Source organism: Lycium ferocissimum, chromosome 5 (genome assembly GCF_029784015.1).
Source record: "Lycium ferocissimum isolate CSIRO_LF1 chromosome 5, AGI_CSIRO_Lferr_CH_V1, whole genome shotgun sequence".
Lineage (NCBI taxonomy): Eukaryota > Viridiplantae > Streptophyta > Magnoliopsida > Solanales > Solanaceae > Lycium > Lycium ferocissimum.
The window spans coordinates 24185401-24308793 of NC_081346.1; the positions used below are offsets into that span (position 1 = coordinate 24185401).

General features: G+C 35.5%; 2 protein-coding genes and 4 pseudogenes across 3 annotated transcripts; 3 read left to right on the top strand and 3 right to left on the bottom strand.

The window, feature by feature from the left end:
• Positions 1-20710: 20710 nt before the first annotated feature.
• Positions 20711-21468, top strand: LOC132057666 (dehydrodolichyl diphosphate synthase CPT3-like; annotated as a pseudogene).
• A 6300-nt stretch (positions 21469-27768) lies between these two features.
• On the top strand, positions 27769-38437 carry LOC132056557 (pectin acetylesterase 9). 2 transcript variants are annotated; one of them, XM_059448821.1, is made up of 12 exons: positions 27769-28340; positions 28490-28572; positions 32754-32883; positions 34644-34764; positions 35865-35931; positions 36327-36451; positions 36533-36593; positions 36667-36723; positions 36813-36890; positions 36985-37090; positions 37406-37554; positions 37923-38437. In XM_059448821.1, exons 1-12 carry the CDS (start codon positions 28205-28207, stop codon positions 38022-38024), a joined length of 1215 nt encoding a protein of 404 aa, XP_059304804.1. In that variant the 5' UTR covers positions 27769-28204; the 3' UTR covers positions 38025-38437. The 2 variants fall into 2 exon arrangements, with proteins under 2 accessions (XP_059304804.1, XP_059304805.1); XM_059448822.1 differs by having other exon boundaries at positions 34644-34723; positions 35845-35931.
• Positions 38438-40890: 2453 nt separating this feature from the next.
• LOC132056558 (tripeptidyl-peptidase 2) lies at positions 40891-71262 on the top strand. Its single transcript, XM_059448823.1, is given in 34 exon segments — positions 40891-41078; positions 41482-41560; positions 41691-41764; positions 43074-43183; positions 43372-43452; positions 44822-44908; positions 44996-45138; positions 46499-46649; positions 46766-46888; positions 49721-49804; positions 49897-50084; positions 50207-50381; positions 50454-50575; positions 50661-50740; positions 51031-51089; positions 52222-52376; positions 54730-54908; positions 56523-56635; positions 56709-56879; positions 58514-58642; positions 58749-58849; positions 58932-59049; positions 59960-60039; positions 65831-65903; positions 65996-66104; positions 66168-66217; positions 66338-66448; positions 66563-66628; positions 67073-67165; positions 67847-67942; positions 69216-69314; positions 69524-69616; positions 70467-70646; positions 70888-71262. Coding segments are annotated over 34 exon segments (3906 nt in total). The 5' UTR covers positions 40891-40903; the 3' UTR covers positions 71047-71262.
• Positions 71263-73167: 1905 nt separating this feature from the next.
• On the bottom strand, positions 73168-76300 carry LOC132056559 (phosphoglycerate kinase, cytosolic-like; annotated as a pseudogene).
• Positions 76301-80876: 4576 nt separating this feature from the next.
• On the bottom strand, positions 80877-88625 carry LOC132057667 (putative F-box protein PP2-B12; annotated as a pseudogene).
• A 24936-nt stretch (positions 88626-113561) lies between these two features.
• LOC132058315 (putative germin-like protein 9-2) lies at positions 113562-114384 on the bottom strand (annotated as a pseudogene).
• Between the last annotated feature and the right edge of the window lie 9009 nt (positions 114385-123393).

Below are 123393 nucleotides of genomic sequence, written 5' to 3' on the forward strand. Positions count from 1 at the left end.
TCTATATTTTGTTGGAATGGGATGAAGAAGGATATAGCGAAATTTGTAGCTCAATGTCTCAATTTGTCAACAAGTGAAAATCGAGCACCAAAAGCCTATGGATTGTTGCAAGCTATAGAAATTCCAACATGAAAGTGGGAAATAATTAACATGGACTTCATTACGTTTTTGCCTAGTTCTCGACGTAAGTATGACTCTATATGGGTGATTGTGGATAGACTCACGAAGTCGGCTCATTTCTTACCGAATGAACGACATATGTGGCTAAGATTATGCAAAGCTTTATGTTAAAGAGATAGTGCGACTTCACGGTGTTCCGGTATCTATTATCTCTGATAGAGGAACTCGCTTACGCTAATTTTGGAAGTCCTTCCAAGAGGGTTTGGGGACTCATGTGAGCCTTGCACGACCACATTTCACACATGATCGTACGGGCAAGCCGAACGTACCGTTGGGACACCGAGGGATATGTTACGGGCATGTATGTTGGATTTTGGAGGTAATTGGTGTCACACCCTTATTCCGATAGGGTGTGATGGGCACCCGAACCTTACTTAGGGCCGAGCGAACCCACTGACTCTTATGACGTCCATAATCATACTGGCCTTTAGCCATAACGTAAATGCATAACAGAAGTTTTCGGAAAGTCAAATATGCTTTTCATCTTTCTCAAATCAAATAAAACTTGTAACATATGAAGCTTATAATACACACACATAATAATACGTCGGCTTACATAGCCGTCTTACATAATCGACACCTTATACCGACCTTCTGTGCAAAGTCTCTAACACGGAACATGGAACCATAACATAATAATCGACTCGACGGCCTCCGGGAGGAAAATGGAGCCAATCCGCCGGAACATCTTCTACTAATATCTTCAGCTCACTGGGTGTACCGCGGCATGAAACGCGACCCCGAAGAAAGGGGGTCAGTACGGAATATGTACTGAGTATGTAAAGCATGAAATACGAAAAACGAGATCATAACCGAAATAGGGGGTACAGAAAGTGAACATAATGACCAGAGTGTCAAAGTGCCTGCGTCTGAAATACAAATCATACATATGAGGTACAGAAAACCAATATAATGATCGGAATGCCGAAACACTTAACCTTTTTTTTTCTTAAAACATTTTCGTCTCACATACATATATAGAAAACGGATCATACCATAGTATTTTCGACATTAACCAATGTGGATTCGCCTAAACCAATGTGGGATTCACCTAAACCAATGTGGGATTCGCCTAAACTAGTGCGGAATTTTGCCTCGCCACCGGGTTTGCCCCACGTTGGGTTTGCCTACTATTGGGTTTGCCTACCACTCAGAAATCAACAGATCATGTTTCGAATATGTATACATATAACTTATCACGTGTCCGGCCCTCCGTTGGGGACTCGGTAAGGTAGTCCTTACATTGTCAGATCATCACATTAAACGGAACCATCGTGATTATCAAATTATCACATTAAGCAGAGTCGTCGTATTATCATATCATCAGATTATCATGTCATCAGATTATCATAGCATCAGATTATCATATCATCAGAACAGACTCATTATATTATCAGATCATCATATTATCAAGTCAACACGTTATCAGATCATCAGATTATCATATCATACCCTATGCGGCCCATAATGGACCCGGCGGACGGAACGCGGGTCGCCTCTCCTCTCTGGGCACCACAACTCATCATACTTCGAAAGTTTCGGATCTCTTTGATCTTCCACACATCATATCATATAACCACGGTGCATTCAAAAGGGGCTCGGCGTGCCGGACACATCATAACACCATAATATTAGTCGCTCATCATACTTGGAAGCTCATCATACTTCGCGTTGGGCGACGATAGTAACCGCCCGGATCCGTGAAGGAAATCATAATAGTGGCACGAGCGTTAATCGTGGGATCTATATGCCATTCAAACATTCACACATATTCCATATAATAATCAAACAAATTATCATTCACACGCCAAAACAATAGTCAGATCAAGTGCCTTCCGAACGTTACTCGGAAACATATCAAATAAAACTTTATCAATCATAGTTACGTATCATAATCATATGCATACGGATTCCCATTTCATACATTTACACAGACTTAACAGAATACTCGGACAAATTTACAAGTCGATGGCATTGGCCAAATCGATTCTCTTCCAGATATTACTCGGAACTCGTCAGATAGAACTTTAGGCATCATAGTTACGTAGCAGAATCATATATATACGAATTCTTATTTCAGACTTAACAGATAAATAAGTAACCACATGTGGGGGTCGGATTGTTAACTTTATTAGGTTCTCTTAACAAGTCATCAGAACTACACAACAGAATGTCTTGCGGGCCCACGGACAAGTATCAACCGATCCGAGCCCGCCTTGGAACATTATAATCTTAGTACGCTACAGAACCTCCTACGGACGTATCGAAAGCGATCCGAGCCTTCCTATGGAAGTTACGGACGTTCGTAGTTTCGGACTGCTTTCTTTATGAACAATTCTTCCCATGCATATTCATTTTTAATCATACAAAAGGCATAAGAATCACAATTTGATTACCTTATGAATACGGATATCAAGAAACAATTAAGAATCACGGACATGCTCGGATCGCAGGAGTAGAGTTACCTCGGGGATCATATCATAGCCTATTCATACTAAGACATGCCAAAGAAAGAGAAGTGAGCTTTACATACCTTGGCCGCCCTCTAAGCTAATCCAAACTTGCGTCTCGGCTTCTCACGATCCACAATAATGTCATAAGACATCCGACATTAGTCATAAGCATTGGAGAAGTCGATTCCAAGTCTTCACTTTATCCACAGAAATTTGGGCAGCATCTCCCCTATAAATCCATCAACCCCGAGAATTCAACTCGGCCAAATCAACAACAACCATACCAACAATCATATTACCAACATTAAGAATCAATTCCAAACGCATTCTAACATTAACGATTCCTTTCTACATAGGTCGACAATATTCCATCTATTCAAACAAACTTCGTACATTCAAACTAACACCAATGATCATACGTTCAAATATTATTCCGAGGCCATTCAAACACGATTCAAGAACACCTCGGACAATCCATAAAATGTTCAAATCAGCCCATTCATCATACAACACTACCCGAAATCCTCCAAGTTCAATAAGGACAACGACAACACATTTCTACCTTCCAAATTCATGAACTACATCCACAATCCCATACATTACAACATGATCTTTACAATTATGAGAAAACAGATTAAAATCATATTGACTTTCAAAACAGCCCACAACAATTGCAACACCAACATAAGTCATTAAACCTTCATTTCACATTGTAGAATTCACAATACGACAACCAAATTATATCAAATAAAATTAGTCCCTCTCTTCCACACAACGGCCACCATTCGGTCACCCCTCAACACACACAACTTCATGCATTTCATCCATTTCAACACATTACGACATGCTCAAAATGTCCATAACAATATCAACCAAACACTAAATAAAATTTGTTCAACATGCCTTCACCAACAACATGCACACGGCTACACTTCAATACCCACATATTCATGATTTTCATTCATTTCCATATGCTACAATATCCACAAACCATGCATCACACATGAAAAATAAGATTGAACCATACCTTGTTCCTTCACCTCTTCTCGGCTAGGGTCATGAATCGTACAAACGGATGCCTTGCTTGCTCCAACAACTAGATCATGTTAATAAGGACCTTTCACTTAGTAGGAAAACATGAAAAGAAAAATTTTCCATGATCAAAGTTGAGGGCAAGTTTCGACCACCCCCCTCTTTGGCCGAACTCCCTCTTTTCTTTCTTCAACTTTTCTTGAATTTTCTAGAGGAGAGAATGATGGAGTGTGGTCTCTCCTCTCATGACTCATATATATATATATATAAATGTGCACATGACCATGCACATGGCCAAGCACACGCCGCCATGTGCTTTTTTTTTCTTCTTTTTTTTTTTTTTTTTTTTCCTTTTCCTTTCCCTCCAAATTTCTTCAAATTTCTAGAATTTTCCAAGTGACAAAGGATGAACTCTTGCCTTGTCATCTTGTCCACATATATGTTTTTTGGTCACTAAGCATAAGATGGACACATGTTCTACTACAAGGCTTGCAACAAGTGGCCAAGGCATAAGTGGGACCCACGGCCACATTGGCTTCTCCAAGAAGTCATGAACTAATAGAACTTCCAAATTCCACGTTTGCCCTCCATATTCCATGCCAATAATATTTACAAGCGACTTGCGCATTAACACAAGATCGGAAGATGGCCTTGCCCTTAGCTTTCCGGAATTGTCTCGGGTCATTCCGACGTACAAAATGCGAGGTATAACAATTGGGATGATCACTTATCACTCATTGAGTTTGCTTATAATAATAGTTATCATTCTAGCATTCAAATGGCACCGTATGAGGCTTTATATGGGCGAAAGTGTAGATCCCCAATTGGGTGGTTTGAAGCAGGAGAGACTAAATTGATAGGGCCATAATTGGTCCAGCAAGCCATAGAAAAAGTTAAGCTCATACAAGGTTGACTATTAGCAGCCCAAAGCCGTCAAAAGTCCTATGCGGACAATCGTCGAAAGGACTTAGAGTTCCAAGTTAAAGATTGGGTATTCCTGAAGGTGTCGCCGATGAAGGGCGTTATGAGATTTGGAAAAAAAGGGAAGTTAAGTCCCCGATACATTGGGCCTTATGAGATTGTGCGCAAGGTAGGCAAAGTGGATTACGAATTAGATTTACCTCCTGATTTGGAGTCAGTTCATCCAGTTTTCCATGTCTCGATGCTTCGTAAATGTGTTGGAGATCCTACTAGGATCGTGCCAGTAGATGATGTTCAGGTAACAGAAAAGTTGACCTATGAAGAGATACCCATTTCCATATTAGATAGGCAAGTACGGAGGCTTAGAAACAAAGGAGTGGCCTCAGTTAAGGTTTTGTGGAGAAACAATAACCGAGAGGAAATTACATGGGAAGCAGAAGAAAATATGAAATCCAAGTACCCGCACTTATTTCATCCCCCGGAAGAGATCCAAGATGAGACATCAAGATCATAAGGTATGTATGTTTTCCTTTTTATACATTTGGGTCGTGTGTGGCCAAACTCTATTGCTATTATGTTGTGGCCCTGTGAAGCATTGTTATTATGGGCTGTTGTGACAGGATGGTAGTGCCATGTTACAGGAGAAACTCTGGCAAAATTTTTATAGAATCCCCGAGAACTTAACGACGAATGTTCTTAAGGGGGGGAGAATGTTACACCTCAGAAAAATTTTCGTTAATGCACAGTGAATAGACTAACGAAGGGCACGAAGTATACAGTATTTTGAGAAGTAAGGAATGACATTTAATGATCCTAATTAAGATTTCAAAGACATTCGAGGTAAAAGAAGAAAGTTTGCCAAGAGAAGGCAAGGCATACGACAGGTATCGAAAAGGAATTACGAGTAACAAGTTATCGATGACTTAATGATGTTTTGGAGAAGAGTTATAATGCCCCCTTAGAATCTTAATGAGGTGCTAAACAAGTGTTAAGAAGGTTCCATAAGGATTGGAAATTAAACGAGTCGACGAGAACGAGTTCGGAAAAGCTGGGCATTATACGGGCCAACATACTGGCCGTATGTTTGGCCGTATATTCAGCCCAGAATAGCACCCCTCACTGGACTAAATCTATGGCCAGACATACGGTCAGTATAATTTATACGGACCGTATGTTGGTCCATAGAATTTGATCGGGACAGGTTGAGCATTATTAATAAGGGGCCAAGTTTATTTCATATCATTTCATTTCCACACCCCTTCTCTCTAGAACTCTCTAGAATATTTCTCCACACTTTTTCCACAAGAATCCAAGGGATATTAGTGATCAACTTCATCAAACAAAGTGAATCAAGTGTAAGAAACCCATTAAAGTTCATCCAAGACAAGGAATCCAAGTGAAGGTGAAACTAGGGTTTTTGCTTTGAGTGAAGTGTTTCCACCCAGGTTAATTCCTACATCATCTAAGGTAAGTTTTATGGTATTTCCATGTTGTTTAAGGTATTGAGAAGTTGAAACACTTGGATTGTAGAAGAATATAGAAAATGGGTCATGAATATGGGAATAGTGTCATTTTTGAGTAATAGCTTGGATTGAGTCATGATTCTTGATATGTTGTGATTATGGTTATGTTATAAATGATGTTAAGAACATGGGATAGACATTGTATATGAACGAAGGTAATCGTGTGCTATGACCATGGATATGGATGATTGGAAGTGAATTGAGAAGTAAGGATAATGTAGGTGAATAAATACCATTGTTATGATGTTATGAATGTTATTATAGATGATTGGGAGTTGATATATGATATGACGGAAGTTGTATAAATAAAGGAAATGATGCCCAATTTTCTCTAGCTTAAGTTAAGTATGCTAAGCTATCGATTTCTAATGTTAGCATATAACTCTAATGAAGGTAGAAACGTGAGCATTGAAGGAGAACGTGCAAGAGGTAGAATAGTTGAACAAAGAGGTATGTAAGGCTAACCCTTCTTTCATAAGGCATGGTTCCTTGGCCAAATATCTATTCTTCTATGAGCCTATGATGTCCTCCAAATGATTCTATCTTTAAAAGCTACTAAGCTCATGATCCTCGATATATTACGATTGTACTAAATTCCTTATATGATGAGTAATCCTTTATGGATAATTGTAATGAAACGACGATAGTAATGATGATAAAGATGATTATGGGCTTTTATGTATATGTGCCTATGTATGATTATTATGTAACACCGAGCTTATACGGCCGGGTATGATATGTATTGCGCGCACACCACTGCAGTTGGGTACGGACAACCCTCAGCCTTGGTAGGGCCAGGTAAGTATACTCACCGAGCCTTGCCATGGCCGAGTATGTGAAACACCGAACCTTCATGGTCGGGTATGCTAGGTACACGATATAGACATGTATACGATATGAATATGAATGCAAATGCGAATATGATATGAATATTAATATGGATATGAAAGTTAAATGAGTACGGATATATATACGGATACGGATATAGATGTATGTACACAATCACGCATTAGAAATGGAAAGTCCCTATGAAAAGCAAGTAAGTGTTTATGACGATGATACTACTATCTCCCATCCTATACTATTTCTTATGTTGTCTGTTATGCTTTCATAATGATTTTGATCATGCTTTACATACTCAGTACATTCTTCGTACTGACGTCCTTTTGTTTGTGGACGTTGCGTCATGCCCGCAGGTGGCCAGGGAGACAGGCTTGACTCATAGCTTTACTACTCAGGGACTACATAGCGGAGCTCCATTTCATTCGGAGCTACAGCTTTTGGTACTTATTCTTTTGTGTACATATTTATGGGCATGGCAGGGTCGTGTCCCGCCTATATGATATGAAATACTCTCCTTAGAGGCTCGTAGACATGTGTATATGGTCAGATGTATGTAGCCTTGTCGGCTTATATTTTGGATATCATTTTGTTAGCCTTGTCGGCTTATGTACATTGTTGTGGGTGTAGTTGTTGATAATGATATAAATGTATTGTTGCCCAATGGAAATAGTATGAATGAGGGATGAAGTATGATTTAGCTATGTAGCTCACCTAGATGTAAGTGTGAAAGTATGATAAAAGGTGCCCGGGTGGGTTAGCACCGGGTGCCCGTCGCAGCCCTCCGGTTGGGTCATGATAATGGATGGCTTCTGTAGTCGAGCGCCCCGACATGAATCCGAACTGGTTCTCTGAAATGGACACGCCTCTTCTCACCCTCATCTCCACCACCCTTTCCCACACCTTCATAGTGTGGCTTAGCAGCTTGATGCCTCTATAGTTATTGCAACTTTGAATATCACCCTTGTTCTTATACAAAGGGACCGTCATACTCCACCTCCATTCCTCAGGCATCTTCGCCATCTTAAAAATAACATTAAATAATCCAGTCAACCACTCCAAACCTGCCCTACCCGCACTCTTCCAAAACTCCCCAGGGATCTCGTCAGGACCTGTAGCTCTTCCCCTGCGCATCCTGCGAATAACACCCTTAACCTCCTCCACCTTTATACTCCTAAAATACCCAAAGTAGCGACGCCTCTCAGAGTACTCCAAATCTCCCAACACAATGTCTCTATCACCTTCCTCCTTCAAGAGTTTATGGAAGTATGACTGCCATCTCCATCTAATGAGAGCTTCCTCTACCAATACTTTTTCATCCTCGTCCTTGACGCACTTTACTCGATCCAGGTCCCGTGCCTTTCTCTCCCTCACCTTGGCTAGCCTGAACAACTTCTTACCCCCGCCTTTGTCCTCTAGTTCTGCGTATAGACATTCGAAAGCTGCCATTTTTGCTGCTGAAACTGCCAACTTCGCTTCCTTTCTCGCAATCTTATACCTTTCCTTATTCGTCCGCTTCTCCTCCTCATTTTTGCTGTCTACCAACCTCGCGTACGCCACTTTCTTTGCTTCCACCTTTCCCTGGACTTCTCCATTCCACCACCAGTCCCCTCGTCGCCTACCACGGCGACCTCTCGAGACTCCCAGGACATCTCTAGCTGCTTCCCTAATGCAGCTCGCCGTCCTATCCCACATACTGCTCGTGTCCCCTACTCTCCCAAGCCCCCATAGCCATCAACTTCTCCCCCATCTCCTGGGCACTCGACAAAGTCAGACTCTCCCACCTGATCCTTGGCAGGTCATCCGCTACCCTCTTCCTCTTCTTCCTCGTAATCCCCAAATCCATCACCAAAAGCTTATGTTGGGTCGTAAGGTTCTCACTCAGAATGACCTTGCAGTCTTTACAAAGACCTTTATCCTCTTTTCTAAGGAGCAAAAAGTCTATCTGCGTCGCAGCCGTCGAACTACGAAAGGTTACCAAGTGCTGCTCCCTTTTCGAGAAACTCGAGTTGGCTACTACCAATCCAAAGGCTTTAGTGAAATCCAGAAGTGAGACTCCTCCTCCATTCCTGACTTCGAAGCCGAGACCTCCATGCTCATCATCATAACCCCCCCGAGGTTGAGCCGATGTGTCTATTGAAATCTCCTCCTATGATTAACTTCTCAGTGGGCGGTATACCTCCCACCACTTCATTCAAATCCTCCCAAAAGCGCCTATTCTCCTCCTCGTCCAAGCCCGCTTGTGGCGCGTAAGCACTAATAATGTTCAAGGTAAACCCTTCCACAGCTAACTTAACCGCCATCATCCGGTCATTGATCCTTCTAACCTCTACGGCCTGGTCCCTTAGCTCACTATCTACAAAAATGCCTACCCCATTCCTATACATTAACTTACTCGAGAACCATAACTTATACCCGTCCACATCCTTAGCTTTAGATCCTACCCATTTGGTCTCTTGGACGCAAGCTATATTAATCTTCCTCTCCTTAAGAATCTTAACTAGCTCTATGGACTTCCCGTCAAAGTCCCAATGTTCCCGGGACCCTACTCTCAACCTAGCCGCTCCGACCCCACTTACCCTCTAACCCTAGCCCCCGTCCCCGACCTAGAACATGACCCTAGTCTACCATCACTCACTATAGCCACTAAGGGAAATAAAAGCAAATCAAAAATTTATCTAAAACAAACAAGAATCAATACTAAAGCACAGTTATCAAGAGACTATATGCAAGTCAGGTTACTATGACAAGAAAGATAGCACTATAAGCTAAAGGAATAAAGCCAAGAATTTAAAGTCAGAGTCAAGAATGTGTAGTGTGCAAGATTTAACAAGGTTAAAAGACACATGAATTAATATGAGCCACCGCAGGTACCAACTCCGGTGAAAATAATTTTAAAATAAAAAAACCCGTTAGCCGTCGGAAGTTACCGTTCACCGCCGTGTGAGTATCGTTCACCGTGAGTAATATTGTTCACCGCCGAAAACCCCATCGGCGGAGGTTTCCGGAGTGCGTAAACGAGAAGACAAGAGGCAAAAAAACAAAGAAAAGAAAGGAAAAGAGAAGAGAAGAGAAGAGAGAAGGAGAGAAAAAGAAGGAGGCCTAGCCGGAAAAGTACCCTATACCCACCGGGGGGTGGTTCGCTGCCAGGAAGGAGGGGGTGGGGTGGGGTGGGGTGGGGTGGGGAGTTTTTAACTTACCATTGAGAGAGAGAGAGAGAGAGAGAGAGAGAGAGAGAGAGAGAGAGAGAGGAGAGAGAAAAGGTTAAATTACCATCACAATTGAAGAAATCACTTAATCTTAACAAGGCAAAATTTGTGTTTCAAATATACCTCTAAATAATTAAAATGATCTAAATATGCCCCTCGTACTTATGGTAGAAATTATGTAGAGGTATATTTAGACCTTCTTTTTTATAAATTTATTAGGACATTTTTAATCGACCAAGGACATGCTTAAAATTATTGCATGGATTTGCTGCTAAGTATGTACGAATTCAGAGGCGGATCCAAAATTTAAACTTTATGGGTTTAGCCTTTCAGGATTCTTAGTTGAACCATTGTATTTTAAAAGTAATGGGTCTATGTCTACTATTTATTACAATTTTAATAAATTTTTACACATAAATTTATGCTCCGCACCGAAAATTAGGGGTTAAATTGAAGCCCACCTTGAATGTTGCATACGCCCTTGTGTACTATTTATATACATATACGGGCAATTCTGCTTCTTTTGGGGTGGTCTTTAAATTTTGTCCCTCAAATTGTTGGTCTTTAAGTTTTGCCCTTCGCCTAAAATCCATGGGTTTCGGGTTCGAATCCCTGCTCAGTCAAAAATTTAAAAAGAATTCGCAAGGCAGAGTTTGAATTTCGCTCTCTTGGGAGGGGGCAGACTTTGCCTTGAGGCATATATTTTATTTTATTTTACTTTTCAAGGCAAACTTTTAGTTATGCCTTAAGGAAAAGTTTCGTCTTCTGGGTATACATTTAGTTATGCCTTAACTAAAAGTGTGCCCCATAAGACATAATTAAAGTATCTTATCATAAGGCGAAACTTTTCCTTTAGGCATAACTAAAAGTTTGCCTTATAAGGCAAAGTCTATACCTTAAGGAAAAGTTCTGTCTTATGGGGCATACTTTTGGTTTTGCCTTAATTAAAAGTCTGCCCCATGCCTTCAGGAAAAGTTCTGCCTTACAGGGCAGACTTTTAGTTTTGCCGGATCCGGCATACACGCTCCCCAGTCTTGCCTTGCGAAATTATTTTGTTATTTTATGCCTGAGCGGGGGTTCGAACCCAAAACCTCAGATATTCGCCCACCTTTTCAAGCGAAGGGCAAAACTTAAAGACCACATATATGAGGGGCAAAATTTAAAGACCACCCCAAAAGAAGGGCAATCCGTGCAAAAAAATGTACATATACACACATCGGACCCGGACTAAAAATGTCATAAAGCTTGTGTTTGCTAGTATATGTCTAACTTATTAGTTCATAAAGCCTCTGCGTTATCTTTTACCTCAAATATAACTCCGAACAATTACAAAAAATCAATATGCCCCTCATACTAATGGTGGAAGCAACATCGGGTAAATTTGAACCCTTTTTAATTATTTAGGGGGTATAGTTGGATCTTTTCAATTGCTTAGGTGCATAGTTCAAATCAGGGAAAATCAGTCATATTGCCCTTCTACTATTGAAATATGTGTAATATTACCCTCTGTTATACAATTAGTCCCTATATGCTTCTAACGTCATAAAAGCGGCTCAAATTTGTCATTCCTCTGGTAACCCATTATAGTAGCCACATGACATGTCAACTCATCACATCAACCCTTCTTCCTCCACCACCCAACGTCACAAGCACATTCACCATCAGTATTATCGCCACCAACATAAATGATCTACCCTTATTTCATTTCTTTAAAAATAAAAATTTACAAAACACAGTAAATTTTGATCTCTTTTTTGGTTAAAACGCGATTATATTATAACTGCTAAGGCGTTACATTAGTAGTAGTAGTAGGAGGGAGTGCATCGGTACTGCATGCTAGTACACTGAGGTTACCGTACTTAACTAAGCTATTACACATAGATAGGGAGATTTGTCTAGTAGTTGCAAGTCCTAATTTATCTGCATACACCATAGAGCTAACTGCTTCATTAGCAGGGTGCACAAAAGTGTTCTGGGAAGAGAGCTGCTACTTGGAAGCTTGTGATGCCAAAACATCTGCGACTTTATTGCCTTGCCTAAAATTATGCTGGACCATTGGATTCCCCAACTTCTTCAATAGGGACTTGCATTGAAGAATAATATTAATATAGATAGGGTGGTGATGCTGTAGAAGGTGTAGGACTTCAGTTGAGTCCGCTCCAATGATAAGAGGTACAAGCTTATGGGTGTAAGCAAGCTAGAGGCCATGTTGTAAGGCAAGTAACTCTGCTGAAAGGTGATCACATGGTGGTAGCCTCTTTGCAAAGCTAAGAATCCATACTCCTTCATCATTTCGAATTACTCCTCCAAGACCTCCATAAGTCTTCCTATTGGAGTGGGCACCATCGATGTTTAGTTTGTAATGGCCCTGGAGTGGTAAATTCTATTTGAAGAACCTGTTTTGTGGGCAGAAGAGGTGCTGGATTGATTGGTAGCTTGCTTAAATTCAGTAGCCCTCTTAAATACAAGATCCTTAGAGAGGAAGTTGTTGGTGTCATTGAATACATTATGGTTTCGATTTAAACAAAGGTTCCAGAGCACAAAGGGGTATATTTCAGTCCCGTTCAGCTTCAAATTAGGCAAGGGAATATTAAGTTCATGAATGGCTGATAGCCAAAGGGGGCTGTCTAATGGCATTTGGTATATATTGAGCCCAAAGTCAAGCCAGAACTTTTTTGCAATGTGACAATGGAAGAGAATACGGGCAATAATTTCTGATCCATGATTGCAAATAGTAAAATTTGGCTCTACATTAATGCCTAAGTGGTGCAGATAGGATTTGGTAGGCAGCCTGTTATGAGAACATTGCCATATGAAGATTTTATCTTAGCCATAGTGGGAAGTTTCCAAATCCAATGATAGGTGTAGGTTGAGTTTAGAGCAGTGGATGTGAGTATAGGGTAGACAGAGCTAGTGGTGAAGGACCCAGATGGATTTAAAGATCAGTAAGGGGTATCTCTTCTATTTGTACCTATAGTAGGCTGAATAGAAGCAACACATTCTATAATAGAATGTGGAAGTAGAAAGGATAGCTTGCTCCAGTCCCAGTTCTCCGCATCCCAAAGGTTAGACAGTTTAAAGATGGTCTCAGTGAGAGTAAGGGGCCCTTGAATTATAATCCAGAGGGATGGGTGATCAGGAATCCATTTGAAGTGCCAAAGATCAATGGTTTTGCCAGTTGCAGGGGCCCAAGCAATGGCTTTGGAGCAAATTTGCCCTCCCTGCATAAATGTTTTTCTAAATGAAGGAAGTTTGAGTTAGGGGCCTTATTTTGGTGTCTGCTAATTAGAACTTTGGCTCAGAGGGTAAAGGGGTGAGTGAAGAGTCTCCAGGTAAAATTAGTTAAAGCTGCTAAGTTTTTATCCCTTGCTTTGTGCAAACCAAGTCCACCCTGACTTTTGCGGGAAGTAACTATGTCCCAGTTTGTATAATGCAACTTTCTTTTAATGGTAGAGGAGCCCCAGAGGAAATTTCTCCGAATCTTGTCTATATACTTGCATTTCTTAGATGGAACCAGGGGCGGAGCCAGCCCTGTCGGTGGGGTTCGGCCGAACCCAGTAGCTTTTGTCCGAACCATATATTTGTATTAGAATTTTTGTCAAATATGTATAAATTATTAATTACGAACCCAGTAACATTAAATAATTAGAACCCCGAACCCACAAGCTCTGAATCCTGGCTCCGCCTCTGGATGGAAGAGAGAAATATTGCATGGTATAGGGAGAAATATTGCATGGTATAGGCAAATATAGCATTAAGGGTGGATTAATTAAAGTGATTCTGCCTGCACGGTTTAAGAAGTTAACCTTCCAACTAGCCAGCTTCTTCTTCTTCATATTATCAATAATATGCTGGAAGTCACTAAACTTGGGGCTGTGATTCAGGATTGGAAATCCTAGGTTCTTACCAAAATGAGTAGTAGAACTGATTTGCAGCTGGTGAAGAACATGGTTTCTAAGATGATCAGGGCAGTGTTAGAGAAAACAACTTTAGATTTAGTGCAGTTAATCTTCTGTACTGAGACTTTGCAAAACAGCTCCATACTATGGGAAATACTATTAATGGTTTTGAGATTAGCTTTAGCCATTAATGTTAAATCATCTGCTAAGAAATGTGGGAGAGAGGAGGGCAATCCTTACTAATAGTAATGGGGTTCCACTGCAGGGTATCAACCTGATGGTTAATATAGTTTGAGAGAAGCTCCATACATAGATTGAAAATGTAAGGGGACATGGGATCCCTCTGTCTTATGCCTTTAGATGGTGAAAAGTAACTGGTTGGAGAACCATTGACAAGGATGGATATTTGGCTAGTGCAGATGCAGCTCATGATAAGTTCTTGAATTTTTGGAGGAAATTTGAAGAAAACAAGAGTTCTTTTGAAAAAGGACCATTCAATTCTATCAAAAACGTTTTCAAGATCAAGTTTAACGACAACACTACCCTTAAAATCTTTACTATTGTTAATGTAGTGCAACAATTCTTGTACGTGATAGCACTATCACGATGTTTATCTGGATTATATGTAAATGCTTTTACTATAAGCAAGAAAATCACTTTTTTTCTAAAAAGTTCTAGTTTTTTAAGAATTTTGTTGATGGAAATTATTTTCTTTTTGTACCAAACACAGCCAGAAAGCAAAGATCTAAGTAGAGATTGGAAAAGGGTCTAGAAAATGACCTGAACCTACATAGTCTATAATGTTTAAGGGTGAGTTCAAAATAATCCCTTAAGTATGCACTGAATAGTTTTGGTCCTTTTAAGTTTGTCAGAGTATATATAGTCTCCGTCAAATATTTACTGAACACTCTTTGTTAGATTTGCCCGAACTATGAAAAAGAAAGAAATTAGAGGGAACTCACATTTACAAGTATAATTTTTGTAGTTTTTAATATTTTAAAACTTTTTCTAGAGTTTGGTGCAGCTTTTTGTGGTATAATTTCTACTATTTTTTAAAATATTTTTTCATCATGTCTAGCGTATTTTTTTATATTGCATATTTTAGAATTTAAAGACACTTTCTTGATGTTTATGGCTAGAATTTTTTTCCCTATCGTTTACTACGTCAAATCTAACTAACTTAAATTGTTAAATATAAGAAACTACAAGTGCTAACTTTTAATCTGTGTTTTAAAAGACAGTTTTGGGACTCGCCCAGGGGCTCGCCCCGAGGCGAGGCACTAGTAAAACTCCTCAAGGCTTACGTGTGGGGCTTAGTTCTGTGAGGCTTATGCTCTAAGCGCCCGATTGTACACCCTAAACACACTTATTCTTAGATAGAATTCCATACAGAGACAAAACCTCGAATCAATCATTTTTCTCGAGCCGTACGAAGAGAAAGCTTCCTATACGTTTCTGGGGGATGTTGTTCATCTACATCTATCCCAATGAGCCGTCTATCGAATCGTTCAATTGATGTTTGATCCCGAAGAGAAGGAAAAGATCTTTATAAAGTGGGTTTTTATGATTCGATAAAGAATCAAACTTATTTAAATGTTCCTGCTATTTTATATTTCCTTGAAAAAGGGGCTCAACCTACAGGAACTGTTTAGGTTGCCCAACGCTCCTGGCTCGCCTAACAGTTCTTACACAGATTGTGTGTCAAATTTCTTAATTAACAGCGTTGATCCTCGTAATTCTTTAATAAATGAATGATGCTTAATAGTTTTATCATCTATGGAAATAAGAAGATTGAGAATAACTCAAATAACAAGTCGTAGTATTGCATATTCACTATTTGAGAGCACCGTGAGAGTAAATAGCACTTAACATTTATTTTTAAAATACATAGCCGAATTTTACATCTTCACTTGTCATTGGCTTCATGTTTTTGACCCATGTCTCAAAATTATCATATTTATTATTTAGCTATTTGAAGGTAATTTTATTTTTATCCGTAAAGTATTTTTTTTTTTTGACAATAAACAAATTTATTGTATTAATGCATAAACGGTCTCAAGGAGTTAAAAGATGCAACAGCATCAGTTACAATCCAACTAGGAAAAACAGAAACCCAAGTAACCTTACGTAGCAACAAAATAGAAAACTTGGCTAAATTATGCGCTAGCATATTCCAAGATCTAGGAATATACACAACATGTACGTCTTCAAAGAAACTCATAAGCTTCCAGATATCTTCACAAGTAGTCTCTTATCTCCCACGAAACTACACTTCTTTTCCATATCATATCCACCACAGTTTTTGCATCTGTTAATATTTGCACTTTTGACCATCCATTTTCTTTGGCGCTCTTCAGTGCTTCACGTATTGCTAGGGCTTCAGCAGTGATGGCCTTCCCAACAGATTGAATTGGTGTGCCAAAGGCATGAAGCAAATTTCCACAGCTATCCATTGCTACAACACCAATGCTTGCCTTCTTTTTCTCCTTTTGCAAGCTCGCATCTGCAAACACAACAATGCCATCTTGTGCCACAATAATATTTTTATCAGTAGTATTATCAGATACAAGCGTAGGAGAAAAGGTAGTAAGCAAATTATTTTCATATTCATGGAAATAAAAAAGTGCCTTTTTTACAATATCATTCGGTTCAAAGATATCCCCATTAAAGCTCATTGAGTTTCTAGCCTTCCAAATTTGCCACATAATTGAAACACTTAATTTGGCAAGATCAATAGAATCAGGATGTTGATTAGCATTATCAAAAATATCATTCCACCATCTAGCAAAATCCATAGTACTATCTATATTAGGCCAATTAATAGGACATATTCTCCAAACCAATTGTGCTTTGGGGCATCTAAAAAGCATATGATCAATCGTTTCACTTTCAATACCACAAACCTTACACACCTTACAAGTATGTTTTAATCTTTTAGCAACTACATGATTAACAGGTAACACATTCATAATACATTTCCGAATAAAATGCTTATAGTTGTTTTTTATATTCATAGACCATAAGAAATCCCAAAACTGTTTTGAAAAAGATTGATTACTCGCTTGAGGTCTATCGCTTCTAGCTTCTCGACATCTAACAATTTCTCTAGCTAAGTGGTATCCCGATTTTACCTCATAATTGCCAGACTTTGTATGATGCCAAATAATCCTATCCGGCGACCCAATGGTTGAAATAGGAATAGAAACTATAGCATTAATGTCATCCATACAAAACCAATTCTGTAAATCTTGCATCTCCCAAGTGTAAGTATTGTGGTCTATAAGATCCTTCACTTTTAACTCTATATCCATTTGAGCATGAAAATGTCTAGGCCTAAACCCACATGAATTGGGAATCCAAGGATCCGTCCAAACTTGAATATTATCACCAGATCCTACCCTCCATCTAATACCTTTTTGTAATAGATCTCTACCCCAAATAATACTCTTCCATATCCAAGAGCTAGCAGACGAACACGTGGCTTTAAGAAAGGAAGTACGTTGAAAATATTTACTTTTGAGAATTTTAAAAAGTAGAGAATCTTCTTGAGTTAAAATTCGCCAAGCAAGCTTTGCCAATAAAGCTTGATTAAAGGACTTTAAATCTCTAAATCCTATCCCTCCTTTAGACTTAGCTAGACAAAGATTTTCCCATTTTTCAAAATGCATTTTTCTCCTATCCTCGTCATGACCGCACCAGAAATTAGAGAAAATAGTAGTGATCTCCTTACACAAAGTATCCGGAAATTGAAAACACGATAAAGCATATGAAGGAATAGCAGATAAGACAGATTTAAGCATCACTTCTTTTCCTGCAAGGCTTAAGAAAATATTTTTCCAACCTTTTATTTTAGCCTTCACTCTATCTTTAATAAACTCCAACATTTTTTTTTCTTCGATTTCCCAACCACTGCAGGTAATCCATAAAGTATTGATGTTTTAATTATAATACTGATAAAGTGTATTGATTATTTTCTTTTAGGGAGATAAATTGCATAGTATGATAGTAATATATTTTAAGAAATTGTGATTCTCTTATAGTTTAAAAGTTCAGATATTAGAGTTGATTTGCAACTCAGAATAGCTTTTATATCATTTCATTATTTATACTAAAATTCATGTTAGAAGTTTTGTTTTCTATGAGTTTCTTCAATAATGTTTTTAATTTTGAAAATTATTAATGTATTTTTTGATCATTTTTGTGTTATTATACTATTTTACTACATTATTTATATTAGTAATTAAAAGGAAAAATTTCAGAAATATATAAGTTGGTCACTTACATTGCAAAAAAATAGCCCAAAATATACAAACATATACAGACATATACAAATATATACAGACACTTATACTAATATATACTAATATATACAAATATATATACAAAGGCAGAGAGAAGTTTGGATCATTTTTTGTAAGAATTAAAAAAGGGTCAATTTTGATAGTATTGTTCTTGCTAATGAACATAAAATAACCTCAAATGTAAGTGACCATTTTGTCGAAAAGGGTCTGCCGGCGACCCCTCTTCGACCAATCAACAGAAACTATCATCGAACTTCCAGATCCGAAGGGAGGGTGATCAGACTTCAAAGGACACTTCTCTTTACTTTAAATGCCCTGCAATGTTATTCTATGCCTGCTTGACTAAAATCTGTCTTAATTACATGCTATTCACTTTGCATGTTTTACTGAAGTCTGCCTATTTGTAAATGCATGTTGTGTTCGTCTTAGTTCTGGGTATTTGTCGTTTGCCTTCTTTCTTGAGTCGCTAACAAGTCTTTGATTTAATCAGCCACTGGAATTTTTTATATTCTGAAAATGGAGAGTGTGATTGCATTATTTCGTATTTAATTTGCCCCTTTGGAATATATACCGCTTATGTAGTCTTGAAAACTAAAGCCCTCCTTTTGTTGAAAACTACACTAGTTATTGCACTTGCAGTTTAGGGGTGTACATGGACTGGGTTGATTCGGATTTTTTAAATACCAAATCAAACCAATTGCGTCGGGTTTTTAAATTTATAAACAAAACCAAACCAATAAAATTCGGGTTTTCAACTTAAGTTTTTTAAGTTATTCGGTTTTTTAGGGTTTTTTTGATTTGTTTCGAAAAAGTCTTCATACAAAACATATGACTTTTACTTCAAATATTTTTTTAGTCCCAGTAAGATACAACTATATAACTAAGGTATTTCTTAAGAAAATAACACAAAATATGAGATGGGTGATGACATCGTATTAAAATATTCAACAAAAAAAAATAAAAAATCGATTAAAATAAGTATTACTAATTAATAAGGTATAAAGAAAATGACTTTAATCTAAATACTAAGTTATGCTAAAATAAGTACGGCTAATAAGTATTAATTACATGAAAAAGAAAAATTAAACTATGTATTTTTACGCTCTAAATCAATTATGCAAAACAAAAGAATAGATATCCAACATTACTGTTATTCTTAGTGTTAGAATTGAATTTCTTTTGTTAGCATATGTTGAGTTGGTTTTGATTTGGACTTTATTTGAGTTACTAACATCTACGGGATATAAAACTTATTGGCATTCAAAATTCTAAGTTCAAGCTTAAAATAATATTATAAAAGACAAAAAACTATGAAAAAATTTAAGAAATATTTACAAATTACATTACAAATAAATATTTTTATGTATAAAATATTTTAAAAATTGAATACAGGTAATGTCGGTCAGTTTGGTTCGGTTTGACTTTTTTTAGCTAAAACCAAACCAATTATGGTCTCTTTTTTTTTTCAACATCAAACCAAGTCAAACCAAACAACTAGCTAGTCGGGTTTTTCTCTCGGTTTGATTCGGTTTATCAATTTGGTTCGGTTTGTCGGTTTGCGTTGTACACCCCTACTTACTTGTTGTATGTCATAAGCTCATTTCTCATTCAAGAGTACTTTTGAGCCACTATAGTTTTATATCTTCAAATCACGAACTAGTTTACAAGTTACTATAGGTGATATTATAGTCAACAATTGTTGCTCTACATTTTTCTTAAGGGAGTAATGGAAACATTAAAAAAGCCTACCACCTCTAGAAATTAACACAGTTTTATGAGCACAACCAATGTTGGGGTAAGGCTGCGGCCCTTCCCCGGGCTCGCGCGTAACGGGAACACATTTTATCAGACCTTAGCTGCCCTTTAACTAATGTTAGCAAATTCGTTATAATGCTCATTGCACTTTCAGCAAAAGTGAAACTCAAGCAGCAAGAAAATGTTGTAAAAGAGAATCTAAAAAGAGAATCTTTCCATGAATGTATTAAAAGATAGTTCCTTTTTTTGATAACTGACAGAAAATTCCAAAGCTAAAAAAAAGGGCTGCACGGTGCACTAAGCTCCCGCTATTTCTATTTAGAAAATTCCAAAGCTATTTCTAAAATCAGGAGAAAATCAAGAAATTCCAAAGAATATTATTGAGACATGAAGAATGCATTAGGCCATCTGAAAACAGTTGTCCTACTATAGAGTTCAAGAAGCCATTATAAAAAACTTGGGAGTCTAGTGCATGACTGGAAGTAGCTCATCAACTTACTTCCCTGATGTTTTCTCTTGTTCTGCATTTCACTTTAACGGCTGAAAAGAATTGATTTTATTCTGCTCGGTTTTCATGCTACCGTGGGCTGTTTGAGACCAAATTCTCTAACGTTTGATTAGGTTGATCTTGGTGCATGATCTAGCACTAGTTGGAGGGTTGATATGGAAGGTCTGAAAGGCAAAAGAGTGGGCCGTCTATTTGAAAATATTAGCAGTTTTTTTCGCCAATGTATATTTTCTGTAATTAATGCGGGTCCTGTTCCTCGTCACATCTAGATAGTGATGGACATAGGGCAGGATTTTCAGCTCTTATCAACATGCTAAGATATTGTTACGAGCTTGGTAAATACATAACTGTTTATGCCTTCAGCGTTCATAACTTAAAACGAAGGTCTGAAGAAGTTGTATCACTAGCTAATGAAACTGATGCAGGAAAAGATTGATGAATTAATTAAAGAGGAGAGCATTATAAACCGCCTTGGGATTAGGATTTACTTTAAAACTTCAGAGTGACCCTGTCAGGTCAGCAGCCGAGAGGGCTAATGGTAAAGACAGCATGTAATTCAAAAGCTGTATTATCTATTTGTATTGCCTGCATTTCAACAGATGAGATTGTGCATGCTGTTCAAGAATATTGTGAAGAAAAATGGGATGAGATTAGAAAACTAGAAGCAATTAATGCTGGCGGCAATTTAATTGGACCCAAAGAAAATGGGAAGGACAACGATGAACACCTTATTGGTGTGACAAATGTTGACAGACATATGTACATGTCAGTTTGTCCTGATCCAGATATTATTATACGGACTTCTGGAGCAACTCGGTTAAGCAACTTTCTCACTACAAGAAAGTAGACATACGACGACACTATATAAATGTCGTCTTAAGTTGTTTAAATGTCACAAATTCGTTTACCGACATTTAATTTACATTTGTGTCAAATGTCGTAAATTTGAGTGTCGGGAATTTCCCGACATTTAGGTAAGTGTCAGTAAGAAATAAACGACATATATAAAATGTCACTTAAATTTTCTGACATTTAGATAAATGTTGGTAAGAAATAAACGACACTTATTTATGACACATATAAAATGTCACTTAAATTTTTCAACATTTAGATAAATGTTGGTAAGAAATAAATGACATTTATTTATGACAGATATAAAATGTCACTTAAAATTCTTGACATTTAGATTAATGTTGGTAAAAAATTTACAACATTTACCTATGACATTTGTAAAATGTCAGATTTAAATTTGACGTTTTGGTCAATATCAATAAAATAAATTTATGACATTTATGCTTATTTTATCAATAAAAAAATGCGAATTTCACAGTAAAATTTTCAACATTTCAATTAATATTAGCTTCAATTTTATATTTATTTTATCATGGCATATTTGTATTCAATTTGTACATTCATAATTGTCAATCTTTAGAAACATGAAATGTATGTAAAGTAAATACCTTTTAATAGCCTAACCAAAGAAAAAATTAACAATATATAAGTATTGTGAACAAAATTAAATAATGTCAAATCAAATTATTTGTTCTCTCTCAAGTAAAGTTTAAACCTAACTAAATCATCAACAATAATAGTTTCACATCTAGCTGCATCAAGATCACTCCTACTTCGAATTTTTCTACAATAAATTCTGCAACAATGCTTTATAAAACCACAGCTCCGCAAGCAATTCGTCGTCAATAATTGATCTCTCTCCCTTCAAAAATACTGCACAAGAAGTTCACATATAGGTTTACCCTCTATGTAGGTTTGGATTCTTATAGACCATTTGTGATTTTGAAATAACCTTATAACCATATCCAAACTTTTTAATCTAACAAATCCTATTGAGTTCTTGAGCTACTCTTGACTGAGGCTGATTAAGCGCTTGTGATTACCAACAACGGTTGTGGTGGGATAGATAGGATCTCTCCATCTTAATTAGAGGTCTCAGATTTGAGCCTTAATTGGTATGAAAAAAACTTTGTTAGGGAGCGTCTTCCCTCTTAAATGAGTCTTATGGGGCGCGAACCTTAGATTAGTCGGGGCTCGAATGTGGGTACTGAACTCCGGATGGTAAACCAAAAAGAAGCACTTGTGAGTCTCAGCCCCTATCAACTGCCGTTTGATTATAACCTCAGACTTTGACATCTTGTGGAAGTGTTTCTAAATGACATTGTGAATTTGTTATCCTCTAGGTAGAACCACTGATAATGATTGAAGGTGAAGGGACATGGAAATTAGTTGTGATGCTTGCTTCTATCTCAAGCAAGTTGTTCAGATAACACTAAGATGTGTTTGTGCAGTTACATCACTATTTTAACTAATTGATGGGATGCCTTGGTTTTATAATTTTATTTTTATGTGTTATCATTATCACTGTTTCATCGATGGAATTGTTTCTTTTATTTGTCAACTTAAATAGGCTTCCAAATCTGTTGATTACTCATGGTTGGTGAATTTTGGGAAGATGGTCACTGATTGCATTTATAGATAGGATCTTGTGATGATGGTTATCAAGTTGATCTCTTTGTTAGCAAAAAATCACACATCAAAATGAGATTTTTTTTTTTTTTTTTTTGTACATTTTGATCAAAGCCGCGTTATACTTAACGGAACTTGACCCATAATCCTCTGGTAAAAGTATTTATATATATTGAATAATTTTTATATAAATACAAGGTTTGAACCAAAGGTACTGATTTTTATTGAACCTGTAGGGGTTACTCCGCCCATGCTTGACCGTAAGCGTATTACATTTTCATTGGCATATTTATGTGTTTTTCTAAAGGTTTCTTTTGATTTTTTGTTTGATATCGGATAAAATTGCACGATTTTCCCTTCAAATGGGCTGGTCTTTAATTTTTGCTCTTCAAATTGGCTGATCTTTAATTTTGCCCTTTAGCAATCGAACTTATGCTAGCAGGGCATAACTTTTATAAGGGCAAAAGTCATGCGGGGCATAACTTGTGGAATGTTATGGTGCGAAAATATAAGCTTATCTTTCCGCGAAAATATTATTTGTCATGAGGGGCAAAAGTTAAAGATCAGCACAAAATAGGGACGTCAGTGCCAATGACCCTTGATATCGAGTTTTGTCTCTTATCTCCTACAGTTTTGAGACAACAATTTTTGCATCCTTTTGTGCAATTGGCAGCTTTGCTTTTGTAGGAGATCACTTATGTAAACAATTAAACATGTATATCTGGTTCTGAAATCTGATTTGCTGTTTTGCACGTCTGTGTGACTCGAGAAAGCTGTTGCCCTTTTCCAGTTACCAATTTCTCGTTGTTAAAATTTTTAGAGTTAAGTAATAGAAGTTGGGACAGTTTTTCTCATTCTTGCTTGAAATAATAAGCTACCTCTAATTATGAGTTATGACAATGGGTGGACTAGTCATGTATCTTTATAAACTTCTTTGGATGCATTAACACAAACAAGTATTTAACTCAATAATCACATCTATAGAACATGAATATGTCTTCGTTCTTATCTTATTTGTGTGAACTCCATTTTTAGGATTACAAAAGCAAGCAGATTTCAAGCATAAAATTCGTTCTTAATCCTAAACAAGACAATTGTATTTTCTTTTTATTATTATTTATATTCTTTTAATGTTCGGCAGGAATAAAAGCAAAGGAAATATGACCTTTTGCCAATATGTTTAAAAGTATAGGACGGATGCCGCACAAATAAATAACGCATAAAACGTACTAGGGTGTAATGAATGAACAACTCAAAGGCATTCGTTATATGTTATAACTTGTTATAACGCCTCAATGTGTTGAAGTTCGTTTCTGTTTTTGGGTTACTATTAAAGATAGCGGCTTTCAACTTTCTCAAAAAAAAAAAAAAAAAAGCAGTTTCAATTGCATACGCAATAATTCATAATTCATACTAGATGATATGCCTAAACACGTGGAATGTGATGTTGAAGTTGAACAAATCATTTTTCAATCCTATCTCCGATTGGCAGACTTGGCGTTATCCTAAGCTGTATTGAATTAGCTGATTCTATGACAGTTCTGAAATAAAATCACAAACTAACGCATTTTATGTGTGATTAGATTGTAATAACGATTAATAAATTTAACCAGAAAAAGAAACGGGTAATAAAATTACAAGGATTGCTTAACTGTCGAAGTTAATATTTCTAATACCTAAAAATTAATAATGTCGAAGAATTTTGCTTAAGAGAATTACAAGCGATTATGATCCATTATATTGATAGCGTTGTCGTAAATTTTGGATTTTAGGTCTAGCAGGCGTATTTTGTTTTCTGCTGGGACAGATGCGCCAATTTAAGTTCTTCAAACAATTTTGACTTATTTAATATTTTTCCATTGGACTAACATTTTTGCAACTAATTATAGCTACAAATTTCAGCAAATATTTTATTCTCTACATATGATTCATGCACTGGGTTAACACTCTTTTAACGTATGTCCTAGAAGGAACAGGTTAATTAACAAAAATACGTTATAAGTTTGACCAAGTATAAATTTTTCTCTATGAAGAAGTTGAAGGTGGTATACTGTTCGTTACTTTTACATTAAATGGGCACCTGTTAGCTTTCAATAATACTGCTTACCTTCCTCTTCAAACTAATTGTTTCGAGTTCATTTTGGTGGTAAAAAATGTGAACCTTGACCATTAAATTATTGGATGGGAATTATAACTCATTTTATTTGACACTACTTTTATCTAAATTCAATGAGTGTCCACCGTTATTCTTTTTAGTATTTGGATACATTTAACTTATCACTTTTTATTAAATGGCACTTTAGAAGATAAAAAACGGCTGTTAAAATCACTAAATTGAACAAATGGACAAGAGTTCACTGTATGTTCTACCTTTGTTGTTTTTATTTTTTGCTACCTTATTCCCAAGGAAAAAGAAAAAGGAAAAAAAAAAAAAAAGGACACCTTAACAATTTAGTGGCCGTTTGGACATACGAATTGTGAAATTTGAAAAAAAAACGTAGTATTATTTATTTTCAAGTTGAAAATGTTATTTGAAAATTGAAGTTGTGTTTGGACATGAATACAAATTTAATTTATTTTTGAATTTTTTGTGAGTGACTTGGAGTGAAAATTATGAAAATATAGAACTTTTCAAAAAAATTTGAATTCCCAAAAATTTCGAAATTCAACTTCACGTTGAATTCTAAAAAATTATAACAATTCTATGTCCAAACTATTTTTCAAAATAATATTCCTAGAAAAAGGTGAAAAGTATCCATAGTCAAACGGGCACTTACCCTTTTTTGAGTAGCAACATGACCATTTATGCATTTACCAGTTACCACCAATCAGGTGCAGACCCCCCACCTTCCTTCTTATTTCAGCGAAGTCTGGCCTGTGCCACCAAACCAAATAAAAGAAAGAGAAAGAAAAGAAATTATCCATTATAACTTTTCTTCATAAAATTAAAATGTTACTCGATACGTATCACTTTATAGAAATAGTTCTAAATCTAATTTCTACTTCAGGTGACGTTCTTTTTATTTTCTTCGTCACCTTTTTTCTACATTAAATGTAAAAATAATCTTGACATTACAGGAATTATCAATTCAATTTTGTTTAAAATTTACGTAAAATCATGAAAGTTGTGTCAAGTCCTAACATAATATAGAAAATCTTACGAAAGTAACATTGCATTTCGAGATGTGGTGAAAATTGATTTAACAATATTAAGAAAATACAGAGAACGAATATAAGAAGAGTGAAATTGAACTCTATTAATTGCAGCTCCACTATGTATATCGAATGCAACTCTGTATCACTTAGATGTAAAGTTTCATATACTTAGAAATTATCTCTTCTTCCACTTTTATCCTTTTAGGAAATAATTTCATATGTGTACTTACATTTAGATGAAATAAAATAATCTCCTATTTTTATTTACAAAGTTCATATAGATAATAGGAACTAAAAAAAAAAAATCATAATGAATGGTAAAATCAAATCTCAACCTTATCTTCTTTACTTAAGCATAGACTAGGGAAAAAAATGGAAAAAAAAAAAAAAAAAAAAAAGGAGAGAGTACAGTTAGCGCCAAAAAAAACTCATGATATCATGTAGCTTGCTTCTTACTTAACCATAACTTAAAATTGGTCCCACCCACACTTATCGTCTCATCATCACCTGTCAATTGCAGTTGCAGTCGAATCCACTAACTCAATTTGTTAACCACCGCCATCCCCTCATTGGCCGATTGGCCTTTTTCTGTCCGTCACTTTGGTCCGCCTCTCACATGAGGTTTGGTTTCATATATATAAGGCTTGATGATATCAAGATTTTTCCCCCTTAAATAGTTTTATTATTTTTATATACTTTGTGGACCTTTTAGGGACCGTTTGGCCAAGAAAATTATGAGTATTTTTAAAAAATAGTTTTTGTTTTCAAAAGTGAAAAATGATATTTAAAAATTGAAATTGTATTTGGGCATTAATATAATTGAAGTTGTTTTTGAGTTTCTGTGAGTAATTTAGAGTGAAAAAAGTGAAAATAACTTTTTGGTGTTTTTTAAGTTCTGGAAAATTTCGAATCTAATGTTATCTCGAAGGTAATTTTTAAGGGTTATATTTTAACTTTTATAAATAAGGACAAAATCCAAATGATAATTAAAAAAAGGACATTTATGTAAAATAGACTGACAAAATCTGTATAAAATTTAGCATTAATAATAGCATTTGATGGCCTTTTGATATTCTGCGCAAGCTATTCATCTTTACTATACGGATAAATAATACTAGTACTCTTTTTGTTCCAATTTATAAGACACCATTTGATTTGACATAAAGTTTTGTCGTCTAAAACAAGTCTTACACATTTGTATGATTATAAACTATTTCATTAAAGATCAAAAAAAGAAAAAATTATTTATTTATAAATATAGAAAGGTGAATTATTTTTGTGACAAAAGATCGGCACATAAATTGAGTTAGAAGAAATCATTGCTTATTTACACGAAATTAGTAAAACATAAACTAAAATAACTCAAACATTCAGCATATCCTCGTTAACACAATTATTTTGTTTTGATAAAAGTAGCCAAATATATAGTACTACTATAATTTATACATTATACAATGAACAGAACACTGTATTACTACTATATAACTTTTGTATCCGAACCAAACGAGTAATGAAGACCTTCCCATTTTAGTTACCTCCCTCGTGAGTTCCCTACATAAACTACAATTCTTGTACTTGTTCAACTTCAAATCCTTACGACTCTCCCTGTCTTCGTGCTCTCTTCATCTCTTTCTCTTCCCTTTTCTTCTTTCTTATTTACATTTCCCTTCGAAGCTATTTTCATCCTTTTTTCAGAACTTGATTTGAGTTTTATTTCCTTTCCTTTTGTGGTATAAATGCTTTTTGTTCTTTTTTCAACAGCGAGAATCTAATTCCTCCATTAATTTAAAAAAAAAATACTAATTCATTCTATATTTTCAGAATCTTCATATCCAATAAGCTTTTCGGTGGATCACTTTCACATCTCCATTCACTGCATTCTTTCTTTGAAACTATACAGTCTCATTATAAATATCGATTGCTACATTCTCTCATTTTCAGTAAAAATGAATGTGAACTCAATTTTTCTGTTGAATTTGGCTCTGTTTATTTGTTGGCCATGTCTGGTTTACTCGGAAGGAGAACAGGGTCGGTTACTGGTCAACATGACTATGGTTCATAACGCTTCTGCTTTAGGAGCATGTACGTAATTGACAGTTTTAATTTCCTTTTACCAATGATTTAATAATACCTCTTAAATTTCAATACCTAACGCAAACAAATGCGTTGAATTTCCATTAAATCAGTAGTTTAATTAATGGTATGGTTAAACGTTGATTTTTGATATGCAGATTGTTTGGATGGAAGTTTGCCCGCGTATCACCTGCACAGAGGATATGGTGCTGGAGCAAATAATTGGCTTTTGCAATTTGAGGCAAGTAGTACTCAATTCCTTTTGGTGTTTTCTATTGGGAAGGGGAAAGGGCAAAAAGATTCTGTCATTTGGGTAGTTACAGGGACTTCTTAGCTTGCTTGCTTTTCTTTACTTCCTACTCTCGATCAACGTGATTTGCAGCCTTTCTTTTAGAGTAATAAAATAAAGTTCTGTCTCACCACAAAAAATGGCAGTGGATGGTAAATATTTGTTGGTGTTTAACTAAAAATTTAGTAGGCGTTTGGCCATGAAATCAAATATTTTTCACTTTATTTGGTATTTTAGAGTAGGAGTTGAAGATGGAGTTGTATTTGGTTATAGTTTTTGTAAAGAATATTTAGTTGTTTCAGTGTATTGAAAGTGAAAAAAAAAAGTGAAAAATAAGTTTTGGTTATTTTCCAAATTTGTATTTGAAATTTTTATGGCCAAAAACCAAAGCGAAAATAGTGAAAAAATATTCCCAAAAAAGTGAATAATCCTCTTCAATCGAAACACTCAATCGATAGATAGGCCGAAAACATATTTCTGGACAAATGAACAAACCTTTCCTTACTTGACTTGCCAACAAACCTGTCTGGCACAGTTCGAATTTTGAAAGTCAAAAGTTTAAATTTGTTCATGAAATCGAGCATGAAATTTTTAAAATTTTTGGAAATAAAATGTCCATATTTGAGAACTATGTAAAAGATACTATAAATCGCAATAATAGATATTCAAAATATTTTAAAAAATTATGAAAAAATTACAGTCAAAAAAAGATTTTTATGAGCATCAAAATTTGAAAAGTGCCAAGTAAATTGTGACAAAGGGAGTAGTACTGCTTTGGTAGATAACCTTACCCTTCAAGTTGAATTTTTCAGTGCAAATCTATATTACTTGAGGCCTAAAACCTATAGGGTATGTATAAAATTAAATTAAAATATCAGTTACTACTTTGTAATAGGAGTATGTGATATGACCATCTTAAAATTTGGAATTCATAAAGTAAAATTCGCCTCTCGAAACAAATACCACTCAACTATAGGTGAGAAACTAAAAAAAGTTCTCTCAACTTTTGCTTTGGGTGACAAAACAGATCGTGGGGTTTCGGTTAAAACACGTTTTGATGTTGGTTTTGGAAGTTAGAAAACACATTAATGCTGTTTTCAGGTCTTGTATCATTTATTTCTAAAAAAATGATCTTTTTACGTCCTAGTATTTCGAACCTCATGACTAGTTTTTTTCATTTTTATTTCCCCTTTCTCCGTGTTTGGCTAATGTACCTAGAAAAAGAGCTTTTTTTTTCCCTTTCAGTTATTTAAAATACGTTTAATATATGGCAAATAAAGACGTATATCCGATATTTTTCTAATTCTTAATCGAATGCAAATGCTTGCAATGTTCTAGGGACTTATTACTATGTTCTTAAAATTTATAGCCTAAATAAAATGCACAAGTTTTCTAGGAATTTCTTCCAATGTTCAGCCCAAAATGCACATCATTATTTTTGAGAAACCAAAGTAGGGCCAATTTCAAATCTAAATCCACACGGGAAATATCACATTAAATTCCTTACTCGATTCGCTTCAGATTGATTTCATATAGAGTATTAAAGGAGACACTGTTACTAAAACAAAAAATAAAAATTTCTCTCCTGCTTGTAAATTTTTCTAAATTAAACAATGTCAGTGCATTGTTATTAAATTTTATTATTACATAGAGGTAGGGGGAGAGGAAATGGGAGAGGAGATTATAAGGTGGGAAATTGAACCCTCACCAACAAGGTAAAAATTCAGATAGCCAATGAGCTATTAAGATTTCCCTTTTTTTAGTGCATTTGAATGCCATCTGTTTCAAATGTGTATTAGGGTAAAAGGTAAAATTCTCTAATATCACAATTTGATGCCACATTAGATTCTATTAGATTGATCCAACATAATTATCAAATGAAGAATTTAATATTGTTACAATGTTTTGGTTTCTTGAGAAACATGTCGAATGATGCTTCAACTAATGAGGAAATGAAATCTCTTTCTCTCTTACAATTTGAATAAAAGATATAATCTTTTCAAGTCTCTTATGTGTAAAAATCAAAAATCTCTTATAAAAAGGTCATAAAATCAAAAAAAAAAAAAAATTGTAAAGAATTAGATAAAAAATATTTTTTATCAGGCAAATGAAAACTTTGTGATAGTGGGCTACATTGGTCCCAATAGTAGGCAAAAATAATGGGGAAGAGGGTGACAGAATCATTTATGATGTACTAATGTGTAACATGTTATCCTACTTTTTCCCTTGCTCTGTTTTCACATGCATACAGTCTTTGTATTATGTGAAAAAGTCAAAAGTGAATTCGCTGTCTGGTTCTTTGGATTTAAGAAAAGGAGAAGGAAGTGGAGGATCAGGAGAGGGATAAGAGGCTTTTTTTTATGAGATAAAAAATTGGACCCATATCTTATACTTTTGAGTCTACTTTTTTATCTCACAAAAAGGAGCCTCACACAACTAATAACAATTGTGCGAGAGATATATTAAATTTTTCAAAGTAAGTTGGATTCTTACTTTTAGGGAGGAAAAGAAAGAAAAATGAATAAAAATTAAGGATTATGTCATGAACCTTTTTTTGTGGGTGATTGTTTTGGGGTTGGGGCGTGGGGAGAGGTTGTGCAAAGTGTCATTTAATTTTGTTTAAATATCACAGAATATTATTAGGAATAAACAAAACTGAGATATTTTCTGCGGTATTTGGGTGAAATTGAGTGACTTTTTGTTTATAAAAAGAAATTGATTAGTAATTTTGATGATACTTAAATAAATTTAAGTGACTTCTTAAATAAAATTAAGTGACTCCTTTGTAAAAAAAAATGATTAATGACTTCCATAAAATAATAAAATGAATCTTGAGTATACTATGCATGAAATTTCCATTTCCCTTTTTCAACAATGCTTATCCTGGTGAATAGTTTTCAAAAATAAAATGACGTTTTAAACTCGTTTGGACATTCTAAAAATAAAATGATTCACTCGTATTCACTCTTTCATCTTTTGATTTTTATGGTTTGCATCCTCTCTTTTCCTTCTTTTCATCGAGTCCAAAACATGGCAAAAGTGTAGGCAAGGATTCTAGTAATCAACTGTCCACTAAGACGAGCTTATGACTCATCCTCGACCTAAAAAGGATAAAGGTTGGTGTGCCGAAAAGTAAACATGTTTGTCCATTTCCCGAAAACGGACCCCATTCTCTCATGCAATGTGTCCATTTCCCTTTCTCAATAATTAGATCTTAATGCTTTGTTAGTGACAACAGGTTAGAATAGTAGCAATGCTAGCTTATCCTGTCAATTAGTTTTCATGCAATGTGGCTAATGCTTTGTTAGTGACAATGAATACTAGATCTCCAGTTCACAGGGCGTACGATCTCCAGTTAGGCATGACAACTTGCGTGTGGACCACAAATGAGAGTCAATGTTGTCATTTTACGGAGTATTATTATTATAATGTTATAAGTAGGACTAAGACTAGGACCTTGACCTTTCCAATGGACTGTGTCGAAAAAAGACACATCTATCACCATCGCCTGCATCCTCTCTCCTACTTCTGGAAAAAAGATTCTAGCTATTCCACCACTCAAACTCTACAAATTTTTTGGTAATTTCTTTTTATTTATAGATAGAGTTATCTGATATCTATGATAAAATAGTCGAGATGTGCAAATTGCTCTTGCAATGGATTTTAAAGCCTTAGTAACTACCCCAAAATTTATACAGAATTTTAAAGCCGTTAATGGTCACAGACGTTTCCTAATAGTCATTCTATCAAAGTAGAGGGAAACAAGTTGATAGGCCGACTTGAAAATCTTATGCAAGTTTAGGGGGCAATTAGATTATATTTCCTGTATATATAAAAAAACTTAATTAGGTAGTAATTAGAAAGTACTTGAATTTAGAACTTGTAATACACTATAATTGGAATTTGTGTCTTTTTTTTTTTTTTTTTTTTTTTTTTTTTTTGTGTTACTCCATTGCTTTGTTGTTTGTTTTGGTGCAAAGTTTAAGTCACATTACATCACGCTAACAGAAAAATGAAGAAAAAAGAAAAGGATAAACAAATATGCAAGTTTTGTCCAGGAAAGAAGTACAGTGAGCGGATGGCGAAATGTCTGACAAACAAGTTTTTTAATTTCTTATTGAACTAAATAACAGGGTGGTGGGTGGTGCAATGATATCAAATCATGCTTGGATAGAGCCAAATCGCGGCGTGGATCAACTCGTTACATGAACAAATGGGAGGTATTCTCTGGCATTCTCAGCAACAATGCGTCTTTTAATCCTGGTAATTCACTATCCTATTGATAATTCAGCAAAAGGCCACGAAAAGTGTTCATAAAAAAAAAAAAAAAAATAGCAAGGGTGTTCACGATAAGCTATTTATCCAATAAAGACAATATTTAATCAATATACACCATGTAATTTTCCGGCGAAGGGTGTTCGGATGAACACCCTTAAAAAATAATAGTACAGTTTACCGGAAGCATGTGAAAGGCCAATGTGGTAAGTACAGGAGTACATGTACAATGCTGTCAATGTAGTATTCTTGTGTGACAAAGTCCATGTTCCTCACGTTTGATGTTATGCCTTTCCACGTGATCAATCTTTTGAGGCCAAAGTAGCCAGCTATTTTGGTTTGTCTATCCTCCCAATTTATAACATTGGATACAGTCTTAGCTCCGATGACGTCCTATTAATTAGATTTGTTTATGGTCCAAAGTTACAGTCTCTGGTCTGTGACTAAACTACTCGCTAGATTTGATTAGTGTGGAGTATTATTGTTTTAGAATTAGCGGAAACAAATGTCAATTATGTATGCTAAAGGAGGAAAAATTATAGGCTAGTGGGTGCACCGACAGCCAGTTGGAACTTTGAGGACAGCAACAGCAAAGCGTTTATTAATAGATTAGTTTTTCTAATTAACATGATTTATGGTATTTTTTATAATGGTAGTATGTCCGGATCAGTTTGGCTGTATCTTGATTTTATCTACTAGAACGACCCCGCACAAATTGCATACTAGTTTGTAAAAATTAATTGAATTGGAAATATGAAGTCAATATTAGCTCAAATTGAAATACAATTTGCATCGGTTAAATAAATTGTAGGAATTCCTAAAATACTATACTCTCAAAGGACTGTATAACCTTCATGTCTTCGGATATTTCAGCCATATATTTAATCCCAAAAATTTCACTGGTTCAAGTGACCAAAATTTAGGGAAATGAGAAGATATCAACCATTCATTCTTTTTTGTCTTCCAATAGGATTTAAACCTCTAGGTAAAACATGATTTATGCATTTTGTGACCCCTACCCTGCATTTCCCATAGTATTCTCCAGTAAAACCCAGGGAAAGGGCAAATGTAGCCTAGATTGTGGAAGGGGAAGGAGGCAAAAAAATTGTTTCAACTCTTTTAAATATTGTCATTTCTTTTTTTTATAGATTTCTTATTTTGTATTCCTTTTTTAAATTAATCCAGTTCTTATTTGGTGCCGTGCTTGATGCTTGAGCTAAGGGGATTATGAACAAGTCGATACTGTTGCCTACCTTAAACAACAAACATCGAGTATGGAACCTCAATTTACACATTGTACCTAATACTTAGAACAGTTTGTTTCCAGATGTAAACTGTGTATGAAACATCAACTTACACTAGCACCAACACCATTTGGTAGTCAGAATAGGCTCTTTAAAATAATGTTATTAAAGAAAGAATGAAAAGGAATAAAAACCAGAAGTGGGTCTGTTCAATTACTATTTTTTTTTTCTGTTTAATTTGCCTTTCGTAATTGGAACTTGAGAGTTTAGCCCTTCTCAGAACCCTAATTGGAAAGAAACTACACGCAGTTAAATTTTGCATATAGTGTGGTTGAATTAATCTGATGGAAGTATTCTCTGTACAGTTATCATCCTTTTTGCACCTCCAGGATAATATTTTTCAAATTTTCCTTTTCACTTGCAATGAAGTTCTATAGTAATATGGTTCAAAAGATTTTTATAAATCTGCAAATAACTAACGGAGAAAACGAATAAAAAATGCAGATTTCTACAACTGGAATCGGGTGAAAATCAGATATTGTGATGGAGCCTCATTTGCTGGTGATGCTGAGTTCTATAATGGCGTAAAATTCTCTATAACTTGCACACACATCAGTTTCTTGCAGTATTTATTCCTTTTAAACATTCCTACTTTGTGAAATTTTTTGCCTTTTGAGTACTACATTCATGTCCACTTTATTGAAATTAGTTTTTCCAATCATCATCATTCTTCGGTTATTATATGAAATATATCAATTTCATGTCCTACTAGTTTGCCATCATTTCCACCATAAATCTATTGTTTGATAGTCACCTATCCAGAGTATTATCCATAACAGTTCAGCTTAGTCAGGTGCTTTCTTTTTCCTAGTGCGAAATGAGCAAACTTCTTTGCTTTATTTCTGTTTTGTTCACGTTTTCGTCAGCCCATCTATGGTTCATTTGTAGTTACTCGAGCTAGGTACTATGTTTGGTACTATGTAATATGTGAAGTATTCCTGATTTTTTCGAAAGAAAAAGAATGATAAGTTTTTAAGAAATGATAGACACAACGTTGTGGTTAGGAGGTATTGTTTAACATGACTAATGGGTAGCAAACCATTCACGTGTTTCTGCAAATGAACTGCGAGTCTAGGAATCACATCAGCTAGTGATGCAGAGAGGGCATTGTTTACAAGTTCCCCAGTATCTCTGTGAACTCATGCTTCAAAACATTTTTGTGGAACGTTATGGAAAATCAACAGATAAAAATGGAAAAGATTCATAATTTGCAGAGCGGCATTCGTTTGCTTTAGAATTAATGTGTACGTGTAATTCACATTACTTCAGAACCTTGGAGCTCGAAAAGAATGGTCTGACTTGGATCAAGGCCAATACGAATTTTTTTTTTTTTCTTTTATTTTTATCTTAAGCCCTGCTCTTTCTACCAGTTATTATGAACTTACATGCCTTGGATTCTATCATATGACTGCCATTTGCGTTACTCCGAATTTTCTTCATTTTTCCTTGATTTCAAGTTAAATATAATTAAGTATGAAATTGCTGATAGATTTCTGGTGGCATACATATTAGTCGTCTCAAGCCAACTTCTTTGCCTTTGGACTAGTTAAAAAGAATTATGGCCTTTGATAAAGTTGTATCCGGTCTGAGTTGTACCCTGCCCTTTCTATTAACTGAGTCCTTTTTCTTGCATTAAATGAAGCAGACATCATTGCTTTATTTCAGAGGGCAAAGAATTTGGCAAGCTATTATTCTTGATCTTCTCCCAAAAGGTCTGGGGCACGCGAAGAAGGTAATGACATTAGACATACTCCTCTTCCACTTAAAGAACATGTGATGATAACCATCAAGGCTTAGGACTAATTGGGGTAGCAATGCAATCAGATAAAACAGCAATTGGCTCCTTCACTGCACATCCCCACTCCCCCTCCCACCCAAGACACAAATATTAGTCTCTTGTGAGGACATAAAGAGGGTAATTAGATGATCTTGCCTTTCTGGGTTAAATTGTCACTTATGTGTAAAAGTAAAAAAAATAGCCTACTGAACATTGTTACACACATAGCATAGAGCATGATCATCTGTTTGTTGATTACATTTCATACAAATATTTTAACTTCATTGTCTTACTCCCTTACTACAAAAGATATGTTGTCTTCAAACTACATTTGATGCATTTCTTTTTAGGCTTTGCTTTCTGGCTGCTCTGCTGGGGGTCTGGCGACCTTTTTGCATTGTGACAACTTCACCAATTATCTTCCAAAGAATGCTAGTGTGAAATGCTTGAGTGATGCTGGATTTTTTCTAGATGAGTATGTTTCTGCAACTGACAGGCAAATATGATTTTCATCTCCGCGTTACAGTTAATGGCATGTTTGCATTTGTTTTCTCAGGAGAGATTTAAGTCTGAACCACACTATAAGATCTTTTTATGAAGATCTTATTACCCTACAGGTATCCTTTTATCATGGCTATCAGGAATGTCTATACTGAGCTATCTTATTCTGACAAATTTGGTTTTCTGAAGGGGGTAGAACCAAATCTCAACCAAAATTGCACTTCTACTCTCTACTATCCACACCTGGTACGATCTAAGCAGTCTCCTCTTATTTAATTCATAAGCTGGCCATGAAACTGAGCACTTCTCTAAGAATTCTTGTGATGTTCATGCAGTGCCTCTTTCCACAGTACGCATTACCATTCATCAGAACACCGTTCTTCATCTTAAATTCAGCATATGACCTGTACCAAGTATGTTCATCGTGCAATTTGTTATAAACTAGGCATATTTCAGAGTAATGTTTGTTATGCACGGCGCTAATAATGTGACCTTGTGCTTCTGCAGTTCCATCACATATTGGTGCCGCCTTCTTCCGATCCTCGAGGGCACTGGAATCATTGCAGGAATAATGTTACTGCATGCAATGCGAGTCAACTAAGTATTTTGCAAGGTTGACAAAGATTATTATATTATACTCTTTGAAGAAATTCACATAGGTCCTTAGGTAGACAGTTTAAAGGCTGGGGAGGGGGTGGAGTTGGGGAAAAGATTCAAAACTTGAGGGTCTGTAGAAAGAAATGTTAACTGAATCATGAAGTATTCAAATATTCAACTACTAGATTATAGCAATCTTAAGTAACATACTACACTATGCTACTGTTATCATGGTACATTTGTTAGTTTTATCTTTATATTTACCGTTCTTAGAATTTGCAATTTCTATCATTATCGATAGCAGTAACCACGGTTGCCCGGCTATTTTCAGGGTTCAGGAAAGATATGCTTCAAGCGTTGAGAGTTTTCTATTATTATTCAAGAAGAGGTGGGATGTACATAAACTCTTGCTTCACCCATTGTCAGAGTGAGACACAAAATACCTGGTTTGCAGTTGACTCCCCTCTAATACACAAGAAGGTTAGTGAAATAAACTTCTCTCATCTTCTGCTGTGGCATAGTACTTAATGCAAATGCAAACTTAACGCTGGAATGGCAAACATGAAAATTTTATGTTTTAGTGTGTGAAGTGATCTTGCCCCTTTCAGTTTCTTCAACAATTTTACTAGTTTATTACTATGCATGAGTTTCATCAATTCATATAGTTCTTCAGAATCTTGGAAGCTAAATGTAAGTAGTAAATGATTGTCTGCACGTTGTTTTGCTTGAAGTTCACGAGATATGTACAAGTCATTATACAATCTGATGCAACTAACAGACCTATCAAGTACAAAGGAGATTTCTTTTTGATTTTTGTGTCTACTGATTTTGAAACTTCTATTATCCAGACAATTGCGCAGACAGTTGGCGATTGGTACTTCAGTAGAAACGTTAGCAAGGAGATTGATAGTGCATATCCCTGTGATACTACTTGCCACAACATGATATAGGCTGATGCAGAGATCCAATGGTGCTATATATATGCTGATTTCAAAGGGTAATTGGAACCCAGAAACTCAGCAGCTATACAAACCATAGACAATACTGGTTACATACTGCAGATTGATTCATTTAGAAGTGGGAGTGTGGGACACAGTGAAGGAATAGGTGCTCATTTTTATAAGATTTTATAAATATATATTATATTATAAATATATGTTGCAGAGTAAAAAGGCAGCATTCTTTTATTTAGAGAGGTTTACAATGCAAATGTATACGTCATCGTCGAACAAAGGATTGGGTATAGATCCATCAAGTTCTCCAGCTTTCAGTTTAATATGATATGCAGAATGTTGTGTAGCTGAATCTGAAAATTTCATGTTCAAATGTCGGGCCAAGAAAATATATTCATTATTGTTCTGTTTATTCATTATTGTTCTGTTAATCCCCTGAATAGTTTTCTGTTCTCTCTTCTTGCATTTGATGCGGTTGTTGTCAAGACTTGTTTGTTTTGTGCATTTTTTTGTGGAATATCCGAATATCCAACCTTAATACAAATCGTATGCAGGTGCATAGTCCATGCGACTGGTAAAAGGTCTTGCTGATGTGGTGTCACATGGCATTTTCTCTCTCCATACTGGCGCCTTGAGGAAAAAAAATAATTAAGAAATAATATTACTGAGAAATCCCTAATTAACTAACGTGTTATATATAAGCAACGTCACTTTGGGGGAATCAGAATATTGTTTCAAAAAAACTACTCCCTCTATCTCAATTTAGGTGAAGATGTTTGATTGAGCATGAAGTTTAAAAAGAAAAAAAGATTTTTGAAATTTATGATTTAAAATAAGTCAAAGATATTTGTGTGAATATACATTATGAAATTTAAAAATAAATTGTAATAAATATAAAAATGTGTCATTCTTTTTTAGATTAAATTAGAATAATTAAGAAAGAATATTACTGAGGAATCCCTAATTAACTAACGCGTTATATGTAAGCAAAGTCACTTTGGGGAGAATCAGAATATTGTTTCAAAAGAACTACTCTATCTCAATTTATGTGAAAGCGTTTGACTGAGCATGAAATTTAAGAATAAAAAAAAGATTTTTAAAATTTATGTTCTAAAATAAGTCAAAGATATTTGTGTGACTATACATTATGAAATTTAAAAATAAATTATAATGAATATAAAAATGTGTCATTCTTTTTTAGATTGAACTAGTATCGTACCCGCGCGATGTGCGGTTTGTATTAAAAGAACCAATTGTGTCAAATGTTATATATTAAAATATCAAATATGTAAACTTATCCCTATTGAGTCTTCAAATTAAACTATTTACCAATCGTGTCAAATGTTATATGAATTTTATTTATGCTCGTATGATAGAAATGAATGCACAGATAAAAATTTATATCGGTTTGTTTTAAAAGAACCAATTGTGTCAAATGTTATATATTAAAATATCAAATATGTAAACTTATCCCTACTGAGTCTTCAAATTAAACTATTTACCAATCGTGTCAAATGTTATACGAATTTTATTTATGCTCGTATGATAGAAATGAATGCACAGATAAAAATTTATAACGGTTTGTTTTAAAAGAACCAATTGTGTCAAATGCTATATATTAAAATATAAAATATGTAAACTTATCCCTACTGAGTCTTCAAATTAAACTATTACCAATCGTGTCAAATGTTATATGAATTTTATTTATGCTCGTATGACAAAAAAGAATGCACAGATAAAAATTTATATCGGTTTGTTTTAAAAGAACCAATGGTGTCAAATGTTATATATTAAAATATAAAATATGTAAACTTATTCCTACTGAGTCTTCAAATTAAACTATTTACCAATCGTGTCAAATATTATATGAATTTTATTTATGCTCGTATGATAGAAATGAATGCACAGATAAAAATTTATATCGGTTTGTTTTAAAAGAACCAATTGTGTCAAATGTTATATATTAAAATATCAAATATGTAATTCAAATTAAACTATATTTTAATATCAAATATATTAAAATATCAAATTATTACCTTAATAGTTTTGATTGGAATCTTGGATAAAATAGGAATTCATAATTATAGGAATGCTTATTTCTCAAAAGAAAGAGTGTCGAGAATTGAGGCGCGAGGGGTGGGGGTGGGGGGGTGGGTGGGGGTTCTGCTTAAGCTAACGGCTGTTAACATGTTTGGGTTTTTTTTCATCGGCCAAACTTTCGCAGTATAAACATTTTATATAACAAAAAATATTTGATATGGGAAATGAGATTTCTATCAATATTGCTAGAATCCTCATTTTTTTTGGTCCAAAACGTGTCTAGCCTAACATATGACAAACATGATCCTAAGGGAAAAAGAAAAGGTATCCAGCTTCACGTATTCAACATGGACGTAACAACTTATTTCGTCACACAATTTTCTATTTATAAAATAACTTCTCTTTTTTTTTAAATTTAATTACGTAGATTATTTTCCAGAAGAGATATTTATTTAGCTACTTAGTGGAGTAGCAAATTCCCAAATGGGCAAATATTCATCATGCAAAGGATGGATAAGGTAATTTAACATGGAGGGAAACAAACAATCTCAACTGACAACACTACACTCATCTAAAACCCAACAACACACGCCCCTTAATTTCCGGCAGGTGGCATTCTCTCCTTCCACGCCACTACCGGAATCCACCATTTCCCTACTTCAAATTACCAAAACACCCTTTTCTAACAAACTTACCAAAACACCCCTGAAATGCAAAGTCCAGTAATATTTAAATCACTTCCACTCACAACTCCTCACTCATTACTTTCTCGTTCTCTTACCATCATTGTGCCCAAAAAGAGCAATAATAGTAGGTTTAATAGAATTAATAAGGCGATGCCTTGTAATTCGATAGTGAAATCGAGTGAGGATAACGGAGCTGTGAGGAACTTCAAACTGAAAGAGTCAACGTTCCTTGCTGCTCAAATGCCTAAGAAAGAGATTGGAGCTGATCGATTCATTGAAGCTCACCCTGAATATGACGGTCGTGGTGTCGTTATTGCTATTTTCGGTTGTTTTTCTCAATTTCATAACTCTTCAATCCGTTTTTTTCATTGTCGATAATACCTAGAATCCTATTGTATCTAAATGAAGGACTCCCTGTATATACTTTTCGCTTCTCGAGATTCAAACTGCACTGCACGAATTTTAACCTTAACATTTTAAGATGTAGTTTTTCAGAAAAGTTGTAACTTATAGTACTTTTTAAATATATAAATTTTAATCTTAAAATATTAAGTTAATCTAATCTAATTTAACTTCAAAAGTTTTGTCAAGTTGACTCTCAAAAAGCGAAAAGTATCACATAAATGGAGTACCTAGTAGATGAACTAGAAACTACTAATTATAGTTGTAACTTGTGATTTTTGAGTCATATTTGTGTATACTGCTGCTTATGATATTTAGTGTCTTAGATTCTGGAGTTGATCCTGCTGCGGCTGGATTACGAGTTACCTCTGATGGAAAGCCGAAGGTCATTGATGTTATAGATTGGTGAGCTTGAGAATCTGAAGTTCGTACTAATTTTTTAATTTATAAAAAATACTCCACTAGCTAATTATTCGTGCACTACTGTTCAAGTTGATTATTTAATTTGCACTGGTAATGATTATCTTATTTGCAGTACTGGGAGCGGAGATGTTGATACTTCTACAGTGGTGAAGGCTGATGACGATGGTTGTATTCGTGGAGCTTCTGGTACGTCTGTCGAATTTAGGAATAACTTTGCAATTTTGGGCCCTATTGTTTAGAGTCTTTAACTTGTCTCCTTAAGATATAGTTTGATCACCTTGAAACATTTTTTTTAAGGAGTAGTCTCCGTTCCCTTATTTTCTTTTGGTGCACCCAGAAAGTTCCTTGTTGTATAGACAATTAGGTGGAGTTTTTAGAGAATCATATCTTTTTGTAGATTCTTTATCTTTTGGTATATGTATATCCCTTGTATACGGCCGGTTTGGCTATGTCTATGAATGAAAATACTTTTACTTGATAAAGCAAAACAGTTTTTAAAAATTATATTTATTATAGACCAATTCAATCTTAAATCATCTGCTAACTAATGGAATGCTTGAAACTTCCCCAGTCAGTCAAAATCTTTCTATCATAACGTCACTAGGGTTTAGATGCTAATTCTTAATGATGATTGGACCGGAAATCCCAAATGACACTTTTTCAATATGGGAGATACTGAATAATGAGGGTATAGCTAATCTTCAATATTTATAAGAAGTCTTTCCAGAATGAGTTGTATCTTCCATTGCTGTTTACAATGATGATAATGTTGTAGACCTTTATCATTTCTGAACTTTTAAAAGAAAAGAAAGACCTATATCATTTTTTATTATGTCAAGATTTATAGCATGTGGCCTTAACTTCTAAAATCTTCTTAGTTTGAGAAGTGCTTTTCATAAAAAGTACTTATGGAGAGTAGCAGTTTGTGTTTGGCTAATCAATTTTAAAAGTACTTTTGAAAATTCTAGAGAAATAATTTGCGCTTGGTCAACGTTCCAAAATTGCTTCGTGGCAAAAGTTACTTTTTTTAGCTTCTGAAAAACAACTTTTGCTGCTATTTTTTTTTTTTTGGCTACTACTCAGAAACACTTACTTTGTTCCTAAAAGCTTGGCCAAATACCTCGACTCTCTAAAACAAGCATATTGTTTTTTAAAAAATAAGCACTTTTGGCTGCGCAGAAACTTGGCCAAACAGGCTATTAATCAGATTCGGGAATACCTTCAACTCTTTTGATTGCTAATGTGATCGAGACATCTGAGTTGTAAGAATTTGATGGGGAAATATACTATTCTCCCCCGTCCTTCTATAAATGGCTTTTGTTAATTGCATTGCTCCTACATTTTCAGAAAAAATATGAGAAGGCCCCATTACATCTACATTTCTACAGCACTCCCTTGCTTGCCTTGTTTAATGTAGTAGAAGGTGCTATGAGTCCGCCTATTCTTGATTGATTTGTATACATCATTAATGCTTTATATATTAATTTTCTTGTAGGGGCTTCTCTTGTCATAAATTCGTCATGGAAGAATCCATCTGGTGAGTGGCATGTTGGCTGCAAATTGGTGTATGAGCTCTTTACTGATACGCTGACTTCTCGAGTAAAGGTGAATCTGGTTGCCGTTCTCCTTATATTCTGGGTTCTTTGCTTTATAGTAATACAAGTATTACAATTTCTTTTCAGTTACCAATTTCAAAAAAAAGTATTACAATTTCTTTCTTGATTTATTTTTTCAAAGTTTCGTTCTTGTAGGACTTAAAGTATTCTCTTTCTATTAACTCTTCTTCTTTGCAGAACGAACGAAAGAAAAGGTGGGATGAGAAAAATCAAGAAGCAATAGCAGAGGCTGTAAAGAAGCTTGATGAATTTGATAAGGTTCTCCACCATCTCTGTGATTATTTCCTTCAATAACCTCATATTTTGATAAAATGCAGATGTAGAGGTAATTAAGTTATTTGCAGTGAGCATCTTTAGATGTATGTCTGACAAGTTGAATAATGAAGAAACTTGTAAATTCTTTAAAGAACATTAACATTTAAGCAGCAGTATAAAGTAAGATAAAAACAGTATATTACATGGAAAGAAACCATTAGAACTTGCTTCTGAGTATGTCAAATTAGGTAGCTCTATTATATCTTAAAAGGTAAGCTCTTACCATGCTAGGGAGAAAGGAAGGCTTTACTATCATAATTACTTCTTAAGTAACCAGTAACCACCATATATTTTGGTTGGATCTTTGTTCTATGATTGAAGCATGTGGAGTGTTAACCAATTAATGCTAGAGATGAGATGGTGAGTCTCAAGACCCAAACTATTGCAGTGTCAACTCACGATATTGAAAAGAAATAGAAAAGGTAGCCACTTACCTGTTGTAACTTATGAAGGTAAAATCTTGAAAAAAAATCCCTTAAGAAAGAAAATAAACCATGCGACTTAGGTGTGCGTTCCAGAGATCATATATTCACCTAGTTTGTCAAAGAGCTGCAAAAACCATTGACATGGATTGTGTAAATGTTCAAAACGAAACCAAGTTCACCAAATCTCAAAAGCTATAGCTATGGTTTTGAAACTTAATTTGCACAGATGCCAGATTCAGCCTCCTTACAGATGATGACAGCCTAGCCTAGTACTTTCTTGATTCTGCCTAGTTGAGGTCTAATGTGAAGTTGATTATGTCATTCCATCAGAAAGCTTAACTGGTGAAATTGGAGCAATTTGACTAACGTGAGAACTGATTATATTGCTCAATGACACTGATGAGATGAGGCTGTTATATGCAGTTGGATTACTTTAATAGAATTTCTGAAGTATGATATGACAAATGTCAAGAAATTGGCTTTGATCTGAAAATATCGTACTAGAAAAAGAATCAAGGATCTTTGTTGCTTTAAAATCTTCGTCTGACATTCTAACTAGCGGTTTATTATGAGTACTTACAAAATGTTTTTCATTTTATTAAAGTTCAAAAAAAAAAAAAAATGTGGTGCTATTAATTGTATCTAATTCGAGTAGTCGTGAAAGCATTTCATCATTAATTCACTTGGCACATACGTCCTTAAGCACTCAACTGTATAAGTTAGTAAACATCGGTTTAAAGTTGGCAACTTTATCTAAAATGTTCTAACTCGTGGCCATTGCTTTATAATATGCAGGAGCGTGCTCTCATTTTTTCAAGCTTGTTGTTCTAGTTATCTAGTTTTACTTTGATATAATTTTGCTGATAATAATTTTACCTATTCTGCAGAAACACACAAAAGTCGAAGATGTGCACTTAAAAAGGGTCCGTGAAGACCTCCAGAATAGAGTTGATCTCCTGCGCAAGCAAGCTGACGTCAGTACCTTTTTGTACTGATTCGTTTCCTCAGTTCTTCACAGTTATATTGTCTGTTTCCATTGCTAAATCTGTTATCTGTCATAGAGCTACGATGACAAGGGACCCGTAATTGATGCTGTTGTATGGAATGACGGGGAACTTTGGAGAGCTGCTTTGGACACACAGAGTCTTGAGGATGAATCAGGATGTGGAAAGCTTGCAGAGTTTGTTCCTTTAACTAATTACAGGTGTGACATGGCTGCTAGAAACAGTAGTAATTTTCGTATGTGTACTGAATCAAAGGTGTAGTTTATTTGCCTTTGGAGAACTTTAGAAGTTGATTGGATGTGGTTTTACCGTTGGGCTTGTCAGAGCCTCAAAGGAACTCCGTGGATTTCAAAAGGAAATATATTGATAAAGATTGGTTTAAACGAACTTCAAGAGGGATACCTTATCAGAAAAGCGACTTCAAGGAGGGATGGAATGGTCTAATGCTGTAGGTAGGATCTTATATGTTACAGTGTCGCTGATGGAACCATGCCTTAGGAGAACAAGATATGAAGGGGTCCTTATGAGCTATTTGTCTGTGTTGTTTGAAAGGGGGAAAAATGAAACAATTCAGTTGTGGTTACATGTTTTATCTTAATTTTTCTTGGGAAAGGGGAAAAATTGGGAGGTTATTTCAATTTGAACAGAAACGCTATGAGGTGAAACAAATTTAGTTAGAAAAGAAACGTTTTGAGGAGAAGCTAATTTAGTTAGAGAATTTGATGCTCCCATGAAATTCCCCGTTTTGTATAGAAGATTGGGTGACAATTTTTTTTTTTTTTTTTTTTAATAACCGTGGTGTCTGGGCGCACCTCGACTAATTATCCAGAATTGATTGGTTAATCAAATATGGATAGAACCACAGCGCAGCCTACCTTAGGCTAAAGAAACTGTGCCGTCAAGCAAATGTTTCTAGTCGCAGAAGCACAATTTTGTTCCATTTAGGCAAGGGCTTCCTCTTTCTTTTTCTTTTTCCTCCCTTTGTTATTTACTTTTCCTTCTCTCTTTCAATCAAGCCAAGACATCAGAACTATTTTACTACTATTAAGATAGCGCTACTCCAACACCTCTAAAGTTACGTGGCTTCCTTTTGTAGTTTGCCAAAATCATTAAAAGATCCATTTTAGGTATATATAGGATATTGTTGATCGAACTCATTCCGGTTCATTCATTGGTTTGTCTATGTACGAATATAAAACTGACTAAATCTAATTGAATTAACCAAGAATGACCAGAATGTATACTCTTTTTTAACTTTGCCGGCAATGACGTAGTACTGGTGCACCCAAAACCTTCAAACGTGGATCCGCTGTTAGTTTGTATGGTCCAGCTACACTGCAAGATGGATGTAGCTAATCTGGAGTTTAAGATCCTATATTATGCAATAGTTACTACCATATGTTTATGTTATATGCTAAATCTCATTAGACTTCATCTTCATACATTAAAATTTGTTTAATAAAAAAATATATGACTTGTATGATGGTCTCTAATGGCGACATTAATGTCTACCCGCTTTTACTGTTTGGAGTTTCATGGTTTAAGTTACTAACCTTGTAGGCTTGAACAAAAGCATGGAGTTTTTAGTAAACTGGATGCCTGTACATTTGTGCTTAATGCCTACAATGGAGGGAATATTTTAAGTATTGTAACAGATTGCTCGCCACATGCCACACATGTTGCTGGTATTGCTGCCGCCTTCCACCCGGAGGTAGAATAGCATTTCTGCTGGCAACATTTCTATTACACTGGTGCTTTTCTGGCACTAGATTTAGCTATTTTGATGCTATATGAATATGGGTTTATATTATGCATGTCTGTGTGAAGGAACCTTTGCTAAATGGAGTTGCACCTGGAGCACAAATCGTGTCTTGTAAAATTGGCGATGCACGATTGGGTTCTATGGAAACAGGAACTGGTTTGACTAGGGCCTTGATTGCTGCTGTAGAGGTAGGGCCTATTCACCAATATATCCTTTTTACTATTAGGTCATCATCTCTCCATGCATAATGTGCTTTTCCCCTTTCTTCCTTCTCTTCTTCCTGCGATGGTAGTTCACAAATTACCGGTGGTTCCTGCTTTAAATTCTGTGCGTGGTTGTTATGTTTTAATTGTAGAAACTTGATCATTATCTTCTCCACCATTTAGCAAACTAATCCAATATTTGTTTTGACAACTAAATTCTTCCAACATTTTCGCCAATGCAATTTCTATACGACTATCGCATGCTTCTCTTCTTTTGGTTTTGGCATACATGTGCTGATACATTTGGTGTGCTTCTATGCAACATTAGATTAAGTATTTGGGTCTTACTTTAGTGGTACCAAAGAAAGTACCTGAACTAAAGAAGTCCACTACATAAGTAACAAGGAGTTGACTGTTGCCATCTGCTTTACTTGGTCGCTACTGTACTCTACTTTCATATGTTTCTCCACAAGTTTCACAATCTAGCTACGAAGAAACTTGTACTTTGGGTGCAGAGCTCATATAAAAAGATGTGCTAATTGTATTTAATACTGTATAGCTGCAAAGTTATGGTTTGGTTGAAATCAAGGATCATATACCAGCAATATAGTCCTGTTGTACGTATCTGACAGATTAATTGTCTTTGTCACAGAAGTGCTTATATTTATTCTTTCTGTGTGTTGGAGGGACGGTGTAATTTCTCAGAACTTCCATACTCACTTTAAATGACAATAGGTGAATAATCTTATTAAAGGAGGTCTTGCATTTGCAGTACCTTATTTTTGATGAAGTAAGTAGATTATTATTAACAAAAGCATCAAGAAGATGCATAGATTACAAAAGAGAAGAAAATACCAGCTCGAGATAGAGAACAAAAAACCTATCAGAAGACCAAAGAGCTGATTAGTTCCAAAAATGTGTCAATGAGTCTGGGTTATATACAGGGGTACGATTAACCCAGGTGAAAAGATTAATCAGACATCCGGTCTTGAGTTTGGAACTGGCAGTTTAACTTGCATGCACAGTACCTTTTGCAATGACAAGGACCTGGTTATCCCTATTTCTAGATTAGTGTGTTAACTCCAGGAAGCAAAGTGATATCGCAGTCCTTGCCTTTTTGTTCTCTAATCTTTTAGTATAGAGATGTGGGATAGGTGGTTAATATTGCCCAACAGTGGCTGCCTTCCTACAATTGAGTTACTTGTTTGTTCCAGAGTTTTGAGGTTTTGCATCAGTTATGAGTGTAAGGCTTATAGGACAAGGGGATCCCAGCTCCTCAAAAGTCTTTAGCTCTAATTTCTGTGGCATGCAAGCTCCTATTAATATTATCGACAACAGCTTGTAGAGTGAAATACCATGCCCTGTTTCCTTTGCCTCTTCTGCTTCTTATTCTCCAGCACCATAGTAAGTCTTTCAATGGTTCTAGGCGTGGTAAAACTCATGCAAGCTTTTGGCATCAGCAGCCGCAATTTAGAGGTTGCTTTACAGTTGGTCAAGAGGTGATTTACATCCTTCTGGTCTCTTTGCCAATATTTTTTAAAGCAAAAAGCACAAAAAGCGACAAGGTAGCGTCTTGAAGCAAAAAAGCATAAAGTGAAGTGCAGTGCACAATTTACAGGATTTTAAAAATTCCAAACATGCATGAATTTAGTACTATATCGGTAAAATATTTTTCTACTTTACACTGAGCCCATTTATAGATTGTGCACTACAATCATTCTCCATATAGGATACTATATACAATCCTTTTCCATAGAGGATACTATATACAATCCTATTCTAACACTCCCCCTCAAGCTGGTGCATATAAGTCATATGTACCGAGCTTGTTCCATATGTAACTAATAGTCTAATACGAGGACCAGTGAGGGACTTGGTTAAAATATCTGCAAGCTGATGTCTTGACTTCACAAATTTTGTAACAATATCTCCCGACTCCTGAGAGTATCTGATAAGGTGGCAGTCAATCTCAATCTACTTAGTCCTCTCATAAAATACCGGATGTGATGCAATATGGACGGCTGCTTGATTATCACACACAAGTTCCATCTTTCTCCAAATTTTAATTCTCTGAGCAACTGTTTGAACCAAACTAGCTCACAAGTTGCTACAACCATGGCTCGATAGTCTGCTTCTGCATTAGATTGAGCAACCACATTATGCTTCTTACTCTTCCAGGACACCAAATTGCCTCCTACTTAAGCACAATATCCAGATGTAGAACATCCATTAGAAGGTGATCCTGCCCAATCAATGTGTATATCCAACGATCTGCTCATGGCCTCGAGGCGAAGATTAGTCGTTTGCCTGGAAATAAAGACTCGGGAAATATTATTAAGATATGTAAACTACATTATTACACTGAGCCATATAGACTGTACACTACAATTCTTTTCTATGTAGGAGACTATATAAAATCCTGTTCTAACAGATTTTAAGATGCTAATTGCTAAAGACCGTACACTATAATCCTTTTCCATGTAGGAGACTATATACAATCCTGTTCTAACAAATTTGAAGATGCTAACTGCTACGTCTTTCTGTAAGGCTGGTACTTTTCGCCTAAAGTGCCTGTATCGTTCAGCATACACATGCAAGTTGATGTCTGTACTATAATATCTGACTTTCTGCGTCTAACAACCTTGATAAGTGTCATGTGACCGTATATTACCTCTGAGGTTCTCATTCTTGTCAAGTGGCAACTTTAAATGCTCTGACTATATGTGTACTGCCAATAAAAAGCTGTGTTTTTAGGGGTAGTTTCTAAGTTGATTTTTAATCAATGTTGAAATGTGCATACTTCTGTTTTGTGTTCAGCATAAATGTGATCTCATCAATATGAGTTATGGAGAACCTGCTCTGCTGCCAGACTATGGTCGCTTTGTTGACCTTGTCGATGAGGTAATATTTCATTGCCTTTGTATGTTGACTCTCTGGTAGTTCAGTGCATGAGAAATCTGTTAATCGGTTTACCATTTGGTAAAAATATTCAGGTGGTCAACAAACACCGTCTAATATTTGTTAGTAGTGCCGGCAATAATGGCCCTGCTTTGTCTACTGTGGGTGCACCTGGTGGCACCAGTTCAAGCATAATTGGAGTGGGGGCATATGTTTCTCCAGCTATGGCTGCTGGTGCTCACTTATTAGTTGAGCCACCTGCTGAAGGCATTGAATACACCTGGTATGTACCTTATTTAATGGTTTCTCCCTTTCCGAATTCAAGAGTTTGGAACTTTTGGGATACTTTGAGCCTGTATCCTAGTTAAAATTTGGAGTACGAAAATTAACGCCAAGAGATTGCAGGTCTAGTCGGGGACCTACTATGGATGGTGATCTTGGTGTCTGCATAAGTGCCCCTGGTGGTGCTGTGGCCCCTGTGCCCACATGGACCCTTCAAAGACGCATGTTAATGAATGGAACATCAATGGCATCTCCATCTGCTTGTGGGGGTGTGGCTTTAGTTGTCAGTGCTATGAAGGTAATTCAAATGTTCTGGTCCTTTTATACGGTTTCTCTTGTTTTCCTTTTGACTGAAGTCTGAGACTTGCAGGCGGAAGGTATTCCTGTTAGTCCATACAGTGTACGGAAGGCTCTTGAGAATACATCTATACCTGTGGGTGCTTTACCAGAAGAAAAGTTAACAGCTGGACAGGGTCTCATGCAAGTTGACAAGTTAGGTTTACTGCTTGCTTCTGACTTTTGATCTTTATCATGACCATTGATCCCTTTATGATTCATGTCTTGGATGTCGTTGCAGGGCTTATGAGTACATGCAAAAGGTGCAAAATCTTCCTTCTGTGTGGTATCAAGTAAAGATCAAGCAGGCTGGTGTAACAAGTAAACCAACTTCTTGTATGTGTGTGTGTGTGCTCGTATCTGTGTTTCATGCGTTTATGTATTTCTTTGTAGCCCTCCATGATGCCGCAAACCATTTTTCCTGAGTTCTTACTAATGGTGAATTTCCAAAACAAAACGGTGTATCAAAGATGAATAACTGTTATCTTTTTGGTTTTTAGTGGTTAATTTAGACTCTTTAACTTAAAAAGCTAGTGTATTATTGTTGCTGCTTTTTCTTTTTGTCTGATCAAAGAATGTGTTCATTCTGATCTGAAATGCTATTTTTGCAGCTGCTACGTCGCGAGGCATCTATCTTAGGGAGCCTTTATATTGTCACCAATCCACAGAGGTGAGATTACTATCCACTTCAGCATCACTTCACTAAAAAACAGATCTGTGATCTCTTCTTCTTTTTGTCGCCAGCACCCCTCCCAGTTCCACAGCCAGACTAGAAAAATATATTTTATGTTGCCATTTTTAGTCCTCTATAACTGTGTGATCAAAGAAAAGAAAAGGAAATAACCAGTGTTATCAAAAGCGAAAAGCGCGAAAAAAGCCCTAAGGTCAGCTGGGGCTTTAAGCATGAAGCGCATATAAAGCGTGGGCTTTAATGAAAAAAAGCGCAATGGTGCAAAAATACAAATATATATATGTTTAGTCCAAGATTAATAGTAATAAGCCTGAATAACAAATATATGGACAAAGAAATTGTAAAAATATTAAGATAAAGTGAAATATCAATCATCTAGTGTCACCCCCTCAAGAGAGGCTCATTGGCAAGGAAAAGTATGTCTTAGAGCCTTGATGACGACACTGAAGCGCACATAAAGCGAGGCGAAGCGCTCAACATGTTTTGAGCCTCGCTTCAGGGCTTAAGCGCGCCTTTGATAACACTGGAAATAACTAGAGTAGAGTTGCCCCCGGAGAAACCTCTTTACCTCTTTGGAGGCATCTATGTATGCCTTAAGATTTAAAAGACCTACAACTGGATGAAAGTTTTGCAAATAGATTTAGTGAATACCTGGGTTTTGGATGGAGTTAGGTTTTGGGTGTTTCAGGTGGAGCGAGGCGAAACCGAATAATATAATCTCTTAGATATTCTTTTTCAGTGTCAAGGCAGTCAACTTTGATGCGTTCGTATGGTTCCTTATTACTACATAACTAGTCATCTTACTATGAGTCTCTGCCTCCTTTTAATGTATATTTTCAGAATAAAACCATATTATGTGTGATGGAGAAATGTAGAATCCGATGGCAATAGCGATCCTGTCGATCTCAGAGAAACGCATGAAATTCTTGTAAATGTTTTGAGCTACTTCTCTGTACAATGTTAAGTAAATTGATGCAAGAAAAGAAGCTGCTCATATCCATTAAATACAAAGCCAGCTGAAAGGACATTTGTTGTGAATGTCATTTAGTCAGTCATGAACTTTATATATTATATCTCTACCCCTCAAAGGCTGAAAACATTCTTTCTTCAGTGGACAGTGGAAATTGCACCGAAGTTCCATGAAGACGCAAATAATTTAGACCAATTGGTTCCTTTTGAAGAGTGCATTGAGTTGCATTCTACTGGAGAGAAGGTAGTGAGAGCTCCTGAGTACCTCCTTCTCACCCATAATGGGCGCAGCTTCAGGTTACTCAGCTTTCCTTACTGTTCTTTTTGTAACTGTTCTGATTTGATGATTAATATAAATCATTTATTTTCTTATTTTTCCTGTTCCTCTGTCCATTTTAGAGCTCTCTGAATATGTGATCTTTCATAACCTATGTTGCTCGGAGTCTTCAAAAATGTTGCCGCACCCGTCTCGGATCCTCCAAAATGCATTACCTTTGGAGGATCCGACACACACCTGTCAACATTTTTGAAGAGTCCAAGCATCATTCTTCATTACTACATTTGAATTGTCCAATGCAAAATTTGAGTATTAGCGGGTGATCAACAAGATTTGTAGCTCAACCTAGGAAAGTGCTGGAAATATCTTTGCATTCTAAGCAATATGCTACTACTTTAAAAAGGCAAAGTTTGTAAGATGGGGAGTTATAATCTGTAGTTGCACTTGCAGCAAGGCGTATGGCCTTTCAGCACTGAAATAATGGTGCACATATGAATAATTAGATTGCTCTGCAGGCCCTTAAACTTTTGTATCTTAATCAACTAACCTCAAAACCAGTTGATGTCATATAACCACCGGAATATCTTAAGAGCTAGCAGGTAACGTCATTCCGTTAGTTTTCCGCACAATGGCGTCAATTTTGAGTTTGTAATAGGAAATCCAACCTTGAGTCCACTTCTTACCTATTATGCACCTGGCCCAGTAAGTAGTAACCTTTTCTAGGGATCGTCTCTTATGTATGTGCTCTCCTATGCCATCTCCTGCAAGTGTTACTACGGAGATGGAAAGACTTCAGAGGAATTTCTTTTCGACACAAAGGGATGAGGCAAAAAGGTCTCACTTTGATAAGTTGGAAGGTAGTCACCTCACCAATACCGTATGGAAAGCACCGGGAAAATCTAAGGGTCCTCGAGAAGGCCCTCTATGGAGATTTACTAACGAGGTATGGACTCTTTGATGAACAATGATAGCAGACCAGTTTGGGATCAAAGAAGGGAGTGGAGGGAAGAATTAATCGCATCTTCTTATGGACATTCATTATGGAAGAGCATAATGAAGGAACGGAAGTAGTTTTGCAGAGGGGATAGTTTTTGGGATCATATGTGGTGTTGGGATCTCATACTCCTCAATGCCTTCCTAAATATTTTCAATATCTTGAGCTAAAAAATGATCAAGCAATTGCTCAAGTATACAACAGTAAGGACACAAGCAAAAATCCTTTTAGAAAAAAATAGAGATGAAAGAGCCACTTAAGATTAGAAGATCAGATCACAGTGACTCAAAGGATGCTTGGAAACGGATGCTTCGAAATCGGATGAGAACGTGAACAAAGTAATTCTGGATAATTTTTTTTTTACCGTAGCCAAGCATGGAGTGAAGACACGAAGTTCTCTTATTTTTTGGTATGGATATCTAGAGCTCCAAAAGGAGGTGGCTTTTTCTTCACTTTTTGAAGAGGGTTCTCATTGGTGTTACATGTGCACGTGGAAGTGCTAAGGAGAAATTGAGGACCACTTGTCTGATGTTTTATTTTTTACGCCGTCCCTGTTTTCACCTATGGAGTTTTGGATATTGAGTGACTGGGTTTATGTCATAGCCAAGCTGTCTTTTTTGGGATGGTATAGATGATAAATATTGTGGTAACAACACAGCTTGTGTTTGCCTTGGCACACTGGACGCTTATGGCCAGTGCCAAGGCAGTCATCAAATGACTGGCTTGACTAGACATCCGTTCCTTCCCCTTCTTTGACAGTAAAATCCATTTTCTTACGATAATTTCAGTTAAGAGGTTGTAGTTCATGATCCACTTCTCACATTTTCTGGTATCTGTCAAATCTTTGTTGATGAACATGTCACCATAATTTATATTCCTTAAATCGGATATGAATTTTGAGCTTACCAAAGTTTCTGGGTTGAATTGATTTTCTGTGACCAGCTTCAGTAGTAGGTCATGTACTTGTGCAAGGCTAGCTTGGTAGCTTATTCTCCTCCACATATTTGTAGAACTTATTCTGGCACAAACATCTTATTTTGTGCCAAAGATGCGGTGAAGTCCAAATATGTCATAAGATTCAATCATGTTAGTCTCTTATTTGGAAGGTGGATATAGTGATAATTTATTCTATTACTTTAGGAAGTGAGTGTTGTGATTCAGGAATTCTCTAGTAAATCATGGCTATTGCCATTACTGCTGCTCCAATTTCTTTTTACATAGCATATATATGATTTGCGCCTAGATTTAACAAATCAATAACATTTTTTTTTTTTTAAATCATGATATGACTGGATTTAGAAAGAAAAAATGTGATTGGATAATTAGTCTGGTGTACAGTATGGGAAAGAACTTACATATTTTTCTCTTCATTCTTCCAGCATAGTTGTTGACCCCACCAGTTTAAGTGATGGCTTGCATTATTATGAAGTATATGGCATAGACAGCAAAGCACCATGGCGAGGACCACTTTTCAGAATTCCAGTGACTATAACAAAGCCCACTGTTGTAAAGAGTAGACCCCCTCTAATTTCATTCCAAGGAATTTCATTTGTACCAGGTGATTATCATATTTCTAATCTGTCAGTGCAATTTGTTCTGTGTCTCTTTTATGTCTCTATACTTGTGTCAGGATACCAGTAGGATTTGGTCTTATGGGTCATTTTGCTTCGTTACATCCTGTTCCAGTACCAATCCATTTTTGTCCCTTTATGATTGGAACATCATGTCTTTAAGAGAACAGTGAACATTGAGAGGAGAAATATCTTGTTTTATTTACTAGTTTATTTTTGCTTGATTTCCTATTGAACTATATGTTGCCCTAACTCATTTGTTCCCATCCTCCACTTAGTTTGAATTTCATTTTTGTATTTAAAAAAAAAAAAAAAAGTCCTGATGCTCGTGTACCTGTTGATGAGTTTATGACTCCTATGATGTCCACTTTGCGGCATGTATTTTGGTCAACAGGTTGCATGCCCTTCTTTCTCCACCCACTTTTTGGTGATTGAAAACCCTGTGTGCCAGTGGCCCACGTTCTGAAAGTCGGTGGATAATGAACCCCACCCTATATCCTTCTCTACTTAAATACCAGGTTTTTGTCTGTGGCAGGGTTCGGACCTCTGGTCTGTGCCTAACCAACACACCACACCCTCAAAGCCCTAGGAGCCAACAGGTTGCATGCCCTCATATACTTGTGTTTACCAAAACGAAGTACCAGTCAACTTTTATCTCTTTCTAATTTAAAACGTCATGTCTTTAAGATTTGGGTTATATTTACTGAACTGGAACTGGTTTAGGAGCTTGGGTTTTAACTCTACAGCTGAAGTGTGGAGAAACAACTACCGGGGCTGTGACGTTTAAGTGGTGGTTGTAGACTAGATTGGCACTGGCATATTTTGGTGTGAGTGTGTAGAGAGAGGGAGGGAAGCAGTAGTGGAGGGACGGGGTAGGGAGATTCTGTTTCTAATGTTTCTAATAAAGTTCAAACTGTTCTTGACAATATTTCTTCAAACTGATGGTTTTGCAAGTACGATCTCTTATGTTGAAGGTTTGGTGCTGATAGAAGATTGTCTTGTTGGTTAAGTTGCATAAATCACTGTAGAGTTTCTCGTCCTAAGAAAATGTGCATCCTTCTTTCAATAGTTTGTACTCAGTTTACTCAATTTGAATGGTGGTCTACAGTAGGATGCAATAGATGCATATCTGAAAAATGATAATCAGACTAATGATGTTCAGACAGATTGAACGGTTCATAAAACTATCTAAGCTGCTGATAAGCTTTAGCTGCAAACCATGGAAAAGCAGATAATCTATAATTTCCATGATGCACTTTGATACAGATAATAAAAATCTGACTATATAGTGTTAGTATGGTCTGGACCAGATATTTTGGCGAAAATCTATACCTTCAAATTGACTGCAATCATGTGTTGTAAACAGATGTGGTTTGGGGGTAAGAACCCAAAGGAAAAAGTTGGAGAAAGTTGTGGCAGAAATTTGAGCAGGGTATAGAGCTATCGATCCCCTCTCGTGAATGTGTTAAGAGTTTAAGCCAAAAAATCAAATGACACAAACTAAACTTTCACTTTGTTTGCTCATAATCATTTTCAGGTCAATGTTGTATGTTCTTCCCTTGACTACTTGCCAACTTGTTTGCATGTACACTTGTATTCAGGCCAAATTGAAAGGAGATTTATTGAGGTACCATTTGGTGCTACCTGGGTGGAGGCCACCATGAGGACATATGGATTTGATACAGCTAGAAGATTCTTCATAGATACTGTTCAGGTAAAATATCTCCTGCTTTATTGTGTTGGTCTGTTGTACCAGTTACCTCCATTCACGTGCTCTTTATCTACAGCTCTCCCCATTGCAAAGGCCCATTAAATGGGAAAGTGTGGCCACATTTTCATCCCCTTCATCCAAAAGCTTCTCGTTTCGAGTGGAGGGTGGTCAGACAATGGAACTAGCAGTAGCCCAATTTTGGTCCAGTGGCATAGGCAGTCACGAAACCACAGTGGTTGATTTTGAGGTAGTTATTTTAGAGTACAACTTAACTGAAATTGACTCTTATGTTTATGTTTCTGTTATGAATGATTAAATTTCAATGACCAAAGGATCTTAATAGGAGATGTGTTCTTGTTCTCTTCTTCTTTTTGCCTTGTGCATTTTTGTTCTTTTTTTTTTTCCCCTGAACCGAACGCTTCCAATGTTAAGATGAGAGGGTTTGGAACAATTAAAGTGTTTGCACCGACCTTTTGGTTTTGGAAAGACTTTCTTAATGTGGAGTCCTGCCATTTGAATGGTGTAAGGTGAGGATGTTGACTTCCTCTTGTTAAGAGGATCGAGTTCTGTTAATAAAGGAATTTTTTTAAATAGTTGGAGTACCATAATTCTTTTATTCTAAATTTAAGCAAAGAAAAATAAAACAAAAAACATGCCAGTGTAGTCCCACAAGTGGGGTCCGGGGAGGGTAGCAGCACGCAGACCTTACCCCTAAATTTAAGCAAAGAGTTTCACATATTTGTGCAGAATAACTGTTCATTGAATTGTGTTCCCTAGTCATGCATCTTATATGTAGCAAAGCGGAATACGGAGTAGTTAATTTAGCAATTCAAATGTTCTTGTATTATCCAGAAGGCTGAATACTTGTTGCTTTCTCCATTAAGAAGGAATGCATAGGTGCAATGCAAACTAAGCACTTTCTTTCATCATTAAAAGCATAGTTCTTTAGTAAAAAAATGGGTTCGAATGTGCGGAGCGGATATAGAAGATTCATACAGCAAACTAAGTTACTCGGACTCGGGGGCGGGTATCCGATACGGATGCAGATCTGAGGGTTGGATTCGGCAAAATCTATATTTCAAGTTTCGGGGGTACGGATCGAGGTATGGATATGTGTGCCAGGATTCGGCAAAAAAAATTCAAAATTATAGAAATAGAGCTATAAAGATATTCTAAATTTTGAGAGATATTGTATGGAAAACTTGCTTGTATATTGTAGAATTCAGTCTTTCATTCTCCAATATGGGCGTTAAAAAACATAAATTAATTGGCAAAAGATCAACATGCTAATAATTAATATTATCCTTCTTTTCTATGAGAAAGAAAACATTTATAAATAACATATATTGACCAAGAGGAAAAGCTAAAAAGGATTGAAGGTATGCCATTTCCCATGTCTTGATGATTCTGTTTTATCTTTTATATTGAGAAATCAAAATCTCAATTTTCCCCTCAAATTTGTCCATGGACTCTGGTCAAAGTATCCGATGTGGATTGACCGAATCCCACATGAATCTCGCACCCGCACCTGAGCCGTGTCGACACGGGTGCAGCAGCAAATATGAAGAGTCCGCGCAACTTAGATAGCAAATACTCCCTTAAGGTGTAGTTGATTGATATTCTTTCCTTCTGTCATATAAAGATATGTATTCCTTTTTACTGAATGCTCTTCATGGATGCTTCCATATGGGTTTACTGCGTGTCTACATGGTAATTATTTTTTTACGAGTAAAATTCCCAACCCCTTCCTGGACAATCTAATCCTCTGGAGTTGCTGGAAAAGAACATGTGCTAGGAAAAAATTATGCTTTACTGCTTAAATATATGGGGATACAAATAAGACAATGATGCCTTTGCTTGGTCTTTGGTTGAAATTCTCAGATCGCATTCCGTGGTATAAACATCAGCAAAGAGGAAATAGTTCTTGATGGAAGCGAAGCACCTGTGAGGATTGATGCTGAAGCTCTTATGTCAACTGAAAAACTTGTCCCTTCTGCAGTGCTCAACGAGGTCAAATTGTTTCTTTAACTTTTGGAATGAAAGCCACTCTGAGTGACTTCCTTTGGAGGGTGGAATGCTTACATGATCCCTTCTTCCCTTTGGAATATGCTTTCAGATAAGAGTTTCGTATCGTCCAATTGATTGCAAACTTCACGCGCTTTCAGCAGATCGGGACAAATTACCCTCAGGAAAACAGATTCTGGCTCTTACATTAACGTGGGTTTGATCTCTTGCAACGAGTTATACTTTGCTTGATTACGTTTTGGATAATAACCATTTACAGCTCTTCTGTCCACAGTTACAAATTTAAACTGGAGGATGATGCTGAATTGAAGCCTCAGATTCCCTTACTTAACAATCGGATCTATGATAACAAATTTGAGTCTCAGTTTTATATGATATCGGATGTGAATAAGGTATGGAGTCACTTTTCTTTGATATGAAAACATCCATCAATTAGGCTCTTGAGGCGTCTTTTTTCTCCTCATCCCTCGCCCTCCCGCCCCAGAAAAAAAAAAACCAAGATTATCTCAAGGAAAACTTTTCATTACTTCCTTTTGAGTTTGAGAATTATGTCAGTTGTAGCAGGATTAACAAGAGGTCATGGCTCTTGGAGGGGAAGATATGAATGCTTAGTTAAGGAGTTTTTTTTTTTTTTTTTTTGGGTTTGTGGGGTGGGGTGGGGGTATGTAGGGAGTAATCTTCTGTTAATATTTTGTGTGAATGGGGCAGCACATCAGAAGACCTTCTGTGCTGTGCATCGCATTGTTTTGCTTGTATGTGTACAAGCAACCGTACTTGAAATATTCAGAAGGAATTCATCAATATGCTTGAATGTGGCTGAGCTTGTGTGAAGTAAAAACTGGAAATAACTGTACCAATTGGTCCAGGTAGCCTGAGAAAGCTAAAAACATCATTGGTGGAGTGTGACAAGAAAGCTTGGTATTAAATGGAGCTACTACTAGAAAGAAATGGAGTACTTCATTCAGGGCGCATAGTTCACAGCCTTAATTCTCTTTCTTCATAAAGCAAAGTCTTTGAAAAGCATAAACTTCTATATTTGCGTAATAGTTGACGAGCTCTTTTTGCATGTATACATGATCTGAAAAAATATAAAACGACAATTGTAAGGCATCGTGCATTTTGTTTAACTCAAGAAGTGGATGCAAGCTTGTTAGTTTGACAATGCTAGATTATTTCACTTTTCATTGTAATCATGAATCTGACCATTTTTGCTTATCAAAAAAAAGTTTTTAAGTATTGTGATCATCATGTACTGGCAATCCTGACCATTTTCGCTTGCTATCCTCTCCTTTTATTCTGTAGCGTGTGCATGCTATGGGTGATGTTTATCCAGATTCCGTGAAACTTCCGAAGGGTGAATATACTGTACAGCTATATTTGAGGTATCTGATTGCTCCAACATTATTTATTTGATATGCTGCAAGAGCGTGCTGATTATTTTCCTCATGCATCTTGACTTAAATATTAACTCATTGAGGAAGGTTCTTTCCCCATGTTGACCCAGGGACATGCGGTTGTCTGGGCTTGAGTTTTGAGACTGTAAAATTTCCATGTCTATACTAGTACGTAAAACGTAAGTTATTAAGTTAGGGATTGGATTTGGTTTCCACCTTAGATTTTCTTTTCAATATCCTTGGATATGTTAGAAAGTTAAGCATTAGTATTAGAATGCTAGAAATAGGGGTGGCAAACGGGTGGGTCGAGTCGGATATGGGTCGGGTCGAAAATGAGTTGACAAAAAACGGATCAGTTACCCGACCCGCCCATATTTAACACGGTTAAAAAATGGGTTACCCGTCGGATAATATGGATATCCATAATATCCATATTATCCAAAGCTACTTCAAAGATGTTGGCTTCATGTAGCCAATATGGAGAAGATTAATTTATCATTTTGTCCACAAATCCAATCCCTAGTACATAGTTGCACCCAACATTTGTGGGAAGAATAGAACTTCGAACCTTTTGAATGACACGACCTCAAAGAAAATCTTTTTTGGAAAATATCCACCCAACCCCACCCCCCACCACCCACTCCCCAACCAAATCCCAGCCCCACCTAACGATCACCCTCGAACGCACTTCATCTTCACCTACCCACCCCAACTCCATCCTATCCCACACCGCCGCTCCACCCAACCCTCACCCACCCCCCTCCTAAAGCGTCTATTTCATATATGACTACTTTGTACTTTGAAGACAACCCCAAAAAAGTGACTATGTTTGTAAACTAGCCATTTTTTAAAAGTGACAAAAATGGCTATTTTTGTAAATTGACCATTTTTATAAAGTGACATAAAAATGGTTATTTTTGCAAAAATTTATTTCTTGGAAAACGACCGAAAATGCAAATTTGCAAAAATAAGCAACTTTTTTGTCATTTTTCAAAAAATGGCCACTTTACAAAAGTAGCCATTTTTGTGTCACTTTAAAAAAATGGCTACTTTACAAAATTGACCACTATCTTGGAAATGGCACATTTCAAAAATGGTTATTTTAATACTTTCACAAAGAAGCTATTTTAAAAAATGGCTACTTTTGCAAAGCAGTTAGTTTTTAAAGTAACTACTTTCACAAAATGACTATTCATGAAAATTGACTACTTTCAAAAATGACTATTTTTAAAAAGTATCTACTTTCACAAAGTGGCTATTTTCTAAAAGTGACTACTTTTACAAAGTGACTATTTTCTTAAGTGAATACTTTTGCAAAACGACTATTTTTGAAAAGTAGCTACTTTTCGCAAGTAATATTTTGAAAAAGCGGCTACTTTTGTAATGTGATTACTTTTGCAAAGTTGCTATTTTTGAAAGTTACTACTTTCACAAAATGTCTAGTTTTGCAAAGTTGAGAGATAGGGGTGGTGGTAGGGAGGTGAGAGGTAAGGGTTGGGGGTAGGTGGTGATAGGGGTAGGGGTGGGCTGGGTGGTTATAGGGGTGGGGAGGTAGGTAGTGGGGGTGGTGGGGGTGGGGGTAGGAGGGGGTGGTTAAGGAATTTGTTTTCTAGAGAAAATATTTTCCAAAACATTTTGACCAACCAAACATGGGAAAATTGAAAACATTTTCTTCATACCAAACACACTCTATATGTTGTGGGTTTTATCCATTTTACCCATTAATTTACCCATATTTTAAGTGGATAATATGGGTTGACTCATATTGGACCCATATTAAATGGATAGGGTATCCAACCCATTTAAAATGGGTTGGATCGGGCGGATAACCATATTTTTAACCCATTTTGCCACCTCTAGCTAGAATTAGTGTGCTAGAAGAGGTTAGCTGTTTGTCAGCACATTGGGCATATATCATGTGTATTGTGTCTAACACTTGTAAATAGGCGTGACTTGTCTTCGTGATATCATAGTATCAGTATATTGCAGTCCTTATTTCTGATATGGCCGTCGACCTGTAGGAAGAAATTACTTGAGTCTGTACCAAGGTTGTAGAAACTGACAGCAAAGTAAGAAGAGAATAGAATATACTGATAATCTGATGATAATTTAAAGGCCAACTACATAAACGGACCCTTAAACTTGGGGCCAGTTTTCATTTTGACACCTCAAGCTTGCACCTATTAGACACCCCAACACCGTTCAAAGTGTGCCTATTAAACCACTCATTACTAACCAGTAAAATAAATAAAAAATGGGAACTTCACGCATGGTGACGTGGCTAGAATAACTAATGAAAAAAGTTATGTGTCATTGACTCTTAATTAGTAAAAAGAAGAATCTTGTGGAAAAAAGAAAAGAAGAAATTCTTTTTAGGGCATGGCACTGAACTCTTACCACCATCCGCAACCTGTCGCTGTCCCCGACATATCGCCGTCCTCCCCACATGCATCTCCTATTTTCCAACTACCCAAACCACACCTATATTGATTTCCCAGAGGAAACAACCATTCATTTTGAAATCGAAACTTGAACCTACCCAAACCACATCAGTAAAATATCCTTTCACTTTGAAATGAAAACTTGAAACCAGCAACTGGAGATCCTCATCAAATAATAGGACCACATAACATAAGGCCAATCCCTCTGTCATCAGAGTGCACAATCATTTCTTTGGTTGTCCTTTCTGTAACTAGAAACCTTTTGTCATTGTTTCTTTGAAAATCAAAGCCGGAAAAGAAAAAGGAAAAGAGAAAAGAGAGGTAGAGAGACAAGAGATAAAGGAACCGATGAAGAGCAGCTTGATTCTTTTGACTAAGCTGCTGAAAGTTGCTATTATTGCAAGAGCACTCCATTTTCAGAAATCGTATATACTATTGCTGGGTAAATGAAGTTGCGGTGGTGGTGGCCAGATTTGAAGGAGGAGAAGGTGGTGGTGTGGCCAGATTTGAAAGATAAGAAAGAAGGTGTTGATGTTGGTGGAGGGATGGCAGCGGGGCGGGGCGGGTCGGGTTTGACATCATGTCGGGTGGGGCTAACTTTGCCATTCTTAAATTTTGATGTTAATATTTCTGCATATTAATTAATTATTATACATGCATATATAAATTTTTTTTAATCATATATTATAGTTAGTTAGTTTAGGGAAGCCTTGGCGTAACTGGTAAAGTTGCTTCCATGTGACCAGGAGGTCACGGGTTCGAGTCGTGGAAACAGCCTCTTGCAGAAATGCAAGGTAAGACTGCGTACAATAGACCCTTGTGGTCCGGCCCTTCCCCGGACCCCGCGCATAGCGGGAGCTTAGTGCACCGGGCTGCCCTTTATATTATAGTTAGTTTGTGATTTGGTTTGTTGGAACAAACTACTGCGACTTTGCCAGCTTAATAGTTGATGCTTTTGGCCATCAAGATTGAACTTCAATCCGTCCAATTAACAACATGAATATCAATATGATTTTTTATTCTTATAACCCAATATGATACTTTATTCCTTAAAAAAAGGAAATATAACACCAAATAAAATTATCTTATCCCTGCATGCATTTTATTGCTGGAGTACTTTCTGTTCATCCAATTCAAGCTTAATTTTTAATACAGGTGTACCTTTCTTAACTTACTTTCTAGCAAAAAGATACATCAGTGGAAATATGATCCAGCAGTCACAATATTTGAACCATATTGAAGAATTAAAAAATAGCTGGCGTTAGGGCGGAAGTTCACTGTATGTACACAAATTTGAAGACTATCTCGCTAGAATTTCGAAGTATTCTGCTTTAGCAATATAAAAGAATGGAAAAAAGAAAAAACTTATGCGGGGCGGGTGGAAAAAGTTGTGGCTTAAAATCAAACCCGCACCGCCCCATCCCGCACTGCCCCACCCCCTTGCCGCCCCTAGTGGAGGCAGTCGGATTTGATGGAGAAAAAAGAAGAGTTTGCTGGAAATTCGCTTTTCCGTCAGAACTACACATTTTCCGGCGAGAAGCATGCGGAAATTTGGATTTTGAATCTTTCTACCTGCCCAAGGGATGTGAGAAACACTTTTTTCGAGGCACACTTATATTTTCTTTTTCTGATAGAGTACCAAGATAGTACAGAAGAATACAAAAATTCATATAGAGACCAACCAGATAAATTGCTACTCTTTCCTACCTAACAACTCCAGAAAATCCGTGTACCGATCTAGGCTTACTAACATATTGCTATTACACCAGACATACAGATTATGCAAACACTTACTCTTAACTCTAGATGTGTGATTTTGTGGCATTCAATACAAGCTTTGTTTAATAGGCACAGTATGAATGATTTTGGAATCTGTAATAGCCAATAGGTAAAAGTTGTAGTTGAAGCGTCAAAATGGAAACTGGAACCAAGTTTAAGGGGCCGTCTATGTATGTGGCCAAATATAAAAGACATTTCAGTATAGCTGTATGAATATATGTCCAGTGTGGGACAACATCTAGAGTCCAACTCTTCTAATTGTCCAACTTTTCCATTCTCTCCTAGATAAATGGTTTATAAAAATATAAAATGGTTTATAATTGGGATTTCCCCAATTGCTAATAAAATTATTTACCTTATTAAAAAAAAAAAAAAAAAAAAAAAAGAGTAAATCTAGGTTGTCTAACTTCGACCATAGCTGCAACCGTAACAAAGTTGTCAGCACTTTCTCAATTAAATACATGTGTTTCCTTGCGAACCGTTCTTCTTTGTCGACTTTTTAAGCACATATAGAGCATATTAAATGCTGATAAATCTATTGCTACGATCACGTTATCTAATGCAGTTCCATGGCCATGTTCTGGATTGTTTCCAAGAGTTGTGACTATTATAAGATAGGTATATATAGTTCTTAGAACAATGGAAGTCTTGCAACTTCAGGCTTTAGTCATTGTTTGCAAGTTCCTTCCATCAAAATCTGTTCGATTTTGGAGTTCCAGGCCAGCTTGTGTACGCCTCGAATATTTCATTGGGTATGCCTCACACCAGCACACATACAGGGTAACTCGGCCAACGTAGTTTTTGGCAAATAGGAAGAAATCACCTAGTAATTTTTTGTCTCTGGCAGGGTTTGAACCTGGTTTCCAAGGTTTGTACCCACTTCATTGACCTTTAGGCTGCGCCTTCAGTGTCTAAGTCTTCTAAAATGTAAATCCATCGCAAGCAAATTATCAAGGAAATTATCTATGATGTTTCTTTAATTGGATCGTCTAGCCGTCAACACAGCTTTTTGCTTGTGACTCTTCCAACACCAAATTCAGATGCAATATCGAGTAAAGAGACAAAAGTTAAAGTTCTTAAATATACTTCCCAGATAACCACCAATTTTTTTTAACTGTAAATCCATCGCGAACAAATTTACCAAGGAAATTATCTACAATGTTTCTTTAGTTAGATTGTCTTGCCTCAGCACACCTTTTTACTTGTGACTCTTTCAACACCCAATTCAGATGTAATATTGAGTAAAGAAACAAAAGTTGGAAGTTCCTAAATATTCTTTCCAGATAACCACCAAAAGTTTTTTAAACTGTAAATCCATCGCAAACAAATTTAACAAGGAAAGTATCTACGATGTTTCTTAATTGGATTGTCTGGCCTCACCACACCGTTTGCTTGTGACTCTTCCAACACCCAATTATTACATTGTAATGTGAAACCAATCTGTGCTTTGTTTCTTTTTTGCCATCTTATGAGATGCACACACATTGAGTGTGCCCAGTAGGATAGCTTGAATATAACAAAAAAAAATTCCTCACCAGCTCGTAATATCTATGTTTCAGGCATGACAACGTACAGTATCTAGAGAAGATGAAGCAGTTGGTGCTATTCATTGAAAGAAAATTGGAGGAAAAGGTATACTTCTTTGCTCTTACACTGCTAACTTAGGTCTATACTGCTTGACACTCTTCAAAGTTTTTGTTTGTGATGCATAAGTTTTTGTATAGGACATCGTTCGGTTGAACTTCTATTCTCAACCTGATGGTCCACTAACGGGTGATGGTTCCTTCAAGTCTTCAGATCTAGTTCCAGGGTATGTTTAGTTCAATTTATGACGTTTATCTTTTTCCTACTGTTATATCACCATGTATATTGTTTTACATCTTGATATTTGTATAGCGAAAGAAGCATTTTATGTGGGTCCTCCAGCGAAGGACAAGCTCCCGAAGGTTTGTCCAACCAAAATTCTGTTCTGTCGCTTAACTCAGGACTTGTCATCCTGCCATGTCCTTCTCTGAGCTGTCATCTATGTGTCCTATCATTTTATGATTTACATCATCTACTTGCAGAATTGCCGTGAAGGATCTGTGTTGTTTGGCCCAATTTCATATCAAGAGGGAAAAAGTCCGCAGAAGAATCCTGCATCTTATCAAATATCTTTTTTTGTGCCACCAATTAAGGTTTTCCCTTGTATCCTTCTGTCTAGATTTACCTTCTGCAATGCACAGATAACCTCTTTCATTTCCATCTGTGCTTGGTCTTTCTAGATTCAGTGAACGATATTTTCATTACAGCTTGATGAAGACAAAGGAAAAAGTTCGACTGACACCAAGACCGTCTCAGAAAGACTAGAAGATGAGGTATTCATATTTATTTATCAAATTCTAATTTTTGGCAAGTTGATTGGTTAAGTGTTCATATGTTAGGTCACTGTGCTCAACACTTCTCATTCATCAATATTTATGATTTCCTGGTTCTTGTTTCATCTATTGCTTTTCTTTTTACCTGGAGTTGGAGAAATATTAGGATGCATGCAATATCTGGTCAGATGCTGTTTTAATTAGAGTTATTATATAACATTTCTTCTCCTCTCCAACAAGATAAGTAGTACACTACCATACTGAAAGGGGAAATATAGATTGTTTTGGTATTGACTTATGGAGTTGGGGAGTATCAGCTGCTTCTTCTTTACAATTGTTTGTTTACTAGGTAGTTGCCTTAGAAAGAATATCTTTTTGATTTTGATCATTTACTTTCTCTTGTATTTTAACATGCCTTATAGTAGCTCTCCTTTGGTTAATCAGGTCCGCGATGCTAAAATAAAGGTTCTTGCTAGCTTGAATCAAGGCACCGATGAGGAACGCGGAGAATGGAAAAAGTTATCTCAGTCACTTAAGGTAATTGTTAAATTGTTTTAAGGAGGTGACAACAACTGCTTTGAAGGCCTAACTTGTGAGCTAATAAACCTGATGCGGTATCAATTGACAATGGAAGTACTAACTCAGAAAGTCAGATTAGGTTAAGCAAATCCCACTTGTACCTGCTGAAAAGTTGCAACATTTACACTTGCAATGTTCTGAAGTCTGCAAAGTTAAAAGCTCTTATTTTGATTTGGAGAAAAACGGAATAAATAGATGCTTTCAAATTGAGATGACTCTACTTTCAGACTTAACTTAGAAGTCTCGTGGCCCTACCCTACTGGTGCAAGTGAAGAGTGTGCAGAAAGGGTTGATGAGGTTGTGCAGATTTCTGTCAGCTTCATGTTGTTTTTGGCCTTTACCTCTTGGGTCAGGCTTCTGATTTAGGTTGTTTGTTTTGTGTTTCAACTTTGTACTGCCTCTTCTTTTTAACAGGAATCTCTTAGTTTCATTTCTCCAATAATAGAAAGAGTATTTTGCTGTTAAAATGAGGCTGAATGATTTTTTTTTTTTCGTGTTCTTTCCAGACTTCTGTTGAATTTCCCTTGTATCATTCCTTCTGCTCTGATTTCTTGCTCTGTCTATTTATATGCTCATCATGTATGACAATGTTTCCATGTTTTCCTTTTTTATTTTTTGTTGATATCAATTACCGTGCAGTCAGAGTACCCCGAATACACTCCTTTGCTTGCTAAAATATTGGAAGGCGTGCTTTCCCGAAGCAATATTGAGGACAAAATCCATCATTTCACAGAGGTAAGCATATTTTTGAAGTATACACCTCAATTTGCTCTTTGCCCCACATGGTGGGATTATCTTTGGGCTTCTTGTTGTTGTTGTTGTTGTTGTTGTACACCTCAATTTGCTCTTTCTGCGGCCATGTGAGTTGTTAACCAGGGTAAGTCTGTTTAAAATATAGATATTTGTATTTGACTTTTGAGAGCGTAGCCTTGCTCTTTTCGTTTTTCCATGTATGTTATGCGTAATAAATCATTGTTATTGTATTTGTTTGCGAAAAAGTTATTTTTCCAAGGAAAGCATTTCCACTAGGGCTTATGAGCAGAGGTGGTTTCCCTTCACAGTATTTCAACTCTCAACTTTTTCTTTTTGAAGATCTTAACTTTTTAACTTCTTGTTATTGCTCCAACCAACAATTAAACATTACCTGAAATCATTTTCCAGAAAATATATATCTGGAAATGACATTTTTACCGCAGAATTTTGGAAAATATTTTCCTATCACACCTGTTAGGAAACTATGGTCCTAAATTTGTTTTTTGCAATTTGAATGATCAGTCTCTTACAAACTGCTTGTACACCATTGAAGAATTCTATTGAGACACTCTTTGTTTCAGAGAATTTAACTTGGAACTATGTGTAGACAGACATCTTTAAGGAATATAACTTGTTAGCTGCATTATATGGCTATGATCTGAATGTGCTTAAAAAGACCTTGTAACCTCCCACCTCCAAAAAAAAAAAAAAAAAAAAAAGGAGGTGATGGAGCTTAGTCTGAAGGTGTTTTTTGTTTTGACAATTTGATTGTGAACACCTGTTCTGATCTCGCTATACAATTGCCCTACTAGTTGAGTTGGAAAGAGTCAGCGTAACTGCTGATACTTGTACAAGGTGTTAAAGTCTGTGCTACCACTTAGGTTGTATGTGATTCCATGATTCCATCTTCCCCTTCTATCTGAGCCGATAGGAATGGGTAAGCAGATAAGAAACTTTGAATGTACACTAATGTGTTCGCAAGGATGCAAGTGATATGATTGGAGAAGGTGCTCGAAAGCTTAAAAAAAATTCTAAGAAAAAGAGTATTTTATTTAAAATTTCTTTGGGAGGATGTGCTTTTCATTTTGGGAGGAGAGTGATCAATTCTTTTGGATGACAGATTAAGAAGTAGGTTAAACAAATTGGTGGAAGACATTTGTTTAGACGGGCGACAAATAATTGAATTGATTTTTGTCTTTCCTTATAATCTAAGTGATCATGGATTTCATGATTCCAAGGCATGTGTTTTCTCCAGATTAGCAGAGCAGCAGATGAGGTTGTTGCTAGCATCGACAGAGATGAATTGGCAAGTTATTGTGCCCTCAGAAGTGATCCAGAAGACGAGGCTACAGAAGTGAGTGTTCAGCTTTTGGTGTTTTTACCTCTATTACATTCAATTGGAGAAAAACTAGTTGTCATAGCAGTTAATGTTGTCGGTACTTTTTCTCTTTTCCCCCTTCTGCTAACTGTAAAAGCTGGACTGCTGGATTTGTCCTTGAATCTCAGCAGAACAGTTTTTATCCCAAGAGACTAGTCATAACAACAGTCTACTCCATTTGACAGAAAATGAAGAAGAAAATGGAGACAACCCGTGACCAGTTAACTGAAGCACTCTACCAGAAGGGATTGGCTTTGGCAGAGCTAGAAGCATTGAAGGTAATGACTCTTTAATGGAGCCATGAACCTTCTATCCTTGCTCTTGAATGCGGACTGCTGAGATGATTGCTAAGGCAAATAGTAATAAAGATTGGCCTTCGAATGAAAAGTTCTATCTTTAAAATGCTTAATCTTTGTGAGTTCTGGAACTTTAAATAAAAACAGGCTATTAGAAACACTTATCCAACAAAAGAAAAATAAACAGAACAGAACAAGCTGGACGGCAGTAGTTTGTTCATTTTGTATGGCTCGTGAGACTTCATACTGGCATTTCATATCTAGCATATGTGCTGAAGAGGATTGACGTGGATCTGTTTGATTTTTAACGTCCATTTGTCTTTGTGCGTGGGATAATTACACAGTTAGTGAGCTTCTAACAGAGGTGCATATATCTGGTTTAAAATATTGTATCCTTTCTTTGCCCTGAGTTCAAACTTGGATGTTGGAAACTCCCTAACCCCGGGACCTAAACAATTAAAAAAATAAGTAAGTTGATTCTACCTAAACAGAATAAATGAAGGAATGAGCATTGGTAGGATGAAAGCTATAGCTTCAGAGAAAAAACAAAACAACCCTGTAGCTCGCAAACTGAATTTCTTATTTCTATATTTCCTGGGTCAGAGTATGATTAGATTGTTCCTGCACATGTTATTATATTTAAGTTAGTCTGACAGGGATGATCACCTGATGCAGTTAGATTATGAGTTGGTGTTCATCTTCTGATGTACATTCTGCATTCAGTTATCATTGATTGTGCACAAGAACTGCTGTGCGAAGTGTCCAGGATTCTTCTTCTTTATTTTTTTAATTTTATATTTTTGTTTTTTAATGTGGTGATAATGGTTGTCAGAGTGGGAGCACTGCGGATAAGGCTGATAGCCAAGCTGCATCAGTGTCTGATGTCCAGTCGGATATGTTTGAAGAGAACTTCAAAGAGCTACAGAAATGGGTGGATCTGAAGTCTTCTAAATATGGAATCCTTTCGGTTCTCCGTGAGAGGCATCATGGAAGACTTGGAACCGCACTTAAGGTACTGCTATTTTTGAGCGTTTTGTATATGAAGCAAATTTTAATTGGTGCATCAGTACACTCTGTATTTCATTATTTTCTCGGGTCAGATGGTTGAACTTCTCTCTCGTTCTTGCTCGCTTTAGCAATATTTCATACGCATTTTTGTTAACACTTGATTGCTCAACACTGGTTCGCTCATGTAATTGCAAAATCTTATTTTTGAAAAAAAGTTGAGATTATTTGCTGGCTTGTTGCAACAGATTCTAAATGACATGATACAAGATGATGGTAACCCACCCAAGAAGAAGCTTTATGAACTAAAGCTTTCTTTGCTCGATCAGATAGGATGGAGCCACTTGCTGGTATATGAGAAACAGTGGATGCAAGTACGATTTCCATCGTCTTTACCTCTTTTTTAGTTTTTGTTCAGTGAACACGCCATATTTAGTAGATTAAGAGAGAGAGAGAATGTGCCTGGAGATCTGCATGAAAAAAAACAGGATCATTTATGGCACTGTCCAATATTTGAATAAAAGAACTTTCTTTCCAATCTTCATATAGTTTGTTTTCTTTTGGTCCTACTAAGAAGCATGATCACATGTCTAAACTATGTAATTTAAAATCTAATTTGTGTATTGAGGTGGTCTGGCACCGTGAGAAATAACTTTGTTGCATATCTGCATTTTGTACACTACCGTGGGATCCTATACTTTCGAATAGTGAGGCAGGAACATGGACGAATGTTGTGGCTGGAATTGGCTGACAGAAATGTCTTGAGATAATGTGAAGATTTGAACTGAACTTGGTCTATCTTGACTTGAGTTGCAATTTGCAAGTGTCAATGCTTGAAAACGTTTATGGTTACCATGGACGCTCAACCACAACAATCAGAATACGGCTGTATAATCGGATTTGCATGTATTTCTTTGGGGTTAATGTTTTACTTTTCCCCCACTAGACCGTTTACCCTTATTTTCCTTCCGTAATGCTCAATATAAGCCTAACCACTCGACTTTAGTAGTAGAAAGGAAAATGCTCGACCTATGGAATCCATCATTAACGATGGCAGCAAGGTTATGCTTCGCCTTTTCTCAAGTTCGATTATGATTTTCTTCGTTTCTGATGACGGTAGTGTATGGCTTGCTTTTGCATACCTTGATTATTTTATCGCGTACGACCACCTCTCACCAATATAACCATCGGGTAATTCTGCCTGCTAAGGTTTATGCAAATGGAAAGAATTCATCTACTTTTTGGCGTGTTGGAATTTGAAGCCTCAGGTTCCCACTAGGTCGCACCGTATATTCGTTTATGATTCAATTCTCTCATGAAAATCAGTTTAGCGCAACTTAATATTCATTTGTTGTGACTAGAGGATAGTAGGATCACAGTATCTCTCTTCATGATAGGGATTTAAACTGGTATGTATTTCACTTTTGATGATTTGATCAGTACACAAGTTCGACATTTTTGAACTTGAGAGATGGTAACGCATTGCTCCTCAGTCTGCCGTGTAAAGGAAAAAAACCAAGAGGAAAAGCAGAGGATAAAAATCAATTTCAGACAGATTTGGCTGCCTCTCAGAGCGTAATTAAGTACTTTCTCCGTCTCAATTTATGTGATACAAATTGACTAGACACGGAATTAAAAAAGAAAGGAAGAATAAAAAATATTTGTGTGGTAAATTATTTATAAAAATAATAAACAATTATTTTTTGGATAAATGCAAAAGAAAAATATGCCACATATGACAAAACTGGGAGGACGAGTAATACAATAGGCTATAGAGTTGAGGTGTGGCCGGTGACTGATCAATTGTTAACTAGCTGAACCGGCCAAATGTGGTCGTCATAGTATTGCATAGGTCAAACCCACATTTAGCTGCAGGGTGTTGACACCTGTAAAGTCAAATAGGACAATACAAAGTATTGTTTAGATTCCGCCACGTGACATAGTCCGAATCCCAAATCTCTGGAATTGCCCTTCGAGAGCCACGCTTTTGTGCGTTTGGATTGTTGTGTTTACTGATACATTTTCTCTTTTGAACATTAAACATGTTGACCCTGACCAAAAATTTGGTCCCCGCCAGAGTCCCTCATTTTCTGATTAATTTCTCACAAACAAATGAATCAGAAGTTCAAGTTTCATGCGTAGCAAATTGAAGTCGGAAATTTATTAAGGATATATAAGATTTAATTATGTATATAAAGTAATACTTCCTCCGTCCCAAAATCGGTGTCATTTTAGCCAAAAACAAGTATATTAAGAAATTAATAATGCAATTTAAAGTTTACTAAATTATCCCTGTATAATAAAAATAAATTACTTGTTCTTTTTAATTAGAGCATGCACAGGTAATAAATCTTTTGACATTAGAAATCCAACAATCTCTTAAGTTACTATGTGACTTTTTCAATTATCATCTAGATTGTTACTTTAACTTGTCGGTTTTTGTCTAAGGATGAAGTTGGAAAAACTAGTCAATTTATGTCTTGATTTCTTGATAAAGAAAAACTCCCCAAACCCAGGCAAAAGCAAGACAAAAAAAGGTGTCTTGACTGCTGCGGGCACACAGATAATCTTTTCTCAAATGAATGCACTTCATATTGAACTTGATGAAAGGGGAGAAACACCCCCAAAAAAAGGAGCTATTTTCAAAATGAACAGCCAAAATTGATAATCGAAAGAGCACCTCAACGGCTCAACCATTAGATACTCCTCAAGCATCATCATCATCATCATCATCATCAGTGTCAAGGCAATCCATCCCAGGAAGCTCTTCCCCCTTCAGAAGCTCTAAACTCTTCCTGTTGAAACGTGGCTCATCTTGTCCGCAAGGCCAAACTTCTTCACAGCCGCAACAGAATCACCACCAGCTACGATTGTTGTTACTCCCTTTTCAGTAAGTTCTGCCAGCTTTTTTGCAATAGCCTGGATTATATGCGGCAAAAGATTACAGATGCAGTCAAAACCAGTTAACATAAAGAGAACAATCTATGACCGTTTTAAAACTAGACCAGAAAAACAATTCTATCGGAACATAGGCAAGATCTTTTTACCTTTGTTCCAGCAGCAAATTTGTCAAACTCGTACACTTCCATAGGTCCATTCCAAAAGATAGGTTTCGCGGCATCTAGCGTTTCGCTAAAAGACTTGATAGCATCAGGTCCAATACTAAACCCATCCAGTCATCATTGGGAATTTTAGTTGCTTGAACAACCTGAAAGGCTAAAGAAAATAGGACTAATTGAACCAGTCAGGACAACAGATACATGTAGAACAAGCTACCATTGCCAAACGCCATTTACCTTGGTCATGGCCGTAGCACTATGCTTATCTGCCATCATTACATCACGAGGAAACAATAGACGTACATTTTTTGCACTTGCGTAGGCCATAATTGATTTCGCCTCGTTGAGCTCATGTCTTTCCACAAGGGAGGACGCAACACACTGCCCTCTAGCCTTTAAGAGAGTAAAGATAATGCCTCCACCAAGCAATAAGGTGTCAACCTTTTTATCCACAAGTGACTTTATCAAAAGACTCTTAGTTGATAGTGTTGAACCACCAACAATGGCAACGAATGGCGTTGGTGGGTTTTCTAGCGCTCCAATAAGATAGTCAAGTTCCTAATACCATCAAGATAGCAAAAAAGATGCAAGAAAATTAAACTACCTACAAGGCAGTAGGACAGTTTCCGGCCAAATATGTAAACCGTTTTAACCACCAAATTGACTAATTCAATTGTGTGCTAGACAATTGAGATACATTTTCAGAACATGCTTTGTCACAACCTACCAAATTTTTTCTTACATTTCACAGTCCAAAATTCATAATCTGTACCCATTTTTTGTTGGTGCTGAAATTCAAAAAAATGTACCTTTCGCATGAGTAATCCAGCAACAGCTGGTTTCAAGAGATTAGCAACCCCTTCTGTGGAGGCGTATAGTCGGTGCGAAGTCCTAAAGGCCTCATTGACATACAAATCTGCAACAGACGCCAACTTACTTGCAAAGTCCTCATCATTGAAAATCTCTTCTTTATATAATCTCAAATTTTCCAGCAGCAGAACTCCTCCCTCTGGTAATGCATTAACTAAATTCTTAACTTCTTCACCAATGCAATCATTTGCCATCTTGACCTATGGGTAAACACTAGCCTCTTTAGACAGCCACAGAAGAAACAAAGGCCAAAAAGGATAGATGAACAGGAAACAGACCTGGAATCCCAATAGCGCTGACAGCCTTGGCACAAGTGACTTCAAGCTGTAATTTTTAATGTCACCAACTGGTAAACCCTGGAACCGGGAATTCAGATGATCAGAGAACAGCCACATGCATGGAGAATACATAGAACTTTCACTAATGTGGTTAAAATAATTATTAAAAAAAAAAATGCACAAAGAGTCTACATACAACTTTCAACTACTGAATGAGACAACGGAAACACAGCTGTTTTTCTAAAAACTATCAGAAATCTCCACTCGCTAGGGGAAAAGCTTTTAATAGCATAAGCAGGTATATTGATAGTTAGGCTGGCATTGCTTAGAGAAAGAAAAGGTGAATCAGGTATGCGATATTTAACTTACAAGACGAGCGATGAGAATGACACGAGCACGGTGTTCAATCAAATACTTAATGGTCGGAATAGCTGCTCGGATTCTGGTATCAAATGTTATTTTGCCATCACGATCCATTGGGACGTTCATATCAACTCTTACCAATACCCTCTTCCCTCTCAGATCTTCTTCTTTAAGAGATTCTACACTCTTCTTCATCCTCGTTCCTGTTCGCCAACTGCATATAGAGACCAGATGGCTAGAGTGTTAGCTGATCAGTAAAATCAAACAACTTTACCTAGGGATTCAGGTAGACTGATATGGAGAAAGAAGATGGCGGCTTGGGAAATATTTACACCATATCCTAGATTTTAAAGAAATTCTTATTTATACTCCAGCAAATATCACCATTTGCGTATAATTAAGTACTTGAAAGAAACAAAACTATCTTTTTTCCTGAACATGAGATTTTTTCATATATTAGAAGCAAGTTTGTAGAACTGCTTTGATATGGTTACTTGAGCCTGAGAGTCTTTCGGAAACAACCTTTCTACCTTCACGAGGTAGGGGTAAGCAGGGGCAGAGCAAGGTAGGGTTGATGGGTTATCCTAACCCCCTTCGGCGGAAAATTAGGTTAAATTTTTTTTTTTTATGTATATATAGTAGATGTTGACTCCCTTGACTTCTTTGTGTATTTACTTCTTCATATTTTTGAACCCCTTTAATGAAAATTCTTGCTCCGTCTTTGGGGGTAAGGTCTGCACGTACCCTCCCCAAACCTCACCTTGTGGGTGGGTATGTTGTTGTTTATTAGAAGCAAGTTTGCTAGACAATTATTGAAAATAGGAGAGCCCATATATGGCTCAAAAATCAAGTGATAAATAAAGATAACATTATTGATATTGAGAAAAGAAGAGAGAATTTGTTGGCTTCCTTCATACCTCATGGCTCAATAAATCTCTCCTTTTCCTGCAAACTTAACTGCCATTCACAAAAATATAGTAAAAGATATCAGCTATTCTTTTATATGTTTTGTCAGCGAACAAATTGCTTAATCTGCAGATCCAATTTTATAATAATAATAATAATAATAATAATAATAATAATAATAATAATAATAAAGCCCTAGAAGGGAGAGCTTACCTGTAAGAGAAAACCGTCTATTAAGGTTTGTAATTAAGATATGGATTTGAATTTCTGTTTCTTAAATATTGGGCTGCTAGTGGACTGGGCTCCAACACCAACTCACGTATTTCAGCTAAGCCCATAAATGGAAGGACGCTAAAAGCCCAATTAACCTTGCTACACTAGGAACTTGGAAAATCACCGACAATTGGAATCATTTTTTTGCGGAGTGTTCTTAAATTGGTCTTTAAAGAAATTTTAAATTACTAATTTGCCTTTTTTTAATTTTTGTAACTTTTACAACAAAAAATTTATTGGGCTTAAAAAAAAAGCATATTTATGTACATGTTAAGGAAGTATATTTACGGACCAGATATGACGATACTTTTCACTTTACAAAATATATCCGGTGATAACTTTGATAATTCCTTCACAAAGTTACGGAGGCATACTTTAACCGGCAAACTTTTAAATTAAAAATAAGCAAATACACATTAAATAAGGTAAGGAATTCCTTCACTGCTTTCATTATTTTATCTATTTTTGTCTCTCCTTTTGAATGAATTATCAAAATTAAGAGATATTGCATCGGGTCCTGATTGTAATTCCTTTGTATGCCGGGGCATAGCGAAATTTAAACTTGCCTTGCGAATTTTTTTTAAAATTTCGATCGCGCGTGGTTCGAACCCTGAACCTATGGGTTTTAAGCCGAAGGGCAAAATTTAAAGATTTCAAATATGAGGGCAAAATTTAAAGACCACCCCAAACGAAGCGAATTGCCCAATTGGAATTGGTGTGTTTACGGGGATAGAAATTACACTAATAGTAATTACAACAAAAAATTTATTGGGCAAAAAGCATATATATGTACTCAAAAGATCAGCTTTTATACAAAATATATCAATAGATTTGTTACAAATCTACACGAATCAAGTAAATTAAAAATAAGCAAATACACATTAAATAAGGTAAGGTCGCTTTCATTATTTTATCTATTTTTGTCTCTCCATTCAAAATTAAGAGATATTGTTCCCTGATTTTCTTTAGCTTTTGCTTCCTTATTTCATTCACTTTTCTCTCCCCATTCAAAACTAAGAGATATTGCTCCCTAATTTTCTCCAACTTTTACTCAAAAAGTCCATTCTAATTGGTAATTTTTATGTACAAAGTTCATACAGCGGAAAACATATATGTATAATTTTTTTATGCCATATGTATAACTGTATAAATTCGTTATAATTTTTATATATGAAATATGTATAAAAATTGTATGTGTATTTTGATTATGATAAAGGACATATAAATGGTATAAAATCTAATCAAAGTATGTATAAATTTTGAGAAAATATGTATGATAAATTTGTAATTGATACAAACCAGATTCCATACAAAGTTCATACACTAGAAAATAAATATGTATAAATTTTTGTATGCAATATGTATAACTGTATAAATTCGTTATAGTTTTTATGTATGAAATATGTATAAAAGTTGTATGTATATTTTGGTTATGATAAAGTACATATAAATTGTATAAAATCTTATCAAAGTATGTATAGATTATGAGAAAGTATATATGTATAATAAGTTTTCGGATTGATACAAACCAGTACACATATCAATTTTTAACATTTTTAAGATTAATTCATATCGAATTTATTCATATTTCATACACACTGTGGCACATATATCTAAAAAAAATGATATATAGCAGATTCCATACACATTTCATACATATATTAGTTTTCAATATTTTTGAAAACTACAGTTTATATAAATTATACAAATTTCAAACACACAATGATCACACATATCTCAAAACGATACAAACCAATATTTATATACAATCAATACGCATGTCAGTAATCAAAAATACTTTGTAATATTGGTTTGAAAATTTATACTAGGAGATAAGATGAATTTTAGGTCTGAAAATGGTGTCTATCGTAGAGGGGGAGAGAGAGAAATCTTTTTAAAAAGAAGAAGAAGTTGATTGGTAATTATCCTAAAATTAAGCCCACATTTAAAATCAAATTCTCTTCCTTAAAAAAATCCCAAAATCATGGGTATCCTATTAAACCCAAATCTGGTATATTTTGTAATTTTATTGGTGTGTTTTGTAAATAAGGAAAAGGGCCTTATGTTTTGTAATCCTTAAGTAGTATTATAAGGTCATTTTCCCAAATTTATTTGTCATAACATCATTATAGAGTAACGAAGCGTATGAACTTAAAAACAGAGAGTAATTTGAAGAAATGACCTTAAATCTTAGTGTACTGACTCCTAATCGAATTGTTTGAGATTTAGAAGTGGAAGAAATCGTTTCCTCTGCTTATTAAGAAGCATAATATAAACGACATACTAAGTAGAAACACGTAGACTCAAAGGAAGGGAGAGAGGCGTTCCACCACTTGACTGTTACCAACGTATTGTTTGATTGCATAAATGTAATTACACAGTAGATCTTTATATTTTAAAATTAAAATTTAATTATCATACATTAAAAGTTAATGTTTGACAAGTATGTGACTTCATTTAAGACTTATATGTTTTCTTGACAGTATAATATTTAACAATTATATTGTAAACACACTTATATATAGTTTTCATATTAATAATATTTTAATTTAATCAATTAATAAAAATTAAAACCCTCATTTTGTATGAACAACATGGATTGCAAGTTTGACAAAAAGAAAATGATATTTACAAATATAGTGCAATAACATTATTTTAATATTTGATAAAATGTAATTTATCTTTTCTAACGAAAAATGAACGTCTTGCAATGTGAAAAAAAAAGAAGTCAATACAAACTAAAGTAAATAAATTCTAATTGAAAAATAAGATAAATTCAAATCCCTACATATTACGTATGTATATATGTGTGCGCGTACGTATTATATATATATATATATATATATATATATATATATATATATATATATATATATATATATATATGCGCGTATATATATCTATGTATATGAATGTGTGTGTGTGTATGTATCCACCTCAAAGAGATTATATATTTATTTTTTAATGTTATAGACAATAGCAAAGAAAAGAGTCAGATTTTTTTCCATTTTAAAAAGATTAGAAGGAATCAGAAATTTGTTTGTTTGCTTGCCCTAAAGAATTGGATTCACACTCTTTATTCACATTTTTTTTCCTTTTAAAAATGATTTATGAATAAAAATAGAAGATAGTGATTTTTTTAGATTACAAATGGGTATTCATATGTAATATTCTATCATAAATATAGTATATTAAATTATCAAATTAAATATTTGATCAAAATCTCTACAATTATTATTGGTAATCATAAATATTCTATTTTTATATCTCTAAACATCCATCTGAAGGATTAAACAAACTCAAAAGATCATTCATCCAGCATTTCAAACTACCACCAAAACCAACTCTCCTAATCCACATGATCACTAATCTTGTTCCAACGCTCACACAAGTACTACTAAATAAACTTTTTAATATTTAGAAGTATTGTATAGTGTCATATATAAGAAGTATTTAAAATTTAGACATCCTATATTTTCTAACACTTACACAATTACTAAATAAACTTAATATTTCACCAACTATAGTACTGTATCTTCTACAAACTGAAGTCCTTATACTATTGCTGTTAACAAATGAATTCGTTCGTTATTATTTAAGTGAATTTCTATTGAGTTTTCAGCTAAAGCAGCACATTAACACATCGATCTTAAATGACCTTGAAGAAAATAATTATTTTTATAAGAACTCCAAAAAGGAAAAAAAGGCTAATCAACAATTATGGCAACAAAAATATTATAGTAATTATATACTTATTTTTAAAATTAACTAGTTTGATATTTCGATTCTTTCCCATTTTGCCTCTTCTGTGTTTTATTTTCTTTGTGCTAGGAAAGTTAGAGATGCTAGCTAGGATATAAATTAATGAACATCAAGGATTGTGGTAAGATGGATGAAAAATAGTTCGTTATACTTTAGGGACCCTTATGTTATACTATGGGGTCAATTATACCCATACAGACTATTCAAACATCATCCTAGACTATTCAAAAATAGTTAACTCAATCCGACCGAATTTTTTTTCCCAAAAGAAAAAATAATACTTTAATTATTTTTATATTTTTTTTGGAAAATTATCCGTATTATTTTTTTTGAAAAAAAATTGGTCGGATTGAGTTATTTTTGAGTAAAAAATTATTTTGAGGGTAAATAATTTTGAAGGGCTAGGATGATGCCACGATTAAGACATAAAGTGATAATTTAGTGATAATTGTCCACGCGTATGAATGAACTATTTTTCAAAGTTGAAGGGTAATTTTGGCCCTTTTCCGATTCAAAAAATAGTTAGTTTTAAAGAGTTCAAGAGTTCGAACGACGTAGCTTTGAACAACTTGTATCATAAAGTTCAAAATTTGTACAATAAAATGAACTTTTTAAAAAAAACAAAGTCGATCGGGAGGTAAAACTAAATTGTTAACCAAAATGAACTTAAAAATAATTAACAAACTATTAGTCTTATCTCAATTCCTTCAAAATAAGGCCTCGCTTTCAAAATTCACGTTGCGGATCTTGCATTCTCATATCTATGCAATCATCTTTATTTTCAGTTAAAAAAATCATTCAATTCAAACCATCCATCATCTCTAAGTTTAGGAAGTCGTTTATCAACCTGCATGATACTAGGATCACCGTAAGATCGCCCAGGCCCTTCGGAATCCGCACTAGAGGGCGGAGACCAAGGTATCGCCCAGTTAGCTCATAATCTTCAGGTCACCATCTGGTGCAAAATAGCAAACCGTTTCCGGATTCAACACCAAAAATTTCAACTGAAACCTCTAAGGGTCGATGATCAAACCCGTATCCATCTTTAAACTTGTAAGCAAAGTAAGCTGTGTAGAATGTCAGTAGTGATAGAATCCCGGCGCTTATTGTGCCCTAAATTTTAAGCCGCCAAACAACGTTGAGCTGAGCCACCTCTCGAAACCTAATTTTGGGGTGGGGGGGTGGGACGACAATGGTCATATATTCGATTAATGCGCGTATATGTACTACATTTATCTCAAGAAAAGGATAGTCTCTTCGCTGAAAAATGGCAAACCTGGACTATGGTAGTGATCAGCCCATGCAATATTAAGACGCCTTACATCTAAGAAGTAGCATTTCTTTCCACTCCATTTTTCTAGCGAGAAACTCTGTTGTACAAATGAATATATAGTAAGTAGATCGATGAAACTATAAGAAAAATACTACGAATTTCAGTTCTTCGAAAAAATATATTTTAAGAACATTCGTCTTCAAAGCCGCACACCCCCCCCCCCCAACCCCACCCAAAGCCTCAGAAGGGATGGCATCGGTAAATACTTATTAAAGGAGAATCCAGAATCTAAAGTTTATGGGTTTCTACAATGATCTTTTTTTCTTTTTTCTTTTCAAGATTTCCATCTTTATGGTGGAGAAGTTAGACATGACTCCAACCTGTATATTTACCAAAAATCATAATTACACGGAGGAGGACATAAACTTTAGCCTAGATAACTTTGGAGATGTTAGCTATGACCAACATATTACATAATGATCTCATTTAATATAAAATAATGATTGAATTCACATTCAGATTTCTATAGATATTTCATAAACATTTTAATAAATATACAAGGTTTGAACAAAAGTTATTAGATTTCCGTGAACCCTCATAACACTCTACATCCACCTCTATACTTAACCGCACCGGTTGTTTACACCTGACTAAACAGCTAGCCTTAAGAATCACAAATGCATATCAGTTAAATATAGTTAAATTTAAAAAGTGCATATATATGTTTTATATTCATTAGCTAGGTGTAAACACCTAGTGACACATTAAGTGAGTCTCGTCTAAAAAAGTACAACGACAACTAGGGATAGGCGTTCGGTTTCTTCAATTAAGTTTTTTCAAATTTCAGTCCAATTCTTCGATTTTTGGTTTTTCAAAAGTATGCACTCGGTTCGGTTTTTTTCAAGTTCGATTTTTTCGGTTTGAAGTTGTGTAAACTAAACCTTCACTTTACACAGTTCACTTGAAGGATTCAACCATCTCATAACATTTCACTTGAAGGCAATGATAATGATCGTAATGGGACACAGCTAGAAGCCACACACACTGACAAGAATCCGATTCATGAGCGTGCAGCCAACAACTCAGCAAGCAACACACCTGTATTAAAATTCATTACACCATACACCTTACCGCAAGCAACACAAATGCTCTAAGCCATACAACTTACAGCCATAAACATTGCAGTCACAGAGCTTGCTTCGGTGCTCCACGCTCAGTCCTCAGTCTCAGATGCTAGCGGCTAGGGTTAGGAAATAGAAATTAGGAAACTAAAGTCTAATTGTCTAAAGACTGAGTGAGAATTGGGCCTGGGTTGCAAAAAATGTTTGGGCCAAGGGAGTAGCTGTGTTCAATATTTTAATTTTTTTTTTGAACTTATATTATAAAATTTCGGTTTGACTGAAGAACCGGGACCATAAAACTGAGAACCATATCGAGTACCGAAGTTTTTAAAAAATAAGAACTGAAACCGAATCGAAGAACCAAAAAACTTAAACCGAAGAACCGAATTAGTTCGGTTCGGTCCAATTTTTCGTATTTATCCCCACCCCTAACGGCAATACTGCTCATAATGTATCAACAAATATAGCAAAGCTAACGAATGATCTAAACATTGAAAACTAAATATAAAGGATTTTAATCCATCTGAAATTAAAATTCAAAAAAAGAAACTAGCATGCACATCGTTTAGAAACAATATCATGCACCGTCATCACCTTTGTACAAAAATAATCACGTAAAAGAAAATTTTAGGAAAACGTTAACAACTGCTAGCTTATTTGTTAGAAAATAATAATGTATGTTATAGAGAATTAGTTGGACATTCGAGAGGGCATTTTTCAGCTTTATAGGAAGTTTCGTACAAGAAATAATGGTGCCTCCAATTACAGCTGAGATATAAAATATATTTCTTGGATTCAACTTAACAAAATGACTTCACACAATAAATTCAATTATTTTCCAGAAGAGGATAGAAATGTTAATATTCAGATCTACGTCCAAGAAGAAATAATAATAAAAAAAGATAATGGTAAAAATGCATCTGAACTATTATTTTTTGGCAAGTTTCACACTTCAACTATCAGTTATTCCCATTTTCTACATGAACTATCACCATCTATGTATTAAAACACACATAATTTAGTAGATGATGATAGTTCAAGTAGGAAAAGGAAACAATTGATAGTTGGCCTAGTCAATTTCGAGGTGTGTTTTAATACATATATGGTGATACTTCGGTGGTAAAAAAAAACAACTGATAGTTGGGGTATGAAACTCGTAAAAAAGTTAGAGTTTAGATATGTTTTTGACCATTAACTCAATAAAAAAATCGAAAAACAACACACAAGTTAGTAATGTTTTTGTTTTTTTTTTTTTTTTTTTTTTTTTCATTTTTTTCCTTGCGACCTTCATCAATTAAGAGGGGATAATGGGAGAGATAAATATATAAATACTTGAGTGATCGGAAATAGGGGATCGGAGTCAATGATATGAAAATGATGGACCGATAATCGGATGGCAGGAATTTCGCCCAAACGGAATCGGAAAGATAGAGAGACGGCAAATGTTCGGAAGGATAAGATATCGGCGATAGCATCCACAGACAAGTACCCCATTTATCTTCTTCACCTTTCTCTTTCTCCATGGGTGTTTAGTCCGTTACACTTCCCGCTTTTCCTTTTTTAAAACTTAATTGCTTAGGGGTTAAGTTTAGTTCAGATATTAATGAACTGAATCTCAGAAGGAAATTACTGAAATCCATATATAGATTAATTACTCATTTACTATTTGGATTAGATTTGTAGTGCCAATCTAACACAACTCCTTTTAATTTTTTTTTTTCAATTGAATTTTTTTTTTCAATATTCAATATTTATATTGAAAAACAATGTTTCAAACAAATAAAATTCATTGTGATAAATGAAGTAGATCTATTTAGTTTTATCTTATGTTTTAAATTAATTAGAAAGTAGATGTTAGAATGAATTCAATTCCCGATTTCTATTTTAGAATTATGTATTTAAGGGACTCTTCTTTTTAAGATTTTTATGATATTTTCAACCTTAGAGCATCTCTTAATCTTAGTTTGTTTTATTCAAATTAAAACCGCTTAAGATGGCAAAGTGTACCAAGCGATAATAAAAAGTGAAAAGTGAAAACTACATAGCATACAAGTATTATGTCACGACCCATTTTCACTAAGTCGTGCGGGCACCTACCTTTCTCACCTCGGTAGGCGAACCCTTATCCCAACAATCATATAAACATAAATAAAGCGGAAGAAGATAGAATAACGTAAGTCTTAAGATCATAATATAAGAAAATGCGGAAGTAAATGAAATACACCTTAGTGTCTGGTTTGGTCATACAAGAGCATCTAACTAAATACTACAAGTCGGAATAATAGTAAATCATCAATAGTCTAAAAAATCATGTCTTAAGATAGAAATAAAGACATAATAAAAGAAGAGTCTTCCAGGCAGCGAACGTCCTCGTGCTCACCCTGCAAGACTCGAATAAGCAATCCTCAAATACCAGCCATGAGGAGTAGACTTCGATCCCACCTGGTACTCTGCATTCATAAAAGAATGCAGCAAGTGCAGGTCAGTACAAACAACAAGTACTGGTAGGTATCATAGGCTGACTAAGATTAGCTAACGTATATAAAGGCAACAAAGCAAGATAAACACATAAACCAACAAGTACCAGTCATCACCTATGTTATAGCATCTAAACCCAACTGTGCCAAGTCTCAGTATAATCGATCCGAACCAGTGTATCACAATCATATCATAATAAGTCATCACCTATGTTATAGCATCTAAGCCCAACTGTGCCATGTCTCAGCTAATCAATCCGAACCGGTATATCACGATAGTATCACAACATTTCTAGAAACAGCAGTACAATGCAATGCAATAATGTATGAATGATGAATGAAATGCGTATGCACCTTTATACAACATGTTCCGGACGGAATAACTCCACGTTTCGACGATCATGACCCATGGGGGACCCGCAAAGTCCATGTACCACTCTCACGATCCCCGCAAAGACCTCGGGTATCGGACACTCAATCATTCCTGGCAAGAAACCTCGGGCAACGTTCACTTATCTCTGTTTTACGCTCTCCAGTAAAGACCTCGGAGGCTACACTCTCTTGCTTGCCATCATCAGTACCATAACCATGCAATATCAATGAATCAAGGAAATGAGTATGATTACGATGTAATGTAATATCAACAACCAATTCAATCCCAAACAGTACCACTAGGGCACGCAAGTAGTATCAATAACAAGGCTACACAATAAGCCACAATGGATGACAATCTCCTCTCAATACCGATCAAGTAAAGAACCGCAATACCATAGTCATAAGATATCACTAGTCACAATTACACAATGTCTCAATGTTGCAACGAGCCACAAGATAAGTAAATCAACACAACGGGGTGGCTAGCCCCCAAATCATACAACAAGGCCCAACCTAAGACAATATCCAACCCAACTTCACACCTGAAGGTTTACATGCATTCTTTGACAATATCATCTAATACGCTTCGCTAATCGAAGTCTCACCATAAGGTAAACCATAACCTACCTGGAGAGCCAAAGAACAAAGTCTCCAATAATCAAACCTTAGTATTTCCCTTCCTTTGAGCCTCGAGATAATGGAAGTATAAACATAACCAAATCATGAAATTAGAATCAAGAAGAACATTATTCAAACCCTAATTCTATTCAAGACCCAAATCCCCAACTTATGGAATGGGTTTTGTGAACTAGAAAGATGAAATTAGGAATCTATAGGCTAGGAAAACTAATAAATCACTTAAATTCAGATTCTAGGCAAAACCCCCAAATTTGGATATGAACCCTAACTTCCAATTCCATAAATTAGCCACTAATTAGGAAGGAATCATGCAATAATAGATTCTAATCATCAATTTCATGCTTAATAAATCTAATCGAATCAATAAATCAAGATTTAATAGCCTAAAATGAAGAACCCATTGACCCCTCTTTTAATCCTCAAGCTCTTAATGAATCTAACATGATGATGGATTTCTAAGGTGATAATGTAATCATGGAATGAAAAGGAGAGTGAAGGGACTTACCACAATGAATTTTCCTCAAGAAATGCCCTCAAATGCTCCAATAACTCAGTTTTTGGAATAGTAATGAATGAGAAACTTAGGACTTTTAACACTCATTTAATGAACCTATTTGCCCGATGTCCGATTTTGCGATAACTAGATCGCTGCGGCGGTCCCGCTCTAGCGTTCCCTCAGACCGCTGCGGCGGTCAGCTAGTGAATGCACTAGGCTACTTTTGCGGCATGGCCACCGCTATAGCGGTGCCACCATTGCGGTTCTGGTGCTGCCACAGCAGGGCACCAGACACCAGAAAATCCCCAAGTTTCACAATCTCAACCAAAAATCCCGACTATCACCCGAGGCCATCTGCTCACATACCATATATGTAGACATACATAAAAACACGCGACGAACGCTCTCGTGGCCTCGAAATTTTCCAACGGAGGTCTCGTTGACCGAGTCAACCCCCGATACCTCAAATCCAACTTCCTGACCCAAGTCCCAAAATGTACCCGAGTGCATTGGGAATCGAACCAAATATACACATAGATTCTAAAAGACCATCCGGACCTCTCAAAATCGGCAGATTCCTGAAAAAGGTCCATTTACCCAAAAGTCAACTTTGAGTCAACTCTTTTTTGCTTTAAGCCCAAATTTCCCAAAAAGTCACCCAAATCATATCCAAACACCTTGGGAAACGTTTCAACGGTCCCCTCGAGTCAAATGTGATCTAACAAGCTTGGAGAAGGGTCAAAAATACCGAAAAGACTATAATGACGAAACGGGTCGTTACATATTATAACAAACGCATTCTATGAGTAGATTAGTTGACTAACTAATTAGAGTACTGATCTTCTTATAACACCAATCACCTAATTAAAGAAACTCACAAGAACCATAAAGAGAAAATAAAGTTCACTGAAGGTTGGAAAATAAATTCTCCCGATCGAGCTCAAGTTGGGAGGAGAGAAATTATATTAGATTTACTATAACGAACGCATTTCACAAGTGAATACATGTTATAGGAAGAGAAATTACGTTTGATTAATTACTATAACAAACGAAGAGTACATGTTGGGGAGAGAAATTACACGTGATTTATTACTGTAATAAGCGCGATCCATAATGAATTAGTTAACTAGCGAGAGTATCAATTTTCTTACTACCGTAATCACTTAGCTAAAGAAATTCACAATAATCATAAAGAGAAGTAAAGTTCACAAAGCTCAGGAACGTGATGAAATTGTACTACAACAATATGTAGGAGCTTTATATGGAATAGCAAAGTAAACACTTCAAAGCCATATCTGATTGCATGGGAAAATGTATGCAAACCAAAAAATGAAGGGGTCTAGGAGTTACTGATTGCCTATTATGGAATGTAGCATTAGTGGCTATGTGTGGAATATTGCAAGTAAGACTGACAATCTATGGGTAAAATGGATGAATAATATATACTTGAGGGGCTCTGATGGGTGGCAGTATTCACCACCTCAAGACAGCTGTTGGTACTGAAAAAAAAAAAATGCAATAACAAGGAGAAATTTGGTGATGGATATAGACAAAATGTGTGGCTACAAGTATATGGCAAGTATACCATTCGAAGTGGCTATCAATGGATAAGAGGGTCTGGTGATTGGTGAACACTGGCCTTGGTAGAGATGTGTGCAGAGCAACGATAACATCCTTAAGCATAACTTCATATGCTGGATTGTAATGCATGGGAGGCTGCTGATTGGGATAGATTGGCTAGAATGGGGTCTGTTGGGACAACTCTTGTCTACTATGTGGTTCTTGTTCTGAAACTATGGAGCATTTGTTCTTTGGGTGTGTGTTCTCTAAAACATGCTTAAAAGAGATCCTTAAATGAAGATCCAGACATCACATACTGATCTAAAGTAGCCTTGAAGATCCAGACATGGCATACTGATCTAAAGTGGCTACGGATCGGAGCAAACTGGCAAGAAGATCTCAAGGGAAGATTAGCATGGCATTAATATGATCAGTGTTTGCAACACTCATTTACTTTATCTGGAAGGCGAGGAATGATGCTTTGTGGAACCAATTAGTTCCACGATCAGCAAGCAAGTATAGGATTTTTGACATGATACAGAGAAGACAAAAGTGTAACTATAGAGAGTGGATAGAAATTATATGAATAGAAGTATAGTGTAAAGAATTTTGTATAGGGATCAAGGGCTGGTAGGCAATAGTTTAAGGTTGGTTGTTTTACTTTGGCAAGTTTTGTCTTCTCTGTTTGTATGCTATTTTTGCTTAGTGTTAGTAAAATATGTTTGTTCCACACAAAAAAAAGAAAAAAAAAAAAAGTAAAGTTCGCAAAAGGTTAAAAATATATACTCCTTATTGAGTTCACCTTGTTATACCGCTCAATCATACTTTAAAAAAAAGGAAGAAGTTTGATCTTGATCCAAAAGAATGTTAGCCATCTGCTTATCATATACTAATGGTATATTATACTAGTGGAATATTATTTTCACGATTTATCAAAAATAATTATGCGACTAACTAAATATAACTTGTCTTGCCCATGAGACACAAGAGATGGAAGAATGAAGACCTAATTATATTGGAAGAATGAGAGTACATATTTTCCTCGTATAATACTAATATTCTTTGTAATAATAATAATAATAATAATAATAATAATAATAATAATAATAATAATAATAATAATAATAAGTACGTATATTAATTTTAATTTCAAGCAAATTGAAGACAACTATATGAATCTTTATGATCGTTATTCCTCCAATTTAGGTTTGCCGCCTCACATTCTCTCATAGAACAAGTTGAGTATAATTGATCAACATTAATTCTATAACTCCTAGACTCCTAGTTAAAAAGTGAGTGAAGACGTCCAATAAATTTGATGAGTAACATAGAACTTTTATTTTCTACTAAATTTCCACATGAAAAAACTCTATTGATAGCTTGTCAAGATTAGGGGAATTGTTGCACTTGGAATCAGAAGGGAACTAATTAGAAGATAAAGTGGGTTCTAGCTGATTTATGAATTGAAATAACCTCCACGTGTTATCACTGGTAAGATATCACCAATGAATTCTCTAACATTTTATTTTCTCTAATATATATTTTTTATGCGACACACTTTTCATTTTAATCATAATAGTTATTTTCTTTATGAAACAAATTGCTCAATCAATTCTTTGTTAATGGGTTCTTTAGTTACAATTCCCTCTGTCCCCATTTATGTAACACTTTTCGCTTATCGAGAGTTAATTTGACTAATTTTTTTACATTAAATTAGATTAAATTAACTTAATATATTAAAGTAAAGAATTTAGATAGTAAAATAATGTACGAAAACAACTACAAGAAGCAATTCTTCTCATGACTTTGATGAAAAATACATTTTAAGATATTGATCAACATTCACATGATTTGAATTCAAAAAAACCAAAAAGTATCATAGAAATTGAACCAGATGAAGTACTAACATTTTCTACTTTATGCCTAAAATCAAGGATGACCATCATATATAAAATAGAAGCGACGGAGACTATATTTGAGGCCTTAGCTAGAGTCCAGAAGATAAAGGCTTCATGCTTCCTTAATTAATCTCTATTCTCCAAAAGTTAAAGTCCACATCACATTAATTATGTTGAATGATGAAATCTCATCTCATAAATATCTTTTGATCTCCATATATAGAACAAAATTAAATTAAATTTAAGGTGGAAGTCAAATATTAGTCCATTCAAGTAATGTTAGATTTAAGGTCCCGAGTATATTCTTTATTCAACTTTGGATTGAATATAAAATATAGTTACAATATAATATATATGACACACACACATAACCTTATAACTATTACATGCTGAGTATTATTTTTGCAACATTAGACACTGAATTCCTAAACTAGCTAGTTTAGGTGATAGAAATTTTGTGAACGGTTTCATCTGAAAATTTAAACTTATGAGTTAAATAAAACATTATATTAATGTACTTTTATCTTTCGATAACTTGCATATGAGTCAGATTTTTTTTTTTTTTTTTTGAAACCATTAGAGAGTTTGGTCGAATGGATGTTATCCCTCCATCCTTAGTCAAAAGTCTTAAATTCGAGTTCTAGAATGGAAAAATTCCTATCAAGGAAAACTTACACCCTTAATAGACCCAACGCAGCACGTAGTCGGAATATTCAGGCCAATACATTTTAGATGATATTTACTTGGTCCACCTTGATAAAACATTATATTAATAATGAATGACAATTTGATTAGAACGTCGTCAAATTTTATTTTAATATTTATTCTTGAGTTATATGCTTCGTTTCGTCTAAATGTTTAAAGTTTAGAGGAGATATAAATGTTCACTAAAATAATACTACTCGCTTCGTTTGCAAAATTTTGATTTTACTGCTTGAGTGGTATAAAAATAAGGCCTAATACATAGTTTATCTCCTGATCTTGTGTGCCAAATTCCCTCTACACACTCCTCTTTCACGGGAATCTTTACCCATTCACCTTTACATAAGTGTAACTATTATACGCCATTTTTAGGTTTGACTATTTTTCTTTGAAAATTCTTAAGGAAAATTTGAAGCTTAACAAATATGAATGAATTTGCCTTTTTTCTTTTTTCGTTTCTCTATATTTCTTTGTAAGTAAAAAAAGAATGAGACAGCTCGTTCAGTAGAGAAAGGGACACTACTATGCATGTTATATTCATATTTACTGTTACATCGCTTTCAATAGTCGATTTATCATTTTGTACCTCAATTCCACCAAGAAGATCATATTAACTTCTCACCACAACATCATCAATATGTAGGTACCAACATATCGAATAGTGGCACGAAGCCCACATAACACGCTTAATCAATAGCATATAGGAATTTCAATCACACACATTATGCTTGAAGACTAGACATGCTTTCTCCTATTAATTTCACAACACATACAATCAACTAATCAAAGTCTAACTCAAATAGACCATAACCTACCTCAAGCGCTGTAGTATTTGGAATAATGCTTGATTACTCCGCTATAGCCTTTCCTTCCATAAAGCCTCGGGAACGCTCAAAGTCTAGCAATTAAGATGCTAAATAAGTCACAATCCTCTAGTACAAAATCGATTCAATGAACACCCTTGCCTTTTCCCCTATTATAATGGGTGAATGATTTCTAGGTGTAATCAATCTAACATTGGCCTTACAACTACAAACTATCAATTTACAAGGCTATTTAATCAAATCATCTATTACAAAGCGTTTCTTTTATGGTCAAGCTACCATTTTTATGAAACCCTAAGTCTCAATTCACTTAGTTCATGTCTCTAATGGTTCAATTCTTGATTAAAAAGTGATAACTCCAGCCCTTAGATGATAAACACATAATAACAATCATAACCCATCAACTATTGAAAGTCTATTAAGTTCTAGGGTTACTATTCTCAATTCACCATTATGGACCCATAAAAGGGATGATAATCATAGAGATGAAAGCGTAATGATGGAAGGAATGGTTGAGAATTACCTCTCAAGGATATTCTTGCCCTAGCTTGGAATTTCACCCTAGGTGCTTGTTGAATTGTTTGGAGTTTTATGAATAAAAATTCGGAACTAAGTGTTTAAAAGCCGAGATTTTGTCCCTGTCGACCGCCGACTAAAATGGCGATCCGTAGAGCGAGCGAAAATTTTGGGTTTGGACCTCGTTGGGTAAGAATTTTTCCCTGGCATGGCGGGAGAAGGTGGACGTATGCGGCGCCGTTGCTCCCTACGGTGCGGTGCCCGCCATAGCGGACACACCAGAGTCGGCGGCCGGCTATCGGCGGTTCCCCCGCCGCTATAGTGGTGATCCCTTGCGACGGTACCTTTGAGCCCGCATAGCTCGCTAATTTCACTATGGCGTTTTCAACTCTGCCACCCAAACACTTCATCCATAGCCTCACAAACACAAGCAGAACATGCACATTGACATAAAAACACCATACGGACTCGCGCAAATTTGAATTCCCGACGAAATTCTACTATTACATGCATGGACTATCACGTAACTCTTTATGATAATCATTCTAACTCTAGTTTTACTTTCTTGGACTTATACGTTCGAGTTTCTATGTCGGTTCAACAACAAGGGTTATAAGGACAATCAATTTTCCATAACGATCGGGAGGGTCGTTACACCATATATCAATTAAAACACCGTTTGTCCCCGAAAGGACAAGGATGAGGAATCTAGGAGAAGTTACCTATCTCGACGAAAAGCTGAGGATACTTGTTACGTATATCCGCATTGGTTGGGCCCAGTATCTTCCTCAACCGAGGGCAATTCTTCCGCCGAACCTTCGGGGCTATTTCCTTTGACCTCGGCTTACGAACATCTCTATCTAAGATAGCAGTTACTCGTTCCTCATATGTTAAGTTCTTTAGCAAAATCGAATCACGGGTTGCCGAACCTATCACGGTGATCGTTTCAACAAAAACGTTGAAATACTAGATGAATGCGGTGAGAATGTTGGTACGAGATAAAGGAAGAAAGCTACTTGGGTTCCAAAAATCTCATGATTGGCCATAGTCTCGGGCTTGCGCCTTTACTCACTCGAGGCCGGAGGTAGTTAAACCTCATTGCGGTCTCACCCCTCGAGCAATACATCTTCGACCTTACGATCCGCATACTCTTTTTTCTGCTGCGTTCTACCGATGGTGTGCCTTGAATGTGGGTATGCAAGACTGATCGAGGTCGCGCTCGGGGTTTTACCTCGCGCGCATTGAACCAACCAATGTGAGACCTATCGTCTCCATAATGCCGGGGTACCTAACGCCTTGGGACCGCTATGTGGAGTGCTCGATGTTGTCTATTATTATATGTGAACTTTGCCAAGGATAGAGCGGGCTCGGATGACCGGTGAGGACGTCTATCCACGGCCGAAACATATCTTCAAGAACACGAATACTCTAGAGAGCATGGATTGCCGTTATGGTGACGAGGTGGAAAGTTGTACTAAGGTCCAACCTAGTACTGCATTCTGCGGTGCGAGATACTACGGCCCCCAAAAATTGAGATGCGAATGTTGTGCCTGTCGGATATGATGGAGATAGGAATCCCTTGTAGCCTAACCACCTCACGAATATAGATCTTGGATAATTTCTCCGCGTCATAAGTTATCCGCAAGGAATAAATGGGAAGACTTAGCCGCGCTAACCGAGATAGAATCTATTTATGAGGATCTTGGAAGGGTATATACGAAATCCGTAGCTATTCTTTCCCACTTCCACTCGGGAATGGGCACTACCGAGAGATGCCTTCCGAGTTCTCCTGTTCGTACCTCGAGTTGGCAATTCAAACGGTAAGGACAAACTGACTCCACTATATGGCTTCATCCTAGTCCACCCGGTAGTGTTGTCTCAAATCCCGGTATATCTTAGTAGCGCTTTGGTTATGGAATTCCACGTGTTGGCCTTTATGTTCAAAATTGATGCTTTGGTCAAATCACCCACTTGTTTGGATAATCTTCATTTGGTTGTTTTAACACCCCGGTTTCGTCGATAAGACCTCCCCTCGTTGGCCACGCAATGTCTTTTATGAATTTTACACTTTAGCAACTGATTTTTCTTGCCTTGTTGATGAAATGATAATCGAGCCTCAACACAAAAAACACCCTCCCGTGTTAAAATGGTACCACCTCATAAACCACCGTTACGCTGAGCACGCCTCCATAGCAACCTTCACGGAAATTCTAGGCCAAACATCCCGGCCGGGCCGACTTCTGATCCCGCTGTCGGCCACCATATTTGCTTTTCCGGAATGCTACGTGAATGGTGATGTCATAATCCTTTGTCCATCCATCTCCTCGCGCACCGGGGTCGGATACTTAAATGAACAGTGCGCAAGCTGCGATGGTCGATTTCACCTCACGATGGACATCATACAAGTAGTCTAATATTCCCGCGGAACACTACCGCCGATTCTAAGTCAACATTACCCTAGATAGTTCTTCTCATGCACACAATCGAGAAGCGCGCAATATCTTTTAGCATCAAAACGGCTCCCAAACCAGAGACGTGATTGAAATCGACGGATACATTTAACAAAATACCAATTGCCCTCCAACTAGGCGATGCTAGAATAGGGTTGCATGATAGAATGAATGTCTTGAGCTTTTGAAAGCTCTCCTCATATCCTCTTGACCACTGAAACGGTACCTCTTTACGAGTCAAACGGGTCAAATAAGAAACAAGAGAGACAAACCCTTTCACAAACCGACGATAATAGCTAGCTACACCCACGAGACTAATTTCGATGCACGATGTTAGCCTAGCCCGAAGGGAACGATGTATATGATTTCAATAAGGATAAATAGCATTTAATACCCTAATTGATATTACATGCCCAAAGGACATTCGAAGACAAGAAAAGAAAGTTGGAGAACTTAGCATAACTGTCATCTCTCGCATGATACCCCAAGAGTTAATGACTTAAATGTTTCTCATGCTTCTATAATGTTTTAGAATACTTAATGATATCATAAATGAACACTATCACAAAGGTCCAGAAAGGGCTTAAAAACCTGTTCATCAAATCCGAAAAGTCGGGGCATTAGTAAGGTGAAAGACATAACCAAGAACTCGTAGTGTCCATAAACATTCTGGAGGTATGTTAGGAACATCTTTTGCCCAAATATTTTCGGTGATACCCGACCTTAAGTCAATTTTAAAGAACACGTAAGTTGGTCCGTATGTTCATGTCGGGACAAATTTCAATAGGGGGATGGGATACTCCTTTCGGATAGTAGCCTTATTCTTTTCTCTCCACACTTCAAGAATTCTCTAGCGTAGAACCGTCCTTCCTTTTAACAACGGGAGCACCCCGAGAGAGGCACTTTGTGATAAACCCTTACTCAAAAGATCTTACAAGCTGTTCTTTCAGAGTTCATCCAAGTCAAGAAATTTCATTAGAAATGAACGCCATTTATGGGTGGAATAGAGATAGGCTCATTCCGGGTCTAAATCAAGGAAAGTTTATGTCACATTCCATGTGGCATAAGATATTGAGGGGAACACATCCTTAAACTCGCATATGAAAGGAGCCGATAGCAAATGGGTTACAAAGATGAGAATAATGAGATTTTGTGTCAAATAAGCTAAGTCATGATTCTTGCTATATTCTTGCACGATGAAGGATATGATTTTCTTAAGAACATGGGAACTAAGGTTATATGTACTCAAGTCTAGTGTGCCCGAGCATGATTAAGGTAACGATTTTGGAGTGACAATCTAGAATTGCATAATGCGGGGACAACTAATTGTTTGTTTATAATGATGACATCAAAATCTACCGTTCTAGGATCATTAAATCCGGAAAGTACTATAAATAAAGGAAATGCTGCGCGAAAGGGTAGACTTTATCTACCACCACGAATCATATAATAGGATTAGATAATGTTAATACGGGCATCAAGGTATCAAACGTTATATCCAAAAGGAGAAAAATGAAGACATATATGAAAAGTAGAATCCGGAAAAAATAAAATAGAAGCCTTCCTTCTAAGGCATGACTCCCGAGAATGAATTCTCCTATTCTCCCATGACTTCCTTACATCCTCGGAAATTATGAGTCTATGGGAAAGCGTACATGAGATACGGCGAGATATGTTATGAGCATGATAGTGATGATGAACCATTGCGATTAAAGATCCTAAAGCTAATGATTTTAACTATGATCCATTGATGTTGTTTATTGTATACACTCACCTTATATGCTACTTCCCTCGGTTGAGGGCAAAAAGGGCTTATGAATGCTCCGGTGTGGCCATCTGGGGGTGCACGGTCCTTATGTCACTTCTATATAGTGCAAATGGAGCTCGGAGAGCCCGATACTAAGTTATGATAAGCCTATGGGCAAAACCTGATGATGATATCCTACCTCGCCATACTCGTAACAAGCACGGTCCAACGCTAAAAGCGAGTCGGCATATGCACCATGTCTGAAGCAGCGAGACACCACTAGTGGGCGGCATGAGATGGTTACCGACAACACGTCCCCCGACGGGCCGGGCTAATGATGATCCCTCGCACCTATGGTCGGGCGACTTATATAGATCCCGAATACGCACATATGATGATGTTTCGAGAGTTAGGAGTTATTTCTATCAAATTCCCACGATTCGAGTTGTTCTTCATTTGATATCTCCCTATTTCTTTGATGTATTATTATTGTTTAATCCCTTCATACTCGGTACATGCTCTACATCTCTCTTTGGACGTTGTGTTCATGCCCTAGGGCTTGGTAGGCCGGGAGGTGATCCGAGGATTCATTAAAGCGATCTTTCAGACTTGATGGCACTCCATTGTTCCGTTAAATGGAAACGGGACTCATGCTTATGATTTTGTGTATATATATTTTAGCAAACTCATCCTTCCTCACGTCCATATGTCTAGTAGTCATAGTAGAGCTACCGAATAATACGTATCAAAGTGTGGGTGAGTATGGTCTTGCACTTCACATATATATATATATATATATATATTACCCATAGCCGAAGGTCACATATATAACACCATATGTTTCAAAATGGAAATGGTTTCCCATGATTTTGAGTATGAGACAATCTATGATGAACTCGTACGCATGAGTATGACTGGGTAATAGAAAAGCGAAGTGCTTCATTTTAGTGAACCTCCAAAACAAATCATGCTCCCTAGTCGGGTCGTGACCGCCCCCAGTATTGGCCTCGAAAATGCCTCGAAGCTTAGAACTTCATCCGGGCACCAACCATATTACTAACCTAGTCCGAGGCGAACCCGCACCCCTAAACCCGCCGGAAAACCATTGCAACGTCTTTGAAAATACATAACAGGTTTAAAATATGCCATTTCATTCGGTATACTTGTTTCAAAATACAATAAATCCTAAAGAAATTCTCGGGATCTAGTCTGAAAGGTGTACAGCAGCTCCCTAAAATGCAGGAGCCATCGTAAATGACACGGGGTCTCCGGGACTCCGAGATGGTGCTGCCTCTACCCTGTTCCTGGCCTCCACATGACGAAACCTCGGGGCCGACCACACGCATGTTCTCGCCAAAGGCGTAGCAAGAGTAGTATAGTCGGATACTAATTTGAATCATCCGGTCACCGTAAGCATCAAGCTCGCTAACCAAGATTTTTTCAACTCGCTACCTAACACTTTATAAAGGCCCCACAAACACAAACAAAACATGGACATTGATATAAAAACACCATTACTAACTCACCCCTTGCCTTTTACTCTCAATGTTCTAATTTTTATTCCCAAAACATAATGACCTATTCAAACAATAATCACAAATAAGTCAAGTTTTCGGTTCTTGGACTTGTACATTCGAGTTTCTATTAGCTCGTTTGGCACGACCCAACCAGAGGGCCATGACGGGCACCCGGAGCTAACACACCGAGCACCTCTAAACATACATCTCATAAATATTTCTGGGTGGACCATAAAGATAGCTCCTGGATATCATGATCTATAAGGACATATATCACAATATAACGGCACATCTCTATATAATCTTCAATAGTTATGTCCATCATCACCGGCCGACAAGGCTACTAAAATGTTATACAATGATATGGACCGTTAGGGTTATGAACATGTCTAACTATACACACATGTATACGAGCCTCCGTCATAGAATACAAGTGACCATAAAAACCAATACCAATATCAATAATGACTTCGAAGTAAGTGGAGTGCTCTTTTGAAATCCGCCGATAAATCACCTACGGGTCAAATCCGTGTACATGTCTACATGTGGGCATGAACGCAGCGTCCACAAGAAAGGACGTCGGTACGAACAATGCGAGTATATAAGGCATGAATAACAACATAATAAGAAATATAGAACATAACATGAGATAAAGATAACATGTACATCGATTGCCTCATAAGGTGGATATATATATATATATATATATATATATATATATATATATATATATGCATATGTCATAATAGTCCACGTGCACCCCCGATCAAATATATATATATTACATGCGGAACGTGCGGCTTCACGATCCATAACTATATATTATATATATATATATATATATATATATACACACACAATCCCGTACCCATATATTTCGCGTTCGGGCATCCCGCGTCCTTATATATATATATATATATATATATATATATATATATATATATATATATATACGTCTCGCCCTTTTCCCATATCACCTATATACATATATATATATATACATATATAATATAAGTAGCATGTATGGGAGCCCATATATATATATAGTTACCACTTTATCGGAGTGACGTAAGGTCGGTAACCTCCGATTATATATTATGGAACAATCAGAATCGCTGCAATGCATAAGGAACAATGATTATAAGGTGAGATCACAACAATGAATAAATATCAAGGAAATCATGAAATAAGCTCAACAATCTCATCATAGCATTAAAATCATAAACTTTGAAATTTAGAAACAAATCATCATCATTTTCATCATGAAAACACAATCATCTTTAGCATCATAAGAAACTTTAAGAATCATGAATCTTAAGCTTTGGAAATAAGGACATTATGGAAGACATGTATGGATTCATAAGGAAGAAGTCATCATTGTCATCATGGTCCTCATAGAAAACATCTTGTCTTTAATATCATAAAAACCTTGAGAATCATGAACTTCTAGCTTTTCGAGAACAAGGATGTTATGGAAGACATATATGGAATCATAACGTAGGAGTCATGCCTTTAGAAAGAAAGGGACTAGCCTTACATACCTTTTCGGTCGCCTTAACTTTAACTATTTAACGCTTATCCTCCCAAGCTCGTAAATCTACATTCAAGAGAATTCATATTATCGTTAGGCTTATCGTCATATGCTTGTCTTAAGCCCTCAAATTAATTCCTTTTAAAAATGTCGAAATTCGGGCAAACATCTCTCTGTTTATATCCCTTGCCCGAAATCAAAATACCAACAAAACAACAACAACAGCAATACTAATATCAACCAAATAACCATCAATACCAAAATATTCCATAAAACATCCCACACGATGTTTTTCAACATACAACAACAATATACACTTCCTTTCTTCCCAATCAAGGAGCATAATCTCATCAACACACCAACAACATTAGATACCATACATATACATGTAAATCAGCCCAACCACACGGCCACAACATGTTCAAAATGGTCCATAAACACAACAACTACAATACAACACTTTATGACCTTTCCTCCATAACTATTTTCACTTTTAAGACTTGCTAAACCTTCAAATCAACTCACCATAAGAGATAGGATGAAGAACATACCTTATACTTGAAGAACTTTAGCCACACCAACTTTCTTCAAGACCAAACTCACCACAACATCAAGTAGAAGCAAGAACAATCACCTTTCATGGACTAGTTTGGTGTAATCTTGTTAAATCCTTGATTTAATGGGCTATAAATATTTGGGGGATGTGTTAGTAGGTTTCTAGGACTCATGAGAATGTAAAATGATGAAAAAATGGGGTTGATGGGGGGTTTTTATACCCCTTGAAAGTCGGTTCTTTCTCAAGTGGGACCCGCGGAAGCCATTTGGCAGTTTGAGGGGTTATCTTAAAATGGCCATAACTCCTTACTCCGATGTCCTTTTGAGGAGAAGTTTGTTGCGTTGGAAACTAAACTCAACTAAATTCATTTAGGCTTTTGAAACTCCTTAAAAATCCTAATATACCTGGAGATATACCCCTCCAAAGTTGACCCAAAATTCTGTCCAAAATTCTGCCAACTTTTTTTTCAAATTTTTGACAAACTTATTTTCTTCGATTTGCTTGGTCCCGGAATCTTCCAAAACTCTCCATACATCATATTTGTCATTAATCATACTTGGTAATGGTCATGTCTTTTGGTTTCAAGGTTGTCCTTTCCGGTTACGACTTACGAGATCGTAATTCATCCTTTACTTCATTTTTACGAACTTCCCATGGCTTGTACCTTCCAAAACTTCATGGGATATCTCCGATACTCCATTAATACGGTGAAGTATGTGGTATGATCATGATCTGAAAGTGCAAGGTGTAACATCTTTCTCCTCTTAGGAACATTCGTCCTCGAATGTTGTAGCTTGCGAGCTTACGACACTTTTATTCATTTCTTGAAATGGTTGTCCTCCTTTAGTTCCTGATCTCCATGCTCTTATACTATGGGCTCATTATTCTTCTTTCATATCCTCCCAATTCTCTGTCGAACTCATTTATTAGTTCCATATCTTCATGTTCTTATGTATGTACTAAGTGGTCAGGCGATATCTATTCTTGTCCTCGGGACTGTTGCCATTAAGATGGTCTTAACTCATGATTGCTACGGCTCCCCCGGTCTTTGAGCACTCTTAATTGTTGTACTCTTTTGCCTTGCTCGTATTTCTCTACTAGTAGACAAATTCTCTTGTTCGGATATGGCACCCTTCCTTGCTTAATATATCTTTAGTGCTATTTTAGATTATCCCTTTTTGTATTCGTCGACCTTATATACATACCATACTATCTCCTTTTAATTCCTTGGTCGGACTCTTTAATTCCTTACAATATCATCCTATTCATACTTGAACTTTTCCTACAATTTCCTCTCCTTAGTTTTAGCATAATTGCAATATAAACTCATAAACATGGAACTAAGATAAAATCCTACTTAATCATAACTTCCTTTTGATATGAGCATGCTTTCTTCTTAAGTCCTTGATTCTCTTGTACCGGTGATCATTTAAGACTTAAATTAGCCTATGTTCTTCTTTGACTCCCTATCGTTGTCCTTACACCATTTTGTCGGCCATTGCATCATGACGATTGACTATATGGTTCTATAACATATACTCTCACATTTGATATGACCAGCGACTTGTGACTCCACGACTTGCGAGGCACTTTCTAGTCTCGTACCTCAAGGAACAAGCATATGGTGAGTGTATATGATGATCAACATCAATCTTACTATCCATAGGCACTATCTCCCTTTCCTTTGGAGATCATTGAACTCCATCTATAATTATTCCTCTTGTTAAAACTTTCATCTCTTAAGATGGTGCTAAGATTTCCCTTTTTGTAAGAAAGGTTGTCCTTTATACTTACTCCTTAACTTATTCTCGGTTTACGTTCCATTTAATGCTTCTTACTCCTTTCGTTACTAAACAATCTGAACGTTCTTGCACACTTAAATGTAACCAAAATTTCTCCAATATGAGCGATTCGAGCCATAGTCCGGAATACAATGTATCGCGTTGGCGAAACTTATTCTCCTTCCTATATTTGTCTCATGATATACCTGTATTTAATCCATTCTTACTTTTCTTTAGCACATTCTTAACATATCGGTTCATCTCGAAAGTTGACGCCTTCATTCCAATATATTTTCCTCTCGAGCTTCGAAATATTACGAATAAGCTTTGCGGTGGATGTGTGGGCACACTAGGAGGGATAGAATTGAAATGAAGATATCCGAGACAAGGTGGGAGTGGCATCGATGGAGGACAAGATGCGAATCAGAGAAGCGAGGGCCGAGATGGTTTGGGCATGTGAAGAGGAGAGACACGGATGCTCCGGTGCGGAGGTGTGAGAGGTTGGCTATGGATGGTTTCGGGAGAGAGGTAAAGGGATACCAATCTAAGAAGTATTCGGAGAGGTGATTAGACGGGATATACTCATAATTTTAGCTCAACATATGAGGACATGACCTTAGATAGGAGGTTGTGGAGGACTCAAATACTATTAGGATAGAAGGCTAGGTGGCTTACCCTTTCACCATAGTAGTTGCGGTTTTGCTCATTTGTTTATTGCCATTTAGTTTATGCCTTGCTTATATTTGTTGGGCCGTTGTACTTTGATTATCTTATTTATCTATATATAGTTAATGCTCCCTTTCATAATTTTCCGATTTGTTCTACCATGACTTTCTCGCTTTTGGTATTCATTGTTATCATATTGTTTTCGATATTTCGGTCTATATACGACCTTTTGTCTTGTTTTCCTCTCTTTTCTCTTGGCCATTGAGACGGTCTTTCGGAAAGCCGCCTTGTACCTTTCACTTTCTAGGTGAGGGTTAGGTACTATCCGTATCCCTTTCCTTTCTACTCCTCCCCGGACTTTCATCTCACATGGTGGGATTATACTGGGCTTGTTGTTGTTGTTGTTATTGTTGTTGAGCTTCGAAATATTGTAGCTCATCTTAGAATTTTCGAAATATTGTAGCTCATCTTAGAACTGAATTTGTTCTTCCCCCCTTTTAAAGGACGTTCTCATAGACCGTAACCTTTGAGTGTTAACCGTCTTTGATAGTCATCTGGCTGATCTTAGGGATCCTTCAACTCCTCTATTCCATATAATGCCGGAGTTCTTTTCATCGATAACTTGTTTTCCTTTTTGCTAGTTGAGTTTTTGTATCAAATCAAAATGCTTATACATATCGGATACAATTCAAATGCCTTCTTTATTATCTTTTCACTTCTACCTCTCATGACTAGTAGTCCCCTAGGTTAATGAATTAATGGGGACATCGAAATTCATTAGGCCCCTTATGGAGTGTCCGACTATACCACTCTCTTTTAGCCCTAGTCTTTCTCCACGACTATCTTCTTAATATCCTTGAAATTCTCCTTACTTTGGGTTCCCAATTCCGATTTATATCTACACTATACCATTAAAAGTTGATATTCCACACCATCCATTCCCACGACTCGTCCTTTCATTAGCTTAGCTCATTTTGTCCCGTAATTCTTCTTAACTACTTGTTTGCATCACAGTTATGCATCATAGTCTTTCTAGTACTCTGCTGGTTCTTGTTCTTATCGTGAAATCCTCATAAAGTACACCCTTTCCTTTCTTCTTTCGTCGAGTCTTCATCTTTCTTTATGATAATACAACTTGTGCACACACACACATATATATATATATATCTCGAATTTTCTCGATTTTCTTCATGATTGCATCTTTGTATCTTTCACACAACCATTGTCTTATAATTTCAATTTGTTTTCCCTTGGGCAAAGCCTACTGATTCACTAACCTTCTCATTGTTGTCGGCGGCCACATAATTCCCTTTAACCATTTCATTGACACCTCCTCATTCTTTCAGTCCTCATAGTTTCTTTTGTTTTCCTTTACTCGTAAAATGCCTGTTTCCATTAGTCATCTTTTACTCTTAGGTTAGGAAACCTTGGAGTGTTCCATTACGAGTGAGAATCCCTTTTGACGCTGAAAATCTCTTCTTGAGGTACTTTCTTCCCTTAAATAGGCGTACCAATCATGGGTTCACATTCATTCTCCTAGTTAAATCTCAGGAGTTTAAAATTCCCTCATCGCTCTCATAAGATCTGTTTATTTCTTCTCAAGGATGCATCTTTATTTATTATTTACAACCTCCTTGGTTCTAATTATGAAGATGTATAGGTTGGTTCCAGGGTCCTCACGTTCATACCTTGTCACGTATAACATTACTCTATCTCCTGTTGATTTATTTAAATTTGATCTTATCGTCTGCTTTTCTGCTTTCATCCTAACTTTTTCCTCAAATATATATTACCTGACCCTCAATGGGTATACGTTTTCCTTGTCCAAGTTTCTCTCCCCTTCATGATATCATAACCTTCTTTTTTGTAATGCTCCTTCTTACATTGTTGGTCGCGTTACCGCTATCCGACTTTAATTCTCGAGAAAACTCAATCTTGATTCTCTACCTCAATTTTGACATACAGCACAATCAATATTTTTAACATGTCGTAACATCAATCATAAGGGTATACATAATACTCGATGTAGCCACTCGTGACTTATCCTTTTTATCGCTTTTCAACACCTTTTTCTTGCGAGATATCCCATTACCATTGATCTTATCCTGAATTTGTAGCTTTAATACATCTGCCCTCTCTTTTTGTCTAGCTAGCCAGAGAATTCTAATTGTAAAGCTCATATGCTCCTAATTTCCCTCGGGCTATTTTGGTTTCTCATATTCTTTTTCCGTATGTCTAAATTTGTAAGCCTTCCTAGCATACCTTGCTACGTCCTAATTGTAACTCTACGGCGATATAACTTTACTTAAAAATCTTTACTCATACTTGTACCCTGCCTCTTTGTCTAAAATAATCAACCTCACATCCTTTACTTTCCTGTAGCAACCGAATCGATCCTTGCGATGTTTTATCTTCACTTACACACCTCTTTTCTTCTCTCCTTACACATAAACCGACATCGCACCTAATTTCTCTACCGTCAAATAACCTTCACAACACCCGTCTGAAAAAAGAAGAAGTGAAGCCTTCTTATAAGGATTAGCTAGAAATACACCATATATTCCTAAGGTTGATACAATCTCTGCTTCCTTCGTCGGCCAAACAACATCACATTTAGAAGTTGTATAAGCAATCCAGAAGACAATCATAATTGCAATCCAACTTACCTAGCCATTTCTCATTCTTGAGTTCAAGGTCATTATTAATACCCGAAGTAACTTAGCCATAATGATTCTCAGAATAGTACCAACTATCAAATACTCAGAAAACCCTTTGAAGCCGAATGACTGGTGACTTCTGAATCCCAATGTAAACTCACATCATATAGGAAAGTCCGATAAAATGAGTCTGCGTGCTTGTCATCAACCCGTCCTGGCCTTATGTATGTATAAACTTCTAGAGTAAAACTTTCCCCTACTCGTTAACTTCCTTTCCCATATCAATATCTTTTCGTTATCTCTTAATCACCAATCTATAAATCATAATATTGCATTTGAATTCTTAATGTCAACTTTCCCTATATCTTCAATAAATCTCAATTCTCTGAAATCTCGAATGCACTCATTCCAACTCCTTTAATTACTAATCATTTTTCCCCTCTAGGGTCCTTCCCTTAAATTAAAATCATTCTAAAACTTCTCTTTGAAAGCGTCTCATAATGGTTCATTCAATCCTGACTTACCAAACATCCGATGGTCACATTTTCCCTTCATCCTTTCTCTATAGCCTAGACATTCAAACAATTCAATTTGTAAAAAATCTTGGCGAGTTTCCTTTATACTTCTTCTTGCCTCATTCCTTTTTGAATTAAAACGCATCCAATGCCTCGGGGCGATCACAATACCGTAACATTTACCTCGAGTTCTCATATCAAAATCTATCAATATTAATAAGACAGGAACATACCTTCCAGAGTAACAACTTCAATTCTCATCAACTACCTCATAGCGGCATAATCAACTGCTTATCCATAATCAAAACATTTAGGGTTAGAATTAGAGACATCACATCCTATAATTTAGCTTTACGGCACGGTCTAAGATGAGAAAGAAAGGTCAATCATTCCTAAATGCCCTGCAGCCTCTTGTTTATAAGTGTGGCGCACTTCACACCCATAAACGAGACTCTACTGGTTACGGCTCGTAGACACACCATAGGACGAACTGCTCTGATACCACTTTTGTCATGACCCAACCAGAGGGCCATGACGGGCACCTGGAGCTAACACACCGAGCACCTCTAAACATATATCTCATAAACATTTCTGGGTGGACCATAAAGATAGCTCCTGGATATCATGATCTGTAAGGACATATATCACAATATAACAGCACATCTCTATATAATCTTCAACAGTTATGTCCATCATCACCAGCCGACAAGGCTACTAAAATGTTATACAATGATATGGACCGGTAGGGTTATGAAATGTCTAACTATACACATATGTCTACGAGCCTCTACATAGAATACAAGTGACCATAAGGACCAATACCAATAGATTGTAGCTCCAAAGTAAGTGGAGTACTCCTGAGAATCCGCTGATAAATCACCTACGGGTCAAATCCGTGTACCGGTCTACCTGCGGGCATGAACCCAATATCCACAAGAAAGGACGTCAGTACGAACAATGTACTGAGTATGTAAGGCATGAATAACAACATAATAAGAAATATAGAACATAACATGAGATAAAGATAAGTATATATATACATAATATCGCCTCATAAGGTGGATACCATGCATGCTTAGCTTTTAAAAGAAACATTTCTCATATGCATATGTCATAATAGTCTTTGCGTAACGCCATTACCGATCCATATATATATATATATATATATATATATATATATATATATATATATTATATTCTGAACGGAACGTGCGGCCCGATCCATAAATATATTATATTGTTATGCGGATATATATATATATCCACACACACATATCTGCGTCCGGAACGATATCATAATATACCAACTGATCAGGTGGTTATGCGTATATAACGTCTCGCCCCTTTCCCATATCCCTTATATACATATATATACATCATATACATATATAATATAAGTAGCATGCATGGGAGCCCAAATAAAAGTTACTATTATTATATATACGTTATATATATATATATATATATTATCTTATGGAACAATCATCATCGCTTTACCTAATCTTGAAGGAGCAATGATTATAAGGTGAGATCAACAACAATGAATAAAATCAAGGAAATCATGAAATAAGCTAAACAATCTCATCATAGCATCTAAAATCATAAACTTTGAAACTTCTAGGAACGGAATCATCATCATCATCATTTTCATCATGAAAACATAATCATCTTTAGCATCATAATAAACTCTAAGAATCATGAATCTTAAGCTTTTGGAAATAAGGACATTATGGAAGACATGTATGGATTCACAAGGAAGAAGTCATTATTGTCATCATGGTCCTCATAGAAAACATCTTGTCTTTAATATCATAAAAACCTTGAGAATCATGAACTTCTAGCTTTTCGGGAATAAGGATGTTATGAAAGACATATATGGAATCGTAACGTAGGAGTCATGCCTTTCGAAAGAAAGGGACTAGCCTTACATACCTTTTCGGTTGCCTTAACTTTAACTATTTAACGCTTATCCTCCCAAGCTCGTAAATCTACATTCAAGAGAATTCATATTATCGTTAGGCTTATCGTTATATGCTTGTCTTAAGCCCTCAAATTAATTCCTTTTAAAATCTGCCGAAATTTGGACAGCATCTCCCCTATTTATATCCCTAGCCCGAAATCACAATACCAACAAAACAACAACAATAGCAATACTAATATCAACGACATCATCATCAATATCAAAATATTCCATAAAACATCCCACACGATGTTTTTCAACATACAACAACAATATACACTTTCTTTCTTCCCAATCAAGGAGTATAATCTCATCAACACACCAACAACATTAGATACCATACATATACATGTAAATCAGCCCAACCACACAGCCACAACATGCTCAAAATAGTCCATAAACACAACAACTACAACACAACACTTTATGACCTTTCCTCCATAACTATTTTCACTTTTAAGACTTGCTAAACCTTCAAATCAACTCAACATAAGAGATAGGATGAAGAACATACCTTATATGAAGAACTTTAGCCACATCAACTTTCTTCAAGACCAAACTCACCACAACATCAAGTAGAAGCAAGAATAATCACCTTTCATGGAATAGTTTGGTGTAATCTTGTTAAATCCTTAATTTAATGGGCTATAATTGTTTGGGGGATGTGTTAGGAGGTTTCTAAGACTCATGAGAATGTAAAATGATGAAAAAATGGGATTGATGGGGGGGGGGGGGGGGGGGGGGGGGGGGGGGGGGGTTTATACCCCTTGAAAGTCGGTGGAACCGACTTTCCCAAGTGGGACCAGCGGAAGCCATTTGGCAGTTTGAGAGGTTATCTTAAAATGGCCATAACTGCTTACTCCGATGTCTTTTTGACGAGCAGTTTGTTGCGTTGGAAACTAGACTCGACGAACTTGATTTTAAGCTTTTGAAATACCTTAAAACTCCTAGTATACCTGGAGATATACCCCTCCAAAATTGACCCAAAATTCTATCCAAAATTCTGCAAACTTTTTTTTCAAATTTTCGACAAACTTATTTTCTTCGATTTGCTTGGTACTGGAATCTTCCGAAACTCTCCATACATGATATTTATCATACTTGATAATGGTCATGTCCTTTGGTTTCAAGGTTGTCCTTCCTGGTTACGACTTACGAGATCGTAATTCATCCTTTACTTCATTGTTACGAACTTCCCATGGCTTGTACCTTCCAAAAATTCATGGGACGTCTCCGATACTCCATTAATAAGGTGAAGTACATGGCATTTTCATGCTCTGAAAATGCGAGGTGTAACATCGTTCTACCCCCGGGAGGGTTCTATTTGGTGGGGTGATCCTAGATTTTCCATAACGACGGGGAGGGTCATTACACTATTGATCCAAAAAAAAAATGGTGAGGTGAATATGGTGATTAATGAGAAATCTTTAAATCGTGATAGGTAATCACCAATCTCTATTTTATTTTTAAGAAGAAACATGGAAGATTTTTTTCTTCCCCATGTATTTTTTATGAGAAGCAAAAGTTCTAAGAATACTTTTTCTATGTACCAAAAACCTTCCTTTCTTTTCCATTTTCCGTGAGATTAACCGTCCTCCCTATTTTGTTTTATATGTCATTCTTTTCTTTTCAGTATGTAACAAAAAGAACGTTGCTTTCCTATGTTTGAAAACTCTGTAACTTTAAATATCTGATTTTATTCTTAATGGCATGTTCTAATAGTCATAAAAATGTCATGATGTGTATATATATATATATATATATATATATATATATATATATATATAAGAATGTAAGTTCTAAGGGTACTTTTGGCACATGCTAAAAGCCTATTCTTTCTCTCTTTGATTTTTTATCTGTAAAACATCACCATATAAAATGAAATAGAGGATGTGTAGCTTTATTTCTAGTTTTCTACTATCATTTATCTAGTATTTCTTAAGATGATTTTCTATTGATGCAGGAAAAGTAAGGACAATGAATTTGATAAGAAGGTTCATGAAGAGTTCTTGCAATGGAAAAGAAGAGAACTAAATGTAGAAGAGAAGTGATTTAAATTTTTTCGTTAGTGAAGTGGAGGTATTGATGGGATTGAATTTTCCAAGTGTTAAAGTTTCACAGTTTAGTTTATGAAAACTTCATTAATTATTGTCATATTAGTATTATGGAGGGATTAATAGGATTTGTCCATGAATTAAATTTATGCATTAACGATTTCAGACTATAGATTTAAAAAGCCTTCAATCTCGTAGTTATCACTTTTCTTCCTTTATTAACTTGTTGCAATGATTTTGAATTATTGTTTTAGATGTATCAATTCAATTAGAACAAAGGATTGAAACTGTTTATACCGAATTCCAAAATTGAAAAAATGAAAGTATGTTGTAAACTACTGTCTAACCTTCCGATATTAATGAACTGAATCTCAAAAGGAAGTTACTGAAATTCATAAATTAAATAGTCATTTGGCTCATTTTACATTTCTCAATCGGTTACTTTGTTGAATATAATTTTTTTTTTTTGTTCAAATTAAAACCACCTAAGGTAGCAGAGTGTATAGTTGAAAACCAATCGTATAATTAGAAAATGAAAGTGAATACATGATGGAGGGAAGAAAAAAATACGTACCATACAATTACTATAACAAACGCGCTTCAAGAGTGAATTAGTTTACTAATTAGAGTACTACTGATTTGTTACTACACCAAATATTTATTTAAAGATAGTTGCGACAATCATAAAAAAAGAAAAGTTCACAGAAGTTTAGAAAATAAACACTCCCGAGTTCAGTCACAAGTAGGAACGCTCTCGAAAATCAAATATCAATCCATTTTGCTGTATATGAGTGAGGCACTTTAAAATTAAAACTTCTCATCATTATATATGAGTGATTGGTATTTTATTTTATTGAGGTCTTAGCTAGAGTCCAGAAGACCAAAATGGATCCTAATTAATTTCTAAAAGTTAAAATCCTCATCACATTAATTTCATGTGTTGAATGAAATGGCATATCATAAATCTCCTTTCATCTCCACATATAGAACAAATTAAACTTAAGGTGGAAGTCAAATATGAGTCCGTTAGAATCATATTAATTAGATATAAAGTCATGAGCATATTATGCAAATTTGAAATAAAAATATACACACACATACCTCGTCGCTATTACATATGATTTTTACACCCTTACGAGCCGAATTCGTAAACTAACTAGTTTACGTGATTGAGAATCATCTTAGCCGTCTCATCTAAAAATTAAAAATTATTAATGAAGAGAAAAGGTATATTATAATTGACGTACTTTTATCTTTTGATAACTCGCATGTGAGTTAGATTCTTTTTCTCCATACCTCCCGAGAGTGCGGTAAAATGGATATTTTTAGAGGTGGAGCGAGTTGTGATTTAAAGTTAATGAGTTATGTAGTACTTGTCTCGGTTCACAATTAAATATTTATACATGTTTAATGAATTTTTTAATACAAATACAAGATTAAGTAAAAGTTGTCAAGTTCATCCGAACTCGTACCCAATATTGTAGCTCCGCCCCTGGATGTTGTCTCTCCCGCTAAGACTAGAAGTCTTGGATTCAAGTTCTGCAACAGAGAAGCACCTGATAGCGAGCGCTTTCCCATTTAGTAGACTCTCCGCAACACGTAATCGGATTAGTTAGGCCAATATATCTCGAATCCTGGATGCATAAAAATACAAAATCTTTTTTCCTTGTCAAACTTCAATTAAATATTTTTGATAACGAGTGACAATTAGACGTCTCGTCATATCTTGTTTTAATATTTATTCTTGATTTAATATTTATCTTTTCATCTAAAAGCTTAAGTTTTGAGAAGATTTAATTTTTTTCACTAAATAATAATATTACTCACTTAATTTGCACATTGTATGAACAAAAATAATAGAACTTTGATCTCTTGTTTATATCAAAGATGCTCATCAGTGTGTCATCGCTAAACTCTTTAGTGGTAGGTTTTGTATTTTTCTGCATACAGTTTCTAAGGATAAAAAAAGAGTAAATGCTCATTTGTCTTTAGGTGATTATTATTACACTTGATTTCATTTCTCAACTGTGCTTTCGATTACAAAAACTTAAAGTAATTATTGACTAGCTGGGTCACATTTGGCATTTAGCAACAACAATATACAATTAAAACAACTGAGTTCACAAAAAAATATTTACCCCAACTTTTTTTTATAAATTTCCACATATATAGGGTCAAGGAATAACCCATCGAAAGCTCTACATTCACGTAAGGATAAAAAAATTTATAGGCTCATTTTTTTAGGTGATTAATTACACTTGATTCCTATGTTTAGCAATAATAGTTAAAAAAAAAAAAAAAAAGTTTAATTATTTCAAGTCACTAGAAGTCTCTCTTTAACTTAAAAGTTAAAGTTACCATCATGAGTTCACACTCAACTATTTAAAAATATTTTATGAATTTGCTTGATTTAAAAGGGAAATCATCTATGAAGTTTAAGAATTGAATTTAACTTATATATATCGTTTGTGTAATTTTTTTTTATAATTTCAATATATTTTAACGTGTTGAGGCTAGCTATCGCATTATCCCACGGGATACAAGTTCTGATTATTATAAACAATTAGTTATAATTATCTTTGAAATTCTTAGATAGAATACCAAATAAACACCACTTTTCTTACTGAGCAATTTGAAATTATGACAATCATGCTTCTCTCTCTCTATATATATATATATATATGCTAATTATAGAGGGTGCAGGCACCACATAGAGCTGCATATTTCTTCTTTGAACATAGAAAAGGATAAGCTCTTGCTGGCTGATACAACTTTATGGTTTGTACATTTGATTCCTCGCTTAGTTACCTTCAGAAACATGCATGTTAACATGCAAATATTCATCTTTGTAAGTTGAAACCAAAAAGACAGTAAAATACTACAGAAAACAATAAACAACCACAAAAATATCAACATGGGTTGTAGTGGGACGATTCGGTGTCCCTCCACCCTTAACCTGATAGTGGGACGGTTTGGTGTCCCTCCACCCTTAACCTAATAGTGGGACGATTCGGTGTCCCTTCACCCTCGAGTCTCCCGTGAATGAAAAAAATCTTGTTGGGAGCGCCGCCTCCAAAATGGGTCCTACAACGCGTGATCCGATTGGATTTAATCGGGCTCCAATGCGGGTAGCAGAAACCGAGGGAAACCAAAAAAATAACCACAAAAAAGAGGAGGAGAAGGAGCAACATGGGTGGTGGGATGGGACAGTTCGGGCTCCTCAACCGTTAACGCATCAGGTCTCGAGTTCGAGCCCTATGAATGGATAAATCATGTTGGAAGTGTTGCCTCCAAAATGGGTCCTAAAATGCGCGATCCGAATTTAGTCGAGCTCCAACGCAGGTACCGAATACCGGGTGGGAAATAAAAAATAACCACAAAAAGGAGGAGGCTGAAGAAGAAGAAGAAGAAGAACCAGCAGCAGTCACTTTTCTCTGAAGTCATTCTAATACTGGGTATTTATGAAATAAATAAATAAGGCGGGTACTAGTTAAATGGGGCAACCAAAATAGGGCGGTAGAAATTTTTAAACTTATCATTTATTTAATTGTCGAATAATATTTTTTCCCTTTATTATGATTATGTATAACTTCATTCCCTCGTCTCAAACTCCAAACCTCTGACGAAAGATGAAGTACCACTCCACCCACAACCCTAGTTGATGTTAGTTTTGTTTTCCAAAAGAGCATGTCTTGCTGTAAAATCTAAAATTTCGATTTATTCAAATTGTTCATTTGAAGACCACTTTCCTTAGAGGTTCCAAATTCTGTACTTTCTCATTCACTCTATTCTTTTAGAAGTGGATTTGAGCATAAGGGTTCCTCTCCAAGGTTCATTCATGGAGGGTGAGTCAGGGCCACAGACCAGGCTGAAAGGCATAAGCGATCGATAACAAGTGAATATTCATGTACTATCCCCTGATGGTCCTGGAGGCCACCAAAAAAATTCTCCAGAAACAAATTAAACACTCACAAAACAAAACTAAAATAAAACCAAATAAGTTTCCGGAGCTAACACCCCATAAACTTCATTAATTAACAATTGAATTCAAGAAGCAACAAAAATATATATATCTTCAAAACAGGAAAGCAATACATCAGCGTGTTCTAGTTGCTGCCTTGATCTTCTTAATTGTGGAAAAATCAGTCTTAAACGACTTAGCAAGTACAAAATCACTAATTCCACTATTAAAAATTGAGGATGGCAATGATACAGTACCAGGCCTAGCACTGCCAAGAGCAGCTACACCAACTGCTTTTTTCTTATGATCATTGTTATACTGATAGTGTTGTAATCCTTTAGGAAAAAGAAAAATGTCCCCTGCTTTTAGTCTTGAGTATACAGAACATCCTTTGTATCGACGAAACCAACCTCTAAAACGCCTTCAAGAAGGAGAAAGAGTCCAGTGGCGCGGGAGTGGTAATGAGGAGGATTTACAGAACCCGGAGGGAATTGAAGCACGGCTAGTGACACTCCTTGACCATCAAGTGATGGAAACTCTGCCTTTGTAGCCTTTGTTGTAGTACATGTATCTCTAGATTTTTTAAATATACCGCGCATCGTGGTGTAGGTGAAGTAATTGGCATCCGCAGATGTTTGATTTGTTGGGACAATGAAATCTGAAAGAATGTCAGGATCACCTGCTATTGTTGTTCTTGATATGGCAATAGTAAAAATGGAAATTAGGAGCAAGAGGGAAGAAGATTTAGTGAATTTCCAGGCCATGGTTGACATTTGGATTGGATTGTTTTTGTGATCAATAAATGTTATCTAATTTGACAATTTTCATGCTGGTTCATTTGTTCAATTTATACTGTGTTATAGGTAGCATACCAGGATTATTCAATATGCAACTGGTTACAGCATTTGAACGACTCATTCAATGATTCAATTAAACATTGTATCAAAGACAGTGTATATTATTAATAAAACAGGGAAAGGACAAATTATATATATTTTAAGAACCACGCAAACAAACATAAAATTGAAAATGAGAAGGTATGAGAAGGCAAACATACTTTGTTATATAAGATATACAGGGCAGCTATTTTCACACCCGTAGACAGAGAAAATCTTATGACCACTTACGATTGAGCTACATGAATGCTTGTCAAACTAAGTAAATTAACCTTAACAAAAGGAAGGCCAAGTTTGGCTATAGATTTCGGTTCAAAAATTTAAGATAATATTTGAATTTTTTTTCCAGTGCTGTAACTATTTGTTCATCAAATTGGCCCATTTATTTCAACTTCAAAATAGAAATATAGAATTTGAAAAACAGGTTTTAAGAGTTTTATTTTCTACTAAATTTCCACAAGAAAAAACTCTATTGATAGCTTATCAAGATTACGAAAATTGTTGCACTTGGAATCAGAAGGGAATTATAGAAGGCAAAGTGGGTTCCATCTGATTTATGAATTGAAATAACCTGCACGTGTTATCATAGGTAAGATATCACCAATGAATTCTCTAATATATATTTTTTTATGTGACAAACTTTTCATTTTAATTATAAAGTTATTTTCTTTAATAAACAAATTGGTCAATCAATTCTTTGTTAATGGGTTCTTTAGTTACTATTCCCTCTATCCCCTTTCATGTAATAGTTTTCGCTTATCGAGAGTTATTTTGACTAATTTTTTTATGTTAAAGTAGATTAAATTAATTTAATATATTAAAATAAAGAATTTAGATAGTAAAAAATTGTACGAAAATAACTACAAGTAGCAATTCTTCTTATGTCACTTTGATGAAAAATACATTTTAAGATATTGATCAAAATTCACATAAATTTGACTTCCAAAAAAGAAAAAGAAAAAAGAAGGGAAAGTATCACATAAATTGAATCAAAGGAAGTATTAACATTTTCTACTTTATGCCTAAAATCAAGCATGACCATCATATAAAATACGGAAAAGGGCCAAATATACCCCTGTACTATCAGAAAAGGATCAAATATACCCTTCGTTATACTTTAGGTCCAAATATACCCCTACCATTATAGTATTGGCTCAACTATACCCCTCCACTGTTAAGATTGTCCAAGGTGAAGCTCAATCCCACATGACACTAATATTTTAATGAGGTGGACATCACTTGGCATGCCACCTCACTAATCAAATCCATCACCTCCCCCTCCTTCCATATCATCTTCACCATTAATTAGTACCTCCCCCTCCACCACTCCTACACCCTTAATGCCCACCACCATTTTCACAATTTTGAAAGATCCTTTGGAATCATAACCAGTTTTCTTCACCAAATTTAACACAAAGATGGAGTACTTCGTTTGTCTTTTCCTGTGGAATCAAACTAGATGTTGCGGGCCAAATGATTTAATAACCTCAATTATAAATGGGAATTGTACATCATTCGGTTTCAATTGAGAAATTGACGAATTCAAATGCTTCACTTTTTGGTTAAGTTTTTCTTTTTAAATTGTTTAAAAGGGTTTCAGCTTCAAAATTTTCATGAAAGTTATTAGCAGTATTAGTCAATAAAAAATAAAAAATAAACTGACGATTATAAGATACCAAACCTGATAATTAATTGTGAAAGATGATAGGAAAGGAGGGGATTATGGGTGGTTGGATTACGTGTTGTCCAACTCATTAAAATATTAGTGTCAGGTGGGATTGGGCTCCACCTTGGACAACTTTAATAGTGGAGGGGCATATTTGAGCCAATTATATAATGATAGAGCTATATTTGAATTGTCCAAGATATTTGATCCCTTTTTTTAAAATATTTGGCCCTTTTCCGTATAAAATAGAAGGGACTGAGCCTATATTTGAGGTCTTAGCTAGAGTCCAGAAAATTAGGGGTGGGCGTTCGGTTTTTCGGTTCGGTTTTTCAAACTTCGGTTCGGTTTTTTCGGTTTCGGTTTTTTGAAAGTGGACACCGAACACCGAACCGAATTAGTTCGGTTCGGTTCGATTTTTTGAAGTTCGGTTCGGTTCGGTTCGGTTTCGGTTTTTTAATTCGGTTTTTTTTTTTTTTTTGCATGGGCCTAAATTGGGATATTTTCTGCTTGTAAAATGAGCTTTCTTTTTAATTATAAATTAGCTATTTTATTGTTTTTATATAAAAATGGGAATATTTGAAAATATAGCAAGTCCACAAAACTAAACTCGGTTGAATGACCGATACTGGAATATATCATTGAAATGGTAAGTGTGAAGGATTCGTCTAGCAATCAATATAAGAAGAAACATTATGTTTGGTTTTCTAGTAATGGATTTACTTTTCAAACTATCAAGTTCAATTCCTAAACATGCATAAGAGAAAGCTTGCTTGAAATGCCCGGGCTAGAGATAGTGCTCGCAACATCAAGACCGCCCAAACAAATCCATAAGTAAACCAAAGACCCATGGCTTGTTGAAAGCATAAGCTTTAATCTCGTAGACAGAGATCATGAAGCTTTCCAAGTAGTCGTCTTTCATAGAAGAAACGTACCGAGTTCATAAAATTAAAGGTAAAGATAGTCGGGAGTACAACATGCTTCAACAAAGACGTAAAGGGCAAGAAAGAGATGATGCTAATACTAGAGATAGCCAACCATAAGAACATTCACGTTAATACAATATCTCCATAATTATTCAACAAAAGGCGTTCCGCTTTTTGGCCGATAAGTACCATCCAATTAAAACCTAAATAAAGTATATCGTGAGAAGAGAGAAAGAAAGTGCAAACCGAGAAAATCGAAAATTGGAAAGATATGAGCAATTAGCACCAGAAGAAGAAACATTGGTTAAACCGAAAACCGAAAACCGAACCGAACACCGTACCGAAAAACCGAAACCGGTTTTACCGTACCGAAAAACGGAAAAAACCGAATTAATTCGGTTCGGTTACGTGTTTATGCCCACCCCGCGTAAAATGAGGCTTCATCGTTCCGTTAATCTATCTCTAAAAGTTAAAGTTCACATCACATTAATTATAGTGAAGGCTGAAGTGGTGAAAACATCCCTAAATTTGGCACAAATTATTACTTTAGTCCCTAAACTATTGCCACACTTAAAAACAACCCTAATATTTGGCATGAATTTAAATTCACCCTATGTTACCACATGGCACACAAAGAAGAAAATGCCAAGTGGACAGCGCGTGTATTCACATTGCTGAGGTGTCCTAACACGGGAGTGAATTTAAATTGAGTTGGCGAAAATTAGAGATGTTTTTAAGAGGGTCAATAGTTCAGGGATTAAAGTACGAAAAAGTGCCAAATTTAGGGGTTTTTTCACCACTTCAGTCTATATTGAATGATGAAATCTCATCTCATAAATGTCTTTTGATCTCCATATATAGAACAAAATTAAATTTAAGGTGGAAGTCAAATATTAGTCCATCAGAGTCATATTAGATTTAAGGTCACGAGCATTTTGTCTATTCAATTTTTGATTGAATATAAAACATTATTACAATATAATATATATGATACACACACACTGAATTCCTAAACGTAGCGAGATTAGGTGATAGAAATTTTGTGAACCGTTTCATCTAAAAATTTAAACTTATGAGTGAAAAGAAAACATTATATTAACGTAGTTTTATTTTTCGATAACTCGCATATGAGTCGGATTCTTTTTTTTTTTTTTTTTCTTTTTTTCCTTTGAAATCATCAAAAAGTTAATTTGGTCTAATGGATTTTAATATGTTATCTCTCCACCCTTAACCAAAAGTCTTAAATTCGAGTTCTAGAATGAAAAACTCATGTTAAGGAAAATTTTCCCCCTTAATAGACTCAACGCAACGTGAAGTAGGAATATACAGGCCAATATATTTTGGATGATATTTACTTGGTCCACCTTGAAAAAAACATTATATTAATAATGATTGATAATTTGATTAGAACGTCGTTAGATCTTATTTTAACATTTCTTCTTGAGTTATATGCATCGTTTCGTCAAAATGTTTAAAGTTTAAAGAAGATATAGTTGTTCACTAACTAATACTACTCACTTCATTTGCAAAATTTTGATTTTACTGCTTGAATGGTATAAAAATAAGGCCTAATACATAGTTTACCTCCTTATCTTATGTGCCAAATTCCCTCTACACACTCCTCTTACACAGGAACCTTTACACATTCAACCTTTTCAAAAATGTAACTATTATATGCCACTTTTAGGTTTGGCTATTTTTCTTTGATAAATTGTTAAGGAAAATTTGAAGCTTAGCAAATGAGTCCGGAGACAAAATATATTTTTTGGATGCCTTCTTTATTTACTAATGGGTATTTCGTTGATCATTCAACGAAATACCCATCGAAAAAACTCTTTTTTTTTTTTTTTTTTTGCTATTTCGGGATTGTTTATAGCTTTTTTAATTTTTTTGATTTTGGAACAATTTAGCTTTTTTTTTTTTTTTTTTTTTTTTAATTTCGTGAAAAAATGATTTTTTTTTTACATATCATGACACAATCCTTATTTAGATGTTTTTTTATTTTATTTCGTGAATAAAAAAAGAAATAGGAAATTATAATTTTTTTTTGTTTTTGCATTTCGTGTATTAAAAAACGAAATAGGTCGTATAAAAAGGAAATTGGAAAATATATATATATATATATATATATATATATATATATATATATATATATATATATATATATATATATATTTATTCATATAGAATGAAATATTTCGTGGATTGTTCCACGAAATGAAAAAAAACAGTTTTATTTATATTAACTTTATTTTTTTTTAATTTAAAACTGTTTTTTTTTTTTTTTTTTTTTTGCATTTGCGAAATATGTTTTTTTATTTTTTATTTTGCATTTCGTGGAACAATCCATTTAAATATGTTTTTTTTTTTTTATTTTATTTCTCCAATCAATAAATGCTTTTTTATATATTTTTGAAATTGATTTTTTTTTATATATATATATATATATCAAATTGATTAAAAGCCATTTTTTAATTTTTAAAATATATTTTTTCAAAAACTTAGTGTTTACTGTAAAGTTATTTTAGTCAACTTTATATATCGAGAAAATTATTTACTTATTTTAAAAAATTGCCAGAAGTGAAATTGACATTCATGTACACATTCTGGATTTTTACGTTGAAATCTATTGCGTATCATCATCTTATAAGTAAATAAAACTGAAAATTTCACTAATTTGGGAAAATTGAAATTGAATGTGATAAAGGCGTTTTTTATCGGTTTTAAAACCGCCTCTAGGGCGGTTGTGTGCATAGATCTCGGAAAAATACCCAAAATCAAAAAAAAAATTTTCAAAGTTATGACCAAAAGTTTGACGACTTTACAACTAGTTTTTCTCCCTATATTTTTTAGAATTATATTTATATTTAAAATAAAGTTAGGTCTTGACTTTTTTACAACTAGTTTTTTTTTTCGTTTATTTAAGGAATATATAAATGTTTTTATAAATGAAAACACAAAACATATATATATATTCATTATTTCATTGGTACATGAATGAAATATATATATATATCTATTGTGTCATGATATGTAAAAAAAAAATTATTTTTTTCACGAAATTAAAAAAAAAAAAAAAAGAAGCTATTTAAGTGGATTGTTCCACTAAATGCAAAAAAAAATTAAAAAAAAAAAAATTTCTGGAACAATCCAAAATGAGGGAACTATTGAATGGCCAAATACCATTTTTTTTTTTTCTCGATATTTCTGTGAATTTATTTTTTTTTTTCTCGATAAATAAAAAAAGAATGATACTCGTTTAGTAGAGAAAGGGACACTATTATGCATGTTATATTATAGTAAGTTACAATTTTGTTAAGCCAATCAAATCAACTACATCAATTAATTGGTTGATATCTCTTCAATAACCACTCACCATATTATACGCTCTCCATATATAAACAAAAAGAAAAATTCAACTACAAATTCCTCTTGTACCCCGCCCACCCGCCAATGAACAACCCCCCCCCCCCCCCCCCCAAAACCACACAACACACCCAGCTATTTTTTTCTATATATATACGCTACAAATTGTAACATCATCATCAAAGTTGATTTATTCACCCCACAAGTGAAAATCAACATTAAGGCATGGCTAGTCAAAAAGAGTACACTTTTAGAGAGTTCACAGCAGATTTGGATGCTCAAGAACAAGCGTTCTTTGAGAAGCGAAGGTCTGAACAATCAGTTAATGAACGTGATCCATCTTTGCCAAATCCTCCTCCTCCTATTGATCCTAAAAAAAATGGTGAGGTGAAAATGGTGATTAATGAGAAACCTTTAAATCGTGATAGGTAATCACTAATCTCTATTTTATTTTAACAAGAAACATAGAAGATTTTTTTCTTTCCCCCTGTATTTTTTATGAGAATCAAAAGTTCTAAGGATACTTTTTGTACGTATCAAAACCCTTTCTTTCTTTCCCATTTTCCGTGAGATTAACCGTCCTACCTATTTTCTTTTATTATATATGCCACTCTTTTCTTTTCAGTATCTAATAAAAAGAACGACGCTTTCCTATGTTTGAAAATTCTGTAACTTTAAATATCTAATTGTATGCTTAATGACATGTTCTAATAGTCATAAAAATGTCATGAAATATATGTTTAAGAATGTAAGTTCTAAGGTTACTTTTGGCACATGCTAAAAGCCTATTCTTTCTCACTTTGATTTCATATCTGTAAAACGTCGCCATATAAAATGAAATAGAGGATGCGTAGCTTTATTCTACCATCATTTATCTACTATTTTGTTATGGTGATTTTCTTATGATGCAGGAAAAGTGAGGACAGTGAATTTGACAAGAAGATTCATGAAGATTTCTTGCAATGGAAAAGAAGAGAACTATATGAAGAAGAGAAGTGATTTTTTTTTTTTTTTTTTTTTTAAATTTAGGGAAGTGGAGGCGTTGATGGGATTGATTTTCCCAAGTGTTAAAGTTTCACAGTTTAGTTTATGACAACTTCATTAATTCTTGTCATATTAGTATTATGGAGGGATTAATAGGATTTGTCCATGAACTAAATGCATGTTTTTACGATTTCAGTCTATAGATTTAAAAAGCCTTCAATCTCTTAGTTATAACTTTTCTTCCTTTATTAACTTGTTGCAATGATTTTGAATGATTGTTTTAGATGTATCAATTCAATTAGAATAAAGGATTGAAACTGTTATACCTAATTCCAAGATTGAAAAAATGAAAATACGCTGTAAACTACTGTCTAACCTTATGATATTAATGAACTGAATATCAAAAGGATATTACTAAAATCTATAGATTAAGTAAGCATTTGACTCATTTTACATCTCTCAATCGGTTACTTTGTTTTATATATATATTTTTTTGTTCAAATTAAAACCACCTAAGGTGGCAGAATGTATAGTTGAATACCGTAATAGAAAGTGAAAAGTGAATACATGCTGGAGGGAGAAAAAAGTTACATACCATACAATTACTATAACAAATGCCCTTCACGAGTGAATTAGAGTACTACTGATTTCTTACTACACCAATCATTTATTTAAAGAAAGTTACGAGGATCATAAAAAGAAGAAAAGTTCACAAAAGGTTAGAAAATAAACGCTCTCGACTTCACTCACAAGTAGGAACGCTCTCTAAAATTAAATATCAATCCATTCTATTGTATATGAGTGAGGTACAAAATTAAATTCTATTTTATTTAGGTCTTAGCTAGAGTCCAGAAGACCAAGATGGTTCCTGATTAATTTCTAAAAGTTAAAACCCATATCACATTAATTTCATGTGTTGAATGAAATGGCATATCATAAATCTCCTTTCATCTCCACATATAGAACAAATTAAATTTAAGGTGGAAGTCAAATATGAGTCCGTTAGAATCATCTTAATTAGATATAAAGTCATGAGCATATTGTGCAAATTTGAAATAAAAATATACACACACATACCTCGCGCTTTACATATAATTTTTACACCATTACACACTGAATTCCTAAACTAACTTGTTTACGTGATAGAGAATTATCTTAGCCGTCCCATCTAAAAATTTTAAATTATTAATGAAGAGAAAGAGTATATTATAATGGACATACTTTTATCTTTTGATAACTCGCATATGAGTTGGATTCTTTTTCTTCGTACCTCTCGAGAGTGTGGTGAAATGGATGTTGATAGAGGTGGAGCGAGTTGTGATTTAAAGTTACTGAGTTCTGAAGTACTTGCCTCGGTTCACAATTAAAGTTCAGGTTTGGAGGCATTGATAGGATTGAATTTCCCAATTAAGTGTTTAGGTTTCACAGTTTAGTTTATGACAACTTTATTAATCCTTGTCATGTTAGTATAATGGGAGGAATTTATAGGATTTTGTCCATGAACTAAATGTATGCTTTTTTACAACTTCGGTCTAAAGATTTAAAAAAAGCCTTCAGTCTCTAAATTTTCACTTTTCCTCCTTTGATAACTTGTTGCAATGATTTTGAGTTGTTTTACATTTGTCAAATCAATTAGAACAAAGGATTGAAATTGTCTATACCTAATTCCAAAATTGAAAAAATAAAAATAAATACGTTGTAAACTATTGTCTAACCTTCTGATATTAATGAACTGAATTTCAAAAGGAAATTATTGAAATCCATAGTTTAAGTAGTCATTTGACTCATTTTACATCTCTCAATCGGTTACTTTGTTTTATATTTTCTTTGTTCAATTAAACCACCTAAGGTGGCGTAGTGTATAGTTGCATACCAATCGTATAATTGAAAGTAAAAAGTGAAAAGTGAATACATGTTGGAGGGAGAAAAAAACTACCTACCATACAATTACTATTACAAACGCGCTCCACGAGTGAATTAGTTTGCTAATTAGGGTATTGACTTCTTACTACACCAATAATTTATTTAAAGAAAGTTGTAAGAATCATAAAATTAAAGAAGAAAAATTCCCAAGGTTAGAAAAAAACGTCCCCGGGGTTGAGCCGGTTTAACCTTAAAGGGCCACATTGGGT

Coding starts and splice junctions, on each gene's coding strand:
- LOC132056557 (XM_059448821.1), top strand. CDS start 28,205: ATGAATGTGAACTCAATTTTTCTGTTGAATTTGGCTCTGTTTATTTGT. Junction 28,573..32,753: donor ATTGGCTTTTGCAATTTGAG/GCAAGTAGTACT, acceptor ACTAAATAACAG/GGTGGTGGGTGGTGCAATGA. Junction 35,932..36,326: donor GTCTGGGGCACGCGAAGAAG/GTAATGACATTA, acceptor ATTTCTTTTTAG/GCTTTGCTTTCTGGCTGCTC.